Source organism: Malania oleifera, chromosome 8 (genome assembly GCF_029873635.1).
Source record: "Malania oleifera isolate guangnan ecotype guangnan chromosome 8, ASM2987363v1, whole genome shotgun sequence".
Classification (NCBI taxonomy): Eukaryota; Viridiplantae; Streptophyta; class Magnoliopsida; order Santalales; family Ximeniaceae; genus Malania; species Malania oleifera.
The window spans coordinates 65,044,625-65,188,803 of record NC_080424.1 but is presented as its reverse complement, the minus strand read 5'-3'; the positions used below and the strand labels follow the sequence as shown (position 1 = coordinate 65,188,803).

The window sequence follows — 144,179 nt, the reverse complement described above, 5'->3', positions numbered from 1 at the left end:
TGTTGGTAGACTGCCCAGTGGTAATTCAGGGGAAGCTACTACTGGCGAATCTTGTAGCATACGACATATCGGGGTTTGATGTTATTCTAGGGATAGATTGGTTGTTCTTCAGTTATGTTGTGATCGACTGTCGTAGGAATGTAGTAGTATTCGGACCTCCTGGGGAGCAAAAGTATAAATTCGTGGGATCGTGTGTGCGTCCAGCGCCACATTTTCTGTTAGCATTGCAGGCGAGGAGGCTACTCTTGGACGGATGTTAGGGGTACCTAGCTTGTGTGCAAGAACCGCCTCGGGATGAGTTGAGACTCGAGGATATTCGGGTAGTCAGCGAGTTCCCAGATGTGTTTCCAGATGATTTACCCGGTTTACCTACGGATCATGAGGTGGAGTTTGCGATAAAGTTGCTGCCTAGCAAGGCACCGATCTTTAAAGCTCCATACCGAATGGCTCTAGCAGAACTTCGAGAGTTGAAGGAGCAATTGCAGGAATTACTAGATAGGGGATTCATCCGACCTAGTGTTTCACCTTGGGGAGTTCCAGTATTGTTTGTGAAGAAGAAGGACAGATCGATGCGGATGTGCATTGATTACCATGAGATTAACAAGGTAACTGTGAAGAATTGCTATCCTTTACATTGTTTAGATGATCTCTTTGACCAGTTGTAGGGGACGCGGGTCTTTTCGAAGATCAACTTACGGTTAGGATATCATCAGGTGAGAGTCAAATCTGAGGATGTAGCGAAGACTGCTTTCCAAACCAGATATAGCCACTACGAGTTTTTAGTTATGCCTTTTGGGTTAACGAATGCGCCGGCGGTGTTCATGGATCTGATGAATAGGGTTTTCCATGAGTACCTAGACCAATTTGTGGTATTCATTGACGATATTTTGGTATACTCGAGGAGTTCAAAAAAGCATGAGGACCACTTGAGGTTAGTATTATAGACTTTGTGGGAGAAGAAACTGTATGCTAAACTGAAGAAGTGTGAATTCTGGTTGAGTCAGATTGCATTCTTAGGCCATGTGGTGACTGGTGATGGTATATCAGTTGATCCTAGCAAGATTGAAGCTGTGGTCGACTGGGTGAGGTCGAAGAATGTGTAGAATGTGCAGGAGGTTCAGAGTTTTCTAGGACTGGCGGGTTATTATTGTTGGTTCGTGGAGGGGTTTTCTAAATTGTCTGGGCCTTTGACTCGATTGACTAGGAAGGGAGTGCAGTTTGAATGGATTAGTGATTGCGAGCAGTGCTTCCAGGAATTAAAGCACCGGCTGGTTGCTGCTCCGGTTTTGACAATCCCTTCGGGGGATGGTGGGTTTGTGATTTATAGCGACGCGTCTTTGAAAGGTCTAGGATGTGTGCTTATGCAGTAGGGTAAAGTGGTAGCGTATACTTCTCAGCAACTGAAGGAATATGAGAAGAATTACTCTACGTACGATCTGGAATTGGCTACTATTGTATATGCACTGAAGATCTGGCGACACTATTTGTATGGGGTGCAGTGTGAGATCTTCACCGACCATAAGAGCCTCAAGTATTTCTTCAAGTAGAAGGAGTTGAATATGAGGCAGAGGCGGTGGCTAGAGTTGATTAAGGACTACGATTGCATGATCAGTTATCACCTAGGAAAAGCTAATGTGGTGCCTGATGCGTTGAGTCAGAAGTTAGGACCTGCGACTGTATTTGCAGTTGTAACTCAATGTCACATCAGACGGGATCTGGAGAGTTCAAGTATAGATTTGGTGCATGGTGATCATCAGGCTTTCATTGCTAGCTTGGTGATCTAGCCGACCTTATTTGAACGTATTAAAGCCGCGCAGGCTAGTGATGTAGAGTTGGCAGAGGTTATGGAAAAGGTACAACAGGGACTGGCTACAGAGTTTAACATCTCTGAAAGAGGTGTATTGAGGTTTGGGACCAGGTTATGTGTTCCGAACGATGATGAGATCAAAAAGACGATTCTAGAGGAAGCGCATTGTTCATTATATACGGTACATCCTGGTAGTACGAAGATGTATCAGGACTTGCGCGAGATCTACTGGTGGTTTGGTATGAAGAGGCAGATTGCTTAGTTCATGGAGCAGTGTCTGACGTGTTAGCAGGTGAAAGCTGAACATTAAAGGCCAGCAGGGCTATTGTAGCTTTTGCCTATTCCGGTATGGAAATGAGAGCATATTTTCATGGATTTTGTAACCGGATTGTCGCCAGCACTTCACGGGTAGAATGCTATTTGGGTAATTGTGGATAGGTTGACGAAATCTGCTCATTTCATATCGATGAAGGTTGGCCATCCTTTGAGTAGGTTAGAAGATATGTATGTGCATGAGGTTGTGAGAATGCACGGGATATCGATGTCCATTGTGTCAGATCGAGATTTGAGGTTTACTTCTCGATTTTGGATAAGTATGTAGGAGGCACTAGGGACGAAGCTTACTTTCAGTACAATGTTCCACCCTCAGACTGATGGACAGTCGAAGAGGACGATGCAAATCTTGGAAGATATGTTGCGAGCTTGTGTGTTAGACTTTGGTGGTAGCTGGATACAGTTTGTGCCAATAGTAAAGTTCACTAATAATAACAGCTTCCAGACTAGTATCGGAATGGCACCGTTCGAGGCTTTGTATGGTCGGAGGTGTTGATCTCCTTTATGTTGGGATGAGGTTGGTGTATGTCAGGTGTTAGGATGCGAACTTGGGCAGCAGGCGTCTGAGAAGGTGGGTTTGATCTAGGAGAGAATTAAATCAACTTAGAGTCGGCAGGAGATTACGCAGATGTTGGCTGCCGTGATTTAGAGTTCAAGGTTGGGGTAAGGTATTTTTGCGTATTGCTTTGATGAAAGGGGTGATGAGATTTGGGAGGAAGGGCAAACTGAGCCCGAGGTACATCGGACCATTCGAGGTTCTAGAGTGAGTGGGTCTGGTAGCCTACAAGATTACACTACCTCCAGCACTCTCAAGGGTCCACGATGTATTTCACGTATCCATGTTGAGGGGGTACGTGTTGGATCCATTACATGTTATTAGCTATGATGAGTTGGAAATTGGGGATACTTTAGCGTATGAGGAGAAACTTGTTCAGATTCTGGACCATAAAGTTCAGAAGCTTCATACAAAAGAGATACCGTTAGTGAAGGTATTGTGGTGGAACCATGAGGTTGAGGAGGCTTCTTGGGAACTAGAAACGAAAATACGCTGGAAGTATCCACAGTTATTTTGAGTATTTGTACATCATCCTACTTTGGGTTGGGATAGGTGGTTAGTCATCGGGAGTGTGTCTATTGTGAACTCCTGAGACGGTTGTATATGAACCACGGTATTTCTCCTCCATAAGTGAGGGTATGTATGTGTATGTGTATGATGGGGCTACACTGTAGTGGTCGCCAGTCTTTTTATAGAGTTATGTATACGTGTTTGATGGTATGAATGAGTTTGCAAATGAGAGATGGCAAATTTCGAGGACGAAATTTTTGTAAGGAGGGGAGGTTGTAAGAACCCGAACCATGATGGGTGGGTTTAAATAAATAAGAGAGGGGCAAATTGGGAATTTAGCAGGATTTGTGGACGAAGCCAGAGTTCGTCGACGAAGTCCATGTAAGTCTCATCGACGAAGTTTAGAGGCTCATTGACGAGGAGAAGCCGAGAGATTTCAGGAAATCGGGGATTTCAGGCTCATCGATGAGGCCACCGCTTCGTCGACGAAGGCAATGGCAGGCTCGTCGATGAGTACACCATTTTGTCGACGAGGACGCCTGAGTCAAAGGGCTATAAATAGGAATCTCTTTACTTCCAAGCTAAGAAAACTCAAATAGTTTCTCTCTTTCTCTTTAGAACTCTCCCTACTCTTTATCTCTCTAGATTTCTTCGTCGTTCATCGCGAGAATCATAAATCTGAAGTTACCACGAGGATCGTGGAAGGATTCTCTACAAGTTCTACGGATCAGAATTCCGTTTAAGAGATTTTCGAGTTTTGGCGAAAAATCGAGGTAAGGCTCGGTTTCAATTATGATCCGGTAGTTTTGTAGAGAACAGTGTTATGAGTATATTCTGTACTGTTGATTGTAGGTTTTGGAACTCGGTTCGCTGTTTAGGAGCCTTAGAGTTTAGGATTTCTATTCGGGGAAAAGGTAAGGGGAATCGTGTTTATATCAGTTATTTTTGAAATCGAACTCAGTGGAACTATGGTTCAAGGTCCTATGTGTGTTTTGGCTACTCATTTGGGGGGATCTAATGGGAAAAACTATGGGTTTTTCATGATTACAGTTTTGGAAAAAAAAGGGCGACGGACTGCATCCCTGGTTTTGTTGGAAACTAAATGTATATGTTGATTTATACTGTACTATAGGGATGGCCGTGCCTTGACATGTTTAAACTGTATGTGTTTGGAAAACAATGATTTTAGATTACCAAATGGGTGTGGTTTGTTTGGTTATATGAGCATGCATGTGTGTGTGATTGGTTGAAATGCTAGTAGGAACGCGGTTCCGAATTGTTTGAGGTACTAAGAGTATCCGGCTCTATATCTAAGGGCGTATGAAATTGCTGGCCACAGATTGGCAGAGTGTCCGACTCTATATCTGAGGGCGTGAGCCTATTTTGGTGGATCAGGCTGAAGGGTGTGGATCCACTAATTAGCGCCAGTACGATGCCATGGGAGTCGGGGACTAGCCATGTGTCGGTGGCGCCGTGTTACGTGGGTTGGCTATGGGCCAGCATCGTATGTCGCGGGCCGGCTTCGAGCCGATGGTTGTGACGACACCGGGATTATTGATCATGTGTGTGTGTGCGTGTATGAACTGTGTAAAATTAGTACTGTACTATATTTTACTATGTGTATGTTGCATCATGATAACGCTCAAATGTCACACACCAATATAACATATGTTCTTCTTTACTAAGAGGTGTCTCACCCCTATTATACATACATTTTTACAGGTCTTTCGAGTAACCGGAACTAACGTCCTGGTGTAGGGAGCGTAGTGGTCGGTGTACTACGGTTAGCGCTTGGGTAAGTGCTAGGACTGTATTCTGATGGGTTGCCGTTTTGGGATGTGTTGGGCACCCGGTTGTACGTTGTATGATAGAGCCTGTTCTGCTATTGTATAGACTCTGGTATGGTACTACATATATATATATATATATATATATATATATATATAGAATGACCTTTCCGCTGCGTGTATTTTGTTATGTTTGGATGTATTTAGGATGCCTGGGAACCCCACGGGGTCGGACCCTCATCCTCTGTACTGTATCTTTGGATGTTTTATTAGATACATGGACATGTTTGATTACATTTTCACCCCTGGGTCCCATTTCCGGGTTCGGGGCGTGACATTATTTGCCTTAATTGATGCCTTGAGGGCATTAAGTTGTGCCTGCATGTTGCTAATAGCATCCATCACCTTCCTTTCTAGGGTGTCCACACGTTCGACTTGTCCCTCCTTGGTGTATGTGATGGAGTCAAGTTCTTTATTTGTTTGGTCAAACTTCTCCATCAAATGACTTGTTAGTGCTTCCAAGTCATCTTCCATCTTCTCAAGTCGGGGCAGAGCCTCGCCAATAGTTCTCCAAGAGGGCAACTCGTCCCCTCCAAAGTAGCAAAATCCTCCCTGCAGACTTTGCTAGTGCCTCGAGCCTTCTTTCTAGTAGGGTTGGTGTCCCTTCCTCTTTGTTCCTTACCACGGTTCTCCAACTCAACTGTGCTCGACATGGTGCATTCTTCCTTGATGTTCACTCCCCCAATGAACTTGACTCTGATACCACGTTGTCACGGCCTTAGACCTTTCTTTAAGCCAACCATGCCGACACTTAGCAATATTCATACCAACTGTGCTGTTAAGTCAATCTAACCTGCTATATGGACACCAAAGCTCACAAGAGAGAGCTAGAGAGTTTGAAAGAATAAAGACACTTGTATTACTTGGAAAATACTTTACAACACTTTGAGGGTTGGATTGGCCAAATGAGGCCTCCACTTATTTATACACTTTCACCTTCTCAATGGACGGTGGAGATCAATTTGAATTTACAGTCTAGATTCTTCTTTTAGACTATTTATCTTGATATTTACAAGAAAAGTTCTAGCATATGTACATTTTAATACAATGTAGAAATATCTAGTAATTCTTACTATATTTAAGATATTCTAAAGAGTTCTTTGTAAATCCGGAGTATTCTAAATTCTTTTTTAATTTAGCCTTTAAAACTTTGCGTAGTTGTACGGGGTGTTACACATGGCTCCCCCAATAGTGCCGCTGCAAGTTTTTCAATCAGATCATTTTGCAAGTGATGAATTCTTTGTCCACACCGGCGACGATGAACACATTCCCCTAATTTAACCTCCCCATCCTCGCTGCTCCCTGACACAAGCAACAAATTTTGAAGTAAGAAACCAGAGGGAAATTTATTTTCCATCCATCCAAACAATATATTTTCTATTCATCCAAACAAAATATCTTTGGCAGCAGGCTCGAACCCCAAAAATATCTTCGGCCTTTCACGCTTTCTTAATACCCAAATTACAAGGTACAATACGGAAAAAAATGTAAATGGCCACGTGGCGGTGACAGGTGTGCAGTGCGCTGTGCTCCCCTTGCTCTTTTTTCTCTTTACGTAATTTTTTTTTGCTTATTAATGCCCGAACTTTTCTCTTCCCCGATGCCTCGAAAGAAAAAAGAAACGGTGGTCCTTGGTGATGAATAAAAAAAACGGAGAACCCTGCCGTGAGAGCAGGGACGACGTGTTGAAATCTTATTCGTTGGGAGAACCGCGTTATAATTGATGTAATTCCCGTGTGCTTGTAGGGACTTTTTCGCTCAGGTTTACACGTGTAGGATCCAATCCGCCGACTCAGTCCGAAGGGGCCGACTCACTCGGCTCGCTCATCGGCGGCGGCTGGAAGCGCAGAAAGTGAAGCCGATAAGCCGGACAAAAAGGGTTGGGAAGAACATTGAATCCGAGACGCGAGAAATTATTAAAGAAAAGAAAAAAGAAATCAAAAGCAAGGTTGATTACGTGCACAGATCGAGTGGGGGCATCCCATCCATTCCAAAGCGGATTAGAGTCCTCCCCTATATTTTTTGTACGTTCTCTCTCTCTCTCTCTCTCTCTCTCTCTCACAGATATTTTCGTTTCCATGCTCTCTCTCTCTCTCTTTTCTCTCCCTCCCTTCCTCGCTCTTCTAGTCGCCTCCGATGAAGCAGATCTGTTAATTTCTCTTTGCGTTTTTTTTTTTCTCTCGTTTTCTGGCGATCCATCATCCGAGTTTTGTTTTGTTTTGTTTTTTGGTTTGTTTTTTGGTTTTGTTTCGTCCGTCTTAATTTCGGTCCGCGATTCCTGCTTTCTGAAGAAGTGTTGTTGTAAATTTTTTAGCCGTTACGTGTTGATTTCGCCTCCCCGTTATCGTTTCTGATGTTGCTGTTAGATTCTTTTTCCTTTTGTTCTTGTTTTAAATGGAAAGTGTGTTTCGAGAACTTTCTTTCAGTTGAATATTGCCGATAAGTAGTAGGAAAAGAAAGAACATTTTGGAATTGTAGAGCCGACTGTAGGAATGAAAAAGTTGTTTCTCTTTCTTTCGCGGCAACCAAGCAGATCGTCATACGTTACTGTTTCGTTTTCATCCGAAGTTCGGCAAGACTATTTGTTTAATTCTTTACTTTTTTTTTGTTGGTCTCTTTCGTTCGTTTCAGAGTATCAGCACAGATAATACGCAAAAGAAGGGTGGATATCAATCATCTAAGATGTGCCATAGTCTTTCGGTGAGGGTTATTTTTTATATTTTAGTTCTCATTTATATTTTGGTTAATGTGTTGTATACCTCGCCTTTCAAGTTGAATGCTTACTGCTTGTATGGTTTTAGCTTAATTTTATATCTTTACCCTACTGAATTTTACAGACCAAATCATTGATAGTTGAAATGTCTAGCATGTGTTAACAGCTTTTTAAAAATTATTTATTGATGATGAATGCGCTGTATGTCTAATTAGTGACTTTGCTGTGTCTCACAGCTATATGGCGTGGTATTTAAAGTTGGAAAATTGTGTGTATGAATATTTTTTATGCATGCGTGCAATATATGCATTGTTACGTTGAAGTATCTAACATGTGTTACTATTTTTTTTTAGAATTATTTGTTGATAATGGATGCACTCTTTGTCTAATTAGTAATTTTTGCTTTGTGCCACAGCTATATTGCGTGTTATTTAAGGTTGAAAAATTATAATACGGTGTTCAATGATTTGTATGAATGCTTGTATAAATGCATGCAGATCATGTTGAAGCAATAAAATTGGACCAGTGGTCCTAAAATTTCACCCTTGGTGCACTTAAGTCTTTAACTTTAAATTGTTGCACCACTTATTAATCCTAGACTATGCATCTTAATGCAATTTTTTTTTTTTGGATAAGAAACTTAGTGCAATGTTATACTAGGTTGGACGCACATGACATAAATTTGGAGTTTTGGAGATAGGACAAAGGAGTTGGAGGGTTTTTGCTTATATGGATTACAAGGCAAGGGATTTTGTGCTCATGTGCAGGTGTGGACAAGGTAAATTTGAGACCAATTTTGTTTCAATCCTTGTATAAGGTTTTTTTAGGGGTGATGAAACAATGTTTTAAGTATCCTTTTTGTTCTTTCATTGATTTTATGCGTTAAGAAGAATTATTTCTTATGCTTAGGGTTTAGGAGCCATTAGAGGTTTTATGATAGGTAGGAAGGACGTTGAAGCATCACACTTTTTGTTCATTAAGCTTATGCTTCCATTCTTTTTACAGAAGATAGGTTGAGCTATGCTTTTGTTTTTTCGAAAAATTTTGAGAAAAATTTGGGATTGAAGATCAGCATGGCTAAGAGTGGTGTGGCTGGTATTAATATAGATAATGGTGATCTAGAGGAGTATATGTCATTGGATTTTGTCTTATTTCAATTATTTAGGTCTTCCTTTTAGGGGTATTCCTATTCTATGGCTTTTAGGGATCCTTTGGTGGAGAGAGTGGGTGGGAAGTTTATCTATTTTTATTTATTTATTTATTTTTTATGGATAGAAAAAGTAATATCATCAAAAGAAAAGAGATGAATTAGGAACATCGGAGTATAGGACATCTTCCTAAAGTAACCAAACTTACAATTGTAATGTAGCCCTCTCCAATCCCCCTAAAGGTTAGACAACAAAATCCTCTGAAAGAATGTGCCAAAAAAGGTAGCAAGAAAAACAACTCTATTCCATAAACGATGGAAAGGAATTGATTTCCATTGAAGATTCTAGGATTCCTCTTGAGCCACAATGCCTAAAAAAGAGCAAACACATTTACTTCCATTCTTTTTCCAAAAGATTTTTGAGAAAATTTCAGGATGGAAGATGAAGATCGCTAAGAGTAGAGTAGCTGGTAATATATGGTGATTTTAGAGGAGTTTGTCACTGACTTTTGTCCTATTTTAATTATTTTGGTCTTTCTTTAGGGGATAATCCTACACTATGGCTTTTACAGATCCTATGGTTAAGAGATTAGGTGGGAAGTTTTTTCTTTTTCTTTTATTTTTGGATGGTAAATAATATCATCAGAAGAAAAGAGAAAGAATTATGAACATTGGAGAATAAAACATCTTCCTTAAAATAACCAAATGTTTGTAAAACCACATCAAAGCCCCCTTCAATACCAAACGTTAGACAACTAAACTCCTTGAAAAAAACCCCAAAGAATGTGCCCAAAAGTAGCAAGAAATACAATTATATTCCACAAAAAATGGGAATAAGTTGTTTTTTTTTAAAAAATTATAGCGTCCCTCTTAAGCCACAATGTCCGAAAAGAGCAAATGCAATGCATTTCCATAGCCATTCCTCCTCTTGAAACTCCAAAATTTCAGCTTTGACAGTGGTCATTGCCTCTTTGAAAATAGAAAGAAAAAAAAAAAAAGTTGCACCAAAGCTTCTTAAGCACTTGATATTGTGGAAAATGTGTGTTGGAATTGATGTATTCCCAAGAGGCGAGGTGAACTAGAATTTTAAAACTTATTCTTAGGTTAAACCAGATATTAGTAATACACAACTTAAGGTCTTTCTAAGCATATATCAATTGTGCAAATAAAAATAATATGCGGAAATTAAATCATGCGCATCATTCACAATATATCAAATATAACATACATGTGCAGGAATATAAAGTGCGGAAATTGAAAAGTGTGCACAAGATATGTTATCGGGGTTCAGCCAATACTGCCTACGTCCCCGCCTTAAGCGACAGCTCAAGGATTCCACTAGTTGCTCACTTCATGGGTGGAGCGACACCGTTTACAACACCTTACCAGGATCGTGCACCTAGTTCTCTTAACCGGGTTTGAACTAGTCTGGGACTATTCATGGGGCTAGTCTCACTCTTCCGACCACCCATTGGGAATACAACAGATAATCAAATAATTGTGTACAAATGTAATGCTTCTAATACAAGCAGATGATGTACAACAATATGCTCAATACACTCATGTATGATATGAAAATAAGCTCAATGTGAGAATGTGTTTTTACCAAAAATAATCTTTGAATAAAAATGTGTATAATGAGTGCTTAAAGATTTTATGCCCAAATAAAACTTTTTCTCCAAAAATATTTTTCCAAATGAAGTGCTGGAGAGTCTAGGGTTATGGCTCAAAATAGTTTTGCAAGCACAAGAACGTGAGCCTTTGAATCTTGCAATGGATGTGCAAGATTCACAAGCAAAGAATGATTTACTCCCAAGGATATTTATGAAATAAAATATGTGGGAGAAACTGTGGATTTACTCTCAAAAGATATGATTTAAAAAATGAATGCAAGATGAGAGTAAAACAAAATGCCCAAGATAAATAAAACACTCTCTTTGAAAATAATTTTCCAAATAAACAACTAAGAGAGGATGAAAAAACTAGCTTGAAGGGATAAAAATAAGGTATAAAAATTTGAGAGAATTTTTGGATTAATTACCTTACTAATTATGAGTTATGAGGGGGTATATATAGAGTTGGGTGAAAATATGACCGTTGGAGATACAAGGGGTATTTTTGAAAATTTTTAATTATTTTTAATGAAAAATAACCCTGTTTAACCTCGGTAAAAATCTCACCAACCCAAGAGGTTTGATCGACCATATTTATGGTTCGGTCGACCATATCACTAAGTTCGGTCGACTGTGACATTTTTGAACTAAGGTTTTGGTCAACCGTCCAAAGGCGATTTTGAATCCTTCGTAGGTTCGGTCGACCATGGCTGAGGTCATAGTAGTCAGAGGCGCGAGGCGAGTCGAGGCGCGAGGCGAAGGCGTGCGCGCACAATTATTAAAGTGGTTTAAAATATCTATTTGGGGTAATTTATATATGAACATATGAATATCTAGTGATATTAGAATTTAAAATGCCAAAACATTCAATAAAAAAATTGAAAATTTAATAAAATTGCCAAGACGAAGCCCTAAAGTATCAACAATTCAACATAGTTCAACATCAAAAGAAAAGAATACAATAAAAGATTTCAAAATATAAAATCTAAAAATCCTCCTCAATCATCACTCATCACTCATCATCAACTACGTCGGTGAAGATATCATCATCTTCCTCTTCATCATCAGAATTGTTTTCTCCAACATCTTTTTCCTCTTCCGTCTCCTCTGCACTATCCACTTGGATTTCATCCTCATCTACAAGTTCCAACATTGTGGTCCGACCCCTAGCACTGGTTACTACTAGATGAAGCCCTTCCTCTCCCTTTAGATGATGATGGCATATTTGTACTTATTCTTGATCTAGTGTGATGTGGGGGGTTATTTAGTCCAGCAGCTCTAGCAACAGAATCCCAAGTCAAATTATCATCTTCAAACACAAGTTCATCATCCTCATCAGAATCACCATCCATCCTACCAATCAACCACTCATTACTATCATCAATGTCCTTTAGGAGGATGGGATCAATGGTGTCACGTTTGTCGTATCGACGCCTTAGAGTTCGATTATATTTCACAAATACCAAATCATTCAAGCGTTGCTGGGATAGCCTATTTCTCCTTTTGCTATGAAGCTGCAAAAAGTTTAAAGTAATATGGTTAATAATGATTCTAAAAAGCAGTAGATTAGTAGTTCTTGTTCTTTAATAATTAATCCATGATATACTAATGACTTACATGTTGGAATATGCTCCAATTTCTTTCGCAGCCGGTAGCACTACACGTGAGGCTAAGAATTTTCACAGCAAACTTTTGCAAGTTTGGAGTTGTTGATCCATATGCCATCCACCATTGTGCTGTTATAAAATAAATTTTAAATGAATACCTACAAGGTAAATAGCAAAAATAATTTTCAAAAATGAAGAGGTAGTACAAATGCCACTTTACCTGGTGCTTTTGTCTTCCTTTGTCTCACTGCCAAACTAATTCCAAAGACGCCACTAGCGGCATTGTATTTTTCCAACTCATTTGAAACTTTATCTTGCATTTCAATAGTTGGCAGTAACCTTCCAATACATTTGTACAAACCCGTCATAATTTCTTCATCTTGCAAAATGTTGGGGTTTGAATAGAAAAATTCTGGATTCAAGTAGTGTGTAGCTGCATGCAACGGTTGATGGAGTTGGCATCCCCACCTCGTATCAATAATTTCAAATGCCTCCTTGAATTTATCCTCTCTCTCAACAAAAGCCTTAGCTATGGCTTCCTTAGCCCTATCCATTGCTTCATAAATGTATCCCATTGCAGGCTTCTTTTCCCCATCAACCAAATGGAGTACACGAACAAGTGGACCTGTTAACTTAAGAGGATAGACAATGGTACTCCAAAAAGTAGGCATCAAAACAATAGTAGCTGCTCTTTTGCCAGCCACCTCCTTTGCCCATTTAGTAGTATTCCAATCTTCAGAAGTAAACATCTTCCTCAAGTTGTTCTTTTGAAGATGGATTGAACGAAGGGTGATGAAGGCAGTTGCAAATCTTGTAACTGTAGGTCTTAGTAACTCCTTTCCTCTAGTGAACTGTCTCATCAAGTTGACAACACCAACACGATTATAGATATAGCCATTCAAAAACCCTTTTCAAAGTTGCATGAATTGAAGGCATCTTCCCAATATCCTCCAAAATTAAATCAATGCAATGAGCAGCACACGGTGTCCAATATAAATGTGGCCTCTTTGCTTCCAACAATCTCCCTATTGAAAAATCAAGGAATGAAGCCATTAAAATATTAAAATAAACAATATATACATTATAGAAAGTAGTTCTAAAAATAAGTTCTTACCTGCTGCAACATAGTTTGACACATTGTCAGTTACCACTTGAATCTCATTTGATTCTCCAATTTCCTCGACCATCTCATCAAGTAATCTATACATTCTATCTGCATTCTTGACAATATTAGAAGCATCAATAGACTTGATGAATACTGATCCCCTTGGAGAGTTCACTAAAAAGTTGATCATATCCTTATTAGCAACTGAATCTCTCCAACCATCAGACATAATTGAGCAGCCATATTTTGTCCATTCCTCCTTATGGGCCTTCAACAACTCTTTCATTCGACTAACTTCCTCCTTTAGGTAAGGAACTCTCACTTCATGATAGCTAAGTGGCTTTATTCCAGGACCATATTGTCCAATCGATTCAAGTGCCACTGCAAAGCTGCTCAAACGTACAGTATTAAATGGTATCCCAGCATCATACATCCACCTAGCAAAATCTCCCATTGCCTTTTTTCTTAATTCTTTCTTGCACGCTTCATTTATTGATGTTTGCTTCATCTTCCCTTCTTTCCTAGCTTGAACTGCTTTCTTTGGATCGGGAGTAAAAAACAAGTCTATAGGCCCCTTCTGTTTTGGTTTCTTCAAGTTGGATTGGTATGATCTTTTACTTCCATCACTAGTAAACACTCTCTTGCCACGAATGTCAATTTCTTGAACTTCATCTTCTTCATCTTCACCGTAATGATCTATATCATCAAAGTCGGGCAATAACTCATTTCCCTCCTTTTTCATATCTTTCTTCAACATATACTCTTTAATCTCCTCACGTACATGAGCAAGGCACTTAGAGCATTCTTTCACATTTCGAAATCCTTTGACAATGTGTTGTTTTGCCCGAAATATTCCTCCCCTTGTGACTTTAGCACAAAAATTGCAAGTCAAATTATTTCTATTTTTTTGATCCTCCAAATGTGCATACTTCCATGCGGGATCTTTCTTTGCCGAGGCCTCACATCCAGAACTAGAATCCATTTAAGATTTTAGACTTGGTATCCCGTATCCTAACTGAAAAAACAATGCATCATATATTTAAAATTTAAGACTTACATAATGCATTTCCAAACAAATTAAAAAATAGTAGCTAAATTTCAATAAAAAGAATAAATATTATGTATTAGTTATAATTTATAAACTTACATTAATTAAACTAAATATTATAAATTTACAAAACAGTCGCTAAATTTCTGTAAAAAAAATAAATATTATGTATTAGTTATAATTTGTAAGCTTACATTAATTAAACTTAATATTATAAATTAAAAAACAGTAGCTAAATTTCTGTAAAAAAAAATAAATATTATGTTATTAGTTATAATTTATAAGCTTACATTAATTAAACTAAATATTATAAATTAAAAAACAGTAAGCTTACATATAAAGAAGAAGAAGAAGAAGAAAAAGAGCAGGCAGCAGTCAGCAGTCAGCAGGACGCAGCAAGCATGCAGCAGGAAGAAGAAGAAGAAGAAGAAGAAGAGAAGAGAAGCAGCAGGCAGCAGGATGCAAGCAGCAGCAGCAGCAGAAGAAGAAGAAGAAGAAGAAGAAGAAGAAGAAGAAGAAGAAGACTTACAAAGGTTTGAAGGCTTAAAGACGATCTCCAGCTGGTTCGAAATGTTGAAGGCGACGTGATGAACTCACGTCGTGCTCGAAGGCAGTCAGACGAACTCACGACTGCTTCGAAGGCAGGCAGACGAACTCACGAGGGCTCCGGCTAGTTCGAAACGAAGTTGCGCAGGTCGTGCTTCTTCAAAATGTTGAAGATGAACTCACGATTGTGGTCGAAGCTCAAAGACGAAGTCGCGAAGGCTTCCGGCTGGTTCAAAGGCTCGCAAACGAACTCACGAAGGGGTTCGAAGGGTTGAAAGGGATTAGGGCTCTGTTCATTTGAGTCGAATGATGGATACGAGCCTGGCTTGGGCTATTTCTCTCGTTTAAATGGCTTAAAAAAACACAAGGCTCGCCTCATTGCGCCTCGCGCTTCACTGCGCCTCGTCTCGCCTGGGGTCACCTCTTGCAGGTCGCCTCGCCTCACCTGGTATGAGGCGCTAGACTCATCGCTTCACTGCGCCTTGCGCCTAGGCACGCCTTAGGCGAGCTTTTAACTACTATGGCTGAGGTTCAGTTGACCATTCATGAGGTTCGGTCGACCGTGGCCACTTTGAACTATGAGTTCGGTCGACCGAGTAGTTGGGGGTCAGACACGTGTCAGTTCGGTCGACCGTGGAGGACACGTTCATTTCAGAACGGTCGACCGAGTGAAGTCAATATGTTGACTTCTGCTCGGTTCGTTCGACCGAGGCATTTATACTGCCAAGGGTTCAGTCGACTGAAGTTTTGACTTTGGTAAACTTTCTTAGTTCGGTCGACCATGGTCAAATGACCTTGCGATGGTCAGTCGACCGAGGCTTTTAATTAAGTCCAAAAATATGGCGTCGGTCAATCGTCATTCTTGCCCCAATTTTGACCCTAAATTCTTTTTGAAACCCTTGTGAATAAGTTATAGTATTTTAGATTAAGGGTATTGTGTCCTAGGGTCAGTCTATGGCCTTTGTTCGATTCCCTACGGTCAATCTATGTTCATCTGAGCTTACCATTCACATCATGCATGTCATGCATTATTACAGACCAAATATAAAACAAAATGCATTACAAATTAAAAACATAAGTCTTCTTCTTCATCTTTGCTCTACTGCCTTCTTGGAATACGCCAGATGATGTGAGCTTTTAAGTTCTATTCTGGATTCCATTTTTCCTTTCCTTATGTGTGCTGAAATTTAAGCTTGTTCACATACTAAATGCACACATAAGATACCGGTGTTTTGTCAGCATCAAAACAGAGATCGGACTCAAAAAGCCAACAATGTGTTTACTTGCTTCACCTGAGTCTAAACACATTATGTAAAGATCTGGATTAATTGCCTTATAAAGTCTCTTCACCTACAATAAGGCATATCAGTATTGATCTTATTCAATATTTTAAAAGGCTTAATTGTGGCTCACATCAAGACAAGATATGCCTAAAATGCCTTTAGGCTTAATGTAAAATTCCAAACCCCTTAAAGGTAAACAAATTACACACACAGCTTTACGCATTTGTACAAAAGGCACACCTTTTACGCCTTTTTACTTGAGGCTCAACCATTTTGGGTGTGTGAATCTCAAGTTAGATTTGGATAGAAAATTTTAATTACATGTTTTATTTGAAATGAATGTTGTGATGAGTTGATTTCCAAACTCCAGGACCTCAAACTTTTGAAAATAATTGAGAGTTGGATCTTAGATCTTCAAAATAATTTGAACTTTTATAGCTATCTTTTGGCGTGATTTACTCAATGAATTCAAGTTAGTATTTTTTTTGAATGGCCAGCAGTAGTTTAAAAATTATATTTGATTTTTTTTCTTTTGCATTTTATTTGTAATTTTCATAGTTTTTTTTCTTTATTTTAAAATATATAATATATTTACATATTTTTATAATTTTTTTTCAATATTCCTATTTATTTTTCTCAATATTCCTGTTTATTTTTTTTTAATCCCTTTTTAGAATTCTCGAGTTTTGCTCATCTTTAGAGAGGCTTATGTGAGATTTTTTATGGTCCGGCGTAGGCGAAAGTAAGAGGGATCATCCTGTTATGTAGGAGGTAGATAGGGAGCTGAGACATAAGGGGGTTTGGGACTTGGTATTTTGGTGTTGCAAAGCATCTCTCTACTTGGTAATTATGAAGGTTTTGCTTTGAGGATGATTCCCAATGGCACAAGGTTATTTGAAGTAAATATGATGCTCATTAGAATAGATCAGATACTAGAGGTAGTGGTAATGTTTCTCATGTGGATCTTTGGAAGTTCATTCTCATGTCATTTGTTCTTTATTTTTATCTGGAAGATGCATCTTTTTGGATATTTTGTGGTTGAGTGAGGCTTTCTTGGAGATTTGGTGCCTTGCCTATTTAGGCAGTCTTTTGTTCATAATGCTCCAATCACATTTTTTATTCTTTGTAGAGGGGCTCTCTTTCTTGTAATTTTCATTTCATTCAGACTCTTAATGAAAGAGAAGTTGATGAGCTTACCATTTGGTTTAGAGCATTGGATTCTTTTGTTCCTTAGTCGAGCTATGGTTTGAGGAAAAGGGGATATTTATGGTTCTTTTCCTTCTAAATCGTTCTATATTCATTCGTTGAAAACTGTGTCTCCATGTTCCTTTCCTTTGAATAAAGTAATTTGGATGGCTAAGGTCACTTGGACTCTTAACAAGCTAAATGCAAATGACTTATTATGAGTAGGGAGACTCAACCATCTATAGATATTTGCATGATGTGTTTAGAGTTTAACGAGACTAATATGTGCCATTTTCTTCATGGTTAGGTGGTTAGATAGCTTTGTATAATCTCTTCATTGTTTTTAGTGAAGCATGGGCAACATCATGATTAATGATTTTGTGGATGCAATTTCGGGGTTTTGGGAGAAGTAAATAAGTGTATGAGGATTTTGTGGAATTGTGTGGTGTTTGCCATTCTTTGAACTTTTTTGCTTGAGTGAAATGCAAAGATTTTCAATGACAAATCAACATGTTCCCATTTGTTATGGAATAGAGTTGTTTTCTTTGCTCCTTTTTAGGCGCATGCTTCAAGAACTTCTTTGGGGAATCTTTTTTGTAATCTTCATAGGGATTAAAGGGTTCCACTGTTGTAATTACTTTTTTGCTTTTTTTTTTTGGTGGGTGATTGGTTCTCCTAATATTGTAATTCTTCTTATTTTCTTTAATGAATTTCTTTCTGTATAAAGAAATGAAAAATTGTGTTGATTTCTTTAGGGTTATTATAAATTTTAATATAGTTGGGATAATTGGAACAATTTTCTAATGAAATTAGTTTTTAAGTTTGATAAACCTCAAACTTGGTGTACATATAAACACACTTGGTATTATTGACGCAACAACACAATAAGACAATGACTAAAAACCTTTTGTTGAATGGGAACAATAGCATAATAAGACCAAATAATAACACCATTTGATTGGGAAAAAATGCATATATTTAGTCAAAGATTCATCTCAAAATTGATAATTCAGTTTTGTTTCAAAATCATCACGATTTTCTAAACAATCATGAAGATATCATTATAGTTCTTCAAAAGTTTCAATAGGAACATTGCAATCAAGTGAGAGAGCCAAAATATTACATTGAGAATCACTTTTAGGAGTATTGAGTGCCATTAAAAATATTTCATCACCCTGATAAATACCTTAAACACGAATTGCACCAAATTGATCCTAATTTTCCCTAGTCTATAAAATCTACCTTACTATCACTTGCACATGGATGGAAAATCTCTTGTGTTGTGACCCATGTAAGTGTAGAAACCATTTATCTCCTTTACTTAACAAAAATCCTAAATTTGTGTAATTCATGTCCAATTTACAACAGCACTGCACAAAGTTGCATAGTTTAGGACTTGTAGTGCAACAAATTGAAGTTTTGAGGCCCAAGTGCAACTATGGCTATTGTTTAAGGAGCACTGGTGCATTTTGCCCTTTCATTGTATGATACATGTATTGAATTGAGCATTTCATGATATTTTTCTTGTCTTGTTTCTATTGTCTATACTAAATTTATTTATTCACCATTGATTAATGGCTTTGTTTTTTGCAAGGTCTTAAATTTCGTTTCAACTCAAATTTTGAACCTCCAAAAGTATGGAAATTTCAACAAAAATTTTGATTTCATTTTGAAAAAATAATGGAAATCAATAGTAAATCATGGAATTCTTTTATAAAACTTTTGAAATGGTTAATAGATGTGATAACATAAGTTTTAGGACTAATATATTACAAGTTAAATATATCTATGTTGTGTATGAGGTGGAAAAGTTGAAATATAATTTGTGTATAAGATAATGTGCATTAAAAATATTTAGTTAATACAAATGAAATTTCTAAATTATTTAAATATTATTTATTATACAAATAATGATAATTTAGACATGAATGCTTAGATAAAAAATGTCGTTGTAAGTTTCTTTTTTCATATAATTTTAAAATCCGTTGTAATAATCTTTTTGCTTCAATAAAAAAAATAAATAAATTAAGAGAGAAGTTTCACTTTGCTCCTAAATTTCTCATTTGAATTCCTAGTACATTTCGTTCTATAGTTAAAATCTCGACAAGTTTCGTTAAGATTTTGAGATTTCGATAAATCTTGAGTGATTCGTTGAAATTTCGATGGAAATTATGTAACACAGAAATCGATTGCCGTTGATTTTGAATGTGAATGAAATAAAAAATTTCGACAATTTTGTGGAAATTTAAGACCATGGGTTTGTTCTGTTAGATTATTAAACTTGTTAATTATGGCTTGTGGTGTACGGAAAAAGCTAAGGGTGTTGTGTGGCTTTTAGGTAAAGACTTTGCTTGGCGTGATGGATTAAAAACTAGAAAAATAAAGTTAGGAGAGGAAAAAAAAAAAATTGAAGGAAAAACTAAAAATTTTCTTTGCATAGTATGTGATAGGAGAGAGAAAAATGGATTGAAAAAAGGGTGTTTATTCCTTTTCTTTATAGATTACTTGGAAAGTGATATGAGATATAAGTACGTAATTTGTGGTTAGATAGGGTTAATTGGGTAAAATTAAATCACATATTCATTTGTCCTTGTTTTCTTCCCCTAGTTTGCGCATATTGGGGTAATTGATTTTTTTTTGGCTTAGCTATAAAATGGAAATCTCTTCCACTTTCTTTCCTTCTATGTTTTTTGATACTAAGTAAGGGCCCAATTCACTTTATTTCCATTCTTTCACTCACCCTTTTCCATCTTAAATTTCTTTTGTACCAATTGTGGTGTTCAAGTGTTATGATGGAAACCTTCTGCATCATAACGGAGGGTTATGACTCATAAGTAAGGCATTGCAAGCTTTGTTAAGCTTGTGATGTCAAAAACTACCAACTTATAAGATTGAAGGCATAAATGGCCAAAGGATTGGCGTATAAATTGGTTGAATGTAGGAATATAATAGAGTATTTAAGCAAAGAACACAAAATAAATAAAAGAAATCGCAAAATTCACATGGTTCGAAGTTCTAATACACACTCTTATCACAAAATGGAGCTTACCCCCAAAATAGTAATGTCTTCTTCACCACAAAGAGATCCTAAACAAGTGTTTACAATTCACTAAAAATGTTTATAACAAAATGCAAACTTGGATTAGCTAAAATAGGTAGTTTGAAACAATTACTTATATGAATTGAACGTCTAGTCCAAACTCCCTTAGTTATCCATTCTAGACCATACAAAACCTATTAGAGGGTGATCAAACATGCTCTACACATAGTACCCAGTTATTTGACGCAAACTAAGTGGCCTATCCTTAATGTATGGCCTTAAATTCAAAAAATGTGTTTTTGAAAGCAAATTCTAAGGGTCTATGGGCTAGTCTAAGTGTGAGCGACTCTTTTTGGTGGATATTCTAACATTAGGGTTAGAATAGTTAAATGCAAATATAGAAAGGCTAAATCACGTTCTTTTTCCTCTTAAGCTTCTTCAAGTGTTTTGAAATGTTTCGAAGGCTCCTTTTAGCTTCCTTTTTGCTCTCTCCTACCCAACTTGTTACTTGTCCATTTTCTAGTTAATGGACAGAGAAGCTACACAAAAATACTTAGTAAATTATTAATACTATAATCAATGCATTGTTGTCATCAAAATTCAGTTGTTAAACCTAGGGACCAACAATCTTCCCTTCTTTTGGGTGGTAAACCATTGTTTGAAATAAAATCACTAATATGAATACGAAAGGAAAGACGCTTTACCCTTCCCTGGTGAATATAACATATGGAGTTCAAACTTGCTTGCTGCTATAAAATCAATTAAGAATAAGCTAGAAGAATATTGCAATTTTTTAAAATAATTTTTTTCCCCCTTTTGGCTTCAATAGAATAGGTTTCCTATGAATACGAAGCTCTCCCTCCCTCTAAAACTATAAAAACATTTGCAAATTCGAGCAAAAAGATATGAAGTCATGTTTATAACCATGGGGAAATTGGTATCATAAAGCCGGACGTAAGCACATCCAAAAGGCATCCAAATTCTTAATATTTATATAATATACCAAAAAGAAGTAGGTAATGCAATCATCCAAACATTATTCATGTGTTTCAATCAAGCATCATTAAGACTCGAACATGTATGAATTTAGAGATTCACATTTGACCATATGTGAAACTTAAGCATAAGGATTAAGCATATAAAGATTAGTTCTAAATGAATAAAGAGATGTCATGGATTTTGTGAAAATATTATCAAGTTGATGCTTTCCCATGGTCTCGTTTGAAATGATGTCTTATCTTGTCGTGTCTAGTTCTTTTGAGTGTTGCATTGTATTTTTATTCAAACTTACGGCGTTTTTATTAACATATTTATGGATGTTTTATTGAATTCAAATATAAAATCTCTACTTGTTATTTCATTTGAGGCAAATTAGCACAAGAATTATTGACGACTATGTATTCCACTTCTACCAGGGATAAGTTAATAGGGTTTTGTTTCTAACTAACCAATATATCGATGAACATCAAATGAAATTGCAAGTTCCACTAGTGCTCTTGCATTCTACCTCACAACCTAATTTAGAAGTTTGCTTCTAAAAACCCAATTAGGTCAACAATTATACTTTTATGGTACCAAGTCCTATATTCTAGGTCTTAATGAGATATTAAAAGCATTTTTTTTTCTCTTTTTTTTCACACCCATTTAAGGTATTTTGGGTTGAGATTGAGGAAGAGCAAGCAAGCAAACTCTAAACACATTATTGGTCAAGTAAGTATGGTTTCGATTGTGCCTCTATACAACTTTGTTTCCACTAGCTTTCTATTTTCATCTTTGTCATGCTTGGTGGATGGACTCATAAGTTCTAATAGGTTTGGCATTCTCCATCTCAAACTTGTTACTTGATATACTTGGCTTGATTCATGGAGATGTTATCCTCATATTGCTTAATTGAGAAAGAATGTGAGGTTTCCTATCATGTTCCTTTGCAACTTGTTCCTCATACAACTATTAAATTCCTTTCATAAAAAACCATTAATAGCTTCTAATTTGATGTAAACAACTTAAATTTGAACAATAAGTGTTACCTAGGGGGATATCCCAGTTGTTAAAGCTTGGAACTTTCAAGTTGGAGGTCATAGGTTGGAATCACCATTAATAGCTTCTAATTTGATATAAACAACTTAAATTTGAACAATAAGTGTTCCCTAGGGGACATCTCAGTTGTTCAAGCTTGGGACTTTCATGTGGAGGGCTTAGGTTGGAATCTTAGGAGAAGTAGGAAGGGATATGGGATGGGTATGGGAGATGGGCTACCTCCCATTATGTAGCCTAGGTCTTGTGTGGGCTTTGAATTGACAACCATCCCCCCCTCCCCCCCCCAACCAAAAAAAAAAAAGAAGAAAAGAAAAACCAAAATGTAGTATCTACTTTGCCTATTGAAAAATCATTTTCTAAAATAAATGTGCTTAACCTTTCATGCCAAGCTCTAGGAGGTTGTTTAAGTCCGTATAAAGTTTGCCAATATATAAACATGTTTGGGTGAAGTTGGATCTTCAAAACCAACATGTTGTTCTACATAAACTTTCTCCATAATATAACGCCTAGAAAAGCACTTTTGACTTTCATTTTATGAAGTTTAAAACTTTTGAAATTTGTGTAGACAATATCATCCTTATAGTTTCCAACCTAGCATCTGAATCATATTACTTGTTATTATTGATGCCTTCCCTTGGTTGAAATCTTGGGCCACAAATCCAACCTTGTTTCTAACCACCACACTAGATTCATCAAAGTTTGTTTCTAAAATCTCATTTTGTTCAAATAGTCAAGTGGTTTTCAGGTTTAGCTACTAATTGTCAATCTATTTCTTTTAAATCAATTTAAATCATATTACACTGTCTCATTCAACCTCGTAAAAAATCTTAGGTTCTAATTGTGAGAGAAAGGCCAAGTGTGTGTAGATGTGTTTCACCATGATCATGTTCTTATCCCTCCAGATGAATTACGAAGTAGATTCTTGGAGTGATTGTGCATACCTCTATTCTTTAAGTAGATTTTGTGGGGACCGATCTACTTCCTTGATGTGCTTGGTTCTTCCAATTCAATCTTCTTGTTCTTTCCTCTTTGGTAGTTGCTTCGCTCTTGTATTTGATGAATTTGTAGTCCTCGTTTATCTACATCATCATACACTTTGAAGGTTAGATTTATCAAATACAACTCTATTTTCTTCTTCAACTAATTTTCTTTTAGGTAGTGTTTTGAAGCATGGTTTTTAGGACTTGGATTTGGATTTGTTGTGTGGATTTGTAAGAAACTAAATACAGTTTAAAACTTGTTTTCTTCAAATCCACACAAATCTGAATCCAAGGTTCAAATTCTATTCTCCTAAATGTAGGTGAATAAAAACTCTATGCTTTAGAAGTTGATTAACCAAGAAATACCTAGATCCAATGTAGCATCAAAATTTTCCAAATTGTCTTTGTTATTAATCAAAATAAATCATTTGCATCCAAAAGCATGAAAATAGCTTACAATCTCCTTTCTTTCCAAAGTAAGGTTTATCTTTAAAATGAGTAGGCATGGTTTAAAACATGACAAATGGTGTTAATTGCTTTCATCCAAAAATATGTGGGGAGGTTGTTTTTACAAAGATTGATTTTCCATTTTTTTTTAAAGTTCTACTTTCTCTTTCAATAACACAATTTTGTGTTGAAAAATTGTGTTAAATACTATTTTCATTACAAAATCTTCAATATCTTTTTTCAAATTCTCTTCTATGATTACTGTTTATATAAACGACAGAAAAATCTCTTTGATTTTGAGATTTCTTGTAAAACTTTGTAAAGTTTCATAGAATTCATCTTAGAGAGAAAATATACCCAAGACAAGAATAATCATCAATGATAACTAAAGCATTGTTCCCACCCAAGGTCAACATTTACTAGGTCCAAACAAGCCTCTGCGCAACAATTTTAGAGGCCTAGCAGTAGAAGCAACGTTTTGGTTTTAAAAGAGTTTCTGAGCACTATCCTTTTCAAATTTGATTTTTGGTAGAACAAATTAACAATAGTTCATTTCTGGAAAGCCTTGAAATCGGGTCCATGTTTGCGTGATCAAGCCTTGAATGACACAATTAACTATTGTCCTATAGCTGCAAAACATTTTATATCAACAGCAGGTAAATCATCAAATTGGAAAAAATGTACACATTACCTTTTCTCTGGCCATTGAGTTTGGTTGGCTGTCTATGGTCCCATTTACTATCCATAGGTTAAATGCAAACACAATTGTGTTATTTATCAAACAATTGGCTAATGCTAAGCAAATTATGTTTTAAACTATCAATTAACAACACAGAGTGGGCTCCTAATGAGTCCCTTGTGCACTGCCAATTCTCAAGGTATGTGTTTGTTTAACGTGACGGATGGTGTAGATTGAAAAGAAAGCATCTCTGGTGAGGAATGAAGCTGAAATTTCCAAGAAATGTTCTTCACTGTCTTCCTCAGCAATCTGTCTCAGTTTGCAGTTGCTTAAAGGAGAATGATGCCGTTTGGCTCTAAAATCACTGGCCATTCTTAAAGGAGCCTATTTAGGCTCGCAATGCGTAGTTAGTGCAGTGTCAGTTCAGTTCATGATCTGGGTTTGTGTGTGACGTGATGGATGGCCCAGATAAAAAAAGGCTTGATAGGTGTTGACTTAAGCAAAAATCTCCAAGATAGTTCTTCATTCTCTTCCTCAACATGTCTGAGCTGGCAGATTGCTAATACATGGAGTTCTGCATAAATGATTTCAAAGTTCTATGGCTGCGGCTTATGTTTTTCACTCAAATATAAAAATATATTATTTAATTATTTTGGGCTCTTGGAAACTTGGTGTAGGAAAGATTTAAGTAATCTGTCTGCCTATGCTTTGATGCCAAACATACATCCAGCGACAATTGGGATCTGTAAGGGGAATGGTATGGGATTAAGATAGAATGAAGCAATCAAGGGTTTTAAGATGTTGGATGTTTTCCTGGTGCTGTGAACAGTGCCCATGAATAGTGTCATCAGTGAGGAACTGATGTTGTGGTTGAATCCTCATTGTCTTGTAATCAATTTAGAAACTAATCAAATTTTAAGAGATAGAATATGAGGAATCTTTCTAGAAGTTCTCTCTTTTCTTGTAGCATTGTAGTACTGAAATTCAAAATCCTTTCCCCAAATTTAAACTAGGAAAATGCTCAGCAGGGGTGTGGTATAGGTTTAGGATAGAATGAAGCAATCAAGGGTTTAAGAAGTTGGATGTTTTCCTGGTACTGTGAACAGCGCCCATGAATAGTGTCATGGTTAAGGAACCTGATGTTGAGGTTGGAATGTTGATCCTCATTGTCTTGTAATAATTAATTTAGTGTTTTTTTTTTTTCTAATAGTGACCATAGTATTGAAATTCAAAATCTACTTGCCAAATTTTAAATTAGGAGAATGCTGAGCAAGGTATTTTTAAGTCCCAGAAAAAATCACACGCTGGTATAGGCAGGCCCACATAATTAGGACGGAAGCAGAGGAATCATCATGTCTTGCGATAGGGCTGCTGCACAGGTGGAGAAAAGAGGAGCTTCCATGGCTCAGTTGCTACTTCTCAGCGGCAGTTATTTCTCCACATTTTTTTTTTTGGGGGGGTGGGATGGGTCTCTAGTGGAGTGGGAGCCCAGCAAACCGGGTAAGTGGCCATGCCGTGGAATCCTTTTCTGGTGGTTGGTGGTTGTGGGAATCTGCTCAAGGACGAGGCAAGTCAGAATTTTAATGATGAGTCGTGTATTGTGTGAAGAGAACTGGGATGTTTATTGTGTGAAATAATGGTGGGGACTGGGGATAAGTCTCTAGATGCTGGAAAGAAATCTGATAGGGTTGAGTCTATTGAAGTTTTATACTTGGGTGGCAATGTAGGCAGGGTTTGGAATGAGTAATTCAATTGATTATAATTGAATTAAGTCTGATGCGTGGGCAAGTCAATTTTTAAAATAGTAATACTGATGATAGTTTTAGGCATTTAGCACTAGCATTGAGGGAGCTTTGAATACTTTGAAGGTAAAATCTAGGTGAGAATGTCAATGAAAAGGTTGTACTAATGGGGAAAAAAAAAATGATTGGGGGGCGGGGCAGGGTGGGGGTTATTATTGGATGGGTTTCGTGAACATAATGGATATGCTTCTGATTCTATTGGATGAGTTTTATGAGCATAATAGTTATGCTTCTGAGTCTGTTGGATGAGTTTCATGAGCATAATGGATATACTTCTGATTCTTCTGATTTAGTAGGTTATATATCTTATGCCCTAGAAATTCCACCTGAAGGTTTAGAGCGCTTTTCCTATTTTTGAGGATGATACTATGGGTAAAGAGCAGTGGGCAAGTGATCAGATTAGGGATGGTATTTTGGTTACCTGCCTCTCCTGTGATGCAGATTAATGGGAAGGATCTTGAATCTCAACAACTTATGGACAGAATGGGTTTGCAGTTATCTTATCCAGGGAGGCAAGAAGTTCGAGTAGATGGGGCTAATAGTAAGGTGAAAAAAGGTCAGTGTGAGCTAGCAGACTTGCAGTGTTCAATTAACTATGATGAGAAGGGGTTAAAAATTTATTTAATTTTTTGTTAGGTTTTCTTCTTTGTATTGTTCTTTCATTTTTTTCCCCTTCTTTTGAGAACTTCCTCTCCTCTCTTAGTTTGTAATTTCTTTTTCTTCTCTTTTAATATGTTTCTTTTGTTATAAAAGAATTCCAATAATGGGTTGCATGCCTCAGTTTTAAACGGAGAACCTTGAACAATTTTAACCAGATCTACATCCCATGTCATAAGTTCTATGCTGCTATTTGTGCTCCAATGTATCAGTAAATGAATTTTAAAATTTGAAAACAAGATTCTTAACTGGTGGCTTCTAGTAATTAAAGCTTTTTCTTATACAATAGTCAACAATTTCACAAATGCATAACTTAAGTAGGATATTTTATGCAAAATAGAGATATTAGTTTTCTATTCCTTGATTTGATTCATTTATTGATTGAAGATGCAAAGTCAGCCAAGTAGCTCCAATATTTGGAATTCTGGAAAATATTTGGAACTTGTCTTGGAAGTTATTGTAAATTTATTATTCCTAAATATGCTAGGGAATATCTTATTTTAGAGTTTTGTTTTTAGAAGTTAGGTCTAAGGTTTTACTTGAGTTCCAAGTCTAATAGTTTTATAAATCTATAATTGAAGGGGATATTAGTTTGGGATGACTGATGTGAATTTAATTCTAGTTTGTTAGGACATAAGCTCCTAGATGTTTTAATTTCAAACTGGCATGTTATTACAGACCTTGATACTGGTTAGTATTGAAGAAAATAGGTTTTGCATCCACCTATAGTTGTTTCTGAAATGAAAGCAGACTCATCTTTGGCGGGCTGGTTATTTTTCATTTTCTGGAGCTGCACAGTTTATGATGTAGATAGTTCATGGCATTTTTATCTCTAATCGTGAAGCTTTACTCAAATTATGACCTTCTCAAATTCTCTTAAGCAATGAATCATCGTGTATAGTAATTTCTAGTTTATTATATCTATATTTGTTAACAGGGCTGTTTGCCTATGAATAGATGGTCCCCCTTCCTCATGTGTTCCGGATCTTTATTACTTCAAGAGCTGTTATGGAATTTGTTATTGAATGTGTTTCTGAATCAAAGTATTGTTGAATGTACTAAGGTAGATATTGCACTGCCTCCTCCTGTTAGCAACATCAGTAACTGCTAGTTAAATTGAAGTGCAATTTTCTTAATTGTACAATGACTTTTTTTTTTTTTTTTGAGTTGCTGATTTTGATTGACAAATTTATTGCAGCACTGTTGTACATCTCTTTCTTCATGATTTTCTACTGTTTATTTATTTATTTATTTATTTTTTAATTGTATTTCATTTGTTCCTGTTTCTGCTAATGAATGCACTTGTACTTAGTCTGTTGTTTGATATTTATCCATTGTTTATTTGCTTTGTGTCATTTCTTTTACTTAATCACATGAATACTTTTTTTGTTATTTCTTGCTTAACAAGCTAATTTCTGGCGTGTTTATAAAAATTTTGGTTTATGTTGTTACTGTTTCCATGTTTTGCTTTGTTTTATATTTTCAAAACTATACATGGTTGTTAAGATTCACTGAAAAATCTGTTTCCACTTTTTGCAGAATGGAACACATGACAAAGTTTTAAAAAAGTGGAAACAGAAATGGAAACAGAGCATCAAAACATCCCTAAACACACATAAACTAATCTTTTGAAAAACAAGTGTTGCTATTATTTCTGCTGCTAATCATCTGGAAATATACTTTTATCTTTAATCAATGAAAAAGAAAATTTCTTGTTGGCAGCTCAAAGTCAACTGACACACATGCAGTGCCTTTTCTTTATTGCAAGCAATCTTTGTTTCTTTACACAGATAGCTGTTTTTTTTTGGGAGGGGGGGGGGGGGGGGTTCATATTTTCATACATGCGAAAATTGGGTGCTGAGCTTGTCAAACCGAAGTGTTTGTTGCTGGACAGTTTGTGGTTTATATTCCACACATGATCATTGAAAGCATAACTTTTAAATAATGGGGGAGTTTTGCTGATGGAAATCAAGTACCATCCACCACATTTAATCCTCCTTCTCTAATGCAGTTGTAGCCTGCTGCAGTTTCAAAGATGAGAGGTTTGGGATCAACTTCTGGCACAGTTCTTGTACTCTCATTGAATATATAGAATATAGTTGTATGGTGGAAAATTTACCCCAGTTTGGTAGCTCTTGCTGGTGTTTCATAGCTTTGTTGTTGGGGCTGGCAAAGCTGCAGATGTCCTGGTGCATGTGATTCTTCGCCAATTTCTAAACCATTTGTGAGGACGGAATTCCTTGCTCCATTCATATCCCTTGTTCCATAAACCTGGTATGTGAAACTTTTCTGCTAAGCGACTATAACACAACTCACATTGTGACATAGGTTTAAATATTGAAAAAGGTGTATTAGTGTTTGTAGAGATAAGTAATGCTTTGGTCAGTAGTCCTAACCAATACCTTCTTATATAACTCCATGTTTTCTTGTTGAATAAGGTTTACCTTCTTATACAATTCCATGTTTTCTTGGTGAATCAGGTTCCTCTGCACCAAAACCAATGAAATTTAGCTATGTGAAGTCAAATCAATCTCAAAAGATAAGTATAGCCTATGCTTTTGGGATTGACCTTTTGGCTTAGCTCTTGTATTTCATCAATTAAAATTTGATCCTACAATCATAAAAAAAATTATGTTTAAGGACCATGCTAATGTATTGAAGATTAAAGAATGAGGATCATGTAGGTTGGAATTTTAAACCTTTTTCATACGAACACCTCGCAGACTCATTTCCAATTGATTCTCCAAATTCTGTAGTTCTTTGACACTCAAACCGGAAAGCTCTTCACCCATCATTTGCCTGTAATTGTTAAAATGGAAAAGTGAAATGCATTTTCTAGGCATATAGATTTGTTTTTGGTACTTTTTGATATCCATTAATGAGGCACAAATATGAGATTTAGGTGACCATGTCTTTTGATGAGTTCAAATTTATTCTGTGAGTGTTAATAGTCTTGATAAATCTATTGTTATAGTATATATCACAAACTTACTTCTACCTCTATGTTGAAGTGTTGGCCACATATATATAAGCGTCCTTGGGCCACAAGGCTCCCCACTTTGTCAAGGTAGGGGGAGGGTCGTCCGAATTTATGCAGCCTTACCTGTACTTTTATGTAGAGAGGCTTGGTAGCTTAAAATTGTGAAGATGAGTAATAAATACCCTTCAAGCCCATACTTTGTCAACCTCCATATATTTTAATGCAAGTTCTACAGTTAGTGCTAATGAATTCTTGCGAAAGTAATATCATATCATGATTCCCCAATCACCATATCACTTAAAAATTTGAAAATCACTTGTAATAATTGTTTGACGTGGTTATCATGCTATGTAGCAGACTGTCCTGCATATTTTTCCGGTTGTGAGCTGATCTTGGTCCTAAAGTTGACCAATCTTTTCCACTTGAGTTGAAATAACTTTCTACATGCCAACGACTTTTCACATACCTTTGTGCAATTTTAGATTTTAACGTGGTTGCATACTAGTGTCAAATGAGATGTTAATGGTGTGATTGTAGTTTAGAAAGGTGTGCAAGGCTGTGTATTATGGGCTCCTTGAGTGGTAAAAGTGGGATGCAGATGAGAAGGATAACTGAGGAGAAGAAGAAATGGGGTCATGTGTTGGATAGCTATGACAGTTGTTAGTTTGATCACAATGGTTATCTGTTTGGGAAGAATATGGCTATATTTCCTTTTTCTGATTTACTCGGGGATTAATCATATGTTCATCCATCTCTTTTGGGAGGTGGGGAGGTGTTTCTGTATTTGAGGATGATGGAATGGGTAAGGAGTGGGATGCAGATGAGAAGGATAACTGAGGAGAAGAAGAAATGGGGTCATGTGTTGGATAGCTATGACAGTAGTTAGTTTGATCACAATGGTTATCTGTTTGGGAAGAATATGACTATTTTTCCTTTGTCTGATTTACTCGGGGATTAGTCATATGTTCATCCATCTGAGAACCACTTCGAAGAACCCTTCGTCATTTCTTTCACCCGCATGAATCAATTTGCTTTTGCTCAAGTTCACCTTTAAAAGGGGGGGGGGGGGGGTGGTGGGGAATTGATTTGAAGAACAAAAGAATACATCACAACTTAATGATTTGTGCTTTATTTGCCCCATAGAAAGCAATAGTTCTGTCTGCAAACAACAAATAAGGACCCATTCATTTCCCTACCACCTCTCTTGATGGCCAAGCCTTCCAAAAGATCAACTTCTTCAGCTTTCAACAGCATTTTACTTAGACAGCATCCATGGAAAGAATGGACTATGAATGCGGGAGTTGGCTTCCTTGCATCAGGCCTTTCAAATATTTGAAGAAACCTGTAGGACTTGCTTGATTTTATTGATATTGTCTTGTGAATGAGCGGATGTACTTGGAACTTTGGTTGGCATTCCTTTGTAAACTTTGGTGTTGTACTCTCTCTCTCTCTCTCTCTCTCTCGTAATAAATTTTGAAGGATGTGAGATTCAGTAGAATGCTTATACTGCATATGTACGTGGTAGCTTAAATTATCAGAAAACAACTTCGTACTTCTAAAAATTCATTGATGATCAAATTGTTAGATTAACAATTAACAATTAGCCAGTCGTATTGGTATGATTTGTTCCAGCTTAAAACATTTTAGGTCACAACCTATGCCACAAATGAGGCTTTCTTTGTCTTATCATCCCTCCAGCTGTGAGAGTCCATAAAAAATTATCTTCTGCCATAGACTATTACAATTCAAAAAGCTACCCAAGATAAAGAACCAAAGCTATCATGCTGTGAGGAATTGGAAGTGAAATAAGTGTTACTAGGTCTCCTGGTATATTGTGGTTCTTGATATAGGTACAGGGGTGAGATGTTGTACTTTACCCAATATGAAGTAAACTGGGGCTAGGCTCAATTTGCTTAGGAACACTAGTTCAGGTTGTTTTCAGTTTTGGGAGAGAAGTTATCCTCTGATTTTAACATTCAATCCACGGCAAATTTTTCTCAGGTTTTCAGTTTTGGGAGAGAAGTTATCCTCTGATTTTAACATTCAATCCACAGCAAATTTTTCTCACTGAAATAGCTATGGCATGCTATCCAAGGTTTCATCTAACCCCATGGGACTTGACCCAGTACACAATGAGTACAACGAACCAAATGGGTCCACCTTGGTAGACCTCAAAAATATCAATACCAACCTGCTTTAAGCCCTATGTACAGATGGCAATCCAAATCCACACTAACATTATCAGCCAAAGCTTGCTCCAATAGCAATTTTTTTTTAAAAAAACATTACTTATTTTCTGTCCTTAATAATACATCCAACTGATCTTTAACAGCTAACCATGAAACAGGGAAAGATGGACCAACCCCAACCAAAACACCAAGTTAGTAAGATATGCTGGTAGGAGAAAGTACTCAAACCCCACCCCGGGGGGGTGGGGGGGAAGGAAACCACAAATATTAAATTGACAGGCCCATGACTGACACAAGGAGAAACCTCATTTCCTAACCTATGCACGATCGACTTTGGCCTGCAGCAGACTTGAAAGCTGTGCAGCTGTGCCCTCACATCTTCAACTATAGATTTAAAACCCACTGAGAAGGGTAGCACCAGGAATGAAGGGTGACAGCTTGAGTATCCCCTTCAATAATCACCTTAAGCCATTCATAGGTGCCAGCCAGTGAGGAATACCCTCCAATCCCCCAATTTTTTTTTTTTAAGAAGAAGCTTCCAAGGGCTTTCCTCTCAGATGGTTCAGTAACAGAGACTAAAGAAACAATCCCCTACCAAGACAAATCTCTGGGAACACAAACCGCAAACTTCAAGTCCATTTCAAAATCTACATCAAAATTAATCATCATTCAAGCATGGGGTAGAAGAGCATCTGGTCAATAAGGAAGCCCTGGGATGAGATTGAGAGAATTGTCTGCAATTTTTGAACCCATCCAACTAAGCATTATGGACCACTGCACCTCACAGCCCAAACATTCTTATGGTCAACGCAATTAAGTTGGTGAAACCCAAACCTCACAGGCCATTACACACTGCCCATCAATTGCATTGACCTACAAAAACAATGGCCCTGTTATGGTCAAGTCCATGTTTAATGTCAAGCTAACAAGAGCTGTATATGCCAACTGCACAATGTGTTGCCTGGCAGCATCCCTAATGCTTTTTCAACCATTCAGCTTAAGTGAAACCTCTTGAAAGCATAAGGTTCTACATCTAGCCTAAGTTCAATAGCAATTTCACTTATTGACAGGGTATAAATTGCACAATATTGCCTCAAAATGTCCAAATCATACTTCTATTTTTTTATTAAAAAAATTAATTTGAGTTTTTGTAACATAATCCTATCATCCTATTGTTCGTATTTTGAGGACTCACCTTTACTTTTGTCTCGGTAGTAGTTTTAGTAACTCTGCATAATCCATTTCCTCAAAACTCTTCATGATCAATTTAATTACCAAATGCTCAACTTAATTACCCCAATTTCTTACAATCACAGCAAATGAAACAATCCAGCTCATTATAATTATTCCATTCCATTTGAACATGATAAGCTAAATATCTGAAAAATGAAAAAAACCATTAACAAGAAAGAATGCGTCTGCAAGACAAGAAGCCAATCATTAGCCCCACTATGAAAGTATCACACTATACAACATGACAATGCCAAGTGTCATAAGCAGCCTTTAACTAGGTGCAAAACATTTTGCCCTTGCCAAATGCAATGCCAAGTCAAGCTAACATAGCTCATCCAAACAATGCATGGAATGACTAGGCAAGCAAGTAGATAAGATAACAAGATGCAAGCGAGAAAACACAAAAAAAACCCTCTACTGATAGAAACAATATGTTGGACTATATAGCAACATGTAAGGAAAATAAAACTTGGTATCAGAAAAACAGAACTTCAAATAACTTCACAGTAATGCTAGATGTATCATCTTTGTGTGAGGGTCTCACTCTAATAATCATCAAAATTAACTTTCACACCCGTAAGCCAGTGTGTACATGCACTTTCTCAAAGAAAATGAGATGTTCTATAAGTAGGATGACAACCACATAATCACCTATGTAATAATTTCTTGCCATGTAACCCTATCGTCACTAATTTCTTGAACAAGTCTTCCCACAATTGCCTTGAGCAGCATTAGCATTCCACTCAGTGTTGGCTAATTCACCCAACTCAATCCTTTATTTTAAACTATCCTTTATATAATTCAGTTCCTGTTTTTTAGACATCTATATGTAAAGTCCTAAAGTTTGTAGGTTATGTGGGTTATTTATTTTTTTATAGAAGTCTCGGAAGGGTTGTTAACTGGGGACTTTACTGATTCTGGTTAACTTGGAGAGGATAATATTGCACTACCAATGTACATGGGCTGAAGTCTTACTATAGGTTGGATGGATTCATGGCACCTTCAGTGAGATGGTGATGGAAGCCTGGTTGCAGTCTTGAATAATATGATGCTTTCATTTTGGTTTAGTTCTATGCACTTCCTATAATGGTTCCATTTATCCTCTACTTCTATTGAATGTCTTATATTGAAAGACCAAAATATATTGATTAATCATTACTAATATATCAAGCTATTCAGCTTATGTTGATGTTAGCAAAATATATTCGCTGTCTACTTTGGATGCTAGGAGGGGATCCTTGCTATGATATAGATGCAAGGTGGTCGATACAGCAACTCGTTAATCTCAGATGTGTGCACACAATTATGTTCAGGCATGAGCATGTGCTGTATTAAACATCTTCATGTACTCCTATTCGGGTGCATGTTTGTGCTTACATTGGAGAACAATAGAGATGTGGCTTAGATACTGAGAAATGTTATAGAAGCAATAATATATGTAATAAGGCACATTAAGCATAGATAAGTTATTTATATATGATATGGCAAGATGGCATAGAAAGATGTAAAATATATGCTTTTTGTGCATGCTTGAAAAGAAGAAAGTGAACCTAATACTTGACTATACATATTGGCGTGGGGTACAAAAATACATAATTGGAACTCAACAAGTGTGTGACCCAACAACTGTCCACAGTGAGAAGTGCGTTACTTCTGCATGCTGAAGTTTTGTGTTTTGCATTTCTAATTTATGTACAGTTTGTATCACTTGTCCTTGAGTAATATGTGATCAATAATTTATGTCAGCAGGTAAAAAAAAAAAAAAAGTGGTACCGATGATTTTCTTGCAAATTTTGCAGTTGTTGCCTCAGCATTGCAGCCTCCCTTTGCCAAAACTAGAAAGTATTATGGGACAATTTAGTGACATACTCAAATGCTTCTAATTATCAAAACAACTAAAATGAAATACGAACAATTTGATAAACAAGCATCACTGTATCATATTCGTTTCTGAATGGAAATATAGAGATTGTTGAATGATTTAAAAATTAGTATGTCTTTGCCTTGGAATTGATTAGTTTCTCATAAGGAGAGCTAAAAGCTTATTGCCCCTAAAAATTTAAAACACTCATTGAAATTACAAGTTAAGATTTATAGCCATTTGTCTGTGTGCACATGCACTCCATCCATGGGGTTTGTAGAAGTCCTATTGCTCTAAGATGCTTGCTTGGCTGCTGCTATTTATCCATACACTTGTCTGTGTAGGTGAATGACTAGTTTTGATGTAGGTCTTTGACTTTGACATTGCTGGAATCTTTACAAACTTAGAATGCAGACCTCATGCTATTGTTTTTCAAGAAATTTATCTAAAAGAAGTAACTTTTTATTTTTCCTGTTATGGGATTTCTTGTGAGTGAGATATTTGGGTTTTGGAAAAGCCGAAAAAGAAAAAGCCTTACAGAAATACACGTTTTTTGCTACCTTGTGGACTATTTGGATTAAGAGTAGTTCAATAATTTTCAAGGATTGCACATCCTTCTTTGATTGTTGTGGGATAGAATTGTGTTTCTTGCCTCAGAAGTAACTTTTTATTTTTCCTGTTCTTATGGGATTTCTTGTGAGTGAGATATTAGGGTTTTGGAAAAGCCGAAAAAGGAAAGGCCTTACAGAAATACACGTTTTTTGCCACCTTGTGGACCATTTGGATTAAGAATAGTTCAATAATTATCAAGGATTGCACATCTTTCCTCGATTGTTGTGGGATAGAATTGTGTCTCTTGCCTCTTTTTGGGCTCACTCATTTGGATCTTCTTGGGGATGTCGTTGCCAACCTTCAAAGAGATTGGAGGGCAGCTCTTTTTTTAATTGAGCTTTTCTTTTGTCATTCTTTCCAAGGGCATCCTATTCTCCTTGTATTTTGTTTTTTTTATTTTTTATTTTATTTTTTCTGTTAATATAGTTTTTCTTATCAATTTTTTTTCCTTGTCTAGTAAATGTAGATGTTAGAGCTACAATTACAGAGGAAAAATTGAACTTTAAAAGTGGAGGCTTCAACCTACCAAGTCCTCACTTAAGGATGCCTTCTATTGATACCAAAGAGCATGCAATTAGCAGGACTAGTTTAGATGCCCATGAACTGTATTTTTTTAGCATGTGCACTGCTAAACACAGTTATACCTTGATTTGGTTCAGTTTGCTTATTCAGAATTTAAATATATTTATTTTTACATAAGTAGTTTTTTTTTTTTTTAAATTAGAAAAATTATTGTGAAGGAACTCGATGGGGGAATTAACCCTGGCATAGCAGATAAATTGTTATCTACGAAAATTGACCAGGAATCAACAGTGCGAGGAAAAACATCAATTTAGCTGGACATGGAGGAACAAGAATCATCTACTCTTGATTTTTATGAGGTTGCAATTCCTTCAGGAGCTCTTGCATTTCTCTCTCCATATGAGCCAGACTACAGCCAAAATGTTATTCCATAAATATTTTTCTTTTTAGGTTTTATTTGTTTACTCCAAAATTTGTAGGTTGGAAATGCAGAAAGATTGATCATAGGGGTTTGAAGAAGAAACAGAAAATTTTTCATTAGGACTATATATTCGATTCTAACATCTTGCACTAATTTTTCCTCTACTCCAATGGTAGTTAACATTAAGGAGGGTGTTAATAGTTAAGTAGATGACTGCTGGCAAGTAGTCTATTGGGTCATCAAAAGGTTGCTCAAGCAGCCATCCTAAGTTACTGGAATTTTATCTTCTTGTCCCTAGTTTTACCTGCAGTTTTTTATTTTTCCCTGTATTTGCTTATTTATTGGATAGCTCTTCCCCCCTGCTGATTGACCAAGCAACCAGAATGAGTGACTGGGTTTATATCTTTCTTGTCCTTAGTTTTACCTCACATTTTTTTTTCTGATTATTAATTAATTGATTTTTTGGACAGTTCTTCCCACCTGCTTGTTTTCCTTCAGTAAATATTTTTTCTTGTGCTAAAGAAGGAAAAAAAAAAAAGAAAAAAGAAAAAAAAAAATGAGCTAGCTTTTAATGAGGAAACTGCAGGTTATCAGTGTCAGGAAATAAGCTTTGGATGAAGGCTCAAATTAGAGTTTTAAAATGAGTAACATACTGTTCTCAAGCAGCCTGAAAACACTGTATGCTGGATGACAGCATTAACTATAGCAACCCTGTATCTATTTTAGTTTTACTCACAATGTGAATATTGCATTGTTTCAAGATTGTCATGATATTAATTAGGTCATTATGTCAGGGAAAGATGTGTTTGCTCCAATTGACTTTAATGATTGTCTTGGACATAAGATTCATATGAAGAAGGTTCCGAAAATTGGGCTTCAGTTTTTTTACGATTAAATACTTCACTCTTTGGATGCTAATAAAGTGATGCAGGTGGAAAACTGCTGTTAAAATAAATTGAGATGTTCTTGAGATCTTATTCTCTTAAAGTACAAGGAAAGAGAGGATTTTACTTTCCAGCAGCCTTCCATAGGAATTTTTTGAGAAAATTTTCCTTAGGTTGTAGTCAAGGTTAGGCAACTTTTTATCTTGTTTGAATTTGTTGAATGTTGATTTATTATTTGAATTTTAGCAAAGAATATGGCTAAGGTTATGCCAATGTCTATTCCTTGATCTTCAACTATCCTATTTAAAGACAATTTTTCTCCATGAACTAGAAACAAATATATTTTATAATATTTGCTGTTATGAAGAGAAAATTAGTGCTGTGCTGAATGTGTTGGGACAAACATATAAAATCATAATCATGTATCAAGTGTGCCATCTTGAGACATGGTAATTGCAAGAGCAGAAAGTAAAACTGCTTCACGAAGAATACCTTGACGTCGGAAGTTTGGTTTGCCAACTGAAGATGTTCCTCCTTTGATTTGTTGTAACGTTCAATAACTGATTTCATACTGATGAAAGTCAAATGAATGTGTCAGGTATGTTACACTCCAACATATTATCGCAGGAGCGCACATATTGGTATTATATTCTCGTACTAAAAATACAAAATAGTGTCAGACTCTCCTATATGATGAAATTAACTGACTTTTGTCTTCTCTTTCTTAATATGTTGAGTTTTATAAGCACAAGAAAACCTCAAATGATTATAATTCAAGCAGCCAGCCATAACTCTTATCTGCAAAACAAAATGAAATCTACGATAACTTAGGCTAACACCTGCAAGATTCCAAACTTTTATTTTAAATATAACATGTTGTGCTCATGATCACTGCATAATTTCTCTCTTTTTTAAAGTCAAGATCTTTTTCCTCCTTAATAAGTGTTGTTCTACTATGATGTTTTCAAACTACTATGATGAAATTATCACACCCTCGGTCTTCTTGAGCATCGTGTGATAAAAAGTTTCTGTAGTGCATTTTCAAACCAGAGACAATTTTGGGTGTTTCTTTTGCATCTTCATTGTCATCCTTTTCAGTATATTTTTGGTTTTTGTTCCATATAAATTTTCATTTTAATTCCTGTATTCTCTGTTGTAGCCAAAGGTAGTTTTGGTAGGAATACATTAGATACATCCTAAATTTTTGTAAATGATTGTATTGGCATTGTAAGGATTTGAATCTATGATTTGCTAGGGCCATGTACCACACTGGATAGGCTTTTGTTACAGAGTTGGAGATGAATTTATATTAGAAACTTATCTAGTCCTTTCAACAATTGGATTCTCCATGTGAATACTTGCTCTCACATGTGTGTGTGTGTACACACAATGGTGCCTAATGTGGGTTAAAATCTGGACATGATCATCTGCTAGTGATGAACACTAGAAGTGTGATAAGGATCGAAATATCTAACACCTATCTACTTCTCCATAAGCCCGGTTGTGTCTTGGTTATATCATTGAAGTTCGACCGCTATGTTAAGGATGAAACTAAATCTAGTACTACATTGGTTTATGCCAAATGGAAGCATCAAGGTCTTAAAAAATGAAAGTTGTTCTTTTTTGGGTGTGGTTAGTTTCCCCAACTACTTAATTCGTTTGGCGAAGAACACCAGAAGAATAATCAAGCTTTGAATATCCACTGCATATTAGTTATTCATTAGCATGGTTATGTCTTGGTTAGAATCTTAAAGTTGGTTCACAATGATAAGGATGAAAATAAATCTACTACAATATTAGTATTGACTGGGTGGAAGTCTCAACCCTTTAATATCTTAGAAGAGTGAATATTTTTGAGCCCTTATTCTATTCCACAATTGCGATGTTGTAATATAAGAGTTGTCACAAAAAGAGACTGGTTTAGGATGGGAGTATTTTAGATGAACTATGGTGAAATAGGCTAAAAGCAACTTTAGTGAAGTGTTCCCTTATTAATCGAACCTCATGGCTTTACAATAAAGGGCACCTACAAGGTTAAGACCTAATTTGTCCTTACATTGTGTCTTCTTGGTTGATGCTTGATATGAGATGGTGATGAGCATTCTCAGTGTCCTTGTATTGCCAACATCTTCATGTCGATGCTTGATATGAGTTTGTGATGAGCTTTTCAATCTTTCGACACCCTTGTAAAGGTGTCTTGTACCTTTGTGTGACTTTTTAACCCTAGCATAAGTCCAAAGATAGTTTATCCATAGTTTTATTATTTATTTGCTAGGAGCATGAATAGAAATGTCTTGGAGACTTATCATTTTTAAAAAAAAAAAAAAAATTTAGCGATAGTAAAATAAATTAAGAGAAGAAAAAAAATAACAGGAGAACAAGATAAAAACAAAAATTTCCCAATAATGTTGTCTTCAATCCTTTTGAATTGTTAAATGACAACATTCCTAAGAAAAAAAAAAAATCAAATGAGTTAGTCCAAAGAGGTGCCAAAAACAATATGGACTCTATTATACTCTTAGCACATCATGAATGTATTAGTATTGAGGGCCTTATAGGCATATATCAAAATTTATATGTATTAATCTTGTTGAGAGTTATGTCTTAGATCAAAGCTTGAATCTTAAAGGAAACCTTGGCATTCCATATGATATGGCTTTGAGGAAAATGACTAGGGGAAGGAATTTTCAAGAGATGAAGGAAAAAAGATTTAGAAGAAAGAAAGCCAACGAGTACCAACCTGAACTCCCTTATTGCCCTCATAGAAAGTTAGAAAATGATCTAGTGCACTAAGAAAGGTAGATCACATCAACCTATTTTTCATTGAGGTTCCTTGAGAAATGAACATTCTAAGAGTTACCCTCAAAATAAATGAAAAGGTTGACAGTGCATTGTGAAGAGAAGAGAGCTAAGAAAACATGAGAGACCAACTTGTCCAATGAAACCTCTCCCACCCGAACACCCTCCCAAAATAACCTCGATGACATTACCCACTCTAAACTAGGTAAAAGGGGAGAAAAAGAGTAAGCAACATGGGAAACTAACTTCTAGAGGCTAGCTTGAGAAACAATATCTCTTCCTTTGGTATCCCACCCATTTTATTGAACTCCATACTTCTAATCACCAAGTTAGCCTTTTAAGGGAACCTTCATAGCTATTCTTGAATTAGAGAGATGTTCTTCAGATACCACATCATCAAGATTTAGTCCCTCTTCAGACTTTGATCTTCTAACTAAAACCCAACTAACAAGATGGTTGCTCTTATTCTCTCCCAAACTTAGCATCTATAGTAGCCTAGTTACATTCATGGGAACTATAAAATGTGATGAGAAATAAATGGGCATGCTAGAAGGGAAACACTAATCAATAAGTGTAATTTGATGCCTAATAGACAAGCATGCCCTTTATCACCCTTTTTACCCTCTGTCAACTATCTCAACAATTTAGATCCCAAAATCCACAAAAGTAGGATTGCCTTATAGAGGGAGACCTAAATAAGAGAATAACAAATCTAAAGAAATGCAATAGGATAAAGTTCCAAATCCCTCAAACTCACTACAATCCAACTTATTTGGGCCACCTCACCCTTGGACATACATATCTTTAATCTGAAATCATTTTGAAAACTTGACTTTAGGACTTTTACAACATTATCCTCTAGGAAAAAAATATTTTCATCGGCAAATTGAAGATGTGACACCTCAACCACCTATATCCTAATAAATTGCTAAACACTCTCAAAACCTGGGCATGCAAGTTTAACCTACTTAAAATATCAAGGATAACAAAAGCATGACAACAAATCCTTTTGCTATGCCCTTGAGAAGCCTTAAACATTCACTCTCTAGATTTTGACCATTAAAAATCATTGACATACTAATCAAACTCAAACAACCTTTTATTCACTTCCTCACACTAACCCAAGGCATTTCCTAATCACTTTATCAAAAAAAAAAAAAAAAAAATCCTTAATACACCACACCATATGCTTAGTCAAAATCCAGCTGAAGTATAACCCCATTCCCTAACCCTTCTTTTCCACCCTAACCCTCCGAGCGCGTGTGTGACCGTTTTTAACTTTGGAAAGCCTCTCTAGGCACCTATAGGAGCTTGCCAAACCTTTTCTCAACCACTAGACACATTATGAAATAAGTTTGAATTACAATCCCCCCCCCCCCCCCCACATTCACTCACTTCATCTTTGAATTTTAGTGCCAACTCACAACCAACTCTAAATCATGGTCGTTCTGGTCATATCTGCCTCACATAACATACCATACTCCTTCGGGTATCCAAACCAAGAATTTTCAATAAAATGTCGTTTTCAACCTTTTAACATTTCTAAAAACATCATTATTCCATTATTTGGACTTAATTTGAACAAGCATTAGTTGTACATCAATTTAAAGCCCTCACAGCTCTAGACTTGACATTGCCTCCACCTATTCCTAATTAATGTTATTTTGAAGCATCAACCACATGTTCTCAATTCTAAAATGGTTAGGGCCTATTCAAAAGGATTGGAATCTAAAAGCACAGGGCAATGATTTGAGATATGCCTAACTACAATCTCTTCACAACAGTTGGGGAAACACGTTCCTATATTGGTAACCAAGAATTTATCAATACGAAAAGAGGCCTATCTCCTAATGCCATCCATTCATGATGGAATTTTATTGGTTTTGACAATTGGATCTCTCTATGAGTGGAGAATTGATGCTTCAAATTGGGAGTAACAACTAGTGATAGGGTAAAAATTTAGAGGGAAAGAATGAAGGAGAAATTCCTTCATTAAATGAATTTATTCATCATGGTAGAGAACAAAAGTAGTGCAACATTGCCAATACTGAAAGGGACATCTTAAGCCTACAATCCCAAATGGAGAAATCAACATTGCCATTACTGAAAGGGCCATCTTAAGCCTACAATCCCAAATGGAGAAATCAGCCCCCCCGGCACCCCCCTCAAACAAAATATATTCCTAGAGTTGTAGATAAAATTGAAGCACCTCCTTCCACCCTACATGGACTATTAAGGGCTAAAAACGCTAACTCATAAAGAAAAGAATTTTGTGAGGAATAAAAGTTGGTCCACAAATCGGCTTATACCATCGGTCCTTAAAATTTGTAAGCTCTTGCAAAAGTGACAAAGAGGAAGACCCTAGTAGATGATCTTGTTCACCTTCACATTCCACCAACACAATTTGGTTGTTGACCAAAAGTTCCACCAACACAATTTGGTTGTTGACCAAAAGTAGGGAAAGACATCCAATCTCTACTACCAAAGTCCCAAATGCCTTAAATATAAAAAGTGTCCACTTCTCCTAACTTTGTCTTGTGCAAAAGCAAGATATCGAGACAATCCTGTTAGCGAACTCCTTAAATGTTCTCCTCTTTCTATCTCCACCTAGACGCACCCATCACACATACTTCTAATCATATTTGACACTATTAATAACTCCCAAGGATGTGCCTCCTCTCTCACAATTAACCAAATAAGTTAAGGGCTTGTCTAGTTATGGGAAATAATTTTTATTTTTTATTTTTTATTTTTATTTTTGGTTTTCAAAAGAATTTTAAAAATATCATCTTATTTTTCATTTTCTTAAGATTGTATTAAAAGGTAGAAAATAAAGAGATTGTTAGCAATGGAGATATTTTTTCATTTTTTATTTCTAAATTTTTAAATAATTACAAAAATGACACTTTGTTTTTCAACTTTCTAAAAATTATATAAGAAATCAAAAGTGTAGGAAATAATAAATGATGTTTTCCAACTTTCATATGCAAATTCGAAAAATTAGAAAACAAGTTGACATTTTTATAATTATTTGAAACTTTAAAAATAAAAAGTAGAACTATTTTTAACAATTGAATAGTGCTAAAACTTAATGTTTTCCATTTTTGAAAAAACAAATGTTGCAGAACTAAAAGTAAGCTATTTTTTTTTGTAATTATTTATAAAATTTTAAAAATGAAAAATGAAGATTATTTTTTTTATAATAAAACATGCACTACCTTATCTAGTTCCCTACTTAATTTTTCTCCACCCTTTTCCCCTACTCCAAGCTCCTATGCCTTTATCTTTCCCTTAGCTAGGATTTACCAAACCATGACCTAAGACTAGGAGATCTTGGTTATCTCTCATAACATATAAAAGGTATTTGAAAATCCCCTCATCTATTGACTCCAACCATTAGTCATAGTGCATTACCAGCCACGGTAGATCAAACGAACCATTGAAAAGAAAAGAGAGATAAAACATAAAAAAACATCTTAATTGGTTCCTCAATTTTGCCTTCTTAGCATATTAAAAGGGAATTAGGGCATATCTTCTTCTTAGGGCAAGGTTCTTGCCTTATTAAGTGACATTAAAATGTGCCATTTGATTGTTTCCTTCAAGAAACTATCTTAAATTCTAGTTTTGTTCCTAAAGGTGCAATAGAAGCTTTAGTAGTAGTCCTGTTTAAGCTCTATTAGCTTTTTGTAGGAAATAAAAATAAAATTTTCTATCTCACTTTGATTCAAATGTAAAATGTGTATTAAGAATGAAAAAGAAGGAGAAAAAGAACGAAACAATCGTGCAAAGTAGAAATCATCCAAATATACATGTAAATCAATAATTGCATTACACAAACGATTACAATTGGAATTTGCTAATTGTTGTAGCTCATCCAAATATTGAGCATAGTTTTAACCAAATGTTGCTATATATAACCCACTATTGACCACCAACATTTTATTCTTTCATCATTTTTTTTTTAATTATAAAGATGAAAGGGGGATGTTGGTTTGGAGGATGACCATGGTTTGTTTTTAACTTGGGCTCAAAGTTGTAGTTTAAACCTAGTTGTTATCATATCTAAATAAACCTTGACTATCAAAGGAGTATTCTTGTTCTTCTTTGCCACATATCGACAATAGAATTAGAGTTATACTAAAATGATGATAGATCAATACGCCCGGGGGGGGGGTAGCGTAGTAAATGAACCAATAATAAGGATAGATGGATATAGAGGATGGTAGACAAATCAACTAGGGTCTATTTTTGTCAAGACAACATGTTAAAATTTAAAAATGACAAGGGTGAGAGGAAGATTGGATGAAATACCAATTGACTAGGGTCTATTTATGTTAAGAAAACATGTTAAGACTTGGTCTAATTAGATAAGAGTGTTGAGAATGTCATATTGAATAAGAAGGAATCAATTAAAAGATTCTAATGAACAATTATGATTCACTTCTTTTTGAATTATTTATCTATTACCCTTGATTGAGAGCAAATAAAAACCCCCATTACGTCAAAGGGCCTTGGCATGGCAAAAGTGACTTTGGAGTTAAGTTATTGCTATGAATTGAAATTAAATATTTGATGAACCATTTTGATTCATTGCCGATTGATTGATGTAACAAATCAAATTTTTTGTAATAATATTCTAATAAAAATTCTACTTTCCTTGTGAAAGATTGTGTTTAAGAAATCGACTTCAACCATTTAATATGATAATAATTTGATATTTCATTAAGTTCTTCAAATAATTTTTTTTGTACGTCTATTGCGTAGAGAGAACGCAAGAGAATTCCTTTCTAATTCAACCTACCATCTTCTTGGTTTGATAATTTCTATTGTTATTTAAATCGTAGGTTGTTAATAATAAGTCAATAGGGTTAAAATTTTTATTTTTTATTTTTAAAAAGCATCGTCATAATTGTATATTCAAGATTATTTACTATCTATAATCATATTTATAAGATTAATACTTTATTTTTTTAGAAATAATATATTTCAAATAAAAATTTCATATGTTAATTTCAAATAGCAACCTAACTCAAAAAATTATAGAAATTTTTTTTTAAAAATTTAATATGTTCAATTTATGCAAAATTTCTTGAATCTAAACTTGTGGTGTGTGTAATTGGCCCCAAATAACCCTTAGACGTGATTGAGCCTAAGTGAGATTATTGAGATCAAGAAACCCACAATTTCGTCTCACTATTACACTTGCTTTTGGCTATACACAAGGCAATAGGTGTGATTGATAGAATATTAATATTAATTGATATCAAAGATCTAAGCAGGAGCAAAAGGGAATGAGAGCACATTAATGGTTAACATGCCTTAATTTCTTAATTATAATTTAGATTTATTTAGTTGTGGAAAATCTTTTTTTATTTTTTTATTTTTAGTTTTAGTTTTCTAAAAAAAATTGAATATTTTTTTTTTAATTATGCAGTATTTGTATAAAAAATAGAAAACAAGAAAAAAGGTTTGGTACTATTTACATGTGGTACGTAGCTTATTTATAATTTCGAATTTTTTAAATAATTATAAAAATATCACTTTGATTTTCAATTTTCTAAATTTGCAAGGGAAAGTTGGAAATTAAGCTGCTGTTTTTTTTTTTGAAAACTAAAAGTAGGGATCGAAAGTTATTTTCCACAACTAAATAATCCTCAATTCCTTATTGAATCTTTTGAAGTTAGACCTTTAAATATTAACCATTTTAGGTCAGGGTATGCTTGTTTCAAAAGGTTTTGGATGAAATTGAACCAGACCGACTATGATAGTAATCCTATACCTTGGCTTGAGGAAAATAAGAGATTGTAATTCTAGGTTTTGTTTTTATTTTTCATTTTTATACTGACGAAATATCTTAGCCTTTGCTAGCCAATGAGGGAGGGAAGGCGTAGGGAAGCTCTAGTCCATGTACAAAAAATAAGGATCCCTCCCTTAGCCTGCTCAGTCCTTTAGCCTGTGAAAAAAAACACGGTTAGCAAATTATAGAAAGCAAATTTGCCTTCTAAATATAATTCAACATAATTTAGGATAATGTTTTGAGAATGGAGCACCATCAAATGTCATGATACTCATTCAGCTTTGGTTATTCTACATCTACCCTTGATCTTCTCGAGGTACAAATATGAATGCTAAAGGGTGACCCACAAAACCACCTAGAGCTATTTTTCAATTACACTTATCCCATTAGGAAAAAATCAAGGAAAGGGAAACGCTGCACCATGGTTTGGGAGGGTGCCAGTTAGCAGCATTTTGACATTATGAGCCAAGACAACTTAAGTTAGCTGAATTTCTTCTTCTTTATGTTGAGATGAACGTACTAGGAGTTTTATATTCTACTTCTACTAAACGATTAAAGACAATATTATTCATCAAAAAACATATATCGTCCGACATCTTTAGAGTAAAAAGGACAAGTGTTCAAAGCAATCTCTAAACTTACATGTATTGTAATTACAATTTTTCTGCTTATTGTTTTAATGCACTAATTGCATTATCTACATACCTTTGATGAACTTTGTCTAGATAGATAGGTACTATGATTAAAGATTCACTGCTTTTCTTTTAAAGAAAAATAATTTAGAATGTGAAATGCCTTTCTTATGGAGAAACATCACACGAATAATGGCATTCTCTACACAAGTAGAGTTTCCATGTTATTATTGTTAAAGTGTGCAAATCATCAAATTCAGAATTTATAATAGGATTGGGACGAGATAAGGACAACAAAGGTCTCGACCTTTTTTTTTATTTTTATTTTTTAATTCATATATTAGCATATTGGATGTGGGCAAGGAAGTAACTCAACCTTTAGTATTTAAAAATGAAATGAAATGGAATAGGGTGGAATAAAAATTTGTTTTTATATTTTTACACATTTGTCATATATTTTGCTGCTACTCTCAATACATTTTATTTTGTTCGACCGGATAAGTTACAGCCTATCTTCAATTGTTCATGCTTTATGGATGGAAAACCATATGAAGGGTTCTCTATACTTTTATGTTGGAGGTATTGGGTTTCAATCTTAGGAATAGGAGATGGATGCACCATTGTATAACCTAGGACTATCGTGAAAATAACCACCCCCCCCCCCCCCCCTCACAAAAAAAAGAAAAAGGTAAAGAAGAAGAAGGAAAAAAGCAAAACACAAGTGAAATGGTTAGAAGAAATAATCGTTTAGTATTAAGGGACTGGATAAGTGTATAACTAAATGAAATAGATATTGTGGAATATTCTAAATTTGACACCAATTGACACTCGAATTAAGTTGTTCTTAGAATTGGTGAACTTGATTTGATTTTGAAATCTGAAAATTTGATTTAAACTCCATTAAGATTAATTTGGTAATAAAATATATAAAATAAATATAATATATAATTTTTATAAAATAAATGATGCACCATTTATACAATATAATAAATAATAAAATAATTAAACTTGATAAAGTTTGATTAGCCTCACAAATAGTATTAATAAGTCTTAGTGATGTGATGTGAGTTCTTAGAGGAGCCACATTCCTCCATGAAGAGAAGATTAACATCATTTGCACTCTTTTAAAAATGGTTAAAAATATTTTATGGGTATCTTATGAAAGTTTAAATTCACTAAACCTCCTCCACAAGAATGGTTCTTAGCACAGAAGATAGTCTATAGTAAGTCAAAAATTAAAACTTGAAATTTGAGAGTTAGTGGTGAAATTAATATTGTTTCTTAAAAAAATTGGAACAAGCTTAAAAGTTAAATTTTCTTCAAAAAATGTTCAAAATAAAAAACAAGTTTTACCCTAAAGCGTCATTTTATAAGGCTTTGTTTATATTAAGAATTTTATTTGAGAAAAAAAATTAAATAAAAATATACTTGTTAGTTATATTTTCTCTTTACATCAAATATTATTAGAAACAAACATTTATTCTAATCTACTAATTTTTTTTTAAAAAAATAAATTTTAAATTTTTTGTTCATTAATTTATGATGCATTTTATTTTCTTCCACTTCCCCCCCCCCCCCATAATCTAACGTGTGGAAAAAATCATTTTAGAAATATTTTTCTTTTTTCTTTTCTACTTGGATAGTTGATTTGTCAAATTCGAACGATTAATTGCAGATCTTACCCCAAAAAAAAAAAAAAAAAATGAAAAGAGGGGAGGGGAGGGACGACAGCTGTTTACGAGCGGGTGAGTGGACGCCAGCGAATACATAGGATCCATTGGATTAGTAAAAGACAAAATCTATAATGTTGTTTTCTAAAAATAAAACTGAGAGATTATTTCGCGTATTTTTTTTATACTCAAAATGTGCTTCGTTAGTCCTTGAAATTATTTCGGGAAATCAAACAGTAGAGCTGTGTTTTAATCCAAGTGATAATTTATTTATTTATTTAATAATAATAATAATAATAATAATAATAAGTGGAGATGGAGCCTTTGGGACTATGGTTTTTCATATGAAATTATATTTTGATATTTAAGTGGAGAATGAGAGAGGGCGGACTAATTATATTATTGAATTAGTTGAGTTTTCAAAGGGCTCTTGGATATTTTTATTTATTTTTATTATTTTATTATTTATTTATAAAGCGAGTTATATCCCATAAATGACGTATTTTCATTATATCTTGAAAAATGTACTTGAAAATATAAGACACACCTTAAATCCTTTCTTGGCAATTGTATTTTTAAGGGGGTATTTTTAGATACATTTTTAAAAATGATTTTTCTAAATACTTAACCAAATGCAGATTTTTTGTTTTGTTTTTTTTGTTTATTTGCTTTGTTTTGTTTTGTTTTTGTTTTTGTTTTTGTTCTCCTTTTTTTTTTTTTTTTTTTTTATCTGTGTTTTACAATGCAGAAAATTATATATAAAACCTTAGGGCTTGTTTAGTATTGTTGCTATTTCTATTTTTTTTTTCCTATTTTTGTATAGTGAAAAAAAGATCATTAAAATACGTTTGTTTATATTGCTAGTTTTCTATTTCTGTTATTGGTTTTTAACTATTTGCTAATTAATTAAAATTTAGATTTTATGGTTTTCATTTGTTTTGTCAAAACTTGTTGCCACAAATTTTAATATACAAAATTAGTTTTTATTAAATAATTTATTTTGTATAAATTTTTAATTAAAATAGAAATAAAATGATTATATGAGATCAAATATTATCAACATAAAAATATATATAATTTTTTAAAAAAATTAAAATTAAAAAAAATAATAAAAGCCAATTACAATTTTTTTTTTCAATTATCATATACAATAAGATTGACATTGTAAAGTGGATTTGGAAATATAAAAATTAGGTAAAACAATTATAATAATTTTATTTTTATTATAGTATTATGAATTTGTATAATCTTGCACTTTTATTATTTTAATCCTATTTTTAGAATATTATTCAATTTAAAGACTAAAATGAACATTTTTAATTAAAATTTTATTTTATTTTAACTTTATAAATATTAGCCAAACAAGTTCTTATTTTTTGGTTTTTGTTTCTGGTTATGATTTTTACTTCCCGTTTTCAATATTATTTTTCCATATTTTTTGACAATAATACCAAACAATCCCGTAACTAATCAGGTGCTTATTTTCCCTGAAAGAATTGTGGCAAGCATTAAGTCAAGGATATTTTGGATTGTTTTTTTTTTTTTTTTTTATATTTTATGACGTGGGTACTTTAGCCACCGATGATGTAGAAACCCAAACTCAAAAAATAAAGGAAATAAATAAGAAAAAAAGGAAGGGAAATTTTAAAAGAGTAAAGCAGTAGGCCTCGTCGACGAATCCCCTGTTTTCGTCGAGGAGTGCCCTTTTGTGATTCGTTGATGAAGTTCAGGCGTCGTCGACAAAGAAATCCCGAGAGACAAAAAATTTCAGGCTTAAGGTTCATCGACGAACCCCTTCTTTTGACAACGAACGTCCTTTTACAACTCGTCGACGAATGCTCCAATTCGTCGATGAAGTCGGCCGAGTCAACGACTATAAATAGGTTTTAAATTACTTCTTAATTAATAAAACCTAAATCTCTCTCTCTCTCTCTCTAACCTGCGCACCCCACCCCTTCTCTCTTCGATTTCTTGTTGTTCGTCGCTCGAATCGATGATCGGAAGTCATCACGAGGATCTGGGGGTAATTCTCGACGAGTTCATCGAAACGGAATCGTATTTTGGGGCTTTCTCGGCATCACTCTAAAGTTGAGGTAAGGGTAGAAATGGGCTATTTTTCTAACATTTAACTATTTAAATGGAGTGTATGGGCTTGGGGATGTTTACTGATTGTTATTCTAAGGTGGAGTTGTTTAAATTGAGGAAATGTGATTTTAGGGTTTTGGAGTCCGTGTCGCCGTGGGTTGGGCTTCAGAAGCGTCGTAAGAATTCTCTTAGTAAACAGGTAAGGGGATTAAGTTAAGTCAGGTTTTTACTGAAACTAAACCAATCAAATTGCTTCGTATGTTTGTATATTTATGTTTTCAATTGTTATTTCAAAAACCAACCGTTCAAATTGGACTTTTCAAATCTAGGACATATGATATTGTATTTTGAATAATATGGACGGTGAAAGGTTTGTTTATCAATTAAATATATTATGAGGTACTTGTTGGTTATTTATAGACTACGTTTAAATACCGAAATCGTGTGGCAAGTGAATAATATTTGGGGGTTATTGTATAACCGAATTTGTGTATGGTTGTGAAAATACTGGAACTATTTGTGAAACAAACTAAAGCCGTTTGTGAAAAAATGTGGGGCTTTGATATGATGGCTACAGGCTGGGTCTTATGTGACGGCCGAGGGCCAAGTTTTACTTGACGGTCGGCGGTGGGACTTTAATTGATGGCTGAGGGCTGGGGTTTTGTTTAACGACTGAGAGCCGAGTGGCATTTGATGATCGGGGGCCGGGTTTTATTAAATGGTAAGTTTTGTACAAATGATATTTAAACTATCGCTTTTATTACTTAAATTGCATGATATACTTTACGAACCCTAAGGACCAATTGTGAGCACGGTATCGTTGCTAGGGAATTATTATTTGGCCATGTGCGCCCACACTGGATTGAGAGGTGTAGGATGGTTTTAGCCAATTAGCCTACGTAGAGATGGTACCTTCCCTGGGGTCCGGACTAGGAAGTGGTAAGGCAATTAGACCTGCAACTGGGTTGCGGATGTCTGCAGGTGTATTAGAAAATGGATACTTTGACTTTGTCTGGTTGATCCCCCAGGGCTAAGGCCAGCCTTCGGGCCGCATACCCCCTCCTGGGGGTTAAGCATGTTGTTAGTCTTAAGGAATGTCTTTTACGCATATCTGTTAATTTATATAAATGGTGTTATTTGTTTACTAAACTGGCTTATATAGTGGAAATGAAAAGGGTATTTTCAACTATGCAGAGTGAGTATACTGTATAACTGCTTTTTTCGGTTAAATGGAGAATGAAATGTTTTCTGTATACACTAAAACTCATGTTGGCCATAGACTAATATTAACTTAATCTGTCTTACTGTGAAGTGTCTTACCCCAATATACAAATTATCTTTTCATGACCATCTCGAGGTTGAGTATAGCGAACTCCGGGTGGGGTGGTAACCAGTTAGTTTTTGTGAGTGTCAGTAAGAACTCTATTATATTTAAGTTATGTGTGAAGTTTCCTGGCTATGTAATATGGTCGTATGGACTGAGTTAGTTTTCTTTATTTTGGTTGGAATGTAATATGGATATCGAGAGACTTTTATATATGTTAGCAGTTTAAAACTCTGGTAATGGATTTTGGAGAATGTTTTATTTACTTCTACTACATTTATATAATGAATATGGTATCACGTACACAGATATCACTAAAGTAGCACATCGGGCCCCACATGGCGGGTCAGGGCATTACAGATGAGCTACAATGGATACCCTAGTGCGGCACCAAACCCATATTGCGATAATCAGCCCTATAGCTAGCAGTCGAAGTAAATCATAAGTCTGATCTAAGAGGTGGTGGACTCGAACCCTCGACCATACGAAGGACTAGGCCCAAGCCTTACTAATTAAGCAACTACAAGGGGGAAATAAATTTTGGATTGATATCATCGGTCAAAAATTCATGTTTCATGATAGGATTTTGTACTTATGTTTTTTTTTCCCCATTTGTAGATTAATCTTTATTTGGTTTTCACTTTAGGTTCCATTGCACTTCCAATCTATTTGACTCCAGACATTATGTTAGTCTTCTTTAAAGATTTTGTTTCAATGTTGTGTGGTTTGTTTTTGCTGCGACGATTAGGGTATTAATTTGAATTTCTTTCCATTTGGTTATCACCTTGGCCTCTTCTAGTGTGCAGAGTGGTAGTATACCAATGCACAATGGAAAAACACAAATTGAATCTAGAACAAGTAATGCAAGCAACCAACGATGAATATACGGAAATAATCAATCACAAAGAGAATAAAATAAAGCAATAAGAACACACGATATAAGATATTACGTGGTTTGGAAATTTGCCTACGTCCATGGGAGCAAGCGGCTGATTTTCGCTATCAATTCGTGAAACTTAAATAAAAGGTTACAAAATATGGTTTATATCTCAACCCTATATGTATAGAAGACTTAAACTATATCTAAAAAACTCCTGTAGCAATCCTAGGAGAAAAATCCTGCGAAATCTCCCAATCTATTGATCTCCCAATTCAAAATCCATGATCTGCGCCAAACAAAATCGTCGAAGGTTTAATACCTAGAGCTATTCCTTTTGTAGATTGAAACCGTCGACAGTTATCCCCCAAGGCCAGAATTGTCGATCACCATCGACTAAATAATCAATGGTTTCTTCCTACAACTAGCTTCCTTGTTCTTTGCTTCACCATGTTTTCCTGGCGCATGCATTCCACTTAATATGAGCCACATCTCCAACAATATCTACCTTGGAGAATATACACCACTTAAGAGAAATACAAAAGCATAACCCGCCGCTCCACCTGGGACAGTAGATTGGGAACACCTTCCATCTAGCACCTATAGACGTTAACCAAGTCCAAGCGATGCTTGAACTTGTTCATGGTAAAAAGAACTTCACTTAACTAAATACCCAGCTCCTTGACCGATCCTATAAACCACAACGCTTCTTTGGAAGACTCTGCCCCTACTATGTACTCTGACTCAGTTATTGAAAATGCAACCAAAGACTCTACCCTGGACTTCCAACAAATATGCATTCCTTCAATAGTAAACATATACCCTATTGAAGACCTCTTGTCATTCAAGTCCCTTGCGTAGTCTGCATCTATTATTCTCAAAACTGATGGACCACTCTGTTGCTTGCCAAGACACCCCATTGTACTGGTGTAGGAGACCTTTGACATGTCCCGAACATCACCGTCCGTCCTTGGGTTATGAGTAGTAGACAATTTACATTGATTTGCCAATAGTGTACTAGTGAATGATTTTGCATTAACTATGTTAAACCTCTCCAACACCTTCTCCACAAAACCATCATGAGATAAGCATAATCTCCTTGTAGTTATGTCTACAAAGCCACCTTGAGATAGCCCCAATCTCCCTGCAGCTTTATCCTTGCGAATCTCCAACCCAAGAATCTTCTTGGCCGCACTCAAAACCTTCATGTCGAATTCCTTTCTCAACAGAGCTTCCGACTGATTAATCTTAGTCAAAATCTTCCCAGCAATTAACATGTCATCGATATAAAAAAATAGAAAAATTACCCACTTGCATCCTATCGCCCTCTTCCCCTCTGAAAGCTCCACCAATTTCCACATCTGATTCTTATGCATTAACTCCATCTCCTCCACCATACCACCCATTTATCTATTTTTCCCTTTGCTGTGCACCACATCTTTAAAATAGTAGGAACTTTACTAGTAGAAATGAATGCATAAGACATTAGATCATCAAACTTATACCTGGGCGATGGCTTGATAGTGCACCTAGACCCATTGTGATCCTGCTGGTCTCTCGAGCTAAAGCTCCCTACAATATGAACGATGTCATCTCTGCCCCGAGTTTGTAATCCATCTACATCACAATCTCTTTTCTACTGCAGTTTATACTATGATGCTGCCGGTATTTTGAGCTAGAACTCCCTACATTATGAACAATGTCATATATGCTCCGAGTCTCTAACTTCGCCTGCATCACATGCTCATTGCCATTGCAACTTTTTGGAACATGTTTCTCTTCATCTACCTGAGTGTGTTGCATCATGAATTTAACATAAAAAATCATGGCTCCATTGATCGCTACCTTGTTTGCCATTGGATCCCATAGCTTGAACCCCCCTTTTAGATACCCCAAAAAGTTGTACCATCTAGAGTTTACATTAAGTTTAGATCTCACTTCACTAGAAACATGCATGGCTGGACCTCCAAACACTCTCAAGCCAGAGTAGTCTACCGCATAACCTGTCCAAACCTCTCCTACAACTTTCCCATCTAGTGATACCCTTGGTGATCAGTTAATCGAGAAACACGCCATACTCACTGAATTTACCAAGAAATTCCTTGCAAGCCATGTATACAACATGAGATGTTGTTTGTAAAATTCATTGACTGGAGTGTATTTAGCTCCAATGTTTGACCCGAGGATCTTACTCCCGGTCTAATTTTCCACCTCAGCCACAAGTTAAACCTAGCCAACATCTTTGACTTGTGCTGCAAGAAGTACCTCCAGACCTTTCTTGATAAACTCACGAGGTACATATGTCCAACCCATGATGCTACCCTAACCGGTCCCCAAACATACAAATAAATGTAGTTAAGAATACCCTCCATTTTGTGTGTCGTTGATTTACAAAAAATAGTATTATCTAACTCAGAATTTTTAGCTGCAGCTCCACCTACAACTGTGGTACCCAACAGTGCATAAATATTCCGTGCTAACTTATGTCCCTTCATCACCATCAAGATGCCTTTACACACCTTCATTATCCACTTTTAAAATTGTAACTATACCAGTTAATATCTAAAGTGCCCAATGAAATCACATTCTTCCGTAGATCCGGTACATGCCTTACATCACATAACGTCCTTACCACACATCGTACATATTGATTCTGATATTTCCCATTCTGACAACTTTGCAGGCAACATCATTTCCCATCAAAATGGAACCAGAACTCACCAATCTGTAAGTGGTGAACCAGTCTTTATTGGGTGTCATGTGATAAAAACATCTCGAGTCTAGGATCCAAGAATCCGTGAGGCGTTTTGAACCCGATGAAATAGAAAGCATATCACCATCACTACTCCCTGAGTCTCCTTCTTTCACTACATTTGCAGATTTTGACGAACCCTCTTGAGTTTCTGCATTCCTCTTCTTCCACTCTGGACACTTTGATTTTATGTGCCCAATTTTCCCACATTTAAAGCATCGAACGTCCTTCCTCTTTCTGGACTGTGACTGAGTTTTATTATTACTCGATCCATTCCAAAACTTGCCTCTCCCACGATCCTAATTACCTTTCACCACAAGCCCTTCACCTTGTGAACTCTCATTGCTAGCTTTCTTTCTCTGATGGAACCCCAACAATGCACTCACGATATTCTCTAACTTTAGGGTTTCTTTCTCCCATGTCAGATTTGTAACCAAATTCTCATACATAGGTGATGTAGGTTAGGAATTCAGCAGCATCAACACCTTGTCTTCGTCCTTGAACTTCATATTAACCCGCTTCAGATCGCTGAAGATCTTATTGAATATGTTGATGTGTTGATTCAGGTCTGAACCCTCTACCATCTTAAGCCCATAGAGTCTTTTCTTAAGATACAACTTATTCGATAAAGACTTGGACATATACCGACTCTCCAGTTTCAGCTAAACTATCGCCGATGATTCCTCTTTTATGATGTGATACATCATGTCATTGGCTGGAAAAATTCTGATAGTAGTCATAGCCTTCGCTTCCAACTCCTTCCAACTTGTGTCATCCATGTCTTTCGACTTCATTCCATATAGTGCCTTCACCAAACCTTGCTGCACCAATAAGTACTTAACCCTCCTCTGCCAAAGTTTGAAATTTTCCATTCCATCAAACTTAACAACATCAAACTTTAAAGAAGAAATACTAGCCATTGCAACCAATAGCTCTGATACCAATTTGTTGTGCAAAGTGGCCTGAATGTCAATGCGTAGTGGAAACCAAAAAATCGAATCCGGAACAAGAAATGCAAGCAACCAACGATGTATCTATGGAAATAATCAATCATAAAGAGAATAAAATAAAGCAATAAGAACACATGACAGAAGAAATTATGTAGTTTGGAAATTTGCCTATGTCCACAGGAGCAAGCGGCTGATTTTCACTATCAATTCGTCAAGCTATCATCAGTGGTTACAAAATATCGTTTATATCTCAACCGTATGCATATAGAAGACTTAGATTATATTTAAAACACTCTTGTAGCAATCCCTGGAGGAAAATCCTCTGAAATATCCCAATCTACTTAGTTGCTATTTCATTAGAGTTTTGTGTGTTCTAGTTAATTTTGTCCTTACGAATGAGATTTCAATCTTTATTCTAGGGTTTGCATCTATTCAAAGGATTTAAGAGTGGTGGGATTTTTTTTTTCTTTTCGTGGATTCAATTTAAGGTTTCTTTGCTTATTCTTATTGTATGTGCTCCTAGTTTGAGTGATGTGATTACTCTATTTCCAATGGTAAAGGATAAGGACAAAAATAACTTGAATTGCTTACTCAAGCATGGGATTCTGAAATGTAATTGAATTTTTCCTTAGTTCTAGCAACGATAGATTTGTGCGGAGAGGTGAGTTGAGATCTCTCTGTCTTCCAATGTAAGGGCCCCTATTTTGCACTTTTTAGAAGAAGGTGAAAGGGTGGATTATTTAATTGGAAGAAAATATTAGTTGGAAGGTTAAAGAGTTGTGACCGAGTAATAAAGAAATGGTTGGAATGGAATTACGAATTTTTGGAGGCTTTAGGGAAGATTACACATATGTTAGAGTTTGGATCTTTGTATTTGAAGCAGAGTGTGATCTAAAGTTTGTTTGTCAAGCTAGACCCTAGACCTTTGGCGATAATTTTTTCATGATGTAGAGGGGAGAACTTGAGTGAATTGATGGAAAATTTAGTTCAATAGGTTCCTATAAGGCTATAAACATGGGGGATTCTAGGAGATATAATCATAAAAGGGCTAGCTAGAAATTAAATCTACTAGTACGATTAGATGATAAAAACCCTTTCCTTAAAACACAACCCAGATTGAGGTCGGAGGTTAATATTAAGGGTTCATTAATGTTGATGGTAGGAGAAAAATTTATAAATGAAAGCAGTTTAAATGCCAATTTATCTATGAGAAAGTTGAACACCTTTATCTAAAATTCAAGCATATATGTTACATTGGGGTTGTTGTTGTTTGTTCAACTTGAACACGCGCACCGGAAGCACATAATCAATCACGAAACAATCAACAACCACTAATGCAATCACTTAATGATGAAATATACTTAAGAAGCAAGCAATCAGTAATAAGAAGAATAAAAAACACAACTAGAACACACAATATTTACGTGGTTTGGAAATGTCCTACGTCCATAGGAGTAGCACTTCGATTTTCACTATGATCAATGCCAAAGGTACAATCTTTGAAGCTTAATCCCATCTAGGGTTACATAATGATGTTTATATAATAATATAATGCATATAGAAGTGTTCTAGTATAACTAAACTACATCTGTTGCAATCCCTCAAAGGAAATCCCTCTGATAAGCTTAATCTACAACACCCCGATTTGAAAATACGTAATTTGTTCCGATGGAAACCGTCGAAGATTTGACCAAACTGTCAATGGTTTGGAGCAAAAGAAAACTCTTTGTAGCTACTACCTGAAGCCGTCGACGGTGAGGCCCCAAATGTCGACGTTTTGGCTTGCTTAGCTGCACCTTGCTTCTGTCCCTTGCGCCACATAGCTTTCTTCGGTACATGTGATCCGCTTTGAATATGAGCCACATCCCCAACAATCTCCACCTTGACCAATATTCACCACCTTGGAAATCTAAAAGCATAACTGCTTCTCCACTCGGGCCTATAGATTGGGACATGTGAAGAAACCCGAACCCAGGAAATAAGGAAATAAATAAAAAAAGGAAAAAGGGAAAATTTTAAAAGGCAAGAAGCAATTCATCGACAAATTCTCTGCTTTCGTAGATGAATGTCCTTCCGTGGTTTGTCGACGAAATTCAGGCGCCATTGACGAAGAGATATCAAAAGGAATTTTAGGCATACGGTTCGTCGACGAACATTCTTCTGTAGTTTGTCGATGACGACTCCATTTCATTGACGAATTATGCCAGGTAAACGGTCTATAAATGGATTTTCAATTGCTTCTTCACTTAACATTTTTCCCTCTCTCTCTCTCTCTCTCTCTCTCTCTCTCTCTCTCTCTCTAACCCACGTCCTCACCCCTTCTCTCTACAATTTCTCATCGTTCGTCGCCCAAATCGACGATCAGAAGTAACCATGAGGATCTAGGGGTGTTTCTTAGCATGTCTAGCGAGGTGGATTTTTTAACTGGGCTTTCCAGGTACCACTCCAAAACCAAGGTATTTTAGGGTTTTATCGTTATTTTGAAATATATGGGGCCTAGGAAATGCTAAATGAGACATATTCTATGGGTTGAGTTGATTAATTTGGAGAAAATGTAATTTAAGGGTTTTGATCTTCAAATGCTGCAAGGCCTGGATTTAGGGTTCCCAGTAAACCAAGTAAGAAATTATATTATGTCAGTTAATTTTGAAATATGGACCGATTAAATTGCAATATATATGATTTTCTAAACGAATCGGGTATATAAAAGGGTGGTTTCGATTGTCATATGTTTTTGGGGGAAATTAACGGGAATGGGTTGAACATCTCATATTTTCTATAAAATACGTAGTTTGAATTAAATAAAACTTTGGAGATGCTCATACCCCTATTGTCAGCAACTTGTATGTTTCCCCATTAGTTTATTTTATTTATGATTTATTAGATAAAAATTGTGTGACATGAGAACATTTTTTAAATGGTAAATATGAGAAGAATGTTTTTACCAATAATACACAGTATGATATGATGGCTAGAGATCAAGATTTGAAAGGACAGCTAGGGGTCGAGATTTAATATGATGGCCGGGGGCTGAGATTTGATATAACGGCCGGGGGCCGAGAGTTATTAAATGACAGGTTTTATATGAAATGAGATATAATACAGTTTTATTATGTAAATTGCCATATATGATTCTAGAGTCCTGTGGATATGAGATGTGATATATTGAGCACGGTACGGTAGCCATATGGTGGCTGGGAGTGCAATCACACTAGGATGATAGTGTGATGATGTATAGATGATTGGTGACTTGGGCATAGTACTCCCCTGAGGAAGTGTCGGGGGCCCCATCTGATGAATTTCCGGATGACCATAGGTAGACACAATCATACTTACTACCTTTTCTGACTCAGTTATAGTCGGTCGGCCATATGTTGAGTCTAGCCTTCGGGCCGCACAACTCGTCATGGGGGGAAGCATGTCGTATGAGTATATGATAGCGTGACGACGCTAATACAGAAGTCCAGGTTGTATCTTTTATGCATATATGGGCAAATTTACTATAAAATGGGCTATATAGCCATCATTTTTTTATTATGATATTATGTATTTTCAAATAAAAATAGTGTAGTATAGTTATAAAATGCCATTTCATATACCGTTAAATAATGGAAATCTTATATTTACGAGAACTCATGCTAGGCACACATTGATATTAATATAATCCGTCTTATTAAGAAGTGTCTCACCCCATTATACAAATTATTTTTTAGGTCCTTCAGGGAACTGTATCTAACTTACCTCGGGGCTGGGATTAGACTTCTAAGAGTGGTTATTAGAACTGGTGAGATACCAAATATCTTATTTTTTTATTTTGGGATTATAATATATAGATAGATAGTGGTGTGTATGTATTTGGGAACAAATAGAACTTTGGTAAATCGTTTGGATGTTTTATAGATCTTTCGTTGTATTGTTTAAGTTCAGTAATAGCAGGTGTATCTGGGATTCCCTAGTTAGGGCGGGTTGCATTTATATATGCTACAGGTGGTATCAGATACATACATATATATATATATATATATGTATGTATGTATGTATGTATGTATGTATGTATGCATGAATGTATGTTTTACTAGCACTCTGGGTCACGTGGCGGGTCGGGGCGCTACATGTGGTATCAGAGCCTCAGTTACTAGGTTCTGTAGACTAGGTCGAATGATTTTACCAGAGTATAGGTTCAAGTAGGATAAGGATAGGAATGAGTGCAATAGGAACGTTGAGTTTTGCTTCGTAAGCTTAGAGGCAGAAATTCCTTAATAGACTTCTCTGTTTTTTTGGATCAGTAGATGAGTTTAGAAAACCACGACAATCCATTGACAGTTTTGTTTTCAAGCGGAAGGCAGGAACTTGAAAACTAGAATGAGAATATGAAATTGGCAAAGTATGTCGTGAATTAGGGGAAAAGAGTTATGTCTGTATTTGAAATTTATTGAAAGTAAATATTTTAGTGTAATAATTGCACCGATCATGTTAGGATATTAGAATTCAAAATTTGTTATTAGAATTCTAAATTTGTTATTAGAATTCTAAATTCGTTTGGTTCTCTCTTCAAGATGGATCCCAGGGACAGTAACGCTACTGCCGAAGGGAGTAGTAGTGAGGGGGCTGCCCATGAGGGTGGCAGCGATTCTATAGTGGCGCTTCGGGATTTTGCCCAACAGTTTATAGGTGAGGTTATGCGGCGTTTTCAGGGGCAGGATCGTCCCACCACTAAGCTAGGATGTTCTATTGATCAGTTTACTCGTCTGAAGCCTTCTACCTTCGCAAGAAGTACCAACCCGATTCTTGTGGAGAACTGGATTCAGGAGATCGAAAATATCTTGGCTGTGCTGTGATGCACCGATGAGCAGAAGGTGCTATATGCCACGTTTAAGCTGACTGGAGAGGCCGAGAGATGGTGGGAAGCAGTAAAGCTGCTAGAAGAGCAGAGAATGGTACCAGTGGCGATGACATGGATCCACTTCAGAGAGGTCTTCTTTGATCGATATTTTACAGCCTTTGTCAGGAAAACAAAGGCAAAGGAGTTCTTGAACTTATCTTAGGGACAGTTGACTGTTCAGCAGTATGCCGCCCGATTTGTGGAGCTATCACGGTTTGCTCCTTAACATGGTACCAGACGAGTCCACAAAGGCTTGGAAGTTCGAGAGGGGTCTGAGGCAGGAGATTATTAAGTAGGTGGTTGTGTTATAGGTACAGGAGTATGTTACACTGGTGGATAAGGCCACTATGGTAGAGGCGAGCTTATAGGGGTATGTAGAGGCTTAGAACCCGAAGAAGAAGTTGATGCCTTCTAGTTCACATATGGGGCGAGGCAAGATCCTTAAAGGAGGTATGGTAGTGGTGGAGACCAACAACATGATACGGGTGGTAGAACATTTCAGGGTGCCTTATCATGCCCTGTTTGCCCTACGTGTGGCAAAAAGCATTCGGGAGAGTGCAAGGCAGGGTTAGGTAGTTGCTTGTGGTGTGGTAGGCCCAGGAATTTGGCGCGAGATTGCCATGTGGCATGGAACAATGCACCTCCATAGCAGCCATATCAGGGAGGTAACTAGGCACCACATGAAAACTATTTGAGGGGTACGACCCATGCGCAGGTGTATTCTTTAACTCCTGGCGACGCTAAGAACTTCAGTGATGTGGTGATAGGTACAATTTTCATTTTTTTCAAATAGTGCCATTGTATTGTTTGATTCAGGTGTGACTCATTCTTTTGTGTCTTGAGGGTTCATCAAGTTTGGCGAGATAGAAACACAATTGTTAGACACTGAGTTAGAGGTGGTCAAACCGACAAGGTCAGTGGTAGTGTGTAGTAAAATGATCTGAGAATGCCCAATGGAAATTTAGGGGAGAATGATACCTGCTAATTTGATTATATTTGATATGCATGGTTTTGATATTATTTTGGGGATGGATTGGTTAGCAACCAGCTATGTGAGTATAGACTGCCACATAAAGGAAGTAGTGTTTTGACCTCCTAGCAAGTAGGAGTTTATATTTGTTGGGTCGTGTGTGCGCTTTGCACCATAGATTCTTTTAGCCATTCAGGTAAGGAGGCTACTCCTAGAGGGATGTCAGGGGTACCTAACATTTGTGAAAGAAGTACTGGAAGAAGAACTTAAATTGGAGGATATTCCTGCGGTAAGGGAGTTCTCTGATGTGTTCCCAAAAGATTTATCGGGATTGCCTCCTGATCGTGAGGTGGAGTTTGCCATTGAGTTGCTTCTAGGGACAACATCTATTTCTAAGACTCCATATAGAATGACTCCAACTGAACTAAAGGAGTTAAAAGAGCAGCTGTAAAAACTTCTTGACAAGGGGTTTATCAGGCCGAGCGTATCACCTTGGGGAGCGCTGGTGTTTTTCGTAAAGAAGAATGATGGGTCGATGAGGATATGCATCGATTACAGAGAGATTAATAAAGTGATAGTAAATAATAAATACCCGTTACCCTAAATTGATGATTTGTTTGACCAGTTACAGGGCACACAGGTCTTCTCCAAGATCGATCCGTGATCCGAGTATCATCAGGTGAGAGTGAAATCAAAGGATGTACCAAAGACGACCTTTCGTACTAGATATAACCATTACTAATTTTTGGTTATGCCTTTTGGATTGACCAATGTTGCTGCGGAATTCATGGACCTGATGAACAGGGTGTTCCACGAGTATTTAGATAAGTTCGTGGTTGTATTCATCGATGAAATCCTAGTTCATTCGAGGATATCTGAGGAGCATGCAACTCATTTGAGGTTGGTACTCCAGATATTTAGAGAAAAGAAAGTTGTTTGCGAAGATCTACAAATGCAAATTCTGGTTAGAGCAAGTGGCATTTGTGGGACATATAGTGTCTAGGGAAGGTGTTTTAGTGGACCCGAGCAAAATAGAATCAGTAGTGGATTGGGCGAGACCGAAGAACATGCATAAGGTTAGAAGTTTCTTGGGTCTGGTAGGATATTACCGTCGGTTCATAGTTGATTTTTCTAAACTATTAGGTCCGCTGACATGGCTCATGAGGAAGAACATGAAGTTTGAGTGGAATGATGAGTGCGAGTAGAGTTTTCAGGAACTGAAGCAGCATCTAGTTACTGCCCCAGTATTGATCATTCCATTAGGAGAGGGTGAATTTGTAATCTACAGTGACACATCTAAGAAGGGACTTAGGTGTGTCTTAATGCAGCAGGTAAAAGTTATCATGTACGCTTCTCTCCAACTCAAGGTATACGATAAGAACTATCTGACGCGTGACATGGAATTGGCAGCAGTAGTTTATGCATAGAAAATTTGGAGGCACTACTTGTACGGTGAAAAGTGCGAGATCTTTACCAACCACAAGAGTCTTAAGTACCTTTTCACTCAGAAGGAGTTAAACATGGGGTAGTGGAGATGAATTGAGTTGATAAAGGACTATGACTGTACCATTAGTTACCACCCAGGAAAAGCTAATGTGGTAGGTAATGCTTTGAGTTGGAAGTCAGTGCCCGTGTCAGTCTCAACACTTGGAGTTCAGCATCAGATCAAAATAGACCTGGAAAGGTTGGGTGTGGAGTTAGTGGAAGGAAATCACCAGACATTCATTGCTAGCCTAGTAGTGCAATCGACCTTACGGGAAAGGATTAGAACAACTCATATGAAAAATGTAGAACTGGTGGACATTGTGAGTGGAATACCGGATGGGTTGAAGGCAAATTTCAATGTTTCAGAATACAAGGTGTTGAGATTTCACACCAGGATATGAGTACCGAATAATGCTGAGATTAAACGAACCATCTTGGAAGAGACACATTGCTCTCTCTATATATAGTGCATCCAAGGAGCACAAAGATGTATAGGGATCTGTGAGAATCTTTTTGGTGGTCTAACATGAAAAGAAAGATCGCCTGTTTTGTTGAGAAGTGTCTAATGTGTCAGCAAGTGAAGGCCGAGCACCAGAGGCCAGAAAAACTGTTGCAATCACTTCTCATTCCTAAGTGGAAGTGGGAGCATATTTCCATGGACTTTGTCACGAGATTGACATCGGCACTTCATGGACAGAATGCTATCTGGGTAGTTGTTGACAGACTGACTAAGACTACCTATTCATCTTGTTTAAAGTCAGTTACTCTATGAATAGGCTAGCAGAGCTTTATGTGCAGGAGATAGTCAGACTGCATAGGGTGCCTGTGTCTATCATTTCAGATAGGGATCCGCGGTTTACTTCCCGATTTTGGGAAATCAACAGGAAGCTTTGGATCTAAACTCACTTTCAGTACTGCTTTTCATCCATAGACCGATGGTCAGTCAGAGAAGACCATTCAGATTCTAGAAGATATGCTGTGGACGTGCGTACTGGATTTCGGGGGTAGTTGGATTAAATATCTGCTGTTAGTTGAGTTTGCATACAATAACAGTTATCAGACCAGTATCTGGATAGCACCGTATGAGGCACTGTATGGTCAGAGATGCCGATCTCCATTGTATTGGGATAAGGTCGGTGAGCGACAAATTTTGGGGTTCGAGCATGTGCAGCAAACTTCTGAGAAAGTCCAGTTTATCAGGGAAAGAATAAAGACATCGCAAAGTCGGTAGAAAAGTTATGCAGATACACGTCAGTGAGAAGAACTGGAGTTCAAGATTGGTGATGCCATATTTTTTAGGATTGCTTCGATGAAAGGGAAACCCTAGATACATCGGGCCATTCGATATTCTTAAGGGAATTGGTCCAGTGGCGTACAAAATAGTATTACCCCCAGTACTGTTAGGGATTCACGACGTGTTCCATATGTCCATGTTAAGGAAGTACATTCTGGATCTTTCGCATGTGATCAGTTACGAGTCTTTGGAGCTCGGGGACACTTTGGCATATGAGGAGATACCGGTTCAGATTCTAGACTATATGGAACAAGAGCTGCGTATAAAAAGGATTCCGATTATAAAAGTACTTTGGCGTAATCAGGCATTGGAGGAAGCATCATGGGAATCAAAGACAGAAATACGTCAGAAGTATTCACAGCTATTTGGAGAGTCTCAAAGTTAAACTGGTAAATAGAGTGGTAGGTAAGAGTTGGTTTTGTATATAGGTTTCTTATAGTAGGTTGTTTAGTTTTTTCAGTTGTTTATTGTTATGGTTTATGGATGGTCTTTGGGAGAGTTTTGTAATCTTCCGAGATAGTCTATGTAACCACGGTATTCCTCCGCCATAGGTGAGGATAGTTAATAAGTTTGGGACGGGACTACTATATGAGTGGCCGCTGGCTCTTCCGAGAGTCGGATAAGCAGATTAGTGATAATTCAGGGGATGTAATGGAAATCAATTAGCAAATTTCGAAGACAAAATTTTTTATAAGGGGGGGAGATTGTAGAAACTTGAACCTAGGAAATAAGGAAATAAATAAAGAAAAGGAAAAAGGGAAAATTTTAAAAGGCAAGCAGCAGTTCTTCGACGAATTTCCTGCTTTCATAGACGAATGACCTTCTGTGGTTTGTCAACGAAATTCAGGTGTCCTCGACGAAGAGATATTGAGAGGAAGTTTAGGCATATGATTCATTGACGAACCCTTTTTTTCATCGACGAACGTCCTTCTGCAATTCATCGACGAAGGCTGCATTTTGTCAATGAATTGTGTCAGGTCAACAATTTATAAATGGAGTTACAATTGCTTCTTCATTGAGAAACTTAATTTTTTTTCTCTCTCTAACCCGCCCCTCACCCCTTCTCTCTACGTCACCACGAGGATCTAGGGTTGTTTCTCTACAAGTCTAGTGGAGCGGATTTTTGAACTGGGCTTTCCAAGCACTACTCCAAAATCAGGGTATTTTAGGGTTTTATTGTTAATTTAGAGTATATGGGGCCTAGGAAATGCTAAATGAGAAATATTCTATGAGTTGAGTTGATTAATTTGGGGAAAATATAATTTCAGGATTTTGATCTTCAAACACCGTAGGGAGTAGTTTTAGGGTTCCTAGTAAGTTAGGTAAGGGGATTATATTATGTCAGTTAATTTTGAAATATGGACCGATTAAATTACAATATATATGATTTTTTGAACGAATCGAATATATAAAAGGCTGGCTTTGACTGTTATGCATTTTTGGGGAAATTAACAGGAATGGGTTGAACGTCTCCTATTTTCTGTAAAATACGTAGTTTGAGTTAAATAAAACCCCTAAGATGCTCATACCCCTATTTTCAACAACTTGTATGTTTCCTCATCAGTTTATTTTATTTATGATTTATCAAATAAAACTTATGTGGCATGAGAACAGTTTTTAAATGGTATATATGAACAGAATGTTTTTACTGATAATACATAGTATGATATGACGGTCGGGGGCCGATATTTGATATGATGGTTGGGGGTTAAGATTTAATATGATGGCTGGGGGCCGAGATTTGATATAACGAATGGGGGCTGAGAGTTATTAAATGATAGGTTTTATATGAAATGAGATATAATACAGTCTTATTATGTAAATTGCTATATATGATTCTAGAGTCCTGTGGATATGAGATGTGATATATTGAGCATGGTACTGTAGCTATATGTTGGCAGGGAGTGTAATCACATTGGGATGATAGTGTGATGATGGATAGAAGATTGGTGACTTGGGCATAGCACACTCCTTAGGAAAGTACCGCCGGGGGGGGGGGGGGGCGCTATCTAATGCAGTTCCAGATGATCATTGGTAGGCACAATTGTAATTACTACCTTTTCTGACTCATCTATGGTCGGCCGACCATATGCTAAGTCCAGCCTTTGGGCCGCACAACCCATCATAGGGGGAGACATGTCGTATAAATATATGATAGCGTGACGACGCTAATACAGCAGTACGAGTTGTATGTTTTATGCATATATGGGCAAATTTATTATAAAATGGGCTATATTAAGTCGTCAGTTTTTTGTTTTGATATTATGTATTTTCAGATATAAATAGTGTAGTACAGTTATAAAATGTGATTTCATATACAGTTAAATAATGGAAATCTTATATTCATAAGAACTCATGCTAGCCACACACTGATATTAATATAATCCATCTTACTAAGAAGTGTCTCACCCCTTTATACAAATTATTTTTCAGGTCCTTCAGGGAAGCGTACCTAGCTTACCTCAAGGCTGGAATTGGACTTCTAGGAGTTGTTATCAGAACTGGTGAGATACTAGATATCTTATTTTGTTATTTTGGGATTGTAATATGTAGATAGATAGTGGAGTGTATGCATTTGGGAATAGATAGAATAGAAATCTTCCGTTGCTGTATGGTTTAATTTCAGTAATGGCAGGTGTACCCGGGATTCCCTAGTTAGGGCAGGTTATATTTCTATATGCTATAGGTGGTATTAGATATATATATATATATATATATATATATATATTTATTTATTTTACTAGCACTCCGAGCCACGTGGTAGGTCAAGGTGCTACAATCCGCCTCCCCTCTAACACTTGGAGACGTATACCAAGCCCAAGCCATGCTTTAACTTGACCTTGGTAACAGGAACTTCACCTAACTAAACACCCAGCTCCTTGAACGATCATTCGAACCATAATGCTACCTTGGCAACCTCAGTCTCTGCCAAGAACTTCAATCTAGTGTTAACCAGCGCACCCTGGGACTGTACCCCGGGCTTCCAATAATTAGGTCTTCCCAAAACATACCCCGTTGCAAGCCATTTGTCATTCAAAACCCCTATGTAGTCTCCATCTGCGAACCTCACAACTGACGGAACCCTCTGTTGCCTGTCGAAGTACCCAACTGCACTGGCATAGAAAACCTTTGACATAACCCGAAAATCACCGTCCGTCCTCGAGTGCTGAGTGGTAAACTATTTACTTAGATTCGCCAATGGTATATTGGTGACTGATTTAACACTAACCAAGCTAAAACCTCACCAACACTTGATCCCCAAAACCACCCTGAGATAATCACAATCTCCATATAGTTTTGTTCATACTACCACCCTGAGATAAAACCAGTCTGACCGTAGCTATGACTACAAAGTCACCTCGAGATAATCCCAATCTCTTTGTAACTTTACTCTTGCGAATCTCTAATCCAAGAACATTCTTGGCAGTACTCAACATCTTCATGTCAACTTCCTTTCTCAACAAAGTCCCCTTCCAGCAATCGACATGTCACTCACATAAAACAACAAAATATTTACCCACTTGCAACCTATCTCCCTTTCCCCCCCCCCCCTCTAGGAGCACCACCAACCCCCACATCTGATTCTTATAAAGTACCTCCATCTCCTCCACCATGACACCTATCCACCTACCCATCTCTTGGATGTGCACTGTCTTCTGAAAGGTAGTAGGATCTTTCCTGGTGGTAATGGTTGTATAAGGCATCAGATCACACCTAGGCGGTGACCTGATAGTGCCTTTGAGCCTATTATGATCTTGCTGGTCTCTCGAGTTTGAACTCCTTGAATTTATGTCATAAGTCTGAAACTCCACCTACATCACAATCTCCACAATCTCCTTTTTGCTCCAGTTTATCCTGTGATACTGCAAGTCTTATGAGTTAGAACTCCCTGCACTCTTGCATTGAGTCTCCATCTCCACCTACATGACATGCTCATTGTTGCTACTGCAGCTTTCTAGCACTCGTTTCTCTTTATTTACATGAGTACGATGTCACATGAATTTAACACCTAAAACCATGTCTCCACCAATCGCCCCCCTATTTGCCATTGCCTCACCCAGCTTGAACCCATCTTTCTTATATACTAGAAAGATGCACTGTCTGGACATCACACCAAACCTAGATCCCACCTCACTAGAAACGTGTACGACTGGACCTCCAAAGTCTATCACATAACCAATCCAAGCCTCTCCTATAACTCTCCCATCTAGTGATTCTTTTGATGATCGATTAACCGAGAAACACGTCATACTCGCTGACTTCACCAAGAAGTCCCTTGCAAGCCTTACAAACACCATGCCCTGCTCACAAAACTTTTTGCACCCCAACGTACTCAAAACCAACATCTGACTTGAGGAACTCTCTTCCGGTTTGATACTCTACCTCAGCCACAAGTTACACCTCGAAAACATCTCCAACTTGTGCTGCATGAAATACCCCCAGACCTTTCGTCATGACCTCACGAAATACCCATGTCCAATCCGTGATGCTACCCTTACCGGTCCCCAAACATCTATACCAATGTAGTTAAGAATACCCACTATTTTGTGTGTGATTACATTACACAAAACAATATTTCCCTACTTAGAACACTCAACTGCAGCTCCACCTACAACTGTATTACCTTGCAGTGCATAGAGATTCCCTACTATCCTTTGTCCTTTCATCACCATCAATACGCCATCACACACCGTCATTGTCCTGCCTTTGTACTTGTAAACATGCCTTACCCCACATAATATCCCTACCACACCGTTATACATCTTGATCTCGATATCCCTTATTCCGATAACTTTGCAGACCGCACTGTTTCTCATCAGAGTGGAACCAAGACTCACCAATCTGTAAGTGGTGAACCAGGCTTTGTTGGGTGTCATGTGAAAAGAACATCCCATGTCTAGGATCCAAGAACCTTTGAGGCCTTCTGAACTTGATGAAACAAAAAGCATCTCACCATCACTACTCCTCGAGTCCCTTTTTTCAACTACATTCACAGATTTTGATGAACCCCCTTGAGCACTTGCCTTTCCCTTCTCCCACTCCGGATGTTCCGACTTTATGTAACCTAGTTTCCGCACTTAAAACAACGAACATCCTTCTTTCTCCAGGACTGAGTTTTATTACCACTTGATCCACTCTAGGACTTGGCTCTCCCACGATCTTGATTACCTTTCACCACGAGCCCTTCATCAAGTGAACCCCCATTACTGGCCTTCTTTCTTTGATGGACCCCAGCAATGCACTCATGACGTGTTCCAACTCCAAGGTTTCTTTCCCTCAAGTTAGCATCGTAACCAAATTCTCGTACGTAGGTAACGTAGGTAGGGAATTCAGCAATCTCAATGCTTTGTCCTCCTCCTCCAACTTTACATCAACTCACCCTAGATAACTAATTATCTGATTAAATGTGTTGATATGCTGAGTCAAGTCTGAACCCTTCACCATATTAATCCAATAAAACTTTTTCTTAAGATACAGTTTGTTTGAAATTGACATGGACACGTATTAGCGCTTCAGTTTCAGCAAAACTGCCCCTGTGGAGTCCTCATCCATGACGTGGTACAACACGTCTTCGGCAAGACATAACTTGATCGTGGAAACTGCCTTTGCTTCAAGCTCCTTCCAACTTGCGTCGTTCATGTTGTTCAACTTCTTTCCATATAACGCATTCACCATCCCTTACTGCACTAACAAGTCCTTCACCCTTTGTTGCCAAAGCTCGAATTTACTAGTTCCATCGAACTTGTTCGCATAGAACTTAATTGAAGAGACCCTAGCCATTTTAGAACCTAGATTTGATACCACTTGTTGTTATTCATTCAACTTGAACATGCACAACAAAAACACATAATTAATTACAAAATAATCAACAACCACTAAAGAAATCACTTAATGATGAAATATAATTAAGAAGCAAGCAATCGATAATAAGAAGAATAAAAAATACAACTAGAACACACAAGATTTACATGGTTCGGCAATAGCCTACGTCCACAGGAGCAGCACTTCGGTTTTCACTATGATCAATGTCAAAGCTACAATCTTTGAAACTTACTCGAAGCTTAATCCATCTAGGGTTACATAATGATGTTTATATAATAATCTAATGCGTACAAAAGTGTTCTAGTATAACTAATCCTCTGGAGGAAATCACTCAAATAAGCCTAGTCTGCAAGCCCGTGATTTGAAAATACATAATCTGCGCTGACGAAAACCGTCGACGATTTGATCAAACCGTCTACGGTTTGGAGCAGAAGAAAACTCTTTGCAACTACTACTTGAAACCATTGACAATTAGGCCCCAAACCGTCGATGGTTTGCCCTTCTTAGCTACACCTTACTTCTGTCCTTTTGTCCCTTACGTCACATAGCTTTCTCCGGTACATGTGATCCGCTCTGAACATGAGCCACATCCATAACAAAGGTAGTTGTAGGAAGGAGGAGGATATAATGAAAAAAAGAATTTATTACATTCTTAATGAAAAGCAAGTTGGTAGAATGTAATCATTATTGATTTTTCTGATAAAATAAAATGAGTTCTTGTGGAAGTTATTAGAGTGAGAGCTATCAAACAAGCTTGGAGACAAAGTGGTGGTGAATACTTTGTTATTCAACCAAGGCAACAATGGGGTAGGAATTAAGCATGTCTAGAGTTTTTTAAGGCTTATTTATTTATTTCTTTCAAAGGTTTTGAGAGGAAAAAGAGTGCTACTAAGCTGTGTCATTATACTATTTTTGCAAGTAATATATAACATTTGGTTAGAGTGGAATGCCTGTATTTTGATGGATCTTCTCTTACTTTATCATTGCTTTAAGTTAGAATTGTATTTATGGTCTCTTTGGACATTTAGTTTGTTGGGTTAAGGATATTTTTATTAGACTTTTAGAGGTATGTAAAACATTTATTGGTTTGATGTCCTTTTATCTTTTTTTTTTTTCACCTTTCCTTTTATGTTACTTTCATTTACTCCATGTTTAAGAATAAGGGCATCTTATTCTATAGTTTTTCTCTTCTTTATCTTAATAAGTTTTCTTTTTCCTATAAAAAAGGAAGTAGTGGAATGATGATTCAAGAGGGAATGTTTAGTTTTCTAATGACTGGATTACAATTTGACATTCTTGGAGATGTTCTATAATCAACTAGGGGTGATGCATACCTCTTGGCCGTGGGAATGTTTACTAGGGCCAAAACAAAGTTATAAGGAGTAAAGTTGAAGGATATTAGCAATTAGGAATACAAGGCAAAAAGAGAGTGGGTTTAAGTAGAGGATGATAATGAGAAGGGAAGCATGGAAATGAAGCATGACCTAGGGGCATTCAATCTTGGGTCTGGGTCCATGGTATGTGAACTGACTTTCCTCTTATTTATATCTAAAAAGATAATTAAAAAATTGTAAATGGAGTAAACAAGGGAGGGCATTTTCTTGTACCAATTTTTATTTGCATGATATACACTCTGTTGGAATTGTCGAGGAGTACGTTAACCCCAAATACCTAAGAGAATTGTACGATCAAAAAGATCAGTGTTAGTTATTTTTTTAAAAAATAAATGTAAATTGAAAAAATTGAAGAGAATCATTAAAGATCTAGGTTCCAAATCTTTTGATTGTGTGTTTCCAATCTATTAGAGGGAAGGTATAATCCTAGCTTGAAAAGATCATGTTAAGGTAGAAATCATGAGGTTAGCCTTATGGAATGCTAGCCAAAATTAGGAAACATGTGAAAACGATTCAACAATTAGAGACACATAGATAGTGGACCCTACATCATCAATCCCCCATATTTCAAATTTATGTAATAAGGAAGTTAGGATTAGCCAATCCTAAAGCACCTAACTCTTTGTGCAAGTCAAGTGCGAAACCCTTTGATGGCTAAGTCTCATAATCAAGCTTAGGAGCAAGGAGAAAAGAGCAAATCAAGCCATTAATCAACCCACTACCCATCCATTTACAAGATGACATTATGGAGGAAATTATATTCATATTGAAGGATATTGTTAGGTGCATGACGTAATCACTTTCCATTAGACAAGTGAGGGAGGTTTTAGTGGCCTCCGAACCCTAACAAAATTGGCGAGAGAAAGTAGTTTGCAACTCTTTGAACCATTTTCATATTAGGTTTATGTGTATTTAGGGGTTTGTTTGTAATAGATCTGTCTTTTAGGTGTGCATTCATAATTTCTTGTGTCTTTAGGGGTTTATTTGTATGTCTTATAATTTGAGCTTTCTTTTAAATAGGATGTGACTGGAATGTAAGAGTTAGTCTTTTGTGAATTTAAAGTGAGAAAGTGTGTTTTCCTTATTGTATCTCTTCACCCTTCTTCTTTACCCTTCTCCTTTCCTCTCCTTTATTTACCTTCCAATTTCTCTCTTGTTAGTTATTCCACATTGCTGTTATGCATCATTTAGTATCAAAGCAACCATGATCTCCATGCTTCCATTTCAATCCTTCTTCGCTCTCTCACTTATTCTTCTTCTTCTTCTTCTAATTTTTTTTCAGTTACAACCCTTAATTTTCACTTATTTTTGTTCTTCCCTTTTTATTTTCTCGTTCAATTCCAACCCTTTATTTTCTCTCTACCCCAATCGAATTACTGTGAAATTCTTGAACAACTTCTTTTTTTCATCTATGATTTTTCTTCCTTCTCTCCTCTTTCTCCTTCATCTCTATCCTTGATTCTATATTTACTCTGTTCATTATAGAGTTGTGCAATGCACTAGAAAATAACCAAAAAAGTTGCATCCCTTGCCTTTCATTTTCTGTATTATTTCAAAATGCCACCACTACTATTAGAGATGGAAAATTCCAACTAGTAGATGCCAAAAATTTCATCATCATTCAACCACTTGTGTGCCCCCATGTGTTGGTGAAATAATCTCCATCCACCACGCCCCTCTCATATCTCACATTTTTCAAATTTTTCTTATCACACCACCATCATTGTAGTTGCCACCTCCTATCTACCTTTGCCTCCAGTTTTCATACATGGACAGTCATTGCCAAGGAATCACATGCCAACATGTATGTGGAAATTTTTTCTCCTATTTGATAACTTTCATAATTGAAATTTGATTCCAACCTTAGTATTTTGATTTTTCTTTCAAAAACTAGCAAATTTTTTAAGTTATTTGATATAAAGTTGATTGTTTGAACCTGGTTCACATTTTGAAGGATCCATCAATATTGCCAACACTTGAATCGTACCATATTGTTGCAATTTTTAAGTTTCTATGAGGAGTTTTTAACTAGTATGAGGTATTCCACAATAAAGGTGAAATTGAAGATTCATGATAAATTGGGAGTCAAGTTTTTGGCTACATGAATAGATTGAAAATTGTTGGCAAGTTGAGTTAATGTCCTTATTGATATATAATTGTAATATGTGTGTGCGTAAACAGCATGGTGGAAAATTTTGAGTTGTTAGTAGAGTTATTGTCTGGTAGGGTACAAAACATGGAGAATGTTTTGAAGATTATTATTAATGCTAGGAATAAGCTAACAACTAAAGTTGTTGCCTTAGTTAGAAGGCCCATTGATTTTCCTACCAAACATGAAAGTGTTTTAGTTGTTGTTTCTTTTTATGTTTTTTTTTTTTTGGGCCGGGGGGGGGGGGTGTAAGAACCCGAACCATGATAACTGGGTTTAAGTCAATAAGAGAGGGGCAAATTGGGAAATTGGCATATTTCATCGACGAAACTAGAATTCGTCGACGAAGCCTTTGTTCTTCTCGTCAATGAAATTCAGAGACTCATCGACGAGGAGAAGCCGAGGAGTCTCAGAAAAATTGGAGATCCCAGATTCATCGACGAGGCCATCGATTCATCGACGAAGGAAGTGGAAGATTCGTTGACAAGAACACCATTTCGTCGATGAATTGGGTCGAGCCAAAGGGCTATATATAGAAATGCCTTTACTTCCTCACTAAGAAAACTTCAACCCTATCTCTCTCTCTCTCTCTCTCTAGAACTCTCTCTACACTTCTTCTCTCTAGATTACTTCGCCAATCGTTGCTGGAATCAAGAATCTGAAGTTATCACAAGGAACATGGAAGGGTTCTCTACAAGTTCTACGGATCGGAATCTCGTTTCGGAGATTTTCGGGTTTTGGCAAAAAATCGAGGTAAGACTCGGTTTTCAATTCTGATCTGGTAGTTTTGTAGGTAACTGTCTTGTGAGCATATTCTGTACTGTGACTTGTAGGTTTTGGAACTTGATTCGTTGTTTAGGGACCTTGGAGTTCGAGATTTGCTATTCGGGGAAAAGGTAAAGGGAATTGTGTTTATATCGATTATTTTTGAAATCGGACTCGGTGGAACTATGGTTCACGGTCCTGTGTGTGTTTTGGCTACTCATTTGGGGGGATCTAACAGGGAAACTATGGGTATTTCATTATTACAATTTTGGAAAAAAGGGGGCGATGGGCTGCATCCCTAGTTTTGTTGAAAACTGAGCGTATATGGTGATTTATACTGTGATATTGGGATGGCCGTGCCTTAACTTGTGTTTAAACTGTATTTTTTTGAAAAACCATGATTTAGATTACCAAATGGGTATGGTTTGTTTGGTTATATGAGCATGCATGTATGTGTGATATGTTGAAATATTAGTAGAAACGCGGTTCCGAAATTGTTCCAGGTACTGAAAGTGTCTGACTCTATATCCGAGGGAGTGTGTTTATCGCCTGCCATGTAGGCCAGAGTGTCCAGCTCTATATCCGAGGGCATGAGGTTATTCTGGTAGATCAAGCCGAAGGGTGTGGATCCACCAGCTAGCGCCAAGACAATGCCATAGGAGTCGGGGACTAGCCATGTGTCGGTAGCGCCGTGCTTTGAGGGCTAGCTATGGGCCAATGCCGGATTGTTGCGGACCGACTTCGGGCCGAAGGGTGTGATGACAATGGGATTGCTGATCATGTGTTGTGTATGCATGTATGCACTGTGTAAATTAGTACTGGATTGCATTCAACTGCGTGTATGTTGCATCATGATAACATTCAAATGTCACACACCGATATAACTTGTGTTCTTCCTTACTGAGAGGTGTCTCACCCCTGTTGTACGTACATTTTTTAAAGGTCCTTCGAGTAACAGAAACTAGAGTCCTCGTGTAGGGAGCGTAGTGGCCAGTGTACTGCGATTAGCGCTTGGGTAAGTGCTAGGACTGTAATTTTGATGGGTTGCCATTTTAAGATGTATTTGGACACCCGTTTGTACATTATGATAGAGCCTGTTTCTGCTTTTGTATAGACTCTGGTATGGTACTGTATATGTTGATATAAAATGACCTTTTTTCGCTGCGTATATAATTGTATTAGGATGTGTTTAGGGTTCTTGGGAACCCCACGGGGTTGGACCCTCATCCATTGTACTGTATCTTTGGGTGTTTTATCAGATACAGGGACAAGTTAGTTACATTTTCACCCTTGGGTCCCATTTCGAGGTTCGGGGCATGACAGCTCAGAGCTAACCAGGTTATTAGATCTTGTAGACTTGGTTAGGCTTAGTTGTGAGTACATACCCGAGTATAGGATGTGGATATGGGTAGAGTTGGTTGAGGGTTGTTCGGTTGCTAGATCGGGATTTGTCGACGGTATTCTGTGTTTCTCTTGGGATGACGATTCCTGTAAAAACAAGGTAGATCATTGATGACTTTCGTGTCGATGTGATAGGATAGACCTAGACCTGGCAGGGAGTAGTTAACACGATTAGTGTAGATCATTGTGTTAACTGTATGTATTGTAGGGATATTGATAGTTTCCTATTGTGTTGCAGAATGAAGTCCAAGGATAATAACCTGGGAAGTGGCTCCGAGGAGACTGCGAGTGATGAGTCTCCTTTTTTTCCTTGAGGTTTGACAAGGAAGGTGTTATAGGAGATCGGGCAGAGTGTGAGAAGACGTGACCGCTCTTCTACTGCTACAGGGTGCACCATTGAGAGGTTCACACGCATGCATCCTCCGAAGTTCTCTGGAGGACCTGACCCAACGATAGCAGAGGATTGGGTGGAGAAGACTAAGAGGATCTTGGAGGTCCCGCACTGCACGGATAGGCAGTGAGTCCTTTATGCTACCTTCCAGCTATCTAGGGAGGCGGGTCGATGGTGGACTACAATGAGTCTGCTGGAGAAGTAGAGAGGTGGTCCTGAGGAGATGACGTGGAGCCGTTTTAAGGAGGTGTTCTTCAACAGATACTTCCTAGCTTCTGTAAGTGATGCGAAGGCAGATGAGTTTTCTACTCTGACTCAGGGGAGTATGACAGTGTAGGGGTATGCGACTCGGTACATAGAGCTGTCCCTTTTTGCACCATATTTGATCTTGAGCGAGTATGAGAAGACTCGGAGGTTCGAGAAGGGTTTGAGGAAGGATATCCGCAGATTGGTGGGTATGCTTTAGATCCGCGAGTTCTCGGTGTTGGTGGATAAAGCCACGGTAATTGAGATCAGTATCCGAGAGGATGAGGTAGATCAGGAATCGAGGAAGAGGACATTACCTTCTGGTTCTTAGACAGGATCTCGTTAGGGATCGTGGAAGAAAATGAGCAAGGGCTCGGGCTGCCACCAGAATACCAAGCGCTAGGTTTCTCAGATGAGCCAGATTAGTGGTCGTTGTACCAGATGCCACAGGAGGCACGAGGGTGAGTGCCGATCATTTGAGGGTAACTGCTACAACTATGGTCGGCCAAGCCACATGTCTCGTGATTGTCGAGCATTGAGGCGAGATATGCCTGCATTCAGTGGGAACCGAGGGGGCAATCAAATACCTCGGGGAACCATTCAGGCGAATACAGCTCCGACCAGAGTATACTCTCTTACTCCAGTGGACGCTGAGCATGCAGGTGACGTGGTGACAGGTACCTTGTTATTGCCTCCAAATAAAGCTACTATTTTGTTCAATTCGGGTGCAACCCATTCCTTTGTGTTTGTGAATTTTGTGGGACGGAGTGGGGTTGAGACTCGAGACATGAATAAGGTGTTATCTGTTACTACACCATCTAGAAGTGTATCTTTCTGTAGGAAGATGTTGGAAGACTCTCCAGTGGTGATTTAGGGAAAGCTGCTACTGATAAATTTTATTGTATATGACATGTTGGGGTTCGATGTTATTCTGGGGATGGATTGGTTGTTCTCCAGTTATGCTGTGATCGACTGTCGTAGGAAGGTGGTAGTTTTCAGACCTCCTAGGGAGCAGGAGTATGAATTCGTGGGATCATGTGTGCATTCAGCACCACAGATTTTGTTGACTCTACAGGCGAGGAGGCTACTCTTGGGCGGATGTCAGCGGTACCTAGCTTGTATGAAGGAACCGCCGCAGGATGAGTTGAGACTTAAGGACATTCGGGTTGTCAGCGAGTTCCCAGATGTGTTTCCAAATGATTTACTCGATTTACCTCCAAATCGTAAGGGGTAGTTTGCGATAGAGTTGCTGCTTGGTAAGGCACCAATCTCTAAAGCTCTGTACCGGATGGCTCTAGCAGAACTTCGGGAGTTGAAGGGGCAGTTGCAGGAATTACTAGATAGAGGATTCATTCGACCTAGTGTTTCACCCTAAGGAGCTCTAGTATTGTTTGTAAAGTAGAAGGATGGGTCGATGCGAATGTGCATTGATTACCATGAGATTAACAAGGTGACTGTGAAAAATTGCTATCCTTTAGCGCGTATAAATGATCTCTTTGACCAGTTGCAGGGGACGCGGGTCTTTTCGAAGATCGACTTGCGGTCAGGATATCATCAGGTGAGGGTCAAATCGGAGGATGTAGCGAAGACAGCTTTCCGAATCAGATATGACCACTACGAGTTTTTAGTCATGCCATTTGGGTTAACGAATGCTCTGGCGGTGTTCATGGATCTGATGAACAGGGTTTCCATGAGTACCTAGATCGATTCATAGTGGTGTTCATTGATGACATTCTGGTATACTCAAGGAGTACGGAATAGCACGTGGAACATTTGAGGTTAGTGTTACAGATTTTTCGGGAGAAGAAGTTATCTGCTAAACTGAAGAAATGTGAATTTTGGTTGACTCAGATTGCGTTCTTTAGTCCATGTGGTTACTGGGGATGGTATATCAGTTAATCCTAGCAAGATTGAAGTTGTGGTCGACTAGGGAAGGCCGAAGAATGTGCAGGAGGTTTAGAGTTTTCTGGGACTGGCGGGTTACTATCGTCGGTTCGTAGAGGGTTTCTATAAACTATCTGGACCTCTTACACGATTGACCAGGAAAGGAGTGCAGTTTGAGTGGACTAGTGATTGTGAGCAGTGCTTTTAGGAGTTGAAGCATTGGCTGGTTACTGCTTCAGTATTGACCATTCCTTTGGGGAATGGTGGGTTTGTGATTTATAGCGATGCGTCTATGAAAGGCCTAGGATGTGTGCTTATGTAGTAGGGTAAGGTAGTAGCGTATGCCTTTCGAAAATTGAAGGAGTATGAGAAGAATTACCCTACGCATGATCTAGAGTTGGCTACTATTGTATATGCACTGAAGATCTGGCAACATTATCTGTATGGGGTGCAGTGTGAAATCTTCACTAACCATAAGAGTCTCAGGTATTTCTTCATACAGAAGGAGTTGAACATGAGGCAGAGGCGTTGGCTAGAGTTGATTAAGGACTACGATTGCACAATCAGTTATCACCCGGGGAAGGCTAATGTGGTGGCCGATGCGTTGACTCAAAAGTGAGGGCCTACACCTGTATCTGCGGTTGTAACTCAGTGTCACATCAGACGGGATTTGTAAAGGTCTGGTATAGAGTTGGTGAGTGGTGATCATCAGACTTATCTTGCTGGTTTGGTGGTCCAACCAACCTTGTTTGAGCATATAAAAGCCGCGCAGGCTAGTGATGTAGAGTTGGCAGAGGTTATGGAAAAGGTACAGCAGGGACTGGCTACAAAGTTTAGCATCTCTGAGGGAGGTGTGTTAAGTTTTGGGACCAGACTTTGTGTTCTGAATGATGATGAGATCAAAAGGACGATTCTAAAGGAGGTGCATCGTTCTATCTATACAGTACATTCTGGTAGTACAAAAATGTATAGGGACTTGCGTGAGACCTTCTGGTGGTTTGGTATGAAGAGGCAGATTGCTCAGTTCATGGAGTAGTGTCTGACGTGTCAGCAGGTGAAAGCTGAACATTAGAGGCCGGCAAGGCCGTTGTAGCCTTTGCCTATTCCGGTGTGGAAATGGGAGCATATTTCCACGGATTTTGTGACCGGTTTGCCACCAACGCTTCACGAGCAGAATGCTATTTGGGTGATCATAGATAGATTGACGAAATCTGCTCATTTCATACGGATGAAAGTTGGCTATCCTTTGAGTAGGCTAGCAGATTTGTATGTGCATGAGATTGTGAGAATGTACGGAGTATCGGTGTCCATAGTATCGGATCGGGATCCGAGATTTACTTCTTGATTCTGGATGAGCTTATAGGAGGCATTGGGGACGAAGCTTACTTTTAGTACAACGTTCTACCCTCAGACTGATGGACAGTCAGAGAGGACGATATAGATCTTGGAAGATATGTTGTGAGCTTGTGTGTTGGACTTCGGTGGTAGCTGGATATAGTTTATGCCACTTGTAGAGTTCGCTTATAACAACAGCTTCCAGTCTAGTATCGGGATGGCACCGTTCGAGGCTTTGTATGGTCAGAGGTGTCAATCTCCTTTGTGTTGGGATGAGGATGGTGAACGTCAGGTCTTAAGACCTAAACTTGTGTAGCAGGCGTCTAAGAAGTTGGGTTTGATCCAGGAGAGGATTAGATCAGCTCAGAGTTGGTAGAAGAGTTATGCAGATGTTCGCCGCCGTGAGTTAGAGTTCAAAGTGAGAGGTAAGGTATTTCTACGTATTGCTTCGATGAAATGAGTGATGAGATTTGGGAGGAAGGGCAAGCTGAGCCCGAGGTATATCGGACCATTCGAGGTATTTGAGCAAGTGGGTCCGGTAGCCTATAGAGTTGCATTATCTCCAGCACTTTTGAGGGTCCATGATGTGTTTCACGTATCCATGTTGAGGAGGTACGTGTTGGATCCTTTACATGTTATTAGTTATGATGAGTTGGAAATTGGAGATACTTTAGCGTATGAGGAGATACCTATTCAGGTTCTGGACCGAAAAGTTCAGAAGCTTCGTACCAAAGAGATACCGTTAGTGAAGGTATTGTGGCGGAACCACAAGGTTGAGGAAGCTTCTTGGCAACTGGAAACGAAAATATGCCGGAAGTATCCATAGTTGTTTTGAGCACTTGTATATGATCCTACTATGGGTTGGGATAGGTGGTTAGTCATCGGGAGTACGTGTATTGTGAACTCCTAAGACCGTTGTATATGTAACCATGGTATTCTCCGGCCATAAGTGAGGTATGTATGTGTATGTGTATGATGGGGCCACACTGTAGTGGTCGCCAGTTTTTTTCTCTAGAGTGGTGTATATGTGTTTGATCATATGTATGATTTTGTGAATGAGAGATGGCAAATTTCGAGGATGAAATTTTTGTAAGGAGGGGAGATTGTAAGAACCCGAACTGTGATAACTGGGTTTAAATCAATAAGAGAAGGGCAAATTGGAAAATTGGCATATTTCATCAACGAAGCCAAAATTCGTCAACGAAGCCTTTGTTCTTCTCGTCGATGAAATTCAGAGACTCATCAACGAGGAGAAGCAGAGGAGTCTCGGAAAAACCAGAGATCCCAAATTCGTAGATGAGGCCACCGATTCGTCAACAAAGGCAGTGGAAGATTCGTCGACAAGAACACCATTTCGTCGACGAATTTGGCCGGGTCAAAGGGCTATAAATAAAAATTCCTTTACTTCCTCACTAAGAAAACTTCGATCCTATCCCTCTCTCTACACTTCTTCTCTCTAGATTGCTTCACCGATCGTTGCTGGAATCGGGAATCTGAAGTTACTATGAGGATCGTGGAAGGATTCTCTACAAGTTCTACGGATTGGAATCTCGTTTCAGAGATTTTCATATTTTGGCGAAAAATCGAGGTAAGGCTCGGTTTTCAATTCTGATCCAGTAGTTTTGTAGGTAACTATCTTATGAGCATATTCTGTACTGTGACTTGTAGGTTTTGGAACTCGGTTCGCTATTTAGGGACCTTGAAGTTCAGGATTTGTTATTCGGGGAAAAGGTAAGGGAAATTATGTTTATATCGGTTATTTTTGAAATCGAACTCAGTGGAACTGTGGTTCACGATCCTGTGTGTGTTTTGGCTACTCATTTGGGGGGATCTAACGGGGAAACTATGGGTTTTTCATTATTACAGTTTTGGAAAAAAGGGGACGACGGGCTGCATCCCTGGTTTTGTTGAAAACCGAGCGTATACGGTGATTTATACTGTGGTATTGGGATGGTCGTACCTTGACTTGTGTTTAAACTGTATTTGTTTGAAAAATCATGATTTAGATTACCAAATGGGTGTGGTTTTTTTGGTTATATAAGCATGCATGTGTGTGTGATATGTTGAAATGCTAGTAGGAACGCGATTCCGAAATTGTTCCAGGTACTAAGAGTGTCCGGCTCTATATCTGAGAGCGTGTGTTTATCGCCTGCCACGTAGGCAAGAGTGTCCAGCTTTATATCCGAGGGCATAAGCCTATTCCAGTAGATCAGGCCGAAGGGTGTGGATCCACCAGCTAGCGCCGGTATGATGCCATGGGAGTCGGGGACTAGCCATATGTCGATGGCGCCGTGCTTCGCGGGTTAGCTACATGCCAATGCCGGATTGTCACAGACTGGCTTAGGGCCGAAGGGTGTGATGACACCGGGATTGCTGATCATGTGTTGCGTGTGCGTGTATGCACTGTGTAAATTAGTACTGGATCGCATTCAAATGCGTATACGTTGCATCATGATAACACTCAAATGCCACACACCGATATAACCTGTGTTCTTCTTTACTGAGAGGTGTCTCACCTCTGCTGTACGTACATTTTTTACAGGTCCTTCGAGTAATCGGAACTAGCGTCCTGTTGTAGGGAGCGTAGTGGCTGGTGTACTGCGGTTAGCGCTTGGGTAAGTGCTAGGACTGTAATTTTGGTGGGTTGCCATTTTGAGATGTATTTGGGCACCCGTTTGTACGTTTTGATAGAGTCTGTTTTTGCTCTTGTATAGACTCTGGTATGGTACTGTATATGTTGATATAAAATGACCTTTTTCTGTTGCGTATATGATTGTATTAGGATGTGTTTAGGGTGCCTGGGAATCCCACGGGGTCGGACCCTCATCCATTGTACTTTATCTTTGGATGCTTTATCAGATACAGGGACAGGTTAGTTACATTTTCACCCTTGGGTCCCATTTCGGGGTTCGGGGTGTGATAGGGGGGGTTGTTGCATGAAGGATGAAATGATCACTTCAATAAGGGAATGGAAGTTTAAATTTTTTTATGGTGATGGTTCTTATGAATTCAGTGATTGGTATACTCCTTAAATTACTATTTTTGAAGGTATGACATAACAAAGGTATGAAAGTTATATTTGGCTTAGTTAAAATTAAAGGAAGTTAAACAAATTTAGTGGACTAACAACAGAGATCTTCAGAAGAAGGAGATTTAAGGAGACCAAAACATGAAGAGTCTTGGGCATTTGAGAACAACTTCTATGGAAAAAATAAGCAACATGAAAAAAATATTTAAAACTTCAAACTACACTCTCTTCCTAACAACGTTGAAGAAAATGTAATTTAGAGATCAACCAACACTTTTAGAATTAGGTGATTTGTTATAAGTAACTTCATACTTTGGTTATTGATCCTTGCACCCGTACAAATGTAGCTTCTAAAGAATTTGTAAGTATAATTTGGAGGTTGAACCACATTCCATCCATACAAGTTTGCTTGGGTGAACAATGATCATTGCTTGCTTACCTTCAATGTTGATTGAATTATGGACATTGTGTAGCGTTATATCCTTCCTTAAAAGATTTGTTATATCCTTTTGCGGTGTCTATGGTTATTTTATAAATGGTATAAGAATAGCACTTATCAAAATTATTGCATCCTTGTCATTGACAAGAACAAATATAAGTTGATGACATCTCAAGCTCTTCCATTCATTCACTAAGTTGAGCACCATTGGTTCCTTTCTTATGAAATGAAATGATTCTTTTCGTGGTGGTGGTGGACTCTTTATGCTTCCTCATTGAGTTCTTTCTAGAAAGGGGGAATTGATGTAGATAGGAAGCAGGTAATTACCTAATTTGAGACCAATTTCAAAGAATAGGGTCAACGAATTGTTAGGTCCTAAACCCAAATTATTTAATTGTAGTGGACTTAAATGTACTCAAGGTTTTGATTGTAATTTTTAATTTTATGTATCTTTAGGGGTTTATGTGTAATATTATGTATCTTTAGGGGTTATGTGCAATTTATTGTAATTTTGATTTTCTTAAAAATAGGATGTGAAATCCATTAAGAGTTTGTTTTGTTAACTTAAATTGAGAAATGTATCCACCTCCCCCTCCCCCCCCCCCCCCAACCAAATAGTATATCCTTCTCTCTCTTCTTCCTTCTTCCTTCTTTTTATTATTCTCTTGACACCTCTATTTCTCTTCCAATTTATATTTTGGCAGTAATTCTATACTTCTACTCTACATCATTATCTTTCAAAGAAGCCTTGCCCAAGATTAGATCAATAGGGATGTATCCTTTCCCTAAGGTTTACAAGGTTCTAAAACTTTGTAGATGAGAATAAATTCATGGTACATCACATTATTGGCTCCTTATGGAGTGTGATGAAGTGGCAAAACTAATGTCATTCACAAACTCTTTAACAAGACCAACTTTCCCTTGGTACATGAATCTATAACTATGCTCAATATGTTAATGGTAGTGATTGTATTGAAGGGGTTAGAAGGTTATCATGAATGATCTCGTTGAGCCAATGGAGAAGTCCATATTAAGATTCAATCTCTTTCATTTGGCATCTCACAGCTATGTGGATGTTGGTAAAGTGAAGTGTTAAGTGTCAAACACTAAGTTCAACTCTTATTCTAGCTATGAACCGGATTTTATTTTCAACTTGAACTAATTATAAATCTGAAATTTGAGTTAATTTAACTATTTGGTGTCTGATTTGTAAAGTTGTTGCTTCCAATTTTAACCCTTTGAATTATTAAAAGCAAAACTATTTGGTGAGATTAAGAGGTAATTGGGAATAACAAAAACATCCATGAATACTCAAAGTTTCATATCTAAAGTGAGTTTTCATGAAAGTTCTCAAGTTTTAGCAAAATCTTCTCTCTAAGGTCATGTTGATAAGATGAAAAGCCTAAAAGATAAGTTCTTTTTTGGGGTGTTAGACTCAAAGGGTTAGTGCACTTCTATTTATTATTTTGATTAATTATTCATTTATGGCTTTTGAAATTGAAATGTACTTATCTATTTATTTTCAGTTGAGAAACAATGAAATAATATCCCATATTAATTTGACATGAGGACTGGAAATAGTTAAGGTCTTCATATATGTGAAAATGGATGGTTAATTTTTTTTTTAGGGATGCACAAACACAAAATAATTAAGAGTGATGCTTAAGAATTGAGTAATACACAACGAAAGGGTTGTTGAAAAAAGAAGAAAAAGCTGCCAGATAAAGGGGGGAAGCTAGTATGTGTTTTGCTAAAGGAAATGGCCAAAGAGGGGAAGCTATTGCGAGTTAGAAAAGCTTCAATGAAAGCACTAGAGTTTGAGGCTTAAACTTAAAAGAAGACGCATTTATGACCAAATTTAGCACAAGGTACCTATATAAACGCCTTGCCTCTCCTAAACCTAAGTTTGGCCTAGAAGTTGCCAAATAAGAGAAGAATAAAGTTGCTACAACAAACATAGGCCAAAATACTCCTTGAATATAATAAAGGCGATGAAATATTTGATCAACCATTAAGGGATCATCAAATTAAGCAAACTAGGGGTCGTGCTCTTTCCATTATATTCGAAAGGATAAAGCTTAATAAAGAGTCATAATTTTATGGATCCACAATTTTCAAAATATAGATAGGTAGTCTAGGGAATTTTCAATCACAATACATGTACATCAAGGGACTGCCTTGAGCCCTTATACTTTTGCATTAGGTTGAACTTAGTGAGAATATCCAAAATAAGGTTCCATGATTTGTGTTTATTTTACAAATGATATTGTCTTCATTAATGGAACTAGTGGTAAAGTAAAATCTAAGTTAAAATTATGGAAAGAAACTTTAAATGAGTAGAAATATGACATTATAATAGTTGGTTATTTTAAGTTTTATAAGGTATTTGGTATTTCTGGACTGAGAAAAATGTATTAGGTGAGATAATACTGGAGTTTTGTGCGAAAAATGTAAATTTCAGGGTGTTGAGCTGGGGAACACACAGGAGTAGGTCTGGTTAATTTTGGGGCTTCTCAGTAAGCTAGGTAAGGGGATAAATTAAGTCACCATTTTCATGAAATTATTTATTGTCATACAACATTTATTTTCAGAAAAATACGTATGCTATAGAATTATGTTTGGAAATGTTGTTGTTGAACAGGGAAATGATTTTAACACATTTTATAAGAAAATATGATTTCAGAACAAATTATGAGTTTAGAATGCTACTTACATTTATGTAGCATGAGTATAATATTTCCATGAAAATTACGTTATACTAAAATATTACGATGTTTTCAAGATAAGCATGTTATAACAGTTTTCAGTAAAACCATAAAAAACAGTACAAGAACTATGGTTTTAAGAATATTATGTTAAACAGTGCAAGAATTTCATGTTTAAGTATGTTATGATAAGCCGGTGCCAATGCCATGATTTATATGTTATGATATTACGGCACAAGGCCGTAATTATGCATGTTATGTCAAGATTCAAGAAAATATTATCATGTCATGTTTTACTTTAAAATATGAAACTGCTATGTTTCAATATCGTGAAATGTATTATATGTTATCAGAACCAGGATGACTTAGTTTAGTTTCACGAAACACGGTATCGTCGCTATATGTTCACGATTATGTTTATGTTAGTGCTACCACACATCTCAAATAGAGCGTGGGAGATGGTAAACGATGTGGCTTCATGGTAGAGTTGTAGTTCTCCTGGTAGTTCGACACAGGTAAACCAGACCCATCGTACTTACACACCTATGTTTGACTTAGCATGGTCGGCCAACCATTGCTAAGTCCCGCTTATAGGCCGCACAACCCTGTCATGTGGGGGGCAAGACATGACAACAACTAGCTATCTATCTTAGGTAATATTTCAGTGTGGTATAGTCCTATAAGATTATTTTCCTATACAGAATTTTAGTATGTTAACCTATGTTATGACAAATCATGTTTTATTCAAATATGATACAGACAATTTTTACCAGATATGAACTATGTACTGTTTATATGTATAACACGAAAATACTCATGTTGCCACACACTGATATTAGTTTATCTCCCTTACTGAGAGGTGTCTCACCCCAGCGTTACAAATATTTCAAGGAATCCAGGTAGGAGGGCAGATAGAGCCCCACAGTAGTAGAAGTTGACTGAGCTACCCTGTCAGTAGGGTAAGTGGTTGAGCTAGGGTCAAATGGGTTTTTGGATTGAGACCCTAGGATACTTTTTGGTCTTTTTGTGGATGATTGTATACATATGACAGATTCAGTAGAACTCTGGTATTGTGTTTGGTGTTGGATGGTATGTATGTAATTTACGTTTTCCGCTGCTTAGGTATCAGAGATGTATGATAGGTATATCCCTAGTACCCATGGGTCTAGGTAGATCATGACTTTGGCAGTTTAGCAGGTTATTAGAATTATTATGAATGTTATTATGTGGAAAAAAAATAAATAGCAAAAAATAGACAGGTCGTTACAAGTTAGTAGGAGTGAGTTAATAATTATCAGTGGCACAAGACGGGATAAGGATAGGGCTAAAATAACTTGGAATAAGATAGTAATGGTTTAACAACCCTCAAATTGTCAAAGGAAATTACCTAAGATAATGTAAATTTGTGAAAAGGATTCATGCAACTGACCTCACCTGGTGGGACTTGTGCTTGGTTTGTTGTTTTTGTTGCTATATCGCCATATGATTATACAAGACATTTTGGTCACCATGAATGATAACAAGGTAGTGGTTTCATCACACTTTCTAGCTCCTATAGGGAGATCAATATTCAAGAGATTACAGAGCTCAATCTTGGAGAGAAGAAGATTAAGAAATAAATCCCCCTATTTCCCCTCACGATGACATAAACAAATTGACTTTAAAGGAGGAGACATGTTGTAATAGTAAAAAAAAGAAAAAGAAAAAAAAAACAGGAACAATTATAGCAATAATCATCGCCTCAATAACTACCACCAGAAAAAAGAAAAAAAAACCATGTAAACAAGATAAAAACAAACCCTAGAAAGTGGTTAAGAAGTCAAAAGAAAAGAAAAAAAAAAACAAAAGAGGCTTGACCAAGTGTTGAATCAATCCCCATTAGGTTGGGCAACATACCACCCTATAGAACAACACGACTTTCACCTTTTTAGCCACTTATTCACTGCCTCCCTTGGGAAGAAAGGAGTGTTGAATGGCGATATTGGAAAAATAGAATGACAAGTCCAAATTTGACGGAGATCAATTCGTCCACTAAGAGATATGCTATAGAGGATGCAATAACTATAATGGCACTCTATAAGCCATTGAAACTTACGTTCCAACCTCAAGCTACTTTAATTCATTTTCTATTTTAAAGGGAAACTAATTATTGGGGTGATGGTTGAAATTTGGGCAAATGACAATATCATGATAGTTTCCTTGCTTATTAAGCTTGTAAAGCAAATTGATAAGTGAATACCTAGGGAAATGACGATAGATGATTTATGGGTGAAGAGACCAAGAGACAGGAACTCCTCTAGTTAATTGATAGTCAAATCTAAAACTAGGAAGGAAGTCTTTTCATGATACATTCCATATTGAATTGCAATGTCTTGGGAAGAGATTATATCTATTCCAACTTATGCGTGTATCTTGGTTATATAATATCTTATCTTATGATGGTAAATTATAATCATGGATATAGTCATGATTGATATGAAACTATTCATAATGGATTCTTATACTATGGAGGACAAATTATATAATGAGTATATAGCCACGTCACACTTATTAAAGACAACAACAAATTAAAGGAGGACCCATAGGATATTCATTTCAAGTTGACAAGTCATGATGACAAAGATATTTGTTCCTAGTATGTCGAGCCTACCAACTCATTAAGCAACTAATGACCAATTTATGCTAAGATTGCATGCTTTTAAGGAGTTACTAGGGACAAGATTAAGAGAAGAAATTGGAAAACTTCTTCAATAGAGTCAAATGCAAATGGAGAATGGTTTATAGGGATGATAATTAAGCCAACTTCATTGTTTACGAGCAATTGGCATGAAGGGTGGCCCCAAAGGTGATCAATTAAGAAGGTAAATGAGGAAATAAAAATATTTTGTTAGTGCTGACTTCACAAGGACAACTAGATATGTCAAGTGGCCTTCAATATATATCCTTAGTGATCAAGAAAAATTGTGAGCTCACGGCAAATGCTGATTTTAGAATCTAATGTATCATCACCCTAAAGATAAATACATTAAACCAGAAGAAAAATGTTGGTAGATTTAGCTCCAATAAAAAACAGGCAAAGATTTATGTATAAACATGTGGGCTATAACCAAATAGTCATTGCCCATGAAAGTAGTCATAAAACAACGTTCTAGTGCCCACCTTAGGGATGTATGAGTAGGTAGTAATATCGATTGACCTACTTTAACACAAATGCTACATACCAAAGAGTGATGAATTTCATCTTCCATGACATGTTCATATAGATAATGTAGTAATAAAGGCTCACCCTTAATGCACCTTTGAAATTATACCAAGGAACTTTTTGTACTTATAGTGCACAAATAAGGAATAAATGTGGAAAAAATAAGGCTAAGGCAATTATATAAGTTAGAACACTAACATATAAGAAAGAATTTCAAAGACTACTTGGCTAAATCAACTTTTTAGGACATTTATCTCCAACAAAGATGGGGGGAATTGAGAAATTTATATTGGTGTTAAAGTTAAGGAGCAAAATTTTCTATTGGAAGAAAAGCATTATCATGCTTTTAAGTTAAGAACTTGGTTCACGGACCATCAATGACGATCCCTTCTGACAACGTAGTCTATTGTCATTATTCGTCTCTATAGAAGAAGAATCTATAGGATCTCTCCTCCCTAGGAGAATAATGCAAGGTATAGGCGAAAAGTATATTAACTTAGTGCTTTGATGACTTTGGGATCCAACTAGTTGTTTGTGAAAAAAAAAATGCTTTTAGATTTATTCCTTTCCTATTCAAATCTTTGACACTACTTACTTCCAATGACTCTTCCGCTGTTGTGCAAAGTAGATATTATCAAGTACATGCTATTGCAACCTATTACATGTGGAGAGATTAGGAAGTGAACCATTGCCCTTTATAAACTTGCTCTATAATATATTCTTCAGAATGTATAATATATTCTTCAGAATGTTGTCAATGCCAAGTCTTGGCTAACTTCTTGACAAATCATCTTTGCTTGGACTTAAGTAAAAAAAGGCATTTGCAACTATGTTTCAATGGTTCCAATACAAACTAAGGGGTATTTGGAAGTCATGATCTCACCCACAAACAAGAAGTATGTTTCTATAATTAGGTCAACTATAAAGCTCTTACAATCATCTTGCACATTAGGATTACTTCTGAGCATAAGAGTTTAGTTAATGAAAATTTATGGATATTTTATGTTGTTGATTAGCTATTTGAAAGTTTAGTTCAAATGTGAAAGCTAAGGACTAAATCCATATTGGAAGAGGGTTTCAACTATGTCAAAACAATTCAAAATGTTTAGTTAGAACCCATATAGATAGGAGGAAATGTAGATGCCAATGAGCTACGCTTAATCGACCTTAAGGTTTATGATATCGCTCTTGATGTTTGGGCATGTCCTAGTCTTTGTTAGGGAATCCCTATTATCCCTTCAACCTAGAGAAGTATTGGAAATTAACCTTGACGCATACTAGAGGACAAGCTTTACGGGATAACTCAAAAGCCCTTAATGCGCAAGTTGATGGGCGCACCAAATTAACAAACAAACAATTCTAGAGGTCAGACACATTGAAAGTATGATAGAAGAAAATATAGGGTTGGCATTAGTTCCTTTTAGAATTGTTATGGGCACACAAAGACTACTAAATGATTGGTTATGGGCATTTGACCATGATGTGATGCTTCCTTTAGAAGTCACAATTCTATCACACAGGAGAGCTACACAAGGTAAGTAAGACAAGGGTCTTTATTACCATGCAATGTCGACTAAACTAAAAAACCAAGAAAAGGCAAGGCTCTTTGCCTTAGATTGTATTATTGTATAGAAAAAGAAAGTCAAAAGGATGTATAACAAGAGGATGGGACCTAAATCTTTTACATTTCTACTAGAGTTAATTTGGAAGGTTCTTCTTCTTGTAGGTTATAGGAATCATGCGTTACAAAAATGACCTCAAAATTGGAAGGATGTTGTCGTCACGAGCCGAGCTTGTTCAGGTCATTATGCTTGCCTATGACAGCTTGTATCGTGCATTTGGGATGTGTTTCCATCATGTAAATACTAGTGTAGGGTTATTTTTCAGAGATAGTTTTTACTTAGGCTAAAAAGAGGAGTATAACTCCTCGATCATATCGATGTTTCCTAGTGCTAGAGTGAGAATCACATAGAAAGTTCTTTATGGGAGGGTGAGTATTCATCAACTTGTACAACTCACTAGCTATTGTCAACATGTTTAGCCTACTTTCCTCCCTTGCTAGGCACACATTGTCAATGGAGGTGTTGATAAATGAATTACATTGCTTTAATGTTTACTGTTTAAGCGTCACTACTTTCATAAGTTACTTATTGCTTCTGCTTATATCTGCTTGAATGACAAGTAAAGTGTTTTGTTGGTGAATTGTGGTAAGTGCTAGGCTGGCTAGTTAAAAAAGAGGGCTTTAGCTAGTGCTGCACATTCCTTTCATAAAGGTGTGAAATATTTGGCCCATGACACTTGACATCAGAGCTTGGTTACATTCTATTTGAATTCAGTTGCCTTCATTGTGGGATTAGTAAAGATTTGGTAAATGAACATGCCAACTAATGTTTAGAGAATTAAGGTGCTGGAAGCATAGGATGAGACGACAGCCAACAATGTGGTCATAGAGATGGCCCGACTGATCGAACATGTTAATGAATTGTAGGGATCGCAAAAGCATCAACAAAGTTCAATAGTTAAAATTTCAGAGGACTTTCACCATATTTTGGAGACCTTGCAAGCTTAGATTGTTGATCTTACTGCAGCGATGAATGTGATGGTTCTTATTATGGAAAACTCTAACACTCTGGGGTTTAACAAGACCAAGGTACCAGAACCCAGGATGTATATAAGTGCCCGTGATGCCAAGGAGTTGGAGAACGTTTTGTTTGATATGGAGCAGTACTTTCATGCTTTGAGGATGGACTCAGAACAGGTGAAAGTGGAAACTGCAACTATGTACTTGGTTAGTGACGCTAAACTGTGGTGGGCGTATAAAGTATAGTGAAATTGAAAATGTATACTGTGTAGTGGATTGTTGGGCATACTTGAAGAGAGAGCTCAAGGCCCTGTTATTTCCTGAGAATGTTGAGTACAATGCTAGGAAGAAGGTAAGAGACCTCAAGCATACTGGGTCAATCAAGGAATATGTGAAATAATTTTTTGCTTTGATGTTGGACATTAGGGATATGTCGGAAAAGGAAAGCTATTCTATTTTCTTGAGGGGTTGAAACTGTGGGCAAGAAAAGAACTTTATAGGCAAAGTATTTAAGACTTGACTACTACATAAGCTGCTGTGAAACGCTTGACTGACTACACTGGTGATAATACCGCTTCGTCAAAAGAGAGTGGCGTAGGTGGAAACAGCGGAAAGTCTTTCAAGAAGGGCAAACCCAAAAGTGGTGGAGCCAATTATAAGGCATCAACTTCAAAATAAGTTGCATAGTCTGAGGGGTTCAACACACCCACTGGAAAGGGTAGAATTTCATGCTACTTGTGTCGAGGCCATCAGAGAGTTGTTAAGTGCCCCTTACAAGACATCACTCAATGCCTTTCAATCTTCCACTGCAGAGTGGGTAGTGGAAAGTGATGGGGAAGAGGATACCCTGAGGATGGGAGCAATGCAGCTGGTAAATGCATTAGAAGAGCAGACGAAAGCATTGAAATTTACACAAGCAAAAGGATTGATATTTGTGGACTTGAGAATCAATGGGAAGAGTACATGTGTCATGGTTGACATTGGGGTTACCTATAATTTTGTTTCACAAGCAGTAGTAGGGAGACTCCACTTATCCTTGGAGAAAGATTGAAGACACATGAAAGTGGTGAATTTTGTAGCCCAACATGCTATGGTAGTAGCCAAGCAAGTGACTGTGAAGCTTAGGTAGTGAGCAGGTCATGCAAATTTCACAGTGGTGTTGTTGGATGACTTCCAAGTCATTTTGGGAATGGAATTCTTGAGGGAGACTAAGGCAGTGCCGATGCCTTTTGCTGGTTCCCTATGTCTGATGGGAGATAACCCTTATATGTTGCAAGTTGTTGCAAAGAAAGGAGATGATGAGAAGTTACTTTCACCCTTGCAACTTAAGAAAGGATTGACAAGGGGTTAGCAGACATATCTAGCCATGGTGATGGTAGGGGAAGAAGTAGGCCAAGAGCTAGTGCCTACGACCATCCAAGCTGCGTTGGATGAGTACAAGGAGGTGATGCCGGATAAGCTACCTCACAACTTGCCTCCACAACGGGGTGTGTAGCATGAGATTGAGTTGTTTCTAGGAGTGAAACCACCTGCTAAGGGACCATATCAGATGGTGCCTCCAGAGCTAGAAGAGTTAAGAATTCAACTTGATGATTTGTTGGAAGCGGGATATATTCGCCTGTCCAAAGCACCATTCGGAGCAGCGGTGTTGCTTTAGAGGAAACATGATGGAAGTATGCAGATGCATGTGTGTATACTATTGTGCTCTTAACAAGGTGAGAGTGCACAATAAGTATCCTATTCTGTTGATTGCTGATCCGTTTGATAAGCTAACTCATGCCAAGTACTTCACTAAACTCGACTTGAGGTCAAGTTACTATTAGGTGAGAATTGCTGATGGTGATGAGCCACTTGTGTGACGTGGTATGGGGCATATGAGTTCTTGGTGATGCCATTCAGGTTGACGAATGCACCTACGATAGCTTATACCTTGATGAACTAAGTATTTTGTGAGTACCTTAAAAAGTTTGTCGTGGTGTATTTGGATGATATTGTTGTCTGCAGTTCCACTCTAGAGGAACATAAAGAAGATCTATGGAAGGTGCTTGACAAGCTAAAGGTGAACAATCTGTATGTGAAAAAATAGAAGTGCCCTTTCGCTCAGTAAAGCATTAAATTTCAAGGTTATGTAATTGAGCAAGGTCAGATCAGTATGGATATGGAGAAGATGAGAGCGATTCAAGAATGCAAGATCCCAACAACAGTGAAGGAGTTGCGTTCCTTTCTTGGTCTTGCCAACTATTATAGGAAGTTCATAAAGGGGTACTCGCAGAAAACTGCTCCTATGAAAGAACTACTAAAGAAGGGTTAGGGGTGGAACTGGACAGAGAAGTGCCAAGTAGCCTTTGATGACTTGAAGGATGCCAAGATGAGAGATCTGGTACTTGCTATTCCGGACATCATGAAACCAAACAGATGCATCGAACTATGCCCTTGGAGGAGTCTTGTTACATGAGGGACATCCTGTTGCGTACGAGAGTCATAATCTTAGTGAAGCAAAACGAAAGTACACAACGCAAGAGAAGAAGATGCTAGCAGTGATACATTGTCTCCGCGTGTGGCAGCATTACTTGGGTCATGGTTTGTGGTGAAAATGAATAACTTGGGTGTTAGCCACTTCTTCACATGGCCAAATTTGAAACCCAAGCAAGGCCAATGGTAGGAATTCTTGATAGAATTTGATTTCTAATTTGAGCATAAGGTGGGGTGCTTGAACTAAGTTGCTGATGCACTAAATAGGAAGGTCGAGTTGGAAACCTTACAGATGGTAACACACTTGACTGTGAGTACCATTACCACATCGATGCGAGAGGGGGTCAAAGAGAATTTAGCTATAGATCTAGTTGCACATAACCTCATGAAGTTGACTGAAAAAGGGAAAAGCACGTCTGTTATGGATGGAAGAAGGATTGTTGATGACCCATGGTAGTTGACTCTTTGTGCCACGAGCTAGAGATATGAGGAATACAATATTAAGGGATTGTCATGATACGATGTGGGCTAGACATCTAGAATGTCAATGCACTTTGGAATTACTAAAGCAGAGGTATTATTGGCTGCATATGCATGATGATATGGTTGATTATACTCAAACTTGTCTCATATACCAACAAGAAGAGGTGGAGCGGAGAAGATTACAGAGCTTCTGGAGTCCCTACTTGTACCATCCAGACCATGGGAAAGTGTCTCATTGGGCTTCATCACCAACCTACCCAAAGTGGTAGCTACAAGGTCTATACTTATGGTAATAGAAACTACGATACATTTATACCCGTGCCAAAGTACTGTTCGGCAGAGGAGACGACATAACTATTCTATAAGAATATTGTGAAGTATTGGGGTGTTCCCTAAGACATGGTTAGTGACCGAGACTCAAGATTCACCGGCAACTTCTAGACAAAGCTTTTTAGAATCCTTGGTTCACATCTTGACATCTCTTTGAGCTACCATCCACAGGAAGACGGACAAATGGATAGATATAATGGGATACTAGAAGAGTACTCACATCATTTCGTCAATGCCAACCAAAAGAATTGGGTGCAATTACTTGATGTGACTTAGTTCTGTTTCAATGCCCAAAAGAGCTCAATAACCAATAGGAGCCTTTTTTAGCTTATTACAGGCCAGAAGTCGCTATTACCTCACATAGTGGACGAGCCGTACAGAGGAAAAAGTCCTAGGGTGTACATTTTCACCCAAGAATGGAGAGAGAATGCAGAGATTGCATGAGCCTACCTGGAGAAAGCTTCTAAGTGGATAAAGAAGTAGGCAAATCAAGGGAGAAGACCGCAACACTTCAACGTAGGTGACTTGGTGCTTGTTAAGCTCAATCTTGAACATATCAGGTCACTATAAGGATGATATAGGAGACTGCTTCATAAGTATGAAGGACTAGTCCCCATCTTAGCCAAAGTCGGGAAGGCCTCTTACAAAATTGACCCTTCCATTTGGATGAAAATGCATCCCATGTTTCACGTTAGATTCCTCAAGTCATTCAATACCGACACCTAAGATTCAAGCATAAGTCAATCGACCAGAGTAGAATTGAAGACAGTGTAACTCGATAGGCATAAAGTTAAAGACATTTTTGTAGACATAAAGTTTATATCCTTAAAGAAGAAGCGACAGGAGTTCTTAGTGAAGTGGAAAGGCATTGGTGATGAAGAAATCAATTGGGTTTCTACGAAAGATATCCAACTGTTCATGGATAAAGTTAAAGTGTACCTAGTGTCAAACTCTACTAGGACGTCGACTGCATAAATGGGGGAGTTTCACGAGCCGAGCTTATTCAAGACATTATGCTTTCCTATGATCACTTGTATGGTGTGTTTAAGATGGATTTCCATAATGTAAATACTAGTATAGGGTTATTTTTCAGAGATAGTTTTTCCCTAGGCTAAAAAGGGGAGTATGACTCCTTGGTCATATTTATGTTTCCTAGTGTTAGAGTGAGAATAACATAAAAAGCTCTTTAGGGGAGGGTGAGTGTTCATCAACTTGTAAAACTCACTAGCTTTTGTCAACTCGTTTAGCCTACTTGCCTCCCTTGCTAAACACACATTGTTAACAAAGGTATTGATAATAAATTACGTTGCTTCAATGTTTACTGCTTAAGTGCTACTACTTTCATAAGTTGCTTATTGCTTCTGCTAATATCTGCTTTAATGACAATGAAAGTGTTTTGTTGGTGAATTGTGGTAAATGTTAGGTTGTCTAGTTAAACAAGAGGGTTTTAGCTAGCACTGCGCGGTCCTTTCACAAAGGTGTGAAATATTTGGCCCGTGACACCTTGTTCATGGAATGTTAAAGAGGTGTTCTTATCAAGTAAGTGGGCTTAGAGCGTAATTGTCGTGATCAACTAATTAATTATTGAAACTTGAAGTAATAGTACCCTTATTTGTGGAATAATGTCAATCAAACAAGTTGTATAATGAAACTTAAATATTTGTCGAACTAAAGTTTGAGTCTATCTTAAGTTTGTAGTTAAAAGTGCATTGGCCAACTATGGCAATAGACTATATGGTTGTTTAGAACACTATTAATTATTTGGTTGAATGATGTTAAAGCATTAATGGGATAATTGGGTGGACTTTGGAGAGAAAAAAACGAGTATAAACTCGTTTTTGTTCATATGATTTCATTACATTAGATTTCGGCTAACCACATTACAAGCTATAAAACATTTGCAATTGATTGAGAATGAAATCAAGGTGAGGCCAGGTTTGCTTAAGTTCTTCTATAGCCTTTAGAATAGTGCTAGGGCTCAACATTTATTAGTGAGTCCCTCACCTCCCTTTTTTATTTTATTAGCATTTGCTAAAGGCTAAATTATTGCTTAGATATTCTTGGGATGCACTTTTTTTAGCTTTTATAGCCTTGGCTAATGGATAATATTAGTTGAGTTCATCATTAGCATAGTAAGATTTATTGTCCAGCTTGATTTATAAATGGGAGACTTTGTTTATGTGCCATTCATTTGTTCTTTTCAATTGCTAGTGTTTTTGTTTGCTAATCAAGTGTATGTATATTTTTGCTTTTAGATCAAATAAAGCAATATTCTTGTCTAAATCACTCTTACGCTTGGATATTTGGGGAGGTACTGTTTAGCTATGAATAAGCTCAGGAGCTCACCTAGGGATATAGATACGTGGGGAGAGAGAGAGAGAGAGAGAGAGAGAGAGAGAGAGAGAGAGAGAGAGAGAGAGAGAGAGAGAGAGAGAGAGAGAGAGAGAGAGAGAGAGAGAGAGAGAGTCTATTTTATCCTTTCTCATTAGTCGCTATAGTTCATTCTAGATAGTTAATCAAATATTTTTCAATCTATTTAAGAGAAGGTTCTACTATCCTTGCTTAAGAAGGTTAATAAGATAAAGTTAGCTACCTTCACCACATTAGATTGGTATAAGACTAAGATGAGTTAAAGATGGCCTCCATTGAATCCTTTTTGCTTATATCTAGCAAAGCACATTTGTTATTAAAAAGAACATATCTAGGTATATGGTAGGATTTTAGCAACAAAATGAAGTTTCATACTAAGAGTTGTAGTCGAGGAATAAATCATTTCATTATTATAAGCCAGAGAATAGTGGACTTAAAGTTAGCAAAAGGTTGCAAGTCTCTAAATTGCTTAGAGTTGATCACTTACCTTAGACTATTGTTTTGATTCTTTCAAAGGACCACTTAAACTACAATGTTCCTTTTAAATCTCACTATGAGCCTTCACCATCTGTCCAAAAGACCTCCTTCCTTAATTGATTGAATCTCAAAAGGCGACATTTTAGAATTAAAATGTATGGCTTGTATTTTCATATGAGGAAATTTTGCAGTCACACATTTGATTTATGGTTAAGTAATACAAGTTTGGCTCATGGTTTTGAAGGGCTACAGTGGTGTTTCTCTTATGAATTAGGTTCCCTTTAATGGTCTTTCTCCTTGGCTAGTACTCTAGGTTGGTGTTTGTTTTATAGGAGTGGTCAATGCAACTTAATTTGGAGCTTTCAAGTGCTTGCTTGGAACTCATATGTTTCTTTCTTGGCACTATGAAATATAAGAGAAGAATGTAAAAACAACAGTGCTCGTGAGTCTCAAGTATGGTTATTGGAAAGAATACTTGCTAGACCACCTATTATTAAAACTATACTGCCCTAACAAACTTCCAAATCTTTGAGCCTTGTATCAGCTTAAGGATAATCGAACATCCAAAGCAAGGAACTCGTTTAAGGTAATAATGGGAAAAAAGTGAATATAACCTTAAGAATATAAGGATTGTAGGTGGCCTAAGGGATATAATTCAATAAACCTCCTTTGGTACTTAATGATGTGCTTTTCATGTGTGTTTAATGACCTGGTCCCTTGACTTCCTCCATATAGGCAATGTATTTGAGGTCGTACTTCATCTTATAAGTGGCTTTGAAAGCTTTTATGGAGTTAATAAAGTTACCTAGGAAAACTTTCTTGCCTTTCAAAAAAAGGGGGGGGGGGCATAATTGCTATTGGCGAGTCCTTTTGTTGAGCTTTGCTTTATTGTAATGTTTAACTCGGAAATTTGAGCGAAATGGTACATGCGCCCATTTTTGGGACTCATGGTTTGGTCAATGTTTTTTCTTCAAAACACTTCTCTTTGCTATTTTCTTGTATAAGTGAGAGTATTTGGGGACTTAGTGCAAGCAGCCTATATATCCTCGGCCAAAAAATTATCCACTTTTCATATGCCTCCATAATTTTGATTGAACTAAGTTAAGAATAAGTTTATAAAGATATATAGTATAAGAAGAAGTCCACATGCTCTTTCTTACTGGTGCTTCATCCCTTCTTTTGATCACCACTAAGAAACCAGAATAAGTTGTTCGTATCTTAATGCATATTCTTTGGAAGATTCTAACATAGTGCAAAATCGCTCATCAAATAGGTGAATCATAAACATGAGGCAACACCGGGGTTTGGTCGAACATAAACCCAAAGTTATTTGAGCTAGGTAACATCAAGTTGCTAGTTTCTCAAATTATTGCCTTGTTTGGTACCAAACCTAGTTAAGTGGTTAAAATTAGATTGTAGATATCAGAGGCCTTCCATCACCTTTTTCTAAAACTTTCAGACCTGTCTATATAGGTGATATAGTTTATTAGGGTACTTAACTATAATCAAATAATAGACTTAGAACTTCTAGGAAATCATGTCCAAGGAGGACACTCAACCATAAGTGTTTTATTTGATATATAGGGAGAAATTTATTGTATCCAATTGGGGATGGAGTGATGAAGACTAGCTTTAGGATGAAGATTTCATCTTAAGACCCTAAGAGTCAATCTTCGCCATTATGATTTTTCCTTGTCGATTAGCAAAGGAGTTCATTACCAATCACTACTTGATCCTTCATTTTTTAACACACTCCTCAATCTAATTTTTGAACTATCATGCTTGAATAAATACTTGATGGCAAAACGATTGAAGGAATCTTTAAACAAGTAGGAACAAAATGATGTATCAAGTTGTAAAAGAACTAAGGGGGGAATATGGAAGAATCATAATGTAAATCACTAATAATGTTTGTAGGATATAGATGTGTGTTGAAAGCAAGCTCAACAGTACAACAATAGTGAGTTTAAACAAATTTTAAACATATATTAAAGAAGCCTAAGGTCATATAGCTTCATAATTTTATTTTATTTTAAAAAAAAAAAAACTTGTTTAAATTCTTAAGAAACTAGGGTAATATAGTCATGCATTTTCTCCAAGGTATATTTGAGTATGTGATGATATGATTGTTATGCACCAAGTGATATTACGACTCCATGGTCAATTAAGGCTTGCATGAGGGATGAGTAATTGTTTAAGGAAGAAACATTTACATAGAACCTTGGCCTAATTTGTGCTAAATAGTCAAGTGAATACTCAAACATGGACATGTGGAAGAGCAAAGCTACACTTAGCCACCATTTCTCAAGTGTCTATTACAAAATCAACCATGTATGTTTAACAACAAAAAGGGTATAAAACAAAAGAGATAATGTAAAGGCATTTCGTCATCCCAAAATTTATACAATTAGCTTATAGTGCTTCTTTCTATTTCTTATGTACATTCTCATTCGCTCTTGTTTTTGCAATATTTCTATATTATTGTTTTACATTTGCTCTCATAATCGTTGTTTAACCTCCCTTCTCCCTATCATTCTCTTCTATAGCATCGACACTATTCTAGTCTTGTCCTTTTGCCTCGGGATGAGACCTGAATCTAGTTCGTAATTCACATTCCTAACCCTAACTTCTACATATTTTTATCATTAAAAAATTGAAACTTGCATCAAGTAAGGTTAGAGAATAGTTAAGAAATATAATATCTACTGAGTTTGATATATCATTCTTCTTCTTCATCGTCCTGGCAATCATTGTCATCGTTATTGTTGTCATGGTCATTGTCTTCCTCATCATCAATATTTAAAGTTTGTGATTTTCTTCTAAATATCATATGGTCAAAGGATCAAATTGGAATATATAAACCATTTGTACAAGTACTCACAAGCAAGGAAGTCAATATTATCTAAGTTGGGTCAAAACATAATTATATAAAAACGAAAAAAAAAAACCTTCATAGCATGTATAATATTAATTAAATTCTTAAGTTTAGAAATCCTATGTTGATGTTTGTAAAAAAGAATCAATTAGTTGCTAGTGTTGAGTTAGAATATCAAATATTTGATAGTGATAGAATGGTAAGGAAATCTTTTTTAACAACACCTTGGTGTTGTCCAAGGTCCCTAAAAACAAAAGGAGTAGGAATGATATTAGTAATAATATTTCCACTGAAAAAAAAGAAACCATTTTTTTTAAGCAGATTTTCTAACATATTTTTACATATACCAACGGTCAAAAAAGGGGACCAAAAGATGACTATATCACAAACTAGATTATAAATTATATCTGACACTCATACCCTTAATATATGAATCACAATTACTGCATAGTCTTGGGTTTTGGAGATCCTAATTTCTAAGTAAATGCTATTTCCTTTCTAATAAACTAATTAATGAATACAATACATAGGCACACATGCATGTACACACACATATATTAATAATTAAGGGAAGAGGAGATATTCTTTTATGAATATTTGTTTTTTATCATTGTTGAAATGCCCTAGGGCTTGCAAGTTATCATTTAAATACTATATCTACAAACCATGGATACAAAAGTAATTTAAACCAATAATTCTTTTATATTTTAAAGTTCTAAAATATCTCTATAACTCCCTATTATTTCTATAACTTCCACTCTTTCTTGGAAAATAATAGGTGTTATCATTTCAATACAATATGTACGGACTATGGATACATGTATAATTTAAAATAGCTATAAAAGTATTTCTATAACTTTTCATTTTTTTTAAAATAAAATATAAGGAATTCATTCAAATTAACATCCCTTCATCCATAAATGAGGGCTTTAAGGAGTCATTACATAGACCGAAAGAAGGCGTGAGACATAACTTCTTTTCACAATGTTTAGCTACTTGAACAATATAATGGGCTAGCCAATTCAACCGTCTTCTAACCAAAAATAAAAAATAAAAAATAAAAATATCAAAGTATTAAATACATCACAAAATAAAGAAACCAATTTCCAAGTCGATTTCCATTCATTCTTGAAAAATAACAATTATGAAACTACAATATATATCACAATTTTTTTTTATAAGATACCATGACATAATAAATACTAACAAATATCCTAGGCAATAAATATGCTGGCAAGAAAAGTTAAACCTCCATCTTGATCCCCAAAAAAGAATGGGAAAGTGAGCCACTTATCAAGGATATGATTCATATATTTATTACAGTGTAACTGTTTATCTTAGTATGGGTATCCACATTAAACTTTTTGTCCATGTTAATTAAAATATTTATCTATATACAACAGCACAAATTCTTACTTCATGATTTTTCGGAGCTAATCATGTATTCCTATATATACCTACCTAGGGAGCATTTTCGCAATGATCAGTACGGCAAACTTGCTCAAAGCTATGCAACACTGAATCATCCAATATTCCATGCTCTACTTAATTCCTCCTCAATGCAACTATACATATATATGTTCAAAGACCTATTGTTGGCCACAATCAGTGACACCACCACAAACCCAAATCATGCAAATAAAATTACTAAACCACATCTTTATATCCTCATGAAATATTGAAAGTGTTAACACAAATCCTTGATGATCATCTCAAGGAGATGAACAACAAACACAGACAACTATTGTCATACATCCACTTAATTATCATCATCAGAATATAATTTCTAGCATCATATATACAGAATCATCAAACTACGAAGATGCGGCCTCGTGCATCTGGAAAAATCACTAGCTACCAATAAAGAGCTACCTAGAAAATATATTGCATGTTTTGCATTATCATAAGATCAGAAAGATATAAATCTATAAAGGTTAGCTTAATCAGTATATTAAATGCACTCGAACTAAGTAGTACTCTTCTTTTCTAGTTTGCAGTTATAAAAAAGATGTCAGGGATATTATTATGGATATAGAGATAACAAACTGACAGTAATCTACAAAAGTAAAAGAAGATGAATAAGGTAGTTCAGGTATGCAAATAACGAAGAATAGAGGGACCTGGTGCTCGCAAAGTCGTACAGCTTGCCGGTGCTGGAGAAGATTATAACTCCGACCTCCGCGTCGCACAGGATCGCAAGCTCCTTCGCCTTCTTCAACAACCCGTTCCTCCGCTTCGAGAACGTCACTTGCCTGCTCGTCGAATTGTCAATCCTCCGGATCACGATCTTTCCTCTCCCCATATCTAATCTGTTTTCTTCCTTCAAATTCTCGTTAGAGAGAGAAATAATGTAGAGAGAGAGAGAGAGAGAGGGAGAGAGAGAAAATCAACAGCACATCGTTTGCCAGCCTAGAAATCGCAGGAAAAGAATAGTAGATCGAGTCGGAGTCTCGATCACGACCACCAGTAGCTCCAATTCTAAGCATTCAAAAACGACTTCAAAATTTAATTTTCTTTTCCGTCGATTTCTCGGCAAACAAACGGACCGAAAGAAAATTGATCAGCAATCGATGCAGGAAACACAAAATAAACTTAAGAAAAAAGAGAACATCATTTCCTGTGAGTGAGAGAAAGAGAAGAGCTCAGAGGAGAGAGAGAGAGCTTACTTGGCGAAGCTTTAATGGCGACAAAATGAGGAGGTTTCGCAATCGGTGCTTCGGTCGTTCTGATTTACATCAGCAGCTATATGAGGAAAGTGTATAAATGCGTGCATCACTCGCGGAGATGCGAAACCGCTGATCCGGACTAAAATACCACTAGCGGTTTCATCTGTTACCGACACGTGGACCAATGAGGATCTGACAATGAGTATTTATTAAGTTAGTGCCGTCCGCCGTATAGATCGTTGACGCGTGGACGACGCTTCGTAGACCGTATAGTTCCAATTTTGGGAATTTCGCTTTAAAGGGAGGCAGCGCAGGGCAGCGGAATTCAAATGTTGTTGTGAAATGACCAAAGCGTCCCTGGTTATTCGGCGAAGGTAAAATGACCGATGTGTCCCCGACGGGAGTTCTCCATGTCGGATGGGCGACCAAACCCCGCTGACTTGGCCACCACGCACTGCGCCGCGGCACTGTTTCTAATAATGCATAATTAAATAATTAATTATATTGTATTTCTTAAAAGTGAGACTTTTGATGAGGTTAATTTTACTTTTGACTTTCGCAACCGTCCATGAAGATAAATAGTACGTAGGGTAAAAGGAGTTAGAAATTTGAAGCTTTAATTTAAGGATTTACTAGATTTTAAATATGATTTTAAGTATTATTAATTATTACATATATTTTAATATTTATCGGCAAATATTTACATTTAAGTTTAAGGTTTACTTATATGTGTTATGCTTTATTTTTACATTATAAAAATTAAAGAGACTCATAAAAATACAAAATAGCAAATAACGAAACTACACAAGAAAAAAAAAACATAGAGGCCAGATAAAAAGAGTAAAACTTAATTTCTTGATGGGGATCGGCAACTACTCCCCCTTTCCCTTTCGTTCGCCGACATTGTGACACGTGAACGACCCCCGAATGTCCACAATGCTTGATAACCACTTGAAGATCTTATGGTGATACTTGAAAACTTTTTAGAATCAAAAAGTCTCGAGTTGTATTTTACAATTTCGAGACTTAAGACCCTTGTGGTCCCCACACCGATCTACTAGGTCCCACACGACTACTCTAGGCCTCCAACAGCTTGGGCCTCCCTTTTGACTTTATTTCATTTAATTAATTGCATTGAGTTATGTTAGGTATTTAATTTGTGTTAAGTATTTAATTTGTGAGAGATTTGTGCATGTGAGTTCCTTAAGTGAGTCAACTCCCATGCCTGTATGTGACATATAGGTCATTTATCACTAGGTCTTTCATTTCCCTATATATATTGCTATTGTAAATGTTGGAAGGAAGCCAAGTATTATTATTGATTGAATAAAAGTTCTTCCTTTGAAAGTTCAGAGTTTTGTTCTGATCCTTGTGGTTGAGTGGCGAGAGGCTACGATGTTCTCCCCGGAGATCAACTGGTGTGAGACCAACAATTTATCCATCAAGCTATCCAACATCTGTTACCATCAAGCTATCCAACATCTGTTACCATCTTTGTTTAAGATCTTATAAGCCCCCTAATCACATCAATCCATCACATCATTCCATCCCTGATCATCCCACGCCCTCCACACACGACGAACAACAAGAAGCAACCTTTACACCTGTTCACCATGATCTCGACGGATTTTTTGGTTTCATTCACGTTCGTTGATCATAGGTAAGTTATCCAAAGGAGCCACACGGTAATACTCAAGCTAACCCATCCATAACTCTGTTACCATCTTTGTTTAAGATCTTATAAGCCCTCGTTTCGCAAAAACCCCTAAAAATCCCATTTTTATTCAATTCCTTCGCCGCCAGTCGACTAAATACCTCCAAAACTTGAAATTTCTCACTATTTATACACATACTTGCTTGTCAACTATGGGATATGATTGTGACAACATTAATTTATTTTCTTGAATGATTGAATGGTATTTTCATGGCATGTAACTTGACTATCTTGTGAAAGAATCACCTGAAACTGTATTTGAATCTAATTGTATACCTTTTTAAAATCCTTGGACCACATGATAAAGCATGATTCATTTTGTTTATATTTGGTTGATTGAATTCTCGTTTTAAAGTTTTTCTCTTGTACGTGATTGAGGCTTGAAACCCATAGGACTAGGTCACCCATCCCTATCCTACATCATCTTGGTATCAAAGCCTAGGTCGGATTAGGCGAACCTTCTAAGTCCCAACATCTTCATTGTCCGTCTTCTGAATTGATGTGCAATTTTCACTCTCAATATCTTCCCATATTCAAAAACCTTAAACACAAAAGTTGTGAAAAATTTTTCTTAGCTTTCTTTTGACACCAGAATCGCTTTATTTGGAGTTCTATAGCAAAAGTTATGGCCTAAATACTGAAAGGTGTCTGCGGCTGAAAATCCATTAGCAGCTCTCAGGTTTCTAGAAAAACGGGTGACGGTTTTGCCCAGGCCAGCCCACCTTTATTCAGAATTTTGGATATTTGGAACATAGTTTGGTTAGGTTTACATTTGACCCTACTTTGTGTGGCCAAACACCATTCCAAGGGCTTCCCTAGTGTGTCTGAATCCTTGTCCAACCCCTAGGATGTCTACTCAAGTCAAGAATCCTTACTAAGGTCGTAGGATTAATGATAAAAGAGGACTACCTATGCCTCCTAGAGCGAGACCTCCTCTCCTTCCACAACGGAGATTGAATTGTCAGGATGACTTTGCTAGGAGACCCCCACATCATAAGACCTATGCCCAACATTGGGATGATGAGGACTATGACGTTGATGACCTTTATGTTAGGAGACCTTACCGTAGGGACCATCGTGATCCATACAAGGGTGTAATGAGGATAGAAGCCCCCACCTATGATGGAAAAAAGGATCCTAAAGTCTTCCAAGATTGGTTGATTAGGATGGATGCTTATTTTGATTCGTGTAAGATGATTAACCCTCATCGGGTTATGTTTGCAAAAATGCGACTAGTGGGGCAAGCCAATCTCCATTGGATAAATGTCGAGAGGCAGGAAGCGAGGTTAAATCATCGACCCATTTAGCATTGGGATCTAATGAAGGACAAGTTAAGAGAGAAGTATGAACCTCTTAGTTATAGAGAGCACATTATAGATCAACTTTACAATTTGTGTCAAGGTAGCATGACTGTGTCAGAATACATGAGTCAATTCGATGAGTTGTCTATAAGATGTGATGTCTATGAGACTGATAGTCAACAGACCTCTATCCACACTCTCAAAGGGTACCGAACTACAACTACACCTAATCAGCACAATCAGGTCTAGTCACCTCCCGAGAAAGTAATTCCATAGTCCAACAACCTATGGACAATGGAAAAGCACCTGTGAGCTCAGCGCTCAATAGGGAAGATGGTGATAAAAATAAGAAAGAAAAGAAAGAGACTTGTGGTGAAACCCTTAACACCATAAGTAAAAAGATGTGTGAGCAAGAGAGTCAAGATATCAAAGTAGTGTCGATGGATGTTCCTAAGGAGACTGAAATACCCCTTCCTGAAAAAGAAACCCCCTTAGAAGTATCATCTCTACCTTCTAAGTTTAAGGATGTCCTAGCTGAGCCACCTAGTGAGCCATCTCCCTTGACAAAGCTTTCATATTTCACATATCTTGTTCCTGGTTCATCTTTGCCTCATTTATCACATCATAGAGTGAACTCGATAGAATATGAAAGCTTTAAACCAATGCATGAATTAAAGGAACCTAACTTTGTTCAGAAGAGTTTAGGTACACTTGACTACCCTACTTTCCCTAATCCTAAGGAAGAAAACACTTTGAGCCCGTGCATCCATAATTGAACAAAAAACAAGATTGTCATCAAGAATAGATTTCCCAAAATCATTATTTTCAATAGGGATGTGAAGTCCATAGGTTACTTCTTGAAAGCCTTGAGGACCATGTTAGGCACCAGGGTTAAATGTCCTAGTGCTTATCACCCGCAAACCAATTGGCAAGCTGAGGTAGTTGATAGGAGCCCTAGTAGCATATTGAGATGTTTCACAGTTGAACGCTTCATAGCTTGGGGTTTATGCCTTCCCATGGCCAATGTTGCATTTAGTTGTTCAGAAAATAATCCTAGAAAGCATATAGATCTTGTCCCATTACCTCTGCAAGTTAGATTGAGCAAAAAGCCGATGCATTTGCTAAACACATACATGAGCTACACTTAGAAATTAGAATGAAGATCAACTTGAACCATGAACATTATAAATCTATTGCTAATATTCATCGCAGGTTGCAAGAATTTTCAGTGGGTGATATGGTTATGATCCGCATTCGTCCTAAACAGATTTCGGTAGGAAAGGTAAGAAAGTTATATGCTAAGAAAATGGGTCCATTCATGATTTTTAAAAAAATCAGTTCTAATGCTTATATGATTGATATTCCCACCGAATTTGGCATTAGTAATGTGTTTAATGTTGCGTACTTAACCCCATTTCTTGAAACTTCTACTTTCGTGGAACCTAATATTTCCAACCCTGCAGATGATCCCATTATGTTCTCCACTCATCATGAGCCCGAACCACCGAAATTGCCTTTGCCACCATCACTACCAATATCCAAGAACCGTGATGACATTGAGGAAATACTGGATGACAAAACCATGATCACACGAGCTGGATCCTATCAGAAATTCTTAGTCAAGTGGAAAGGTAAACCAATTTTAGAGCGTAGCTGGATTTTTAACGAAGATTTACTACGTCTCAACCTGGAACTCTACTCCAAGTATTTTGGCTTCTCATTCTTTAGAGAAGAATTCTTTTGGGCCCGGGAGAGATGATGGAGATTGACAACCACTCTCACTTTCCTCTTCATTCGCTGACATGGTGAAATGTGGACGACCCCTGGATGTCCACAATGCTTGATAACCACTTGAAGATCTTATGGAGATACTTGAAGATCTTATGGAGATATTTGAAGACTTTTTAGAATCAAGAAGCCTCGAGTTGTGATTTCACAATTTCGAGACTCAAGACCCTTGTGGATCCCACACGAATCTACTGGGTCCCACACGGCTACTCTAGGCCTCCCACAACTTGGGCCTCCCTTTTGAATTTTTTTCATATAATTAATTGCATTGAGTTATGTTAGGTATTTAATTTGTGTTAAGTATTTAATTTGTGAGAGATTTGTGTGAGTTCCTCAAGTGAGTCAACTCCCATGCCTGTATGGGACATTTAGGTCATTTATCACTAGGTCTTTCTTTTTCCCTATATATATTGCTATTGTTAACGTTGGAAGGAATCCAATTATTATCGTTTATTGAATAAAGGTTCTTCCTTTGAAAGGTCAGAGCTTTGTTCCGTCCCTTGCGGTTAAGTGGCGATAGGCTACGACGTTCTCCTCGGAGACCAATTGGTGTGAGACAAACAATCTATCCATCAAGCTTTCCAACATCTACCCATCACATCAATCCATCGCATCATTCCATCTCTAATCATCCCACACCCTCCGCACATGACGAACAACAAGCAGCAACCTTTACACCGGTTCATCATGATCTCGACGGATTTCTTGGTTTCATTCACGTTCGTTGATCATTGGTAAGTTATACAGAGGAGCCACACGGTAATACTCAACCTAACCCATTCATAACTTTGTTACCATTTTTTTTTAAGATCCCATAAGCCCCCATTTCGCAAAAACCCCTAAAAATCCCATTTTTATTCAATTCCTTCGCCACCAGTCGACTAAATACCTCCAAAACTTGAAATTTCTCACTATTTATACACATACTTGTTTGTCAACTGTAACAACTTGAAATTTCCATCCATTTTTTTCCTTCTATATTAATATATAATTTTTGATACCTTACATGAGCATAGCTGACATCATCATGGCCGAAGTGGAACCGTGGTATCCTGTGCATTTCATATAACACCTAAGCAACAGAAGTACACACATATCTAACATATTCCAAAATACAATACCAGAGTACTATATACCTAACTGTACACATACACACATATACCTAACACTTCCCAAAAATCCCAAAATACTGTGGGCTCCACAAATCAGCCCAAAACTCATCCCAAAAACTACGCCGACTCTACACCACCTCTACCTCTGAGCCAACCTTGCTCGCCTCTCTAGATTACTTGAAATGTTTATTAATATTGGGGTGAGACACCTCTCAGTAAGGAGAAACATGTTATTACCAGTGTGTGGCATATGAGTTATTTGGCAACATATCATTTAATTAATACTGTATATGATATACATCAAGTAAAACATCTGTATGATAACACATGCTTATGTCATTTAGAATATGAAAATCTTTGAGTTATCTATTCAAAAGTACTTCTATCTATAATAAGTAATCTTTGCTTTCTATGTGTACTATACATAAACATAAATCTGTAAACTTCCCCCTAGATGGCTATATGTCATGACTTACCCCCTTATGACTGGGTTGTGCAGCCCATAGGTAGGGCTAAACACTGGTTGGCCCTCCAGTGCTAGCCTAAATGTATGCATATCTAGATGCCTATAGCACGAAAGGCCCGCTCTACCTGGTCCAGATGCCAGGGAGCTCACAACTCTACCTAAGGGCACAATCGGCTGTACCATACTCTATTTGAGACGTATGGTTGCACTGTCTATACTGTATCGCAATGTACCGTGCTCTGTAAACTGCTGCATTCCATCGGGGTCTAATACTGTATAATAATATTTCTATATAAATCTAGCTATTTTACCATGATTCTGTATTTCTGTAATAACTATGATTTTGTATCAACTATATAGCCATGACGCAATAATAATTGTATATCTGTATATTCTGTAACTATAATTCGATATTCTGTATGTCATGGCTCTATACTCTGTATAATCTGTATTTCTATATGTCATGGTTTTATATTCTGTATATCAAGGTTCTATAAAATTCTGTATATCATGGTTCTATAAAATTTTGTACAATCATGGTAATAAAAGCACTATACAATCAACTCTGTAAAACACTGTACAATTATGTTCTAAAATATACTACGTAATCATAATTCTATAACCTACTGTATAAGCATGATTCTGTAAAATACTGTATATCATATAAACTATTTTTTTGTATAATTCTGTATAGCCGTAGCTCTGTATATAAAACTATATAAATTAGTTTTCATAACTCTATAGGCTATATGATCTTGCTTCTGTAAAACTGTATAACATATTCTATAATATTCCAATATTTCTCATGCCACACAAATCAATAAAACTCTAATAATATATTCTATAAAACTGTATAATTTTCATGCTTTGATCAAATACTATATTATACTAGTAAAATGTCTAATAACACTGGCATAACATGTATTTCCCTTACCTGACTATCTAGCTCTAGATACTATTTAACAATCTTACGCATGTGGCGTTCATAATTTTCAACACCTAAAATAACACCCATATAATTCACAGTCAAACTATTGAATTTACCATAATAATTATCACATTCATATTTTCCAAAATCACTTATCCAGAATTTCTAAACTATACTTTACCTGAGCTCTTGGAAAAATATTCACTGGGGATCCTCAACCCATGCTTACAGGGTCCCAAAAAATCCTAACGCTGAAAATATAATACCTTAATTTTACTCCACAAAACATGACTATAATCCCATACAACACAAAATCTAAACTCAGATAAGCCCGGTAATACTGAAAATAGCTAAATAATCAACTTACCCTGATTTTGGGATGGTACCCAAGTTGGCCTAACCAATAATCTACTCCAGCAGACTTGAAGAGAATCTTTCCAATAGTAGCGTGGCGGCTTCCGATTGTCGAACCGGCGAAGAACGAAGACGAAATTGTAGAGAGAAGGAGAGGGGAATGAATTTTATAGAGAGAGAGAGAGAGAGAGAGAGAGAGAGAGAGAGAGAGAGAGCCTACATGTAAATCCTCGCAGAAAATGTGATTTTTGGCCTTATATAGAATGCTTGTCCACGTCGCCTCGTCAACGAGTACAAGAAGGAGGTTCGTTGACGAACACCTATCCCTCGTCGACGAGTTTCAGGCCCTGAAATTAGCCCTCTTGGTAAGTTCTCGTCAACGAGACACATGTCCACATCAACGAGCCCAAGAAGGATGCTTGTCGACAAGCGGCCTATGTTCGTCGACGAGATCCTGTGAGTCCCTTTTGAAATTTTTATTTTTATTTTTTTTATTTTATTATTTAATTACTATAATTCTTTGGATCTCTACATCAACTGTGGGATATGATTGTGATAACATTGATTTATTTTCTTGAATGATTAAATGGTATTTTCATGACATGTAACTTGATTATCTTGTAAAAGAACCACCCGGGACTGAATTTGAATCTGATTATATACCTTTTGAAAATCCTTGAACCGCATGATAAAGCATGATTTATTTTGTTTATGTTTGGTTGATTGAATTCTCATTTTAAAGTGTTTCTCATGTATGTGATTGAGGGTTGAAACCCATAAGACTAGGTCACCCCTCCCCGTCCTACATCATTTATGACATTCTCCCTCTTACAAGATTTTCTAATAAGTTCATATTTAAAATAATAGAAAAAAGTGTCTAACATCATTTGTCAAAATTAACACACTTATTACTTTTTTTTAAAACAGACTTATTACTTGCCTTTTTGCAATATGTGAATTACAGAAAGTGCATATATCAAGTTTTCACATATGCTAGCTATTGAACTCTTATTCCATTGTATGTTCTTTTGCTTTATCCTTCAATCACATTTTCAACATGGCAAATTTTTAAAAGTTAATGAAATCATTTTCATTTTTATTTACAATACAACAAGCATTCCATTTATAAGCAAAACAAACATTCTAGTGCAATATTTGGTATGAATAGAAATAAAAATTTATGTGACAAAAATATAATATGATAAAGATCAATTTCATTCCATTTCATAACATTCTTGTATACTGAACAAATCATGATTGATATGAGTATATATTATGTTGACTTTTAATGCATACTTACGAATAGATTATGATTATAAAAAAATTTAATTTATTGAAATTAATTAGGGTTTATTGAGTTGTTAAAATTAATCTTATTTTTTAAAAAGAATTTATGAAAAATTACATGCAAAAGACTTTATTTTCTAGTTTCCAACATTCGCATAAGAAACTTGAAAAAACATTTTGTTTTTGTTATTTTCCAAGTTTTTTTTGTGTATAATACAAAGTTAAAAAATAAAGTGACATGACATATTATAATTAAAAAAAATAGAAACTGAAAAAAACATAAGCAACAACTGAATAGGTCGATCTAATATTTGCTTAATGATTGGGAATTAATCATGCATTCATTTTTGTACTTTGTTGACATTGGATTCTAGTAGGGGTGCAATGAAGGGAATGACGGTGATTCCTAAACAAGAAGAGATTGAAGAAAAGGAGTAAAACATATATAAACACATAAAAAATAGAGTTGTCACCTTATTTTTTTTGAAATACAAATAAAATAAAGAAAAATCTTGACAAAAGTTTGTGAAAACCAAAGATTTGAAATTAAGAGTGCATTTGTGTATAAAAAAGGTGATTGACTAATAATCTTTGTGATGGTTAGCCAACCAATACCTCTATCAATGCCCACTCACAAAACGGTTATCACAATTGCATATGTGTGTTTTTAAAATAAAGGAAATAGAAAATAAAAGAAAATACCTTTTTTGGTCCTCCAATGTTAGCATCATTGTTGAAGAGCACTCTAATATGACTTTGAGAAACCCATAGTATTGCTCTAAGAGAAGTTTGCCTCAAAACCCTAGTTTTGAAAAGGAACATGATGATGATGATAATGATGGAAAATAGTTGATTTAAAAATATCGAGTTTGTATGACTGATTTAAAAATCAAAGTTTTAGAAAAGGAAAATCGGGTTTGTATGTATTACTAGTCTTCGAAGAAGATAAGTGAAAATAGGGGATTTTGAAAAGGAGTTTGAGATAAAAAAACATGAGTTTTGAAAAGTTAGGACTTCATCATCAACAATTTAAAATCAAGAAAATCACTAAAAAAACACTTTTTGAAATTTTTTGAAACATTTTTCAAACAAAGAGTCTATTACTAGACAAGCTAGATCATGGTTCGTTCTATCTAACTTTATTGGTCGAAACCATAATTCTTCTAAAATTATATAATTTTCAAAGGTTAAAAAATCTTACGATGCCTAAAAATAAGGGGAAGAAAATACTATAGAGTAAAATTTTTTCCTTGTCCCATCATAAGTTAGAATTAAATTTTGAGAACTAAAAAGGAAAATTTTAGATTTGTTGGGATTTTTTTCACTTTATTTTTCAAAAATTTGAGATATTTAATAATTAAAAAGTTAAATAACGACAACACACATTGACACATACATTATTATTCAATTACATATAAACACATTAATAAATCAACATATATACACATTATATACTTACACCTTTTTAAAATACTCACATGCATACTAATATTCATCATACACACACACACACACATTAAGCACACATAATTACATAGGTACATGTAATAAACACATAATACATGCACATACACACACACATACACATATAACTACACATAAATCTATCAATACTAATATACTAATACATACATATACAAAAATTTACCTATATATATATATATATATATATATATATATATACATATATTTAAACCTATATATTAAATATATTTACATTTACATATATACTACACATATACTTATGCATATCTACATCTATATATGCATACTCATGCACATGCACATACATACATGCATATTCATACATGCCTATGCATACATACCATTCATACATCCATGCATACACGTATCATTCATATACATCATCTATGCATCCATGCATATGCATATATTCCCATTCACAGTGTACCCATGCCTGCCAACATGTATACATTGATGCATCCATCCATATGCATACATACCCATACTTATACTCATACATACATGTCAACATGCATACACATGCCTATTCATACATTCATGCCTCTTTGTATTCATGTATCTATGCATGCAAGTCCATGCATACTCATGGATATGCATTATGCATTCATATGTTCATATATACACACACGTACGCGCGTGCACACACATCATTTATCATTTATGCATTCATGCATATGCATACTTTCATCCACACATTCGTGCCCATCATGCATGCCTCCATGCATTATGCTCATTGTGTTAGGAACCTGTGAGCATCTAGATTAATGTGATACCAGAAATTTAACGTGGTTCGATCAATATTGACCTACGTCTACAGAGCACACACCAAATGTTCAATATTTCGCGGGAAAATTACAGTTCTTACTCTCTCTCTCCCTCTTCTTTCTTCTCTCTATTCTCTGATTCTCTAAGCTTCTCACTTGTTGCTATTACATTTCTCATCTCTCTATTTATAGAGCTGAAATTTAAAACACAATTAATACATAATCAATCAAAACATGGGAAGTTACAATGGAGAGATAAAATGGAGATAAATGCACCGCATTTTCCAACTCAGCTCCATGAATGGACCGCGTCTCCAACTTAGCTCCAACTCCTGGCTATCTTCTGGTTCCAACTACAACAATCTCCCACTTGGAGACAGAGACACCTCCTCAATCAGTATCATGAATAAGTGATGTGCTCAAATATGTCTTCAGGCATGAAGACCAACTGAAGTTGAACACAACTTCAGTTTCTCTGTAGTTACCACCTTCCTATCTGCTTGATTCCTACGGAATAATCTGATGGCTATCAGCTTCACAACTGGTGTAAAGATGCCGGTGTAGTCAATCCCTTTCTTCTATTCAAAGCCTTTGACTACCAACCGATACTTGTACCTTTTGGAGCCGTCATGCTCCTCTTTGATTCAGTACACCCACTTGTTGTGAAGGCCTTTGGGAAACTTCCACGTTCTGTTGGAGGTGAGGGACTTCATCACTTCCTTCATCGCAAGCTCCCACTTGCTCGTATCTGCCACCTGACATGCTTCATCATAGCATTCAAGCTCTTCTCCATCTGTGGGAAGTAAGTAATCAATATACCATCTGTTTGGTACATAAGACCGAGTAGATCTCCTAAGCTCCAGAGCTGGAGTAGGAGACGGTGGTGCGACGATCTGCTCCTCTGGTTCCTCCACCTGAGGATTCTCGGCATTTTTTTATTGCGTCCCGACACATTCTGAGTGGACTAGTTCTAGTCTCTTCTTCTTTGGGACATGGGTGTTTATCTGGAAACTAACCCTCTTCTATTTCTTGACTATACAATACTCACACATGTCAATCTGCACTGACTGTAGACCACTCAATTTTTCCTTTGAGTGCATCACCCTGATTCCCTTCTCACTCATATGACCAAGTCATTGGTGCCAGATGTTGCTGTCGTCATTTCTTGCAGTAGTTGAAATGGACATGGAGGCATTGGAGGTTAGAAAAAGTGTTCCATTTTTCTTACCTTGCGCAATCGTTAGTACACCCTTTGAAACTTTCCATTCATTTCCAATGAATTTTGTCGTGTATCCCTCATCTGCCAGCTGATCAACTGAGATCAAATTCTTTCTAAGGTCTGGAATATGCCTGACATCCTTCAGCTTCCATACTGACCCGTTTATATTGATTTTCACAACTCCCTTGTCAGTTATGTCGCAAGGTTGATCGTTGCCAAGGTACACCTTACCAAAATTGCCCATTGTGTACTCCTCTAGGCAATCCCTACAGCAAGTGGCATGAAATGAGGCTCCATAGTCTAAGACCCAAGACTCCTGCTTGCTCTCCAAAGAGCAGATCAACATCTCATCATTTTCGGAAGCAATATTTGCTTCTGTCTTTGCCCCTGTCTTATATTTTTTCTTCTGACTTTTGCACTGGTTCTTGTAATGACCAGTTTTTCCACAGTTCCAGCACTCAATAACTTTTGTGCTATGGGAACCTGTGTCCTGAATACCTCTGTAATTTCTCGATTTAGACCGCCTGGGCTTAGATCTGTAGCGGTTGTTTGATCGTCCATGCTTGTTTCCTCTGCCTCGACTCTTCATGTTCAAGGCTGAACTCGAAGTGGAGCCATGGTTCGACCACATTCTGATTTCCTCCATTATAATCATGCTGACGACCTCATCGTATATAAGCTTTGATTTTCATGCAGAGCTACTGATGGCAGTAACAACACCATTCCAACTTTTAGGCAATTGACTGAGAATCAGTAGGGCCCGAATCTCATTATCAAACATTATCTCGACTGAGGCGAGTTGATCAGACAACTCATTGAATTTTTTCAAATGGTTGCTAAAACTTTCACCTGCCGACATGCTCATCATAAATAATCTTTTCATGAGATGTACCTTGTTTGAGGTTGAAGGCTGCCTGTACATATTAAAGAGCGCATCCATCAGAGACTTGGTGAATGTTATATGCTTGATATTGAACGCCACATATTTTGACAACGTCATTTTGATGGTTCCAAGGGCTTTTCGATCAAGCAACTCCCACTTGTTCTCGTTCATGGATGCTGGCTTACCTTTCAACGGTTAGTGCATTTTCTTCACAAACAAATAATATTCTATCTACATCATCCAGAAACCGAAATTGTTCCTATTGAACATTTCAATTTTTGAGCTCTTTTCATTCGACCTCTTGATTCACTAATATAAAGACGAAATTAGCTTAAATGGATAGCGCAATTGGATCCAGAACAATCGAAAACCCTAGAAATGGTTCAAGTCACTCGAAAAACGGACCCAAAACGACTCCGAAAAGTTCAGTCAAAGTTTGGTCAAACCTTGGTCAACTCTGCTGACGTGTCATCCCGTTGACGCGGCATTGCTGACATGGTAGTGGGGTCCACCTAGTGACGTGGCAGTGGGGTCCACCCGATGGATGACGTGGCACACCTACTGACGTGGCACCCACTCGCTGATGTGGCACCCATGCTGACGTGGCAACCCGGTTCTAGATCGCCGATTCAGGTCTGATACGGATCTGCGGATCAGGTCTTGGGTTGATCCGATCTGAGTCAGCATTCGGGTCGGGTCGGGTCGGGTGTGTATTGGGTCGGGTTGAGGACGTCCGGGCAAAAAAGACGGGTGGCAACGCATGGGCGCATGGAAGAGCTGGTCATCGGCACGTGGCGAAACGTCCTGCTTCGGCGAGGTGCCTGAGGCTTCGTCTGGACTCCATTCGAGCTCCGGCTTGCACGGTTCTCTTCGTTTCGGCGAGCTGAATATTATGGTGACCTCAAAACTTACTTTCGATCAACTGGATAGAGCTTTGATTTCGGGATCACTTTCGATCTGGCTTTTCTATTCCAACCAGGCTCTGATACCACTTGTTAGGAACCTATGAGCATCCAGATCAATGTGACACCAGAAATTTAACATGGTTTGGTCAATATTGACCTACGTCCACGGAGCACACACCAAATATTCAATATTTCGTCGAAAAATTTCAATTCTCACTCTCTCTCTCCCTCTCTTCCTCCTCTTTCTTCTCTCTGCTCTCTGATTCTCTGACCTTCTCACTTGTTGCTATTACATTTCTCAGCTCTCTATTTATAGAGCTGAAATTTAAAACACAATTAGTACATAATCAATCAAAACATGGGAAGTTACAGTGGAGAGATAAAATGGAGATAAATGCACCGCATTTTCCAACTCAGCTCCATGAATGGACCGCGTCTCCAACTCAGCTCCAGCTCCTGGCTGTCTTCTGGATCCAGCTACAACACATTGCCACACACACATACACATGCATGCATGAATCATGCATACACGCACCACACCACCATACAAGCTCATACTCAGTTCACATACACCCATGCATACACTTACAAACTCTTAAGAACTCACCTGTGCCATATATATATATCATTCGGACTTGGGGCCTTTATAGCCCAAAAAAAAGGATAAACAACTAGCCTCTTTTTTTACTTTTCAATTCTTTTAATTTTTCAATTTAAAAATATTTTAATGTAATATTTTAATTTATTTATTTTAATACTAATATTATAAAACAAATTTATAAATTTTTTTATTAAAATAAATAAAAAGACGCATGGGTTTAGCAAAAAATTTCAAGTGTCCAAAAAAGCAAAAAATAAAAAAAATAAAAAATTATAGAAAAGTCAAGTTTCGACCTCAATTTTTGTGCTAGAGGCCAAAATTACTTTTCATACCCTTATCATTTTCGATTGCTCTAAATCACCTCATGTAGTTAAAATTGGCAAAAAGAGAGTTGAAAAACAAAAAATGATAGAGATTTTGTTTATATTTTTGAGCCAGAGGTCAAAATTAGTGTTAGAACACTCATTATCATTTTAAGCTACTTCGGATCACTCGGTGCAATTAGAATTGGAAAAAAGAGAGTAGAAAAGTTATGAATGAAAGGGTTTTACCTTGATTTGCATGCATGAGATAAAAAATGTCGTCGGGTCTCTTCTTACCTTTTCAGATTGTCTGGAATTACTTGGTACAATAAAAAGTGAGTAAAATGCAAAGAGAGGTAACTAGGACTTGATCTCTGTTTTAGTCATTTGGTCAAAATGACCATCGACATACTTCATTAATTGCTTCTCTTGCAGTTTATTGATTGAGAAATCATAAATTTTCTTAGTTACCTAGGCTATTATGTTTTATTAACCATGTGTAAGAAGTCCATGCGATGCTCCTATATGCCTCTTTTACATAAATAAAATGGTTGCCATTCATCGAATGACTTTGAAGCAATTTTATTAATTCTAGGGTTTTATATACTATTTAAAATTAGAAAGCGAGCATATGAAATGAAAAATTATTTCAAATTTGAGGGATCAATGAAAAAAAATATATAATTTTCTATATTTAAATAAACAAGTATGCCTTTTGTGTATAACTCTATGGTTGGAGAGGTTTTGGATTTGAATTTGTATTGAATTTGGATATGATGTAATATAGAATTATATTGGAATTTGTACAATTATACTCAAATCTAAATTTAAGGTCTGAAATCCATACTCTCAAATATAGCACAAAAAGAAAAAGAGGTTACTTCGTATTCTTCTGTTTCTTTTTAATAGTTTGTCCAGGAGAATTGATATTAAACTTCAGCTATGCAAGGAGATGACCTATGTTAATTCAAACTCTGCTCAATGTTAATATTTGAACCAATGAGGCTAGGACCTCCATATATGCATGTATGAAGAGTTTCATGATTTAATTATCATTGAGCGTAGCGATAGACCCATATTGATTGGTTTGACTATAGTTATGTTTGCTTAAATTTTTGAAAAATGTTAAGATATTGTTTGGAAGCATAGATTTCGGGATTTGAATTTAAATTTCTATGAATTGAGAAGAAATTCAATACAATTTTGTACTACATACGTTTTTATTTAGATCCACACATTTAATTTGAACCCAAATATTGAACTTTATTTTCCAAAGAGAAGGTAAAAGATTTTATATACGTAAATCAAAGTTTGTCCCCACTAAAAAAATAGATTTATCCTTGCCCTATAGTCACAATGAAGAAAAATGAGGTATTTATGATGGCTAAATATATAAAAATTGAAGTTTTATAACTTTTCACTTCATTCCTATAAGTAAGGTCAATTTGTTTCCATTCTCTAGCCCCTCATTATCCCAAAACTTCCATGTTTCCATGCCATACTAAAGAAAACTTGTCTGTCTACCCGTTAATAATTAAGCATACCCTAAGAAAAATAAAATAAAATAAGACACTCAATTTTTATTTTTTTTTAAAGTAGTTTTCAATGTGTAATTTTAAGGGTCAAGCTTCATTTGATAACAATAATTATTTTCATAAAAGAAAAGTAAAAATACTATAATAATAATAATAATAATAATAATAATAATAATAATAATTAAAGATAACACACATGTCTTTCTATACATGCACCAAGACAAGATTGCAAGTGATTAACTATAAATGTGAAAGCATAAAATTATATGAAATTACATAGATATGAGGGAAATATTTTTGAGTTAAAAATTTCTAATTACTCCAAAGGAATATGTAAAGTTTAAAAATAATTGTTAGCGTAAATTAATGTGGACTCTCTAACTTTAGATTCAGTTGTGGATTTTAATAATAATAAAAAAACATCCCTTGTGAAACAAAAAAAAAAGTATTGCTCAAATACTAAAGATCAATAGTTGGAAGTAATAATATGCATTTTAATTTCAAGTTTTCAACAAAAAAGATTCATTTAGTAATGATACTTTTTTTTTTGGGTAAGAGAAAGGTAAAAATATTATAATAGTAATTAGAGATAATGTACATGTCCTTATACATATGCACTGTGAAAAATTGCTAATAACTATTAATTATAAAAGAAAAAAACATGAAAATATATGAAATCATAGAGATGTTGAGGAAATATTTTTAAAATTTATATATATATATATATATATATATATATATATATACACTCACTTTTTAGGTTTCGATTTATTTATGGCTTTAACAAAACTAATAAATAAAAGAAAATTCTTTTAGGATAAATTTGTGGGTCTATAACTAGTTAAGAAAGTACTGGAATTCTAAAAGTGAGTATATGATAATGATGTTTTTAACTAGAATGGTTCATTAAGTAATAATATTTTTATTTTCTAAAAGTAGTGTAAAAAATTTTATAATAATAATTAAAGATAGTATATACATGTCTTTGTGGGCATGTATCATGAAAGAAAAATTGCTAATAATTATTAATTATAAAAGTGAAAGCATGAAAATAGGTGAAATTATGGACGGAATATTTTTTTAATTTTAAATCCATAATTCGTTATTTTAGTTGAATTGAAATCTAATTGTGAATTCTAAAAAACAATAATAATTTTTTTAGAATAAATTCGGGACAGCGACAGTAGAGAAGGGTAGGAATGTCATTTGGATCCGAGGCAGAGAGAGAAGATTGGGCGCAGAGACACGTGTCACTCGAAGGAGTGGGAAGTGGAAAGGGAGCAGGCATAAAAGGTCGAGTCCCCAAAATTTCCTTGACGTTTCCAATTTAGGAAATGAAAGCATGCCTGCAAAATCCAACACTGACGTCTCAGTGTTTGACCTGTTTATCTGTCCCCCTTTTCACAAGAAGATGGGTTAAAGTTCCAACTTACCCACTGTTGAAAGTCCCAATTTGGCACTGTCATCCACCACTCAGCTTTTTCCAAATAATAAGGATAAAATTTAAGAACACTCTCCTTCAATTTTAAAAGTCATACATATATATTTATATAAAGTACCCTAAATGAGTTTTTAGGGTGGAAAAAATTTAGTGAGGGTTAAAAAAAATTTAATAGGGTTCGTAAATAGTGGTGAAAAACTTAAGAGTGCCTTTATAAAAAAATTTAAGGGGACAACATCGTATTTAGAAAACTGTAGGAGTGTTTATAGAATTTGTCGTAATGATATATATTGACCTGATCACTATTCATCACAGGGTCATTTTGAAAAATAAGGGGTCGACGTGGCTCATTGTCGTGGATTGAATACTTAACACTAGTTATAATTAGCTAGTACTCTTACTTGACTAGTCGGTTGAAGGTATATTACTGGTTTCATCATAGGAACAAATCCTTAACCATCGAATACACAGTTAAGCAGCAAAAGTAAATAAGTAAGCAAATATATAGATATGAGTCACGCAGTAAACAGTAAAGTAACAAAATTCATTCTGAATAGGTCTATGGGCAGCATGTATTTAGAGAGGGGGCAAATAGGTTAAAAACAAGTGCTAGTGAGTTTTGCAATGGCTAGTGAACAATTATCATCACTTAAGAAAACTTTTTATACTATTCTAACTCTGACACTAAGAAATATAAAACTAATCGAGTAGTCATAGTTGCATGTTATATATACTAACACATTATCACACTTAATGAACAAAACACATACTACTATTTAGTTGATGGTTACTCGCCCCCATATAGAAAAGACAAATGATGACAAGAAAACATAATGTCTTGAGCAAGCTGAACTCTTGGCACTTGCTTACATGAACAAAATTTTTAAACCCTTAATTTGCCCTCGATCTTCTCCCTAAACTCTAAATCCTTTGGTATACAAATAACCTATCAAAGCTTTGGTACCATGCTAGCCTCATAGACTTTGCCAGTGCTCACTTGGTGCAATCACCTAGCCGAATACAAAATTTCATTAAAAAATTCGAATCGTTCTTGAGCAAACAAGGAAAATTGTGAAATAATGGAAGCAAATTAGAGAGAAAGAAAAAAAGAAAAGGCAAGACCAAGGAAGAGGGACTATAATGGCAACTGTTGTTTGTGATGTGACTCTTATATTTTGGATTTCATAAACAAAGAAGAAAGAAAAATATGAAGGGGCAGCACAGTAGGGGTTTGTCGACAAGTGCCCTTTGATTGTCAATGAGAAGATAGCAAGGACTTATTAATGAGTGTCATGTGCTCATTGACGAGAAGATCTTGAGAGGTCCAAAAGTTCAGATTTTTTGAGATACCGAGAGTAGAAAAATGGATTGTTGATGAGTGGAATGATTCGTCGATGATTGTTCTTCTTGGTCTCGTCGACGAATCCCCTGTTCTCGTCGGCGAGAAGTTTTGGGCTGTAAGCAGTTTTTTTTTTTTTAATTTTGAATTTAAACGTTAGGGCGGTTGGGTAAACGGAGGGAAACCTCTGAAAGAGTATTATATATGTCATTCTAGGCATGTATTGAGAAGGTGTGTGATCATTTGAGAAGTGTATTGTGTACTTTGTAATTTCCATAGTGAAATTTGGGTGTCATTGCTTCCGTCGATGTAGGCTTTGACAAACCACATAAATCTTGTTGTTATTCTTGTTCTGGTTGTGTTGCATTTACTTGTTGTTTTTATTCTACTGTGCATCTTAAGTATTCGATCCATATCTCAACAAATTGGTATCAGAGCTATTGTTGTTATGACATTGGGATCATCTTCTGCAAGATTTGACATCATCAAATTTGATGGAACTAGGAACTTTAGTTTATGGCAGACGAGAGTGAAGGACATTCTTGTGTAACAATGAATGACTAAGGCTTTACTTGATACTTAATCAGAAGGAATGGATGAGGCAACATTGGTAGATTTGAAAGTAAAGGCTGCTTCTACAATACACTTGCATTTGGCCGATAAATTACTCTATCGGGTGATGGAGGAGGATTCTCCAATGCCTATAGTACATGTCCAAATCTCTTAATAATAAAATTTTTCTTAAGCAACGTTTGTATTGACTTAAGATGGTTGAAGGATCAAACTTAAATCAACACATTAATGTTTTCAATCAAATTATTAGTGATTTGATGAGAGTTGACGTTAAGTTTGATGAGGATGACAAAACTTTGATGTTGTTAAACTCTTTGCCCTCGACTCATACCTATGAAAATCTTGTGACCACTCCTATGTGGGGAAAAGAAACTCTTGATCTAGAAGAGGTAAGAAGTGCTTTGCTAAATTTTCATCAAAGATTGAAAATATGTGATGAAGGAGAAGGACTTGTCATAAAGGGTAATAACGAGCGAGGCAATGGAAAATCCAAACATGGATCAATTCAGAAATCCCGAAATCAATCCAAGAAGAATAAAAAAATACGGTGTTATAAATGTGGTAAAAAGGGGCATGTGAAACCGGAGCGTCCGGATTGGAAGAAGGAAAATTTTGAGAAACATGAGGGTACTTCAAAATCTGTGAATCTTATTCAAGAAGGAGGTTCAACGTGTAGTGATGGTGATGTTCTATCAGTTTAGTAAGGTTAGATAATCTAACGGACTCTTGGATACTTGACTCGACATGTTTTTATCACATGACTCCGAACAAGGAGTGGTTCAGCACTTATAGGTTAGTGAATTTTGGATCGGTTCTTATGGGTAATGATGCTTCTTACAAGATCATTGGCATAGGAAATGTAAAGATAAAAATGTTTGATGGTGCTGTAAAAATGTTGTGTAATGCAATAGGACATATACTAGAGTTGAAGAAGAGTTTGATATCACTCGGTACTTTGAATTGTAATGGTTTTAATTACAAGTCCAAAGGAAGAGTTCTGATGGTATGGAAAGATGACTACAATGAAAGGACAGAAACTGTACGAGAATATTTACACATTACATGCAACTACCGTTGTAGGTGAAGCTGTAGCCGTAGATGCTAAGTCAGATGATACCATTTTCTGGCATATGTGTCTTCGGCATATGGGGGAATACAGCATGAAGGAACTACACAAGAGGAAACTTTTGAAGGGCTTGAAATCATGTCAGGTGACAAAGAGTATTCTTGATTATGTGCATTCAGATGTTTGGGGCCCGGTTAGAGTTGCATAAAAGGGTGGACATGTGTATTATATGAGTTTCATTGATGATTACTCACGGAAGGTCTGAGTTTACTTCATGCGTCACAAATCAATTACATTTTCCAAATTTAAGATTTGGAAGGCTAAAGTGGAAAACTTGATAGGGAAGAGAATCAAATAGTTAAGGTCCGATAATGGGGTCGGGTACACTGATTCTTGGTTTATGGAGTTTTGTGCAGAGCAGGGCATTAAAAGGCATTTTACAGTTCGCTAGACATCTTAGCAAAATGATGTGGCAGAACTAATGAAATAGACTCTTTCTGAAAGGGCTCAGTGACTTAAATTAAATGTAGGGCTATCGAAGAACTTTTGAGCCGAGACAGTTAATATGACTTGTTTTTTGATAAACCGATCACCAAGGGCATCACTAGAGGGTAGAGTGACAGAAGAGGTTTGAATAGGAAATGCAGTAGACTACTCTAGATTGAAGGTATTTGGGTGTCCAACCTATGTTCTCCTATCTAGTGAGGAGAGGTCTAAGCTTGACCCAAAGTCTCGTCGTTGCATATTTTTGGGATATCTAGAGGGTGTAAAGGGGTACAAGCTGTGGGACCCAGTGGCAAACAAGATGGTGATCAGTTGAGATGTAGTCCTTGATGAGAAAGCTATGGTGAAGCGTACTTAAGAGTATGATGAATAGAAACAGGAGCCAGAAAACTAGGGCAGTGATGAACATGTTGTGCAGGTGAAGTTGGAAGCTCATGGCAACGAAAATGATCATAGTCCTATGGTTGCAGGGAGTTCTAGCTTGAGAAACCAGCAAGTCAACGATATTCCTATATGAAATTCCAAACACACTATCAGGCTTCCATCAAGGTATGGATTTGAAGAGTTAGTATCTTATGCTTTCCTTACTAGTTGCAACAATCCAACTACATTTCAAGAGGCAATGCACGATCAGGAAAAAGATAGGTGGATGGGTGCAATGATTGAGGGAATGTAAGAACCAAACTTGGTATTTGGTGAAGCTTCTAGATGGGAAGATACCGATAGGTTGTAAATGGGTATATAGGAAAAAGGAGGAAATTTTAAAAAAGGAATGAGAGAAATTCAAGGCACGATTGGTAGAAAAAGGATACTCACAGAAGAAGGGGATATATTATGATGAGATCTTTTCTCTAGTGGGCCAACATACTTCTATCAGAATTGTGTTGGGGTTGGTAGCCTATTATAATCTTCAATTGGAACAAATGGATGTGAAGACGATGTTTCTTCACAGTGACTTGGAGGAACAAATCTATATGGTACAGCTGGAGGGATTCATTGAACTGGGAAAAGAAAATTTTGTTTGTAGGTTGAAGAAATCTCTTTATGGGCTGAAATAGTCTCCAAGGCAATGGTATAAACAGTTTGATTCTTACATGATCAAAATTGGCTATAAGAGGTGTGAGTATGACTATTGTGTGTATGTGAACAAGCTTGAGGATGGTTCTTTTATTTTCTTGTTAATGTACATCAATGACATGTTGATAGCTGCAAAGGATTTAACTGTGGTGAATCAGTTAAAGGACCTGCTGTATAAGGAGTTTGACATAAAGGATCTTGGCTGAGCTAAGAAAATACTTGGGATGGAGATTCGTCATGATAGAACTTCAGGAAGCTTATGGCTATCTCAAGGCGATTATGTATAGAAAGAGTTGGAGAGGTTTAGCATGACTGATGCAAGATCAGTGTGTATAGTTCTAATGAATCATTTCAAGTTGTCTGCTGCAGATTGCCTAAGTATGGATGAGGAAATCCAGGACATGTCAAAGGTTCCCTATGCTAGTGTTTTGGGGAGTTTGATGTATGTCATGATGTGTACGAGGCCAGATTTGGCTCATGCAGTGAGCGTGGTAAGTAAGTTTATTTCTAATCCTGGAAGGCAGCATTGGGAAGGCATCAAATGGATACTTAGATACTTACGAGGTACATCAGGATATGACATCATGTTCGGTAAGCAACAGGGTTGTCCTTTAGTTATGAGGTTTGTTGATGCTGATTATGCTGGAGATATGGATGTCAGAAGATCTATAACAGGATATGTGTTTCCATTGTAAAAGTACCGGTGTGTTGGAGATCCATGGTATAGTATCTGGTAGCATTATCCAGGACTGAGGCAGAATATATGGTAGTTTCCAAAACTGCAAAGGAAGCCTTATAACTTACTGGTTTAGTCAGAGAGCTGGGGTTATAGTAAGATGGAGTGGTTCTGTATTGTGATAGTCAGAGTGCCATTTATTTAGTGAAAAACCAAATATACCATGCTAGAACCAAGCACATTGATATGAGGTTCCACAAGGTTCGGGAATTGATTGCTTCGAGTGAGCTTGTGTGAGAGAAAGTTCACACGTCTGAAAGTGTAGCGGATATTCTGACAAAATGAGTTACTTCTGAAAGGTTCAAACATTGTTTGGACTTACTACATGTCTCAAAGTGATAGAAGGGAGGCATACTTAACCAAGCGTTTCAAGTTCAAGATGGAGCAGTTAGACACGTTTTTCGGGATTCTCCTACGGGGCGTATAATCGCCAAGGTGGAGATTGATGTTTGTGGTGTGGCTCTTATACTTTGGATTTCATAAACAAAGAAGAAAGAAAAACATGAAGGGGTAGCACAACAGGGGCTTATCGATGAGTGCCCTATGATCGTCAACGAGGAGACAACAAGGACTCGTCGATGGGTGTCTTGTGCTCATTGACAAGAACATCCTGAGAGGCCCAAAAGTTCAAATTTTCTGAGATATCGAGGGTAGAAAAATGGGATCGTCAACGAGTGGAATGATTCGTCGATGAGTGTTCTTCTTGGTCTTGTCTAAGAATCCCCTGTTCTCGTCAATGAGAAGTTCTGGGTTGTGACCAATTTTTTTTTTTCAATTTTGAATTTAAACATTGGGGTGGTTGAGTAAATGGAGGGAAACCTCCGAGAGAATATTATATATGTCATTCTAGGCATGTATTGAGAAGGTGTGTGATCATTTGAGAAGTGTATTGTGTATTTTGTAATTTCCATAGTAAAATTTGTGTGTCATTGCTTCCGTGAATATAGGCTTTGCCAAATCACATAAATATTGTTGTTGTTCTTGTACTGATTGTGTTGCATTTGCTTGTTGTTTTTATTTTGCTACACATCTTAAGTATTCAATCCATATCTCAACAACAACTTACATGGCACTCGCTAGCAATCGCCTTCGCCGTTGACAATTAACTCTATGGACGGACACCATGGTTGCTAGTAGAGATGATAAGGGAGAGGGGCAGATTAATTAGAGAGATAATAAGAAAGGAGGGTTTTTGGTTCTTCCTGTCCACTTAGGTTCATGACAATATGTAAATTGAAACCCTAATATAAAATGATAAGAGTGTCCTTTAACTATTTTGCAAATATAATTATATGCTTTAATGATTTAAAAGTCCAATCATGCACAATTATGTCTTCACCAAATACTGATTTACCCTTGCACAATCAAGTATGTATACCAAATAATTATCCACCCATTTATAAGCATTTTTCAAGCATGCATCAACCAAGGTGTATAGGGGCATATAGGGCATGCCAAATCGTTTTAAAAATAAAATATAATTATTTATATGCTTAGCATACATATAGAAGAATCATTTAGCTTGACTTTTTAAAGTATATTTTGATGTTTTGAGGAAACAATTACATTGTTTAATTATTATTTTTAAAATTTTTAAAGTAAAACATGTGTTTTAAAGTCAACTTTAACACATAAGTTTGTCTCTACGCATAATTAATCATTTTCTTGAGAACATATATTATAGATCTGCTTTCTATATTTGGAGGTGTTTGAAATTAGTTATGATTAAAAAATAATTTTTGTAATTATGTAAGAACCTTTTACAATTTTTATGCATATTGACGAATCATGAATTTAATAGCATATCTTATAGTGATTTAACATGCTTATTATTGTAAAATATTAATTACCCCCCATCATGGATTATTACATACACAACTAAATCTAATAGTAACTTTACCGGTAAACTATCTACCTAGATAATTTTTCAAATATTTAATCATTTTTTTTTTTGTGGATAGTTATGGTATGGTTTAACTGTAGTAGATAACCATCAATGTAAAATTAGGTGAAATTTAAGAATTTAAGTGGGTTTAAAGTGTGACATGATTATACTATATATGTATGTATGTATGTATGTATGTATTAAGTTCATTAGAGGTCCAAACTAGGTTTAGACTACACAATAGTAGGAAGCCTGATCTTCTAGCATATATCTCATGCCCTTTCCTACTCCCTTTGAGATTTGAATCTAAAGCCTCAAATATAGAAATTACAATCTTTAATCATGCATTAATTATATTATGATATTCCCTAAAAAGAGATAGTCTAATTTAATAACTTTAGTACTTTGTGTGATTTGTAATTATACACCATATGCTAGAAAGCACACTAATTGAATCGTAAAAAGCTTAATCATGAAATTAACAACTTCTTAATAATTATAAACATATATCTCTCCAAATTATAATTCTATTATGTAAGATTATGTAAACTAGATGTTGAGATTTAACATATTGAGACTATAGAAAATGATTACTATACATGAAACAAAAAAGAAAGTATTTGTTTTTATAGAAAATAGAAATTCATGAAGAAAAAAAGAAACTATTTTCAACTTTGCTTCCTCCCCGGCTTTGATATCATTTTTCTCCTTTTAATCGTTACATTTTTTCTTTGCCCCAAAGAATTAATTACAAAATCTTCATCGGTGAGTGAATTTTTCTCATATAATTAAGTAAAAATAATAAAACAAAAAAGCTCTCCTCAAGTAAATGAGACTTTAAGAGTTAGAATTAATTATTAAGAGTGATACAAAATCATTATTTTTCATTGATGATTATATATCTAACATGATGAAAGGAATGACCAGTGGGTGCATATGACCCAATACTTTGTTAACTATTATATATATATATATATATATATAGAGAGAGAGAGAGAGAGAGAGAGAGAGAGAAAGAAAGAGAGAGATTATTTAATCAGCGCAATTTTAGAAAAGAGCTAACAACTATAGAATAACTAGCTCCTTAAAACGAATGCACGTTATCCCTCCTTATATTATGCCTACTACTATGATTCTAAAGCTAGCTATATATATAAATAATTATATATATAATTATATAAGTATTCTAAAGGTAGCTATAGATATAATTATATACAAATTTAAATAATAACACTTAATGAAGTTAAGAGATGCATAAAACATAGTACACAGTCCTAGGATTCTTCTGAAGATGTGATCACATGCATGCAAATTGATGTATGGATTACTTCTGCGCCGTACGTGGTGTCCGAGAACTTTATGTAAAGAGTTGGTCTATCAAATGTATGGTTAGCAATAGCCGGTTGGGATTCCAAGTTGAGCGGCTGGGAGGCGAGCATGAGGGACGTGCACGTGCACGTGCACTGTGCACCGTTGGGAATTAGCCAATCACCTGTCTCCTTCACACGCCTTTATAGTGCTTAGCCCAATGGGGAGCAGCCTTCAGATCATGCATATATGTATACAGTCAATTAAGCATGTAAAGCAGAGCTGTTCCCATGCCCAGGAGGAATCACAAACAAAGCAGGGACAGGGAAGGCTGGCTAGGATTATTTTATTTTAAGAAACATTCAGCCCCTTCATTATATTTTAAGAAGGCTTTTAAGGATATATAGGCTTAATTGGTTAACATTTTACAAGGTTATATTGAATTAATTATGTTAATAACCAATCTTATTTTGTATCTTAACGCAATGTCAATGATTAGAATATAAGTGACATTTTTTTTTAAAAATTTTTTGTATGTACCTATTATTTGAGAAATTATACAGAAGACCTCCCTCTTCACGTGTCCGTGCACCTGTTTTCTTAATTATACACTTACTAAAAATAAGTCATTTTTTAATATTAACAAGTGTAAGACCAATTTGTCACATGTCTAACATTAAGAAAATAAACACACAGACATGTGGAGGGAAAGATCCCACATATAATTTTTCCTACTATTTTAACCCAAATTGATCAACAATGAATGTGGACGGGGAGGACCGGTTAGTTGTAGTATGTTCATGACCCATTGAGGACCTCCCTTCACATATTCAATTCCATATTTAGCTAGTTATATCAAATACATGTTACAATGAGTTAACCACACTTATTGTTTATGTCATTTGAAATAAATGCACCCTCAAAGAATAATGTTAAGCATGGTGAAAATATCATGCCTTATTCAAGTCTTAGGGAAGATGGATAGTTTTGCACTGTCAAAATCTAAAACCTATTTGGAGAGAGAGAGTTGTTCTAAATATTTTAGATCTTTAGAAACTACCTTCTAAATTTAGTTTGATTCAAGGCTTTTTACTAAACCATGTTTAGTGAAAAATTGGTGTTCGATCTACAAGAACCCATAAAAATAATAATAAAAAAAACCTTAATTAAAACCTTGCAAGAACCAATATTAGAATCCTTGATGAGTCGGTTAAGGATTATTTGCAGAAGGGTCGATTATAGAACCACTTTTGGTGAGTTGGTTTGGATGGTCAGGAAGATCGTAGACCCATTGGAACGTACCTTGAACTGATTTTGGGAAGACTGCTTCTAAAAAATTAGAATCAAAACCTAATTACTCAAATAGACCTTGAAACTACACTAGAATATATATACCTACTTCAGTGTCTCTTGAAATTCTATGAAAAAATCTATCTATCAAGATCAATTCTAACCGACTCTCAGTTTTACTTGAGCCAAATTCTCATCCCTAATAACCTATAGAATACTTAGTGAATCGGTTCAATGGTTGACTCTAAAACTAGCTTTGATGAGTTGATTTGGGTGGGTTGACCAATTTTGAACTATGCCTTGAATTGATCTTGTACCGAAAACCACTTGTAAAAAGTTAGAATTAGAACTTGATTATTCAAACAAGTATTGAAACAACACTAAAACATACCTACCACAGTATGTTTTAACTATAATTATATATATATATCTGTGAACCAAGTGCTTATTCCTGACTAATATAATCTTATTATATATTATCTAAAATCCTGATGCCTAGTCATCTCATACCTAGTATGCCGTGCTTGTTTAGAAGCTGAAAATAAAGTATGGTATTTTTTTTTTTGTTTCAATGATGATTAGTTGATAACTAGTCATACTTTATTGTTGTACATGTTTTTCTTTAGAGCAACTTGCAGCTTTACCAACGCTCATGCTTTAAAACTTTTTGTTAATTAGGAATCTCATGCATTGGCAGGTGCTGGGGACCTGGCTAGCAGGCCTAGACAATTAAAACGCATAATTTCTGGCGTTTAGGGGGGACTTTTCTAATCCTCAAATCAATTGGTAAGGGCCACGTGAATAGCATTTCTTAGACCAATGAGGTTGAGTTCCATGCTGGGACTTGAAAATAAAATATTAGTGGAATAAGGTAGGACGGGGCCACTTGAGTGCGAGAATCAAGGACAGTGATTAGAATAGTACAGCCCCACTAAAAAGCATGGACAAGTGTCAATCATCAACCAAATGATATCACTACATAGACCAAAAAAAAAAAAAGTAACCCCATAATCCCCACCCATTATTTTATAATAATCCTAGCTTCAATGTGGTAATGTCTCTTTAATTAATCATCTCTCTCTCTCTCTCTCTCTCTCTCTCTATATATATATATATATATGTATGTTTCATAAATTTTTTAAAAAATAAAATTTATTTAAATAATGAGATGTTAATTGAGATAATATGTGAATTATAAAAATATTTAAAAAATAAATAAATTTGAATAAGTGGTATAATATTAAAGAATCAATTAAGGAATGAGCATAGTAGTAATAAGTTAAACATGACACCGATAAAAAACAAAATTAGTGAGGGGCGGCTTAGATGAATAGTTTGAATTTTTGAAATGCTGACCAAATAGTACATCAGTGTAGAGGAGTGAACTGGTTATTGTTTATTGGTCAATATTAGCTAGAAGACATAGAGATAGACATAAAATAATATGCGATGAGATGGTGAGTAAAGATTTAATAATCCTTAAGTTGGTGGAGGAAAGTATCATCAATTGTGTGATTTGGTAGAAAAAAAAGATTCTTGTAGTTGATTCCATCGACCTAATGGAACTTAAGATTTTTTGTTATTGTTGTTGTTGTTGCTCCTATTGTCATATTTTTATTAAATTACTTATACATCTAAATATGATTTGTAAAGAAAAATTTAATTAGGTAACAATGATATATTCAATTTGTATGGAGTCACACTATTTACGTGTGTGTGTGTGTGTGTCTATATATATATATATATATATATATATATATATATATATATATATATCTGAGTCTTGAGCAGTCAACCCAACACTACCATGTGGCGCTGGATTTTTTTTTTTTTTCATCCAAGATTTTTTTTTCAAGCTTTTATCCTCTTTCTTGCTTTACTCTCTAACAGTGGAGGGGCCTAGGTGGGGCCACACAAGTTTTATTACATACATATTGACATTTTTTCCCTCCTCTCCCAGCAAAGATAGGGGCCTATGCAGGCCATATTATTTTTTAACAATTTCCATTTTTTTTTAAATTCTTGTCCCATATGGGTCATACTAAAATTTTTAAATTTATTTATTAAATTCTCTTCTCTCTCTCTCTCTCTCTCTCTCTCTCTCTCTCTCTCTCTCTCTCTCTCTCTCTCTCTTGGGGATGTGGCTCATATTTAGAGCGAATCATATGTACTAGAGAGAGCTACATGAAGCAAGGGACAATTGCATGAGAAGAGGTTTCACGCAGTACACAGGAGGACCTTTGTTCAATATAAAATCGTTGACAGTTTGGCTAAACCATCGACAATTTCTGTTAGCGTAGATTACATAATTTGAATTAGGGAGCTTGTAGTTTGGGCTTATTTGGAGCATTTTCCTTCGGTCGATAACTATAAATGTAGTTTAGGTTTACTAGAACTCTTCTATAGACATTAGATGGTTATATAAACATCATTATGTAACCCTAGATGGATTAAGCTTCAAGTAAGCTTCAAAGATTGTAGCTTTGACATTGATCATAATAAAACCGAGGTTTCTGCTCTCGTGGATGTAGGCTATTACCGAACCACGTAAATCTTATGTGTTCTAATTGTGTTTTTGATTCTTCTTATTATTGTTGCTTGCTTCTTGAGTATATTTCATCATCAAGTGATTTCATTGGTGGTTGATGATTGTTTCGTGTTTAATTGTGTGCTTCTGCTGCACATGTTCAAGTTGAACAAACATTAACAAGTGGTATCAAAACTATTGATTCAACAATGGCTGAGGTCTCTTCGATTAAGTTCGATGTAAACAAGTTTGATGAAATTGGTAATTTCGGGCTTTGGCAATAAAGGGTGAAGGACTTGCTAGTGTAGCAAAGGATGATGAAGGCATTATACGAAAAGAAACCGGACGACATTAATGACACAAGTTTGAAGCAGCTTGAAGCAAAGGCGGTTTCCACAATCAGGTTATGTTTGGCCGATGACGTGTTGTATCACGTCATGGATAAGGACTCGCCAGTGGCGGTTTGGCTGAAATTGGAGCACCGTTACATGTCCAAGTCGATTTTCGAACAAACTATATCTTAAGGGAAAAATTTTATTGACTTAAAATGGCAGAATGTTCAGACTTGACTCAGCACATAAACACATTTAATTAGATGATTAGTGATCTGGGGCGAGTTGATGTGAAGTTTGAGGGGGAGGACAAAATATTGATGCTTCTAAATTCCCTACCTACGTTGAAGTGATCCCAACAAAAATAAAATAAAATTAAAATAATTAATTAAATTACTATTAATTAAATAATATAATATAATATAATATAACATTATATATATATATATATATTTACATAAGTGTGATAAGTCCTGAAGGAATTAAATTCCTTCATGAAAAAGCAATTGCAAAGAGTATCTGCGCCTCCCTCTACATCACGTATCTCTAGTCGTTCCTCTTCCTCTCTCTCCTTATTCTCTCGGAAAATATTTGGCCAATCGAAAAATGGAAGATACCATTGGGTTTCTATCTCCACCGCCGACATTCCTACCAGAGTGGATTTGTCATAGGAGTGACGTAGGCACCACTCCTGGGGTAAGGTATACTTCCTCTCTTTCCTTTATTTCTCCTTAAATCTTTAGTTAAATTGATGATCGGGTACCACCATGGGGTCCTAGTCTCGATTTTCATTATTTTGGTCGGAGCAAATTTTCAATTTGGGGGTCCTAGACACCACTCCAAAACAATGGTGAGATTTAGGAAATTAAGAAAATTGGTTATTTTTGGGAGTTTAATTGTTTATTTGGAATTTATGGGCATAGGAAATATTAAAATAGTATTTTATTTAGGGTTGATTTGATTGAACTAGGGTTATTGAATCAGGTTTCGGATGAGCGCTGCAGACATCATTTTGGGGTCCTTGCGGGCATATTTCAAGAAACCAGGTAAGTTGAATAGATTAGATCAGTTGATTTGTAAATTTTATCGGTTAAATTAGAAATTATATGTGTATATAAATATACATGTTTAACATGTGAGCTTTAAAAGAAAGCCAACCATTTGAACTGTGGTTTTTGAGCCTAGGGTTATAGTTATTATTTGTGAAAATGGAATAATTAAAGTAATGTGTTTTCTGGAAATTGTGAAGAAAATTTGATGTGTATCTTTAGTAAAATGGATGATGAATATTGGTTGACTTACTATTTTATTGATATATAATTATGCTTATTATTTGAAATGTGTGGCATGAGTAAAATGAAAATACTGAGTTGAGTTGTGATACATATATAAATGTGTGTGTGTGTGTGTGACATGTTGGAAATACTGAAATGTAATGGGATTATTTGCATGTGTATTGTTAATCAGAGTTGAATGTGAATGTTAAATTGTAATGTATGATTTGAAAACTCCGGTGGACCATAGTGAGGCATAGTACTGTTGCGCATGATTTTTGGTAAAGATTAGTGCACCCACACGTCTCGTGGAGAGTGTGGAGATAAGATGGTCAATTGTGCTATGTAGGGTAGAGATTCCCCTTGGAGTCTAGACCAGTGTGGGAAAGCCAATCTAACTTACATACTAAAGAGGTTATTTTCTGATTTTAACTCTGGTGGGCCGATCGGGGTTAAGTCCAACCTTCGGGCCGCATAACCCGTTATGGGGGGAAGCATGACTGTGATTATCCATCTGGTAGTGAGTTCTAAATGCACAATTGTATAATTTAACCAGTGAATAATATGAGATTAGAACATGTGAATATAGAGTAACATGAAATCAGAATAATGCAAAATGTGAAAGTGAATTATGTGATGTGAAATACTGTGAACATGAAAAGATGAGTAATACAGAGATAACAGATATAGAGTAAAGTAAATATGTATTATATATTGTAGTATTATATTTATTTGGGGTGAAGTATACACTCAGCCCGAGGGCTTGCTTTGATGTAGCCATACTGGACTGCATAACGTATTAGAGCAGAGGGAAACTACTTGTATGAGTGAGTAATCTTCCCTATTCTCGGGAACTTCTGCTAGTAAATTTTTTTTGAATATGTGTGTGAGTACGAGATAAACTATCTAACCGAGGGCTTACTGAGTAAGGTAAGTGCCCTGATATGCTTCAATTGTAGCCATAGGTTGCATAAGGTATCAAAGTAGAGGGATGCTACTTGTATGGGAGGATAATTACCCTAATCCTTGGAAACTCTCGTTGGTAAAATATTCTATATATGTGTGAGTGAGGATAGAGAATGGTTTCATAACTGTGATACTTTTATAAATGATGATTATATATTTGTACACGAACCTCATGCTAGCCACACACTAGTGTTAATTTATTCTGCCTTATGGATATGTGTCTCACCCGATATGGAATTTTTTCTTTTTTAGGAGGACCACGTGATCGAGCTCAGTGAGTCTCGGGGCTTGGCGTAGCGTTTTCAAGAGAGAGAGGGTCTAAACTTTGGTTACATTTTTTTGCTGTATATTTTGAGGTTGTATTACATTTAAGTTTTCTGAGATGTATATATATGTTTGTGAATACTGGATGTTGGAGAAAACCTTTTGAGATTATAGATATGTAGAAACTTTGGTATATTATTGAGGAGTTGTTATTATTTCCGTTGCGTAATTGATGTGAGAATATTAGATACAGGTAATGGAACACGTGACACTTGAGCCCCACTTGGCGGGTTCAGGGCGTCACAAGGTGGTATCAGAGATATATTTTAAATAACACTCCGGACCCTAGTTTTAGGTTTGGGGCATTACAGTTTGCTATTAGAGCATTAGTTTTTAGGTTCTGTAGACTTAAGGATTGTTAGCTTTACTGTAATCCCAAGAGGGGGGGGGGGTGAATTGGTATTTTCAAATTTTATCCCTAGGTCAATCCACTAACACCAGTATTACACAAGCCTAGGGTCAATCTAGTGCAGATAAAGTAAATCAATATAAATATATAACGAAAATTAAATTGCACAATTAATTTAGTTAAGCATGCACAATAAAGTAATAAATAAAGATGACACCCAAAAATATTATTGAGGTTCGGCAAACTACCTACGTCCATACTTTAACTAACAAGTACAAGGATTACCACTATAAGCTCACTTAACGGGTGGAGTGGCACCTAAACAATCAGGTCAATTAGCACAGGGCTGACTTCAGCCTTTACAACCAATCCTTACTGGACTGGATTACCGCCCCCTCAGGCCCCGCTTGAAATACAACAGATTTCTCCATAAAATTTGCGTACCAATATGCTTCTCAACTAAGTAGATTATGTACCAATGTAATCAATACACTACCGAGTGATATGATAAGATAAGCTCAATGTAGTCATAGTGTCTACTCTCAAAGATTTATACAAATATTGCAATCGGTACGTGAGAGTGTAAGTGAGAGGATTTTTGTGTCAAAAATAATCTCAATCATAATGCACCAGCAAAGATCACATGCACACTTAAATATCTCAACAAATATTTTTCTCAAAAATAAACCACAAGAGATATTCAAAAATGGTTTGTAAAAGTTTATTTGATCTTTGTATCAAGAAGATAATCTCAATCAAAAGATATAGCAACAAAGATCTTTAACACTCAAGCAAATATCTCAAAATGTATTTCTCAAAGATAAGCACAGAAGATATTTTGAAAATGATTTGTAAAATATAAAAGCAACCAAAACACAATATGAACTACTTGAGTATTGCAATGACAATGTAAAACCCAAAAGCTCAATGAAGTATTCCTAAGGAAGACTTATTAACAAAGTCTCCTAGAAACACTTGAAGCTTTGCTCTCTAATAAAATAATCTCAATCAATAAGAACAAGAGAGAGCTTAAGCCTAATGAGAAAAACACTCAAGCACACTTACAAAGTGATTTTAGCAATAATAGTGAGTAAGAATAAGTGTAGGATGCTAAAAAATGGTAGTAGGAATTTTTGAATTTAGACGATTTTTGCTAATTGTGCTTGCTAATCATAGACTAATTTTTGTAAATGAGGGGATATATATAGAATCCCCTAAAATTATAATTGTTCAAGACATATTAGTCATTTTAAAAAAATTTTAACTGAGGTTAATAAATTTTAACCGTGCTTTAGCCTCGGTAATTCTTGCCAACCTGAAAGCACCGGTCGACTGAACTTAAGGTTCGGTTGATCAAGTCGCAAGGTTCAGTCGACCAAGAGAATTTTGAACTAGGAAGATGGTCGACCGTACTTAAGGGGTTCAAAGGAGATTTTCCAAATTTGTGCGGTTCGCTCGACTGGGTCATTTTGAACTAAGAGGTTCGGTCAAACGAGCGGTTGGAAATTCCCACGTGGGGGTTTGGTCGACCAGGGCATTGCCTATATATTTGTGGTCGGCTGACCGAGCGGTCAACTTGTTGGCCCAGGGAAGTTCGGTTGACCAAACATGCAAATTTGGGCATTTTCAATCCTTTTTTCTTTATAATGCTGTCCCTATTCATATGATGATTAACTTAATTTTAATAAGGCACTCTTTTATGCATACATGGGGGACCTAAGGTCAGTCTAGGTCTTTTTGAGCTTATCTATCTAATCATGCTTGTAATGCATTGATTATTACAGACCATTTTTCCTAATTACTATTATAGACCCAAATTGAATAATAATAAATTACAACATAAAATGATCTTCAGGTTCTTCATACTCTACTTCGTGTGCCACCAAAGTATTTGCGAATGTAAACCTGCACATAAACTAGATAGCCATAAAATACTTGAGTATTTGTCATTATCAAAACCGAGTGTGACCTATGAGGTCAACATTCTCCCCTTTTTTGATGATGACAAATACATCATGCAAAAAGTGGGTATAGCCTTGAAAGGCTCCTCCTGACAATATGCATAATGTAAAAAATATTTCAATGCAAATAATTTTTCAAGGACTAAATACTACTACCCAATTTTTGCCTCTCATCTCTATCTCCCCGTTTTGGCAACAACAAAAAGGGCTGTGAATTAAGTAGCCATAGGCATTGGGTATGATACATTAATACACAAGATAAGTTTGGGAAATTTTTTAAAATTTCAGCAGTATGCCGTTTGAAAATAGGACATTTTCTCAAAAATACTTGTATAAAAATGACCTGTTTTAAGTTTTAAGATTAACAGTTTATCCACAACTACTTAACTCAAACAGTTCCAGTATGATCAAGACGTAAAACATAAATACAATCATCATCATGCAGTAGATATGAGATTTATACATTGCAAAACACAAATAAAGTCATAAAGTCTAAACCAATGAAAGATACCAATAGTTATATCAATTGTTAGACTTAAGATTTGTTAGAAAGCTCCCCCTAAGTTAATGCACTCTATCAAATTTCTAGGAAGCATCTCTATTATGCATGAGACATAGTTCACATCTAATTTGTATGAACCTATCTTCTCGAAGTGGTTTAGTAAGAATGTCAGACTGTTAGAATTGGTGTATTCCCAAGAGGGGGGGGGGGAATTAGAATTTTAAAATTTATCTCCTAGGTTAAATGAAATATTTGTATAATACAACCTAGGTTCTTTCTATTCAATTCCAAATGCGCCAATAATATTATGTGCAGAAATTTCAATCAAGCACATCATTCACACCATAACATACATGTGCGGTAAATATAAAGTGCAGAAATATAAACAAAGCACATGATATGTTATCAGGGTTTGGCCAACTGTGCCTACGTTCCTGCCTGTAGCTCGCAAGCCTGAGGATTCCACTAAAGGCTTATTTAACGAGTGGAGTGGCACCGATTACAACCAGGTCAATTACCACAAGGCTGACCTCAACCTTTACAACCAGGTCAATTAGCGGGGCTAACCTCAACCTACACCTTAACAAGATAGTGCACCTAACTCTCCTAACCAGGTCTAAGCCAATTTAGGACTAATTCACAGGGCTAGTCTCCCTCTTCAGACCCATGTCTAGAATACAACAGATTTGCTCACAATGAAATGGAACAGTGATTATGCTTTCATGTAAAGCAGATGTGTACCCAATTATGTGCAATCACATACACCACCAAATGATATAATGAAGTCAGTTCAATGTGGTCTTAGATGTCTACTCTCAAATAGATTTACAATCATTGTATTAGTGAGTGAGAGTGCAACCAATATGATCTTTGTATTACAAAATATATATTCAATCTAAATACTTAAACAAAGATATCAGACAAATTTCATATATCTCAAACAATAGATTTTCTCAATATATAAAGCTCAAACTCTATATATATATAGATTTGGTTTGCAAAAGGTTTTAATATTTGTATTCAACAAATGATATTACTCAATGAATATTCCAACAAAGATTTTCATCACATAAACAAATATCTCTTCAAAGATTTTTCAAGATAAAACACACTAGATATTCGAAAATGATTTGAAAGGATTTTTGCAGCCAAAATCAAATAAGAACTTCACAAGATATTGCAATAATGATGCAATACTCAAAAGCTCCAACGAAGTCTTCTTAGGAAAGACTTATTAATAAAGCCTCCTAAGAACACTTGAGGATGTGCTCTCAAATAAAATAATTTCACACAAACACAATCTTGAGATAGCAATCCTTATGGAACAACAACACTTAAATCACACTAACAAAAGATATTTGAGTAGTAAGATTTGGTAAGAATAAGTGTTGGAGGCTCAAGAAATGAGTATTATAGATTTTGGAATTTCAAAAGATTTTTCCTAATCAAGGTTGCTAATTCTATGCTAATTATTCCAAATGAGGGGGTATATATAGACATCCCTAAAAATATGGCCGTTAAGGATACAGTTGGAATAATTAGAAAAGATTTAATATTATTTAATTATTTTAATCCTGTTTTAGTGAGTTAGCTGAGGTAAAAAAATAGGTCCAACTCGAGAGCACCGATCGACCAGGACAAGTTCGGTCGAACCAAGTTCTTGGGGTTCGGTCGACCGGACGTGAAATGTACTGTGGTCTCGGTCGACCAGACATATAAGTCCTAAGGCGATTTGTCAATTCTTTCGAGGTTCAGTCGACCAGGGTTAATTGGAACTGAACCTGTCGGTCAACCATACCATTGGGTTCCCACATGTGGGAACTCGGTTGACTAGGTTGGTGATGTGTAATTTTCTCTTGGTCGACTAAGAGGTCAATAAAGTTGACCCTTGGGGTGTTTAGTCAACCGGGGCCAAATGAACTACAAGAGTTCAGTCGACCGAGCTGTGGTTAACCAGTTGACTGGGTCCTAATTCGGTCAACCGGGGGCATTTTGTACTTAAGGGTACAGTTGACCAAACGTGCACATTTTGTGCATTTCGATCCTATTTCTAGCATTCAATCACCCTAAACAAATGATCAATCATATGTATGCATGAGTGAGTAGTATCCTAGGGTCATTTGTAGGTCTTTTTGAAGACACCCAAAAAATTCGGCGTCGATCGACCGAAGGGTAATCCCTACGGTCTTTCTAAGGTCATTTTCATTTTGAGCTTACCTCATATACCATGCAGGCAATGCATACAAATATTACATGTCAGACCCTATTTACTATTACAGACCTATGATGAATATGGAAATTAAATACAATCATAAATAAGGTCTTCAAGGCTTCAACTTCAACTCCCTGTGCCATCACATTGATATGCCAACTGTATACCTACACATATCCTCAAACATGCATCAAATACAACAGGTATTGGTCATTATCAAAACTGGGCATGACCTATAAGGTCAACACAACCCCTTGTTCATTTGAGCACACAAACTCAAGTGCCACATCACCTTTCTGCACATGATCATAAAGGAAATGATGTCTAATCTCAATATGTTTAGTTCGTGAATGTGAGATAAGATTCTTTGAAATATTGATTGCACTAGTATTATCACATTTAATTGGTATTGTATTGTAGTGCAACCCAAAATCCATAAGTTATTGTTTCATATAAAGAGTTTGAGCACAACAACTTCCAACTGCAATATATTCTACTTCGACCGTGGATAAGGCAACTGAGTTTTGTTTCTTGGAGAACTAAGAAACAAGAAATTGTCCTAAACAGTGGCAAGTGTCGCTAGTACTCTTCCTATCAACCTTACTATCAGCAAAGTCAGCATCAGTATAACTAACAATCTCAAAGGTCATATGCTTAGGATACTGTAATCGTAACTCTATGGTTCCAACTAGATACCTAAGGATTCGTTTAACTGCTAATAGATGAGATTCCTTATGAGCGGTCTGAAACCTAGCACACATGCACACACTAAACATAATATCAGGCCTACTAGTTGTTTGATATAGAAGACTCCTAATCATGTCACGATACAATTTCACATCAACAGGGATACCTTACTCATCTTTATCAAGTTTGATGGAAGAACTCATAGGAGTACCAATAATTTTACTATCTTCCATATTGAATTTCTTTAGCAAGTCCCTGACATATTTAGATTGATATATGAAAGTTCCATTTTTAACTTGTTTAATTTGCAACCCTAAAAAGAAACTAAGTTCACCCATCATGCTCATTTAAAATTCACTTTGCATGCATTTGGCAAACTCATTACACAACTCATCATTAGTGGCTCCAAAAATGATATCATCAACATAAATTTGAACGATAAGCATGTCATCATTTTTGGATTTGGTGAAAAGTGTAGCATTGATTTTGCCATGGGTAAACTCATTTTCTAGTAGAAAACCACTAAGCCTCTTATACCAAGCTCTAGGAGCTTGTTTCAATCCATACAAGGCTTTGGACAACTTGTAACGACTTGCTAAATTTACTGAGGTTTTTTTTTTCTTTTTTTATAACAGTAATTATTGTGAAATTCCATTGCATCAATACCTTCATATATAAAACTAACCATCCACCTAAGCAACAAGAAGCTAAAATCACATAACCACCACCGTATATAAATATGTACAATACCAGAGAGCTATAGTGTTCCCAAACTATACATGTATGACTGTTTCCCAAAATACCCTCAACTGGGTTAGGGCTATACAAAAATACTCCCAAAAATACTTACTCTACTGACAAGGCAATACTGAAGCCCCTTTACCTACGAGCATGATCTGCACGCCTGGATGGATCACCTGAAAAAAATATTAATTTAATGGGATGAGATGACGTTCAGTAAGACGAAATATGCTATTGCTAGTGTGTGGCAAATAAGTTACAATA

At 36.4% G+C, this 144,179-nt stretch overlaps 1 pseudogene; it reads right to left on the bottom strand.

Annotated features, from left to right (window-relative positions):
* Window positions 1-28,910: 28,910 nt before the first annotated feature.
* LOC131162711 (MADS-box transcription factor 23-like) lies at window positions 28,911-104,248 on the bottom strand (annotated as a pseudogene).
* Window positions 104,249-144,179: the final 39,931 nt, after the last annotated feature.